Source organism: Danio rerio, chromosome 21 (genome assembly GCF_052040795.2).
Source record: "Danio rerio strain M-AB ecotype USA chromosome 21, GRCz13ab, whole genome shotgun sequence".
In the NCBI taxonomy this organism is placed as follows: domain Eukaryota; kingdom Metazoa; phylum Chordata; class Actinopteri; order Cypriniformes; family Danionidae; genus Danio; species Danio rerio.
Genome location: NC_141041.1, coordinates 22,030,904 through 22,149,034, shown reverse-complemented (window position 1 = coordinate 22,149,034; position 118,131 = coordinate 22,030,904). Strand labels below are relative to the sequence as shown.

Genomic DNA, 118,131 nt, shown 5'->3' with positions numbered 1-118,131 from the left:
ATCTTCGCAGGATGAAGGGATGCAGGATGATATCCGTTCCCCCACACACCTGTTCTAAACAGGCCCGGATTGGCTAATCGGGAGGACCGGGAGAATTCCCGGTGGGCCGTCAGTCGTGAACTGAGGTGGGCTGGTCTGAGGCTTGAAACTCCAGAGCTGAAAAGGTGTCCCACTCCGGCCCTGGTTCTAAACCTCATAGCATTTTTACACCACAGAAGAGCAATACCACCTCGGGGAAGCCCAGCCGATCCTCTCCAGCCAACTTCCACCATCATGCATTATTGGGTATGAAGTATGACTCTGTCATTTCCTTCCTATTTCCCTTCCTATTTAACATAGGAGCTCCTTCACTACCCTTCCCTGTTTTTCTAGCTTTAACTTTTTCTCTCCAAATTTAAACTATCCTATACTTCTATTCGCTTTCATTCACCACAGCTCCGACCAATTCAGGGGTTGTCTTGAGTTTCAGTTGCTGCAAAAGGAACGTTCTAAATGAGCTTGCATACACTTACAAATTTTCTAAATACCACCATCGTTGCACTCCCCGCACTAATACAGCAGTAAATGCTTCTGCGGGAGCACAAGTTGCCTCCATACTGGCCACTACACCACTGCAGCCGCAGAAATGCTCCGCAGAGTTGCACACCCAAAGCACCACTGCTACCGCAGTGACCCTCTAGCATATGCCTTATTCACCTTCATCTTTACATATCACTAAAGGCAGTATTTAACGTCCCTGCGGGAGCACTCAAAACTTACTAATATCGACTGTTTAGGTGCTCCACTTAACTATACACCCCATTAACATCACTGCAACTGCAGTGACGCTCTAGCTGAGCCCCCTTTTCACTTTCATCTCTAAATATCACTGCTAATAGTACTTAGTATTTCCGTGTGAGGCTCTAATACTGAGTACCACTGCACCTCTGCTCTTGCAGAGACGCTTTGCCGAGCCTTATTCTCCCTCTGCACCACTGCTGCAACAGTTAAGCTTTGCCTGAGCTGCAACTGCAGAGACGGCTGTTTAGCCTTAATTCTCTGCACCACTGATTTTATTGCACTTCTGTAACTGCAGAGAAGCTCTGCTGAGATTATTTTTTTCCCCTGCACCAATGCTGCAGCAGTGACGCCCTGCCTGAATAGTCTTCCAACAACAGATATAAACTCTGTCATTGGTCCTTTAACACCTCTAAATCCTCAATTTGCCTCAGCCAATATTTCCTCAGAGAAGCCCAGCTGATTCTCGGTTGCAGACTTCAACCTAGTTTCCAAGCAGCACGACTCTGTCTGTTCTTCCTACTTTCTGTCTTAGTTGCATAGGACTCATTTTTACTAAACTTTCCTTTTTATTTTATTAAACTTCCCTTCTCTTTCTCTTCATAATTTTTAATTTCACTTGCACTCATTCTCCGCAGCTCGGACTCCCACAGGGGTAGCCCCAAGCTCCCACTGCCACAGCAGTGAAGCTCTTTAAAAGCTCACTTGTACACTTTTCAAAAAATTTAACCATTATCACACTCCGCCGCAATAATACAGCCGTAAAGGCGTAGCGGGAACTCGTATTGCTTCCATACTGACTACAATTACACCTCTACAGCAGCTCCACTTAATTACATTGCATTGTAGCATCAATTTATTCTCCATCACCACACTCCCCGCAACAATACAGCCATAAAGGCTTAGCGGGAACTCGTATTGCTTACATACTGACCACCATCACACCTTTACAGCAGCTCCACTTAATTACATTGCATTGTAGTATCAATTTATTCTCCATCACCACACTCCCCGCAACAATACAGCCATAAAGGCTTAGCGGGAACTCGTATTGCTTACATACTGACCACCATCACACCTTTACAGCAGCTCCACTTAATTACATTGCATTGTAGTATCAATTTATTTTCCATCACCACACTCCCTGCTATAATACAGCTGTAAAGGCTTAGCGGGAACATGTATTGCTTTCACACATATAATGCACCAGACTCTGAATACCTATGCACCCCTGCAGCCACAGAGTTGGTCTACTGTGCCTGATTCCTATCTGCTACACAGCTGTTAATCAGCTCTCCAAAGCGCACTTCCCTTTGGAAACTGACTTTCACCGCACCTCTGCAGCCGCAGAGACGCTCAGCCGAGCATCACTCCCCTCTACATCACTGTCGCAGCAGTGACGCTTAGCGAGCGCATATACACTTCCACTTAGCAATCCACTACTGATACACTCTCCAGCACTGCCAAAGCAGTTAAACGTCTCTGCGAAGGCGTATTTACCTTCCAGATACTGACTTCCATTGCACCTCTGCAGCAGCAGAGACGCTCAGCCGAGCATCATTTACATCCCCTGCACCACTGCTGCAGCAGTGACGCTCTGCTGGAGCTCATGCACACTTCCATTACACTTATACCACTTCTGTCACTCCCAGCACTGCTAAAGCAGTTAAAACGCTGCTGCAGAAGCGTATTCTTCCCCTTAGGACTGACTACCACCGCACCTCTGCAGTCGCAGAGACGCTCAGCCGAGCATCACTCCCCTCCACATCACTGCCGCAGCAGTGACGCTCAGCGAGCGCATATACACTTTCATTTAGCAACCCAATACTGATACACTCTCCAGCACTGCTAAAGCAGTTAAACGTCCCTGCGGAGGCGTATTTCCCTTACAAATACTGACTTCCATTGCACCTCTGCAGCAGCAGAGACGCTCAGCCGAGCATCATTTACATCCCCTGCACCACTGCTGCAGCAGTGACGCTCTGCTGGAGCTCATGCACACTTCCATTACACTTATACCACTTCTGTCACTCCCAGCACTGCTAAAGCAGTTAAAACGCTGCTGCAGAAGCGTATTCTTCCCCTTAGTACTGACTACCATCGCACCTCTGCAGTCGCAGAGACGCTCAGCCGAGCTTCATCCCCCTTGCACCACTGCTGCAGCAGTGTCGCTCCACCGGAGCTCACGCACACTACCATTTATCCATACCACTACTGACACACTCCCCATTGGACTGCCAAAGCGGTTAATCAGTTAACCGCTTCTCATCTGCAGCTACAGCTCCGCAGAACCTTACAGCTTTATTTTCCATCACTACTATACTAAACCTTTACGAAACTCACCACATATGTTTTAAACCTTTACACTTACCCCACTCACTCTCCCGCTGGTCCTTACAATTAACAGAACCCGGAAGCACACATAGTCATACATAAGCACTTTCAGTTAATTTTTACACCCACACCAGTCTCTGTTGCTCCTCCAAGCTATTTCTGTATCACTTTTCAGCAGCCGGATATGGCATTAATCTCCTGTGCCTTTTGGGGGGTTCTTCAAATACGCGGCTGCTGTCCCGAGCGGAGCATTTTGGGGAGTTGTCGAGATCTACCTGAGCTCGAGGCTCCCCTCTCTTCCTCCAAACGGGAGGGAGCCCAGGGCTCAAGAACCTTCGAGCTCAGGGCTCTCTCCCGGGACAGCATGCCAAACTTGCTTATAATCAATCATCAGCTAAGTGTGAACTCTTGAAGTGAAGTTTATTCATAAACTAATTTCGAGAGGAGCACGTGATTATGATTGAACACGGCTGGTCCTGCATTAGCATGCTTGATCCACCAATCAGGCCATTCCTAACCACTATAAAGAGCCAGGGTTTTCTCACTACAGTCATCTTCGATTTGAAGAATCCCCCCTTCCACCCCTACCTTTTCACCTTTCCCTCCATAGGGCAGCACGGTGGCTCAGTGACTAGCACTGTCGCCTCACAGCAAGAACGTCACCGGTTCTAGTTCCTTAACAGGCCGGTGGTCGTTTCTGTGTGTAGTTTGCATGTTCTTCCCGTGCTTGCGTGGGTTTTCCCCGGGTTCTCCGGTTTCCTCCCACATTCCAAAAACATGTACAACAAGTTAATCGTTAAATCTAAATTTCAATACAGGTAATCTAATAATGCAGCATATCTTTTAATAGCCTTCAATCTTAATCTTTAGCTATTATAAAAAGGGGAGTTGTCGAGATCTACCTGAGCTCGAGGCTCCCCTCTCTTCCTCCAAACGGGAGGGAGCCCAGGGCTCAAGAACCTTCGAGCTCAGGGCTCTCTCCCGGGACAGCATGCCAAACTTGCTTATAATCAATCATCAGCTAAGTGTGAACTCTTGAAATGGGGTTCATTTTGTATTGTAATGAGGATGGTAAAACTGGTTTGTCCTAAATGCATGTGGAACACATAGACCTCTGTTTTTTTTTTTTTTTTTTGAGTTGTGCAATGTTTGTTGTTCAAGTCGATGACCAATCACTGACTAACATGGGGTCAAAACATCCACTGAATGCTCTGTTTGTGTGTCATAATATAGCTTTGTTCTGTAATTCAGGACATCAGTGGGATTGCTGTTTACACAATAGTGAGCACATCCTATACAGTAGTGAAAGAAATGACTGTGCTTACAAGGCAAATGACTGTATTACAAGTGGTGTTATAGAAGTAAACAAATCTTTATCAAGTATAGTAATTGCACAGCTGCATTATTTAGTGCTGATTAGCTTTTGTTTTTGGACAATTAACAAAAACTGACATTTGGAGATACACAATATCCAGTAGACATTGAAAATGTTTGGTTTGTCTTTATTTTAAGGTTACTGTGTACAGTGCTTGCATCAAAAACATTAATTAAAATGCTTTATATTTTTATTTGAAATTTGGATAAAATGTTATCTTAAATCCAAACAGACGATTTTAAAGGGAGGCATGGCACCTACACCCCTAAACTCAACCATCATTAGGGAATGAGCAAATCATATTAAATTGTACAAACGAGACTACAAATTCATACAAGTTAGCCACTAAATCAAAAACTTATGAATTGCTGTGAGATCGTGTTGAATAAATCCAGTAAATACAGAGAACCTGATAATTCGAGTCTCTTCATTTTATTCTATTCTTCATGTATTTTATTTCACACTTAATATGGGTTTCTTGGATAACACTTTACAGTAAGGTTGTATTATTTTACGTTAATTAATTCATTAATTAACATGAATTAGAAATAGCAAAACATCTTTAGCATTACTTATCCTTTGTTAATGTGAACATGCATGTAAACATTTGTTAGTTAATGCATTAGTTCAGTGGTTCTCAAACTGTGGTACGTGTACCACCAGTGGTACGCAGGCTTCCTTCTAGTGGTACACGGAGGAATGAAATATGTCATGTACATGCTAACGTTACACACATTTCAAAATTTATCAAAAATGATGTATATAATATGTCATATATGACATATAGCCTATATTTCTGATGTAATCTGCCATGTTTTTTTAACTGTGCAGAGTTGTAGCTGCTTTACTGGGCCTACTGCGCCACTGTATTTCAATACTGCTCATTTTGGTGGTACTTGGAGAGACAATTGTTTTCTAAGGTGGTACTTGATGAAAAACGTTTGAGAACAACTGCATTAGTTAACATTAACTGATGGTAAACACATATTAGCATTAGATAATCGTTGTTATGGTCAACACTCATATTCTAATATATCTCTTTAGATTATCAGTTTTGTAGTTGCTCCAACTTATTTTTTTTCAAATTATCATAATAACATATTTCTAGTTGCCCCAACTTAATTTGTTTAATTCTTTTAGCCTTTTTTATGTTCTCATAACATAAACTTTCATGTTAACCTAACTTAATTTTTTTATAATTTAGCTTTCTAGAAGATTGTACTGTATAGTGCTGACTGAGCCACTTGTCATTGTTCATATTAACTAATGTATTAATTAGTATTTTTATTTATTTTATTTTTATTTTATTATTTATTTATTTATTATTTTTAGATCATGTTATCTAATCCACTAACAAAAATTAGTGTATGTGTAAACATTAATGTAAGTAAACATTAAAGAAATACATTACAAATTGATTAAGCTACTGTATCATTAAGAAAGATTTAGTAATAATAAACAGATGTGTTGTTTATTGTTAATTCGTGTAAATTAACCCATTAATGAATTAACACAACCTTATTGTAGTCTAATCATTTCTTGCCATGTAAGTGAGATATGGTTTATTCATTAATTATATATAATCGTGATTATGTAAACAGATTGCAAAAATTAAATACTTATAAGTTATATTATATTTTAAAATACTCATAGTATCGTTACTTTTTATTATTTAATATATTCGTTCATTCATTCATTTTCTTTTCGACTTCCTTAATTAATCTGGGGTTGCCACAGCAGAATGAAACACCAACTTATCTAGCATATGTTTTACGCAGCGAATGCCCTTCCAACTGCAACCCATCACTGGGAAACACCCACATACTTCCATTCACACACATACACCATGGACAATTTTATTTTAAATTCACATACAGCATATCATTGGACTTGTGGGCGAAACCGGAGCAAACACGTGGAGAACATGCAAACTCCACACAGAAATGCCAACTTACCAGCCGAGGCTCGAACCAGCGACCTTCTTGCTGTGAGGCGAGAATGCCACTCACTGCGCCACTGTGCTGCCCTATTTAATACATTGCTAAATAAAATAAGCTGTTCTCCTTAATTGTTTATTTTAATAGTTTATCTTCTTTTTTATTAAACATCGGTTGTTTATGCTCAGAAATTGAGAGGCCACAAAGCATTTTTTAAATAGCATTTTATTTTGACTGGTATTTTCCAATATTTTGTTTAGTGGGACAGTAACAAAGAACAAATATATTTCTTTCTCTTTGTATTCTTATAGCAATGTGGTACAAGATTACTCTTTCTTTATTTCAATTACTGTGACATAATTAGGTTTTTATGCCACATTCAGAAATGCAAAGATATAAAAAAAAAGAAAAGAAATGCAAAGACATTTTTCAAATGTGCGCAGTCCAGTCCTCTGTCGCCATCTGGCTGTGTCTCAGCAGACTGACAGAAGCTCAACGCTACAAATCCTCATATCTGCTGCATTGGTCGTAGGTTTTGCGACACCTGAAAAACACCAGAATAACTTAACAGATATTCTGTACACAAACCTTCAAAAGTTAAAGTGAGAAAGAAGCACATTTAACAGTGTAATGTATAATGTTTGATTTCTTTCCCCATCACCTATATGGATTTACACTGTTATGTTTTTGAGTAAAACATATTTTTTATGAACTGTATCATTAATTAGTCTGATTAGTAAATCATAGCACTTATATCAAAAGGTCAATAATATTAGCAGCTTGGATCTTGCAATCTGCAGTTTTGCCATGATTGTCACCCAATTGAGCATTTGTTTGTTTTTTTCACTTTTAACAGATCAAAAGGATATAATCAGCTCTGATCATGAGTGTCTTCTGTTTGCTGAAATTATTTACTTTTATCAGCCACTAATGATGATTCAGTATGAAAATGAAGGATTATATGAATGTAAAATGCCAAATGAAATTACATGTAAGATGTATAAAATGAAACACGTAATGTGATGTTGACTTAGATATTTTGCACCCCACAACACTCATTTTGCTGATGTGAGAGGGTTACGAAACACACGGTTTCAAATGCACACACTCTTATTTACAGGATGACTCATTTTTAATCACATTTACCTCTTCAGCATAGCTCCTACTGAAGTAATTCAACAGTTATGACTAACACATTCTCAGAAAAATGATATTTTAAATTCTAACACACCTCATCAGTTTAGTAAACATGTTGTGCTTTAGTAATTGTAGCCCTGGTTTTACCTTTAATGCATTTTACTGGACTTAAAACATCAACCAGGGAAACATTGCTGTTTACTGCTGTTTTATTCTGACTGTCTCTTCTATCTAATAGCTATTAAAATTTAAGCTTGCCCAATTTACATATGAACATAAAAGATCTATCTATCTATCTATCTGTCTGTCTGTCTGTCTGTCTGTCTGTCTGTCTGTCTGTCTGTCTGTCTGTCTGTCTGTCTGTCCGTCCGTCCGTCCGTCCGTCCGTCCGTCCGTCCGTCCGTCTGTCTATGCTTTTAAACTAAAACTATAGCAAATTTTAAATCCCATCTGTGTGCTTCAACAATAAAACAATCAGGATTTCTGCAGGTTTCCCCAAGTCAAGACATTTTAAAGACCATTAAGAATGCAATTTCAGACTTTTACAGAGCTAAACACTAAGGTTTTCTTTTCAAAATGACCAGAATGACCAGTGTTAAAGATTAGTACTTTTTCAATAAAAGAAAATCTTATTTAGATATTTATACCATATATTACAAATAATAATTCAAACAAGCTACAGTAACTTTAGTTGTACACATACACTTTTTACCCCAACATAACTTTTAAAAATGGTCACGTTCTAAAAACTATAATAAATTAAATGCTGTCACAACAGTCTGTAAAGGTCAGTGTCTAACTATAACTATAACTATAAAGTGTAACTATAAACAAATATTTATTAAGATGGATTATTCATGATTGGATAGGTGTTGCTTTAGATAGAAATGGGAAATTTAAGAGCTGATTAAAACAATTGAAGACCTACAACACAATATTTAAGTGATTTTAAGACTTTAAGGCCTAAAATATGGTTTTTGAAGTGTAAGACTTTTAGACCCAGTGGACATGCTGATGCGTGAATTGAAAGTTGCTGCAGACTTTTATTTAAATATGATCAAGTTCAACTAAGTAGGGGGGCTGAGTTTTGTTTTGTACTCCTTGGCCTGTCACCATATCTATTTTTTGTTGTAAGATATAGTGAACCAATATATATTGTTATAAACAATATTACTGTCATTTAAAGATCATTTTATGTCGTTTATTATATAATGGCAGAATGACAATATAATATTACAATGCAAGTACACTCTTCCTAAGAACACATACTATTTCATTTTTAGGAATATTTATTAGTCATTTTAAAAGTTTAATAATTAGCACTGAAATCAAAATGTGAAAATGCATATCCTAAATTATTGAAGTCATGTCATGTGTTGTGCGATAAGTCAATATTTATTATTGTGAAAGGCCTATGTACTCCTCCTCATACCTTTCGCTCCCAACAATCTAATGGTTGAAAGGGTGTAGCTAATCATATTTAATCCAAGCTGTCAAACTGACATCAGAGAAAGACTGCTATTCCAGTGAAAGCAAATGGTCAGATTTTCATTTAAGATTACAAAATACTTTTATTAACTCACAGACTAGAAAAATAAACATTGTAAATTATGATTTCACGTGAACTTTACAAATCAGATCAGTAGACAGAGAGTTGCTGGTCTTTTGTGACCTTTTGAACACTTTCAACCAGATCCAATTGATTGCATCTTCAACTGCCTTTTGTTTACATTTAGTTACATTCAGTGTCATACAATTGTGACAAGATAATCGAAAACATTCTATCTGGTTTTCACTCTAACTTTATATGGTTTTCACTCTAACTGGTATCTTAATACCAGTGGCCCTGTTTAAAAATAAACAGAGCCTGTGAGCCTCACCTCAAACTCTGTCCCGGTACAGGCTCTGATGTCATCTGGTGTCAATCCTTCCAGAATCTCAATGAGAGTTAAACCCTTGCTCTTGTCTACATCAAACACCGCCTAAAACAAGAAACATCACACTGTCTGTGATTACTATGAAAAACAGCCTAACAAAATGTCTAACTTATAAGAAAGAAGTTTTACTGACCTTTTCAGTGATTATACGGTCAACACACTGTTTTCCAGTCAGAGGAAGTGTGCACTTGTCTAAGATTTTATGCTTCCCACCCTTTAAATATAAAGTACAAACTTTAGTGACAAAAAGGTGTTCACTGTTTAATCACCCTCAAGTAATTCCAAGTCTTTATGAGTTAAGTTTTTTTGTTGTTGTTGTTAAATGGATAGTGGAAGCCGGAAGACACTGACATCCATAGTGGGAAAAAATATATGGAAGTCAATGGCTATTAGTTTTCAACATTCTTCATAATATCTTCTTTTGTGTTCAGCAGGAGACCAAATCTCAAAACAGGTTTGAAACAAGTTGAAAGTGAGTAAATAATGAGAAAAGTTTCATTTCTGTGTGAACTATCCTTTTATATTGGTAAGTGTGAGAGAATACAGATTTAGGCTGTTTACCTTGGCAGAATGTTCCATAGTGACCACAATCCTTTGATTTTGTGGCATCACCAGACACCAGGTCCATCGCTCCACCCATCCCCTTCACCATTTTACCCTAGAGAAACACTTACATGTCAGTCTAAGCAAGTGTAAACACACTGAATGATAAGACAAAATCAAGCATGAAACTCATACTGGGATCATCCAGTTGGCCAGATCTCCATACTTGGAAACCTGCATTGCTCCCAGCATGGTCAGATCAATGTGACCACTAAACAAAAAGGCATAAAAGGTGAAGTTAAATTATAGTAGTTGGGCCTGTAATCTTGATAGATGTATTTGAACACACTCTCTGATCATGGCAAAGGATTCATCTCTGGAGAAGTAGGCAGCTCCTGGATAAACTGTTACCGTCTCCTTACCTGAATGACATATTAAGAGATATGAAAAAATGTTCACATGGTTTAATGTTATTATCGTTGTTCTTAAGTCAAATTTTAAAAGAATTGAACAAATCAATATTAATATGAGTCATTTTTGAAGATATTATTATTTGTATTTATTTTAGGATATTATATTACGTTACATTCTATTATATTATGTTAATTATAATATATCATATTATGCTAATTTAAAATTCAACTTCTGATTTCTAAATGAAGATCTTAATAGCAAATTCAATTAAATTAGATATCAGATTAAATGTTGACTGTGTGTCATGCATTAAGCTATGTAGAATGTGTAGGACATATATATCAGACCATAAAATATGATAAACATAGAAGATGTCACTCTACCAGCATTGATTAAATCAGGATCCACTTCACTTTCAGTTGGATAAGGGCCCTAAATGAGCAAAAATAAATTGGGAATTGAATGTGCCATACATTTACCCACTCTGCAAGAGCACAGTGATATCAGGACTAATGTAATTGCTGGCCAGCATAGGGATCCCAATACCAAGATTAGCTAGGAACTTTGTCAAGGTGTGTGTTAACAAGACACTATTCACTCATCCACCATATTGACAGTGATAGTATATGCAGTATGTAGTCAGCCTACTGAAGGATACCATACATGCCATCCTGAAACTCCAGTGCAGCTCGCCGGATGATTCTCTCCCGGGTTATATCTGACTCCTGCTTCACTTTAGGCTTCTCCTCCTTGCCTGATTAAACCAACCTTTTCTGAAAAAAATGTGCTCCTGAATCTTATAAATTCTAAAATTGCATGTACATTTGGTTTGAAAAGTCATTATCATTTTAGGTTTTCTTTCCCCAAAAGGTTGCATTTTTAGTTATTTTAATGTGCTACTCTTCGTCATCGTGGATCACAATATTTTTCAGGCCATAACAATTTAATTTGTTCAGCAAAAAGTGTCTTACATAGCTGAAAATAATTTCTTGCTGTCAGAAAAGGTGTATTTTTCCATTATATACTGTGTATTCAGATATTTACATTTAGTCATTTAGCAGACGCTTTTATCCAAAAAAATGACTTACAAATGAGGACAAGGAAGCAATTTACACAACTATAAGAGCAACAATGAATGAGTGCAAAGTTTAAGAAGGAAAGCATTAGTAATGTAAGTTTTTTTTTTTTTGAGTACAGTTAGTTTTATAGCCAGAGGCAATTGCAGATTAGGAAGGAAAGTTGATGTTATTGTACATTTCTTAGGCCGATATTTCATTTACTTTATTTTTAAATCCTCTAAAATAATGATTTTTTCTGAATTTGAAACTGTTTACAAATAGTGTTAATGTAATGTAATGTGTATTTACATGTGTAATATCTAATGTGCTCAAAAAATAAAGGAAACACTTGGAGTGTTCCTTTTTTTGTTTTTGAGCAGTTGTATATGTGTCCATAAATCTTTTGTCAATCTATCACATTGGGTTGTTCAAAAGTTGTTTAAAGAGGAATCCATTAGTGCCACCGGCTGTTAACATTTATACTAGCAAGTGGAGTTTTGGCCTTTTAAAATGCATTTAAAATGGTCAATTCTGTTACTGTCAAACCACACACTCTGTAACCAATGTAGCATAACAGTGTTGACATGACAGAAATGACAAACTTTTTATTATTATTATTTTATTAGGTAAAAAAGAATTAACTTGTATTTGGCAAGCACTGGATTATTGAAGATGATTATTTTCTGTACGATACTGTAAAGTATTCCTGTTTGTGTTGATTTTATTTGTATTTCTTAATATGGAATCACCCATCTATATAAAAATGTATAATATGCTCAGAAATCATTAAACCCTTCCAACGGTGAAGATCAGACAGGTTATTCAGTCTTTCTCACCTCGATTCTTTTTTCATAGCTGGCTCCTTTCACCACGCGGTCTACATAGATGCCGGGAATGTGAATGTCTTCTGCATTAAAACTTCCAATATCAACAATCTCTTCGACCTACAAGGTAAAAAGCATTATCAGTTTTTTTTTTGTTTTTTTTAGATGAGTTTAAACACAGTATTCCAGTAAATGTTGCACAGCTCATACTAAACTATAAGGTCACAAACCTCCCCTATGGTGACTTTACACATAGGCTGATTGAAATTGCGGGTTGTTTTCTTTTTAATGTATTTAACTTGAACTATTTATTCAAATCAGAACATTATCCCTCGCTTTCTCTCCCTTTTTTGAACTGTGTTTTTATTAAAGTTTTAAAAACGTAGTATACACATATAACATTTACTTAGATTATTTTTATTCACAAAAAAAAAAATAGAAAATAATAATAGATATAAATTTTAATAATAAATAAATAATAGCGACAGCTAAAAAAAGATAATACATTACACAAAAAGTAGATATATAATTAATTAAACTTCAAAATAATGACAAAAACTACAACAAAGCCCCTGACAGCATTTCAAAGATATGGTTAGATCAATGCCCAGGTCTGTTGGAAAATGTCTGTTTTCAACTGCAAATCTGCAACCATTTTACTTACTAAACTGATCGGGGGAAAGCCAACAAGCAAAAATAAATAAATAAATAAATACTGGGTGCATTGGTATGTTGTATCCTAACACTTTACTAAAACTTTACTCCCTTTTAACCTTCTGCCAATATTTTGGGACATTACCCTCTCTCCTTTTTATTAAACTAGAATTTAAAAAAAGTTGCATTAAATATTTTAAACTAGTAGTGGGAGTGAGTAAACAGCCTACATAGCAAACTTCAAATAGCCTTATGTTTCTTTGAAGGCAGTTTTGATTCAGATATACCAAAGCAAGTCTTTTCCTGAAAATAAAAATTTAAGTAGCGACACTAAAATAATAATAGTATCCTTGTTAACAAACAACAACAGTCCATTATTCAATGTTTTTTATATTATGTAATGTGGTATAGCTGAACAACTAAACTGTATTTTTATATTATATCAATTTTCTATGTATTATTATCATTATTATTATTATTATTAAAAAATATTCATAAGTCGTGTGTTGCGGACCTATTGGCTAGGTCACCCTTGTAAATTAGATCTTGATCTCAATGTTTTTATCTGGTTAAAGAAACATATAATAATCTAATAATATATGTGCTTTTGTTTATTTTTGTAGTGTACAAAAACCCTATTCATTTTTGAAATAAAGTGAAGCAACATCAACACTTCCACCGATAAAGTCAAGTACATTTTTCCAAAAAAGTGGAAGACACGAAGGAGAGATGCCTAAATGACTATTTGATAAGCAGATGAAGCCTGACCTCTAGTGGACAGTAAGTAGGCTTACTTCAGAACTCTACTTCGGAAAAGACTAAATATTACAGAAATGTCAAGAAAGGGACATGATTTTAACGTTTCATAAATTATATATATATATATATATATATATATATATATATATATATATATATATATAAATATATATATATATATATATAAATATATATATATATATATATATATATATATATATATATATATATATATATATATATATATATATATATATATAATATATATATATATATATATATATATATATATATATATATATGTATATATATATATATGTATATATATATATATATATATATATATATATATATATATATATATATATATTTTTTTTTTTTTTTTTTTTTTATTAGATTCGTATGTTTTACCTGAAAATAAGATTTCCTGCTCTATCAAATTTTCAGGCCTTTACCAAAGCAAAGTCACCAGTGATCGCCTTTTCCATGAGATAATGCCTGCCGTTAAACTCTCGAACCTGGACCAAACAACCAAAAAAATTTAGGGCCAGGTATGTATTTTTTTCGGAGACAGTATGTTTTTAGACAGTAATATGATTTGCCACACCTCTCTTCTTTCACTTGCAATGGCAATGGTCCCATCTTTGTTGTATTTAATGGGCGAGCCGCCCTCCTGGATGAGAGTGCCGTATCCGGTGGGAGTAAAAAACGCTGGGATTCCTGCACCACCAGCCCGGATCCTCTCTGCTAATGTGCCCTGCCATACAAACAGGTCAGTAACACTTTACGTAAGGAGTAATGTACATCCTTCATCCACATTCTAATCTACAGAATTACCTAAACTAAAAAAACATGGAGCATGTAAACAGTGATAAGTAAATTGATCTACAGTACCTGAGGTGTAAGCTCTAGTTCCAGCTCGCCTGAAAGATATTGTCTCCCAAACTCTGCGTTTTCCCCAACATATGACGATATCATGCGCTTTATCTGTTTGCTTTTTTTAGAAGCATGCCCAGGCGAAAGTTGTCAACCCTGCAATCACAAACACTCTATATCAGGGGTTTTCAAACTGGGGTCCGCGGCCCCCTGGGGGGCCGCCAGATGGCGCTAGGGGGGCCGCAAAGAAATTTTAGATCAATGAGCCCACATGGATGAATTTTGTGTCCCGCATCATTCTGAAGGTTAATATATTTTTATTATAATTTGAGCTCAAAAGTACTGCAAAAATGAAGCTTTTTTCATTCTGCATTTATGTCATTTAAATGCAGTTGACATTTTCGTGACACAGGAAAAGAAGCGCAGCGGCCCGCCTTCGTGGACGGGGACTTTTATTGAATAAGCGCTTCTGGCCAGGCGCTTCCTGACTGTGATTTTTGGCGCTTGTCTGCCGCACCTAACGGCGTTTACCTTTCACTTACGCTTACCTCTTTTACGCTTAACAACTAAATGAATGCTCAGGTTTGACTGACTATATTTCAGTTAAAATACATGATCAATAAGAACATTATCGGTGGCTGAAAGCACTACCCTGTTTATGGCTTGCGTTCCTAAGTAACCGAGGTGCTGCGGAGTACGCGCCTCTCTGCGCAGGCTTCACTCATAGGGAACAAATAGCATTTTAAAGACACGGCACAACATTGCACCTCGTCCACAGCGCGACAGGCTTTTACACTTTGCATTGTACAAATATCAGACGGTCCTCTTTGCAGCATGGCAAACAAACATATTAAAATTGTAAAGCAAAAAGTGCTGCAATAACAATGAATGGAGCTGTCATCACATCAGCGAGTGCTCAGTTTCACTCAATGACTGTAAAAAATATGGACGACGCAACAGCCTCTTTTCCCATTGAACGCCTTGAGGGCAAAACGCCTGCTTGACGGGCACAAACTGTCGCAAAAGACTGCTGAAATTGGAGCCAGACATGCGCAGAAGGACTGTCTGATGGAGCCAGAGGAGGAGCTGCGAAAATGAGCAGAGTCGAGCTTCCAATCAAACGCTTTATGTAAAATCAACCACGCCCCCGAACTTCTCAGCATGCGTTTGCTGTCATATCAACACAAATGGATGTAATAACGTTAACAAATATGAGGGTTTTATATATTCAATCGCGCCAGCTCCAGGCCGCAGCGCATAACTTACTCGCGGCGTCGCGGGCTGATTCCGGCTCGCATGCGGCAGCGCCGGCTCGCTCGGCCGCTGCATCTGGCTCGATTGACTCGGGCTGGAATTGGGTAGTGAGTCCAGGCATCCGGAGTAGGTCCAGCAGACGTTAGTCAGTCTGAGCTCTAAGAGATAAGTCTCCGGCAGGCGAGAATCTAGCCGGAACTGTGTTTTGCTATCTGGGTGGCTAGGCGTGTATCAGCAAACTAATAAAGCCCGAAAAAAGCCCTGAACTTGGCGAATAAACAGTGTTCCACCAGGATCATGTATGTCAGAAACTATAGTTTACTGCTGAACTCATTTTGTCATGGTAAAATAACACAGAAATCGAATAATAACATTTCAGTCTACTTCAGTCTCCTGCCGAAGCTCAGACGCCGCGCTTTGAGAAACTGTCAATCACAGCTGTCAATCACGATGACACGCCCAGCATTAAATTACTGCTAAAAACAAACTGTTTACAAAAATGAAGATCTGCACCTATTTCAGCACAATAATCAGTGCCTTAATCGACCAGAACTATCTTTCGGGACATTTTATTGCAAGTGTAATATTTTTTTTTATTTGGGCTCAAGTCTCCTTCATTAACACGGAGAAGGCGGGCTTTATGACTTGTACTGCAGCCAGCCCCCAGGGGGCCGAGACCCTCACTCAAACGTAGGCTTGCGGCACACTTGGTTTCACTCCTGTTACACTAATGATAGCTGGATGAGCTCTGCAGTGGACCTCTCACAATGGTTCATAACTGGATGATTAAAAAAACTAAATTGTATACACACTGAGTAAAAGCACTATAGCCTTTAAAAATTATAATGTATCTGTTTGTGTTATGTTATAGGGCTAATAATTATTAAATATTAAAATGTATTAGTGCTCTGTATCTAATGGAGCTCAACATATCTGATCAAATTTTAATACTCTGAATATAAATGCATTTTGTTCCACTTTTTCCCATATTTGTTTGTGTAACTAATTTAAATGTAATGTTCAGTATTATTATTAATAGAACAAACTGGTATGAACATTTTAAAGTCAGCAAAGCTTCTAAAATTATGCAAAGTAAAACTTGTGGCTCTTTGAACTTGAATACCCAATTCTAGATTGCATTTAGGAAATTATTTTTTATCAGTGTAAGTCAGGATTGTCGACCTGTGTAAATTATGATGTGCACAAAAAAAAGGAATAAAAATAAACAAAACACACTGAACCACTACAGCCTCTATTGTAGTATTGCTAGTTACAACAGTACAGTTAACTGTTAACAGGCTGATGAATGACAAAACTCTTTAAAACTTTAAAGCTTTAAATCTTTAGATACATTTAGACTCTCAGCTGTAAGGGTAAATACAGAAGTCTAGCTGTGCATAGGCTGAAAAAAAGCATAAAAATGGCATAAAAACTGTGTAAACGTGACAACTTGTACACCAAATATGGCTTGATGGAATAATTCAGTGAGAGCAAACCACAATGAGTACTGCGCATCAAGATTTGATCAATAGATTGAAGCACTAAAACCATGTCAACTCTACTAACATCTTACAAAAATTAATCCAGATAATGAATAATATAAATTTATTGAATAATATATAATAATATAAATGTATTGAATAATACAATAAAAAAAAAATTAAGTACAGTTGTTAATTTGAGGGGGTGGCGTCATTTTTATTTTTGGGAGGTCCCCAAAAGAATTCGCCCTACACAAAGGGGCCCTCAGCTGAAAAGGTTTGAAAACCCCTGATTTAGTGGGTCCGTCATCTTTAATGTGCGCGTTGGTGATTTCAGGAGGCGTGGCTTTGGACAGCAGGGGAGGGATTGTATTTGAAATATTATGCTAACCAGTTAGCATTTTGGCAGATCACCTAGTGCAGCTTTAACTGATGTCACACTAAAGCTCCGATCTGTCAGAAGTCAAACTGTGGCATTTAAATATGGTCAGTAGTAAAGTAGAACTTATTGTGGTATTTTCAGCATTTTTTGTTAGCATGATTTGGAGGGGCTCAAAAAAATAAGCCAATGTTGTTCTAGAAAGTATCTTTTTGACCTTTGAAAAAGTACATAGTTCATGGCATAAAGACACACTGAAGGGGAGGTTTTCACTCATCAAAACAACTAATTAAATAAAAGACACCAAACATCCCCTAAAAGGTCATTCAGGGTGACAATAACAGTTCAAGCATCTAAAAAATATTATTCCTTCATTTTCTTTTCGGCTTGGTCCCTTTATTATTACACGCCACCGTGGAATTAACCTGCCAACTTATCCAGCACAATTTTTACGCAGCGGATGACCTTCCGGCCGCAACCCATCTCTGGGAAACATCCACACACACACACTCAGTCACACTCATACACTACGGAAAACTTAGCCCACCCAATTCACCTGTACCGCATGTCTTTGGACTTGTGGGGGAAACCGGAGCACCCGGAGGAAAACCCACGCGAATGCAGGGAGAACATGCAAACTCCACACAGAAACGGTAGCTGACCCAGCTGAGGCTCGAACCAGTGACCTTCCTGCTGTGAGGCAACGGCACTACCTACTGCGTCACCTAAAAATATTATATGTATGGCAAATTTATATCCTAAATAGAGGGTCTCATCACTACAATTTATTTGTGTCTTTTTATTTTTGACAACCAAAGAGTGCTTAAACGGTCGGACGTCTATAAAGAGAGAGACGCTTGCTTAGCATGGCACAAGGTCCATTAGACCTTGTTTTATTGGATTTGGCAACCAAAGTATTGAGTCCCTAAAGAGATAGTTCACCCTAAAAATGAAAATGCACTCACCATTTACTGACCTACATGCATGTAGTTCTACACGTTTATTCATACGTTTGCATTACTGAGAGCAGGAGAGAGACCGGCTGCACTAGTAGGCAGTGACGTTATCTTCATAATATTGTTTAATTAGCATAAATGATTAGCAAATGAATCTGTCTCGTCAGCCTTTACAAGTGAAGGAATTATCTACACACAATCTGAATTCCCAATTAGAATAATACTACAAACTATATAATACTATTCATGAAAACACCTAAATATCAGACTAATCCAAATGCCCAACACGAGCGAGCTGCGCTCCAGACCAGATCAGCTCGATGACGTATAATGTCTCCGACGCCGCCTGTAGTCCCATTTAGCAACTTGATAGCAAGCGTCTTTTTAAAGAAGCATAACCCATTAAAAAAGTCAAGAGTGTGCTGTAAGTGATGTGTTTTGTGTCGTAGAACAAAACGTGAAAGTATTTTGAGTTTGTGTTTGCCACGAACCTTATTTAAGCGATTTTACTGAAACCCCATCGAGAAAACCCATTGACTTTGGGACGAAGGAACCGGAACTGCTAAAATTCTAACTCTTTTCCGGGTTTTTGCATACAAATTGACGTCATAGTTCCTCCACTCAATTAGGAGTAGGCTAGCCTCAACAAGACTGACTGCTCATTTAGTCGACATCTAGGCCTATTGAACTACGTGCTTTAGCATAGGCCAACGAACTGCAGTACAGACACCAATTCTCACTTAAGCTCATTCCAGGTTATGATTAGACCTGTCCAGTTTCATCTGAAACGCATCCCAGATGACCTTCTGAAGTGGTTTGAGCGATCGGATGGATATCTGATCAGAACAAAAAAAAAAAAAAAAACAAACGAATGAAGTGAGCAAACAGCCTCAAAAACACAGACGTGACAGGAATATATATTGAATATAAACATATTATATTCATTATTTGATAAATATATAATATTCAATTACATAAAATAATTAAAAGGACAAATGCTGGACCTTTTGGCAACACTTTTTCAGTTCAGGTCACAATTCACAGTATTAACAAACAATTAAACTAACACTACTGGCATAATAAACTAACTAGCTGTTTGTTAATAATTAGTAAGGTACTAATTGGGTTTACGTTTAGGTTAGGGCTAGGCATGCCCCCACCCCGGCTACGGGCATGATGTAGTGGAGTAGCAAGTAACATGCTATTAGGTTATGTGACCGCTAGATGGCGATCTTGGATAATAAGAAGCTTACCACCACTAGGAGTTTGTCAGAGTCATTGGTCTTTAATTATAATCATCTGTCTCCCTATTCTACTGCATCCCAGAATAACACACGGCACCAAAACAAAAATGTAAAAATATATATTCAGTATATTTAATATGTTTTTGTCCGCAACTCGCCATCACGCCGTGACGGAGATTCCCGAGCCTGTTTGGTCCAATGGGAGGCGTGCTCTCCTCAGCGCTCACCATGACAACGAGACTCCCAGCAGTGACGTCGCCATGTAAACATTTGCATATGCATTCCTATAAAGCACGGCGGTTCTCGCTCGGTGTTGTCAGTTCTCTCGGGGCTGCTCTTAGAAATTGACCAAGGTAAGTTCAAAATAAACTTCTCTTTCTAAACACCTGTTTCGTGTTTTTATTTGTCATGTACAGCAATACACTGCCATACAGGTCTGTTGAATGCATTTGTACGCAACGTGGTTTGACAATAAAGTAGCCTAACAAGTAAATAGTTGTTAAAAATGTACCTTCATTAGTCAACATTTGGGGAAGGTAGTAAAAAGTTAATCAAAGATGTCCTAAGACATAATGGTAATGTTATGGATGTTACATGACTGTATTTATTATTACGCATGTATGTTTAAAACCAGCAGAATATACTATATATTTAACATGTCATGAACTTACTGTTCTTCAAAAAATTGCTCAATAAAAATTTCCTTAAGACAAGAATGGGTATTGTTTTGGTCTTTTTTTCTTTTTTTTTTCCTTTTTTTTGTCAAACTACTGTAGGTTTTAAGTTACTACAGCAGATATAGGCTACCTATATCATTATATTGGTAGTCAGAGTTATTTTAATGACCCAAATCGAGTAAAATGTCTCCTACTCAAGTACTTTTTGCATGCAAAAGTCAAATTTACAGTTTTCAACAACAAAATTTTGTCTCGTAAAAATGACCAGTGGGGTGTGAGAAAAAAGTTAATGTCAAGTTATATATTATATATAAAAGAAGTGGAACAAGTTGTCATACTAATTAGTCATAATGCATTTTTCTGTACATTTCCATTACACGTTTTTTTCTAAATCTATAATTGGTAAATTGCTCCCAGGTCAATCTGGACTTTGTCTAACGAAGGTGAGGTGTATCTGAAAGGAGACTGTCCTATGTTCACATTTCTACTTTTGTTTTGGGTTTGTTTTTTGTTTTCTTTGTCCTATGAAGTGCTGTCTTTTTCTTTCTGTATCACAATGACATGATCTGGCAACGAATCACAGTACAAGCCGCAAAAAAATGAAATAAATTAGCCGTAGCTTACATGAGGACGTCCATCCAGAGTACGCTGTTACATTGACAACATGAGTAAGTAATTTGACTGTCTTATCCGTACACAATGACACAAGGACTTGTCATTCTGACGGCACTGACATGTTCATTGAGAGATGAACCAAGGACTTTAAGCAAGAGACTGGCCTTTGCAGGTAATCCATGCTGTTTGGCTATTTGTATGTGCTGTTTTGAGAAATGCACTCACTGCTCAGCAAATTTCAAATCTGAGAAGTTTACCAAAGCGACTGAAAAAAAAAACTGTAATACAACACAAGTTTATGCAAAGATGAAAAGTCTGCAAAGACAAAAGTGTGTATTTTTATTTGCACATATCACTTTATAAAAATAGTAGCGTATACATAATTCGGTTTTATATTTTTGGCTTAATATTTAATACTCGTTTTGATGTAACCATGTCTATAGTGGAATGGAACATCACAACCATGGTTTCTGCAGGTGTCAGTCACTATTTCAAATGTATGACTTTTTAAGTCTTTTCTTAAAACCATTGTGACCCCGACATTTCTCAGAGGTGGCTATAAATATACAAATGTTGCACACATAACAATAGGCCTATATAAACATGAGCATATTGCCAACACAAAGAGTGCAACAGTCTTAACAGTCATGGGCTATATAGTGTGTATAATCATTTATTCATTTCTTTAATTTAATATTAATAACCTAACCTCAAGGAGACTGGTGGACAGCATGTGTTCAGGACAAGTCCATTGGTTTAATTTTGGAGATCATCCTCAATGGTCAGTTGTGGCCTGTGTTCATTTTCAATTTGATTACCATAAAGGGGTCATAAAGTTTAACCTGGTGCTATAAGTTCAGTCTGTGCTGTTGATCTGACGTACAATCTAATCTAATACACAATTCTATGACAAAAATTAAGGGCCGATGGCTCTTTATTTGCATGCGATCCTTGCATGCATGAAATATTGCACATCATGACAAGTTTTGCTTGCTAACTGAAAACGTGCTAGATATAATGCAGTTTTTCGTTCAGAATTGTGGTATTTTTAAAGTACTATCAAGTTTTCTAACTGGCGAGCGACATGATCTAGTGGGTCCGTCATCTTTAATGTGCGCGTTGGTGATTTCAGGAGGCGTGGCTTTGGACAGCAGGGGAGGGATTGTATTTGAAATATTATGCTAACCAGTTAGCATTTTGGCAGATCACCTAGTGCAGCTTTAACTGATGTCACACTAAAGCTCCGATCTGTCAGAAGTCAAACTGTGGCATTTAAATATGGTCAGTAGTAAAGTAGAACTTATTGTGGTATTTTCAGCATTTTTTGTTAGCATGATTTGGAGGGGCTCAAAAAAATAAGCCAATGTTGTTCTTGAAAGTATCTTTTTGACCTTTGAAAAAGTACATAGTTCATGGCATAAAGACACACTGAAGGGGAGGTTTTCACTCATCAAAACAACTAATTAAATAAAAGACACCAAACATCCCCTAAAAGGTCATTCAGGGTGACAATAACAGTTCAAGCATCTAAAAAATATTATTCCTTCATTTTCTTTTCGGCTTGGTCCCTTTATTATTACACGCCACCGTGGAATTAACCGGCCAACTTATCCAGCACAATTTTTACGCAGCGGATGACCTTCCGGCCGCAACCCATCTCTGGGAAACATCCACACACACACACTCAGTCACACTCATACACTACGGAAAACTTAGCCCACCCAATTCACCTGTACCGCATGTCTTTGGACTTGTGGGGGAAACCGGAGCACCCGGAGGAAAACCCACGCGAATGCAGGGAGAACATGCAAACTCCACACAGAAACGGTAGCTGACCCAGCTGAGGCTCGAACCAGTGACCTTCCTGCTGTGAGGCAACGGCACTACCTACTGCGTCACCTAAAAATATTATATGTATGGCAAATTTATATCCTAAATAGAGGGTCTCATCACTACAATTTATTTGTGTCTTTTTATTTTTGACAACCAAAGAGTGCTTAAACGGTCGGACGTCTATAAAGAGAGAGACGCTTGCTTAGCATGGCACAAGGTCCATTAGACCTTGTTTTATTGGATTTGGCAACCAAAGTATTGAGTCCCTAAAGAGATAGTTCACCCTAAAAATGAAAATGCACTCACCATTTACTGACCTACATGCATGTAGTTCTACACGTTTATTCATACGTTTGCATTACTGAGAGCAGGAGAGAGACCGGCTGCACTAGTAGGCAGTGACGTTATCTTCATAATATTGTTTAATTAGCATAAATGATTAGCAAATGAATCTGTCTCGTCAGCCTTTACAAGTGAAGGAATTATCTACACACAATCTGAATTCCCAATTAGAATAATACTACAAACTATATAATACTATTCATGAAAACACCTAAATATCAGACTAATCCAAATGCCCAACACGAGCGAGCTGCGCTCCAGACCAGATCAGCTCGATGACGTATAATGTCTCCGACGCCGCCTGTAGTCCCATTTAGCAACTTGATAGCAAGCGTCTTTTTAAAGAAGCATAACCCATTAAAAAAGTCAAGAGTGTGCTGTAAGTGATGTGTTTTGTGTCGTAGAACAAAACGTGAAAGTATTTTGAGTTTGTGTTTGCCACGAACCTTATTTAAGCGATTTTACTGAAACCCCATCGAGAAAACCCATTGACTTTGGGACGAAGGAACCGGAACTGCTAAAATTCTAACTCTTTTCCGGGTTTTTGCATACAAATTGACGTCATAGTTCCTCCACTCAATTAGGAGTAGGCTAGCCTCAACAAGACTGACTGCTCATTTAGTCGACATCTAGGCCTATTGAACTACGTGCTTTAGCATAGGCCAACGAACTGCAGTACAGACACCAATTCTCACTTAAGCTCATTCCAGGTTATGATTAGACCTGTCCAGTTTCATCTGAAACGCATCCCAGATGACCTTCTGAAGTGGTTTGAGCGATCGGATGGATATCTGATCAGAACAAAACAAAAAAAAAAAAAACAAACGAATGAAGTGAGCAAACAGCCTCAAAAACACAGACGTGACAGGAATATATATTGAATATAAACATATTATATTCATTATTTGATAAATATATAATATTCAATTACATAAAATAATTAAAAGGACAAATGCTGGACCTTTTGGCAACACTTTTTCAGTTCAGGTCACAATTCACAGTATTAACAAACAATTAAACTAACACTACTGGCATAATAAACTAACTAGCTGTTTGTTAATAATTAGTAAGGTACTAATTGGGTTTACGTTTAGGTTAGGGCTAGGCATGCCCCCACCCCGGCTACGGGCATGATGTAGTGGAGTAGCAAGTAACATGCTATTAGGTTATGTGACCGCTAGATGGCGATCTTGGATAATAAGAAGCTTACCACCACTAGGAGTTTGTCAGAGTCATTGGTCTTTAATTATAATCATCTGTCTCCCTATTCTACTGCATCCCAGAATAACACACGGCACCAAAAAAAATGTAAAAATATATATTCAGTATATTTAATATGTTTTTGTCCGCAACTCGCCGTCACGCCGTGACGGAGATTCCCGAGCCTGTTTGGTCCAATGGGAGGCGTGCTCTCCTCAGCGCTCACCATGACAACGAGACTCTCAGCAGTGACGTCGCCATGTAAACATTTGCATATGCATTCCTATAAAGCACGGCGGTTCTCGCTCGGTGTTGTCAGTTCTCTCGGGGCTGCTCTTAGAAATTGACCAAGGTAAGTTCAAAATAAACTTCTCTTTCTAAACACCTGTCTCGTGTTTTTATTTGTCATGTACAGCAATACACTGTCATACAGGTCTGTTGAATGCATTTGTACGCAACGTGGTTTGACAATAAAGTAGCCTAACAAGTAAATAGTTGTTAAAAATGTACCTTCATTAGTCAACATTTGGGGAAGGTAGTAAAAAGTTAATCAAAGATGTCCTAAGACATAATGGTAATGTTATGGATGTTACATGACTGTATTTATTATTACGTATGTATGTTTAAAACCAGCAGAATATACTATATATTTAACATGTCATGAACTTACTGTTCTTCAAAAAATTGCTCAATAAAAATTTCCTTAAGACAAGAATGGGTATTGTTTTGGTCTTTTTCTTTTTTTTCCCCCTTTTTTTTGTCAAACTACTGTAGGTTTTAAGTTACTACAGCAGATATAGGCTACCTATATCATTATATTGGTAGTCAGAGTTATTTTAATGACCCAAATCGAGTAAAATGTCTCCTACTCAAGTACTTTTTGCATGCAAAAGTCAAATTTACAGTTTTCAACAACAAAATTTTGTCTTGTAAAAATGACCAGTGGGGTGTGAGAAAAAAGTTAATGTCAAGTTATATATTATATATAAAAGAAGTGGAACAAGTTGTCATACTATTTAGTCATAATGCATTTTTCTGTACATTTCCATTAGACGTTTTTTTCTAAATCTATAATTGGTAAATTGCTCCCAGGTCAATCTGGACTTTGTCTAACGAAGGTGAGGTGTATCTGAAAGGAGACTGTCCTATGTTCACATTTCTACTTTTGTTTTGGGTTTGTTTTTTGTTTTCTTTGTCCTATGAAGTGCTGTCTTTTTCTTTCTGTATCACAATGACATGATCTGGCAACGAATCACAGTACAAGCCGCAAAAAAATGAAATAAATTAGCCGTAGCTTACATGAGGACGTCCATCCAGAGTACGCTGTTACATTGACAACATGAGTAAGTAATTTGACTGTCTTATCCGTACACAATGACACAAGGACTTGTCATTCTGACGGCACTGACATGTTCATTGAGAGATGAACCAAGGACTTTAAGCAAGAGACTGGCCTTTGCAGGTAATCCATGCTGTTTGGCTATTTGTATGTGCTGTTTTGAGAAATGCACTCACTGCTCAGCAAATTTCAAATCTGAGAAGTTTACCAAAGCGACTGAAAAAAAAAAAAACTGTAATACAACACAAGTTTATGCAAAGATGAAAAGTCTGCAAAGACAAAAGTGTGTATTTTTATTTGCACATATCACTTTATAAAAATAGTAGCGTATACATAATTCGGTTTTATATTTTTGGCTTAATATTTAATACTCGTTTTGATGTAACCATGTCTATAGTGGAATGGAACATCACAACCATGGTTTCTGCAGGTGTCAGTCACTATTTCAAATGTATGACTTTTTAAGTCTTTTCTTAAAACCATTGTGACCCCGACATTTCTCAGAGGTGGCTATAAATATACAAATGTTGCACACATAACAATAGGCCTATATAAACATGAGCATATTGCCAACACAAAGAGTGCAACAGTCTTAACAGTCATGGGCTATATAGTGTGTATAATCATTTATTCATTTCTTTAATTTAATATTAATAACCTAACCTCAAGGAGACTGGTGGACAGCATGTGTTCAGGACAAGTCCATTGGTTTAATTTTGGAGATCATCCTCAATGGTCAGTTGTGGCCTGTGTTCATTTTCAATTTGATTACCATAAAGGGGTCATAAAGTTTAACCTGGTGCTTTAAGTTCAGTCTGTGCTGTTGATCTGACGTACAATCTAATCTAATACACAATTCTATGACAAAAATTAAGGGCCGATGGCTCTTTATTTGCATGCGATCCTTGCATGCATGAAATATTGCACATCATGACAAGTTTTGCTTGCTAACTGAAAACGTGCTAGATATAATGCAGTTTTTCGTTCAGAATTGTGGTATTTTTAAAGTACTATCAAGTTTTCTAACTGGCGAGCGACATGATCTAGTGGGTCCGTCATCTTTAATGTGCGCGTTGGTGATTTCAGGAGGCGTGGCTTTGGACAGCAGGGGAGGGATTGTATTTGAAATATTATGCTAACCAGTTAGCATTTTGGCAGATCACCTAGTGCAGCTTTAACTGATGTCACACTAAAGCTCCGATCTGTCAGAAGTCAAACTGTGGCATTTAAATATGGTCAGTAGTAAAGTAGAACTTATTGTGGTATTTTCAGCATTTTTTGTTAGCATGATTTGGAGGGGCTCAAAAAAATAAGCCAATGTTGTTCTAGAAAGTATCTTTTTGACCTTTGAAAAAGTACATAGTTCATGGCATAAAGACACACTGAAGGGGAGGTTTTCACTCATCAAAACAACTAATTAAATAAAAGACACCAAACATCCCCTAAAAGGTCATTCAGGGTGACAATAACAGTTCAAGCATCTAAAAAATATTATTCCTTCATTTTCTTTTCGGCTTGGTCCCTTTATTATTACACGCCACCGTGGAATTAACCTGCCAACTTATCCAGCACAATTTTTACGCAGCGGATGACCTTCCGGCCGCAACCCATCTCTGGGAAACATCCACACACACACACTCAGTCACACTCATACACTACGGAAAACTTAGCCCACCCAATTCACCTGTACCGCATGTCTTTGGACTTGTGGGGGAAACCGGAGCACCCGGAGGAAAACCCACGCGAATGCAGGGAGAACATGCAAACTCCACACAGAAACGGTAGCTGACCCAGCTGAGGCTCGAACCAGTGACCTTCCTGCTGTGAGGCAACGGCACTACCTACTGCGTCACCTAAAAATATTATATGTATGGCAAATTTATATCCTAAATAGAGGGTCTCATCACTACAATTTATTTGTGTCTTTTTATTTTTGACAACCAAAGAGTGCTTAAACGGTCGGACGTCTATAAAGAGAGAGACGCTTGCTTAGCATGGCACAAGGTCCATTAGACCTTGTTTTATTGGATTTGGCAACCAAAGTATTGAGTCCCTAAAGAGATAGTTCACCCTAAAAATGAAAATGCACTCACCATTTACTGACCTACATGCATGTAGTTCTACACGTTTATTCATACGTTTGCATTACTGAGAGCAGGAGAGAGACCGGCTGCACTAGTAGGCAGTGACGTTATCTTCATAATATTGTTTAATTAGCATAAATGATTAGCAAATGAATCTGTCTCGTCAGCCTTTACAAGTGAAGGAATTATCTACACACAATCTGAATTCCCAATTAGAATAATACTACAAACTATATAATACTATTCATGAAAACACCTAAATATCAGACTAATCCAAATGCCCAACACGAGCGAGCTGCGCTCCAGACCAGATCAGCTCGATGACGTATAATGTCTCCGACGCCGCCTGTAGTCCCATTTAGCAACTTGATAGCAAGCGTCTTTTTAAAGAAGCATAACCCATTAAAAAAGTCAAGAGTGTGCTGTAAGTGATGTGTTTTATGTCGTAGAACAAAACGTGAAAGTATTTTGAGTTTGTGTTTGCCACGAACCTTATTTAAGCGATTTTACTGAAACCCCATCGAGAAAACCCATTGACTTTGGGACGAAGGAACCGGAACTGCTAAAATTCTAACTCTTTTCCGGGTTTTTGCATACAAATTGACGTCATAGTTCCTCCACTCAATTAGGAGTAGGCTAGCCTCAACAAGACTGACTGCTCATTTAGTCGACATCTAGGCCTATTGAACTACGTGCTTTAGCATAGGCCAACGAACTGCAGTACAGACACCAATTCTCACTTAAGCTCATTCCAGGTTATGATTAGACCTGTCCAGTTTCATCTGAAACGCATCCCAGATGACCTTCTGAAGTGGTTTGAGCGATCGGATGGATATCTGATCAGAACAAAACAAAAAAAAAAAACAAACGAATGAAGTGAGCAAACAGCCTCAAAAACACAGACGTGACAGGAATATATATTGAATATAAACATATTATATTCATTATTTGATAAATATATAATATTCAATTACATAAAATAATTAAAAGGACAAATGCTGGACCTTTTGGCAACACTTTTTCAGTTTAGGTCACAATTCACAGTATTAACAAACAATTAAACTAACACTACTGGCATAATAAACTAACTAGCTGTTTGTTAATAATTAGTAAGGTACTAATTGGGTTTACGTTTAAGTTAGGGCTAGGCATGCCCCCACCCCGGCTACGGGCATGATGTAGTGGAGTAGCAAGTAACATGCTATTAGGTTATGAGACCGCTAGATGGCGATCTTGGATAATAAGAAGCTTACCACCACTAGGAGTTTGTCAGAGTCATTGGTCTTTAATTATAATCATCTGTCTCCCTATTCTACTGCATCCCAGAATAACACACGGCACCAAAAAAAATGTAAAAATATATATTCAGTATATTTAATATGTTTTTGTCCGCAACTCGCCGTCACGCCGTGACGGAGATTCCCGAGCCTGTTTGGTCCAATGGGAGGCGTGCTCTCCTCAGCGCTCACCATAACAACGAGACTCCCAGCAGTGACGTCGCCATGTAAATATTTGCATATGCATTCCTATAAAGCACGGCGGTTCTCGCTCGGTGTTGTCAGTTCTCTCGGGGCTGCTCTTAGAAATTGACCAAGGTAAGTTCAAAATAAACTTCTCTTTCTAAACACCTGTTTCGTGTTTTTATTTGTCATGTACAGCAATACACTGTCATACAGGTCTGTTGAATGCATTTGTACGCAACGTGGTTTGACAATAAAGTAGCCTAACAAGTAAATAGTTGTTAAAAATGTACCTTCATTATTCAACATTTGGGGAAGGTAGTAAAAAGTTAATCAAAGATGTCCTAAGACATAATGGTAATGTTATGGATGTTACATGACTGTATTTATTATTACGCATGTATGTTTAAAACCAGCAGAATATACTATATATTTAACATGTCATGAACTTACTGTTCTTCAAAAAATTGCTCAATAAAAATTTCCTTAAGACAAGAATGGGTATTGTTTTGGTCTTTTTTTCTTTTTTTTTTTCCTTTTTTTTTTGTCAAACTACTGTAGGTTTTAAGTTACTACAGCAGATATAGGCTACCTATATCATTATATTGGTAGTCAGAGTTATTTTAATGACCCAAATCGAGTAAAATGTCTCCTACTCAAGTACTTTTGCATGCAAAAGTCAAATTTACAGTTTTCAACAACAAAATTTTGTCTCGTAAAAATGACCAGTGGGGTGTGAGAAAAAAGTTAATGTCAAGTTATATATTATATATAAAAGAAGTGGAACAAGTTGTCATACTAATTAGTCATAATGCATTTTTCTGTACATTTTCCATTAGACGTTTTTTTCTAAATCTATAATTGGTAAATTGCTCCCAGGTCAATCTGGACTTTGTCTAACGAAGGTGAGGTGTATCTGAAAGGAGATTGTCCTATGTTCACATTTCTACTTTTGTTTTGGGTTTGTTTTTTGTTTTCTTTGTCCTATGAAGTGCTGTCTTTTTCTTTCTGTATCACAATGACATGATCTGGCAACGAATCACAGTACAAGCCGCAAAAAAATGAAATAAATTAGCCGTAGCTTACATGAGGACGTCCATCCAGAGTACGCTGTTACATTGACAACATCAGTAAGTAATTTGACTGTCTTATCCGTACACAATGACACAAGGACTTGTCATTCTGACGGCACTGACATGTTCATTGAGAGATGAACCAAGGACTTTAAGCAAGAGACTGGCCTTTGCAGGTAATCCATGCTGTTTGGCTATTTGTATGTGCTGTTTTGAGAAATGCACTCACTGCTCAGCAAATTTCAAATCTGAGAAGTTTACCAAAGCGACTGAAAAAAAAAAACTAATACAACACAAGTTTATGCAAAGATGAAAAGTCTGCAAAGACAAAAGTGTGTATTTTTATTTGCACATATCACTTTATAAAAATAGTAGCGTATACATAATTCGGTTTTATATTTTTGGCTTAATATTTAATACTCGTTTTGATGTAACCATGTCTATAGTGGAATGGAACATCACAACCATGGTTTCTGCAGGTGTCAGTCACTATTTCAAATGTATGACTTTTTAAGTCTTTTCTTAAAACCATTGTGACCCCGACATTTCTCAGAGGTGGCTATAAATATACAAATGTTGCACACATAACAATAGGCCTATATAAACATGAGCATATTGCCAACACAAAGAGTGCAACAGTCTTAACAGTCATGGGCTATATAGTGTGTATAATCATTTATTCATTTCTTTAATTTAATATTAATAACCTAACCTCAAGGAGACTGGTGGACAGCATGTGTTCAGGACAAGTCCATTGGTTTAATTTTGGAGATCATCCTCAATGGTCAGTTGTGGCCTGTGTTCATTTTCAATTTGATTACCATAAAGGGGTCATAAAGTTTAACCTGGTGCTTTAAGTTCAGTCTGTGCTGTTGATCTGACGTACAATCTAATCTAATACACAATTCTATGACAAAAATTAAGGGCCGATGGCTCTTTATTTGCATGCGATCCTTGCATGCATGAAATATTGCACATCATGACAAGTTTTGCTTGCTAACTGAAAACGTGCTAGATATAATGCAGTTTTTCATTCAGAATTGTGGTATTTTTAAAGTACTATCAAGTTTTCTAACTGGTGAGCGACATGATCTAGTGGGTCCGTCATCTTTAATGTGCGCGTTGGTGATTTCAGGAGGCGTGGCTTTGGACAGCAGGGGAGGGATTGTATTTGAAATATTATGCTAACCAGTTAGCATTTTGGCAGATCACCTAGTGCAGCTTTAACTGATGTCACACTAAAGCTCCGATCTGTCAGAAGTCAAACTGTGGCATTTAAATATGGTCAGTAGTAAAGTAGAACTTATTGTGGTATTTTCAGCATTTTTTGTTATCATGATTTGGAGGGGCTCAAAAAAATAAGCCAATGTTGTTCTTGAAAGTATCTTTTTGACCTTTGAAAAAGTACATAGTTCATGGCATAAAGACACACTGAAGGGGAGGTTTTCACTCATCAAAACAACTAATTAAAAAAAAGACACCAAACATCCCCTAAAAGGTCATTCAGGGTGACAATAACAGTTCAAGCATCTAAAAAATATTATTCCTTCATTTTCTTTTCGGCTTGGTCCCTTTATTATTACACGCCACCGTGGAATTAACCTGCCAACTTATCCAGCACAATTTTTACGCAGCGGATGACCTTCCGGCCGCAACCCATCTCTGGGAAACATCCACACACACACACTCAGTCACACTCATACACTACGGAAAACTTAGCCCACCCAATTCACCTATACCGCATGTCTTTGGACTTGTGGGGGAAACCGGAGCACCCGGAGGAAAACCCACGCGAATGCAGGGAGAACATGCAAACTCCACACAGAAACGGTAGCTGACCCAGCTGAGGCTCGAACCAGTGACCTTCCTGCTGTGAGGCAACGGCACTACCTACTGCGTCACCTAAAAATATTATATGTATGGCAAATTTATATCCTAAATAGAGGGTCTCATCACTACAATTTATTTGTGTCTTTTTATTTTTGACAACCAAAGAGTGCTTAAACGGTCGGACGTCTATAAAGAGAGAGACGCTTGCTTAGCATGGCACAAGGTCCATTAGACCTTGTTTTATTGGATTTGGCAACCAAAGTATTGAGTCCCTAAAGAGATAGTTCACCCTAAAAATGAAAATGCACTCACCATTTACTGACCTACATGCATGTAGTTCTACACGTTTATTCATACGTTTGCATTACTGAGAGCAGGAGAGAGACCGGCTGCACTAGTAGGCAGTGACGTTATCTTCATAATATTGTTTAATTAGCATAAATGATTAGCAAATGAATCTGTCTCGTCAGCCTTTACAAGTGAAGGAATTATCTACACACAATCTGAATTCCCAATTAGAATAATACTACAAACTATATAATACTATTCATGAAAACACCTAAATATCAGACTAATCCAAATGCCCAACACGAGCGAGCTGCGCTCCAGACCAGATCAGCTCGATGACGTATAATGTCTCCGACGCCGCCTGTAGTCCCATTTAGCAACTTGATAGCAAGCGTCTTTTTAAAGAAGCATAACCCATTAAAAAAGTCAAGAGTGTGCTGTAAGTGATGTGTTTTATGTCGTAGAACAAAACGTGAAAGTATTTTGAGTTTGTGTTTGCCACGAACCTTATTTAAGCGATTTTACTGAAACCCCATCGAGAAAACCCATTGACTTTGGGACGAAGGAACCGGAACTGCTAAAATTCTAACTCTTTTCCGGGTTTTTGCATACAAATTGACGTCATAGTTCCTCCACTCAATTAGGAGTAGGCTAGCCTCAACAAGACTGACTGCTCATTTAGTCGACATCTAGGCCTATTGAACTACGTGCTTTAGCATAGGCCAACGAACTGCAGTACAGACACCAATTCTCACTTAAGCTCATTCCAGGTTATGATTAGACCTGTCCAGTTTCATCTGAAACGCATCCCAGATGACCTTCTGAAGTGGTTTGAGCGATCGGATGGATATCTGATCAGAACAAAACAAAAAAAAAAAACAAACGAATGAAGTGAGCAAACAGCCTCAAAAACACAGACGTGACAGGAATATATATTGAATATAAACATATTATATTCATTATTTGATAAATATATAATATTCAATTACATAAAATAATTAAAAGGACAAATGCTGGACCTTTTGGCAACACTTTTTCAGTTCAGGTCACAATTCACAGTATTAACAAACAATTAAACTAACACTACTGGCATAATAAACTAACTAGCTGTTTGTTAATAATTAGTAAGGTACTAATTGGGTTTACGTTTAGGTTAGGGCTAGGCATGCCCCCACCCCGGCTACGGGCATGATGTAGTGGAGTAGCAAGTAACATGCTATTAGGTTATGTGACCGCTAGATGGCGATCTTGGATAATAAGAAGCTTACCACCACTAGGAGTTTGTCAGAGTCATTGGTCTTTAATTATAATCATCTGTCTCCCTATTCTACTGCATCCCAGAATAACACACGGCACCAAAAAAAATGTAAAAATATATATTCAGTATATTTAATATGTTTTTGTCCGCAACTCGCCGTCACGCCGTGACGGAGATTCCCGAGCCTGTTTGGTCCAATGGGAGGCGTGCTCTCCTCAGCGCTCACCATGACAACGAGACTCTCAGCAGTGACGTCGCCATGTAAACATTTGCATATGCATTCCTATAAAGCACGGCGGTTCTCGCTCGGTGTTGTCAGTTCTCTCGGGGCTGCTCTTAGAAATTGACCAAGGTAAGTTCAAAATAAACTTCTCTTTCTAAACACCTGTCTCGTGTTTTTATTTGTCATGTACAGCAATACACTGTCATACAGGTCTGTTGAATGCATTTGTACGCAACGTGGTTTGACAATAAAGTAGCCTAACAAGTAAATAGTTGTTAAAAATGTACCTTCATTAGTCAACATTTGGGGAAGGTAGTAAAAAGTTAATCAAAGATGTCCTAAGACATAATGGTAATGTTATGGATGTTACATGACTGTATTTATTATTACGTATGTATGTTTAAAACCAGCAGAATATACTATATATTTAACATGTCATGAACTTACTGTTCTTCAAAAAATTGCTCAATAAAAATTTCCTTAAGACAAGAATGGGTATTGTTTTGGTCTTTTTCTTTTTTTTCCCCCTTTTTTTTGTCAAACTACTGTAGGTTTTAAGTTACTACAGCAGATATAGGCTACCTATATCATTATATTGGTAGTCAGAGTTATTTTAATGACCCAAATCGAGTAAAATGTCTCCTACTCAAGTACTTTTTGCATGCAAAAGTCAAATTTACAGTTTTCAACAACAAAATTTTGTCTTGTAAAAATGACCAGTGGGGTGTGAGAAAAAAGTTAATGTCAAGTTATATATTATATATAAAAGAAGTGGAACAAGTTGTCATACTATTTAGTCATAATGCATTTTTCTGTACATTTCCATTAGACGTTTTTTTCTAAATCTATAATTGGTAAATTGCTCCCAGGTCAATCTGGACTTTGTCTAACGAAGGTGAGGTGTATCTGAAAGGAGACTGTCCTATGTTCACATTTCTACTTTTGTTTTGGGTTTGTTTTTTGTTTTCTTTGTCCTATGAAGTGCTGTCTTTTTCTTTCTGTATCACAATGACATGATCTGGCAACGAATCACAGTACAAGCCGCAAAAAAATGAAATAAATTAGCCGTAGCTTACATGAGGACGTCCATCCAGAGTACGCTGTTACATTGACAACATGAGTAAGTAATTTGACTGTCTTATCCGTACACAATGACACAAGGACTTGTCATTCTGACGGCACTGACATGTTCATTGAGAGATGAACCAAGGACTTTAAGCAAGAGACTGGCCTTTGCAGGTAATCCATGCTGTTTGGCTATTTGTATGTGCTGTTTTGAGAAATGCACTCACTGCTCAGCAAATTTCAAATCTGAGAAGTTTACCAAAGCGACTGAAAAAAAAAAAACTGTAATACAACACAAGTTTATGCAAAGATGAAAAGTCTGCAAAGACAAAAGTGTGTATTTTTATTTGCACATATCACTTTATAAAAATAGTAGCGTATACATAATTCGGTTTTATATTTTTGGCTTAATATTTAATACTCGTTTTGATGTAACCATGTCTATAGTGGAATGGAACATCACAACCATGGTTTCTGCAGGTGTCAGTCACTATTTCAAATGTATGACTTTTTAAGTCTTTTCTTAAAACCATTGTGACCCCGACATTTCTCAGAGGTGGCTATAAATATACAAATGTTGCACACATAACAATAGGCCTATATAAACATGAGCATATTGCCAACACAAAGAGTGCAACAGTCTTAACAGTCATGGGCTATATAGTGTGTATAATCATTTATTCATTTCTTTAATTTAATATTAATAACCTAACCTCAAGGAGACTGGTGGACAGCATGTGTTCAGGACAAGTCCATTGGTTTAATTTTGGAGATCATCCTCAATGGTCAGTTGTGGCCTGTGTTCATTTTCAATTTGATTACCATAAAGGGGTCATAAAGTTTAACCTGGTGCTTTAAGTTCAGTCTGTGCTGTTGATCTGACGTACAATCTAATCTAATACACAATTCTATGACAAAAATTAAGGGCCGATGGCTCTTTATTTGCATGCGATCCTTGCATGCATGAAATATTGCACATCATGACAAGTTTTGCTTGCTAACTGAAAACGTGCTAGATATAATGCAGTTTTTCGTTCAGAATTGTGGTATTTTTAAAGTACTATCAAGTTTTCTAACTGGCGAGCGACATGATCTAGTGGGTCCGTCATCTTTAATGTGCGCGTTGGTGATTTCAGGAGGCGTGGCTTTGGACAGCAGGGGAGGGATTGTATTTGAAATATTATGCTAACCAGTTAGCATTTTGGCAGATCACCTAGTGCAGCTTTAACTGATGTCACACTAAAGCTCCGATCTGTCAGAAGTCAAACTGTGGCATTTAAATATGGTCAGTAGTAAAGTAGAACTTATTGTGGTATTTTCAGCATTTTTTGTTAGCATGATTTGGAGGGGCTCAAAAAAATAAGCCAATGTTGTTCTAGAAAGTATCTTTTTGACCTTTGAAAAAGTACATAGTTCATGGCATAAAGACACACTGAAGGGGAGGTTTTCACTCATCAAAACAACTAATTAAATAAAAGACACCAAACATCCCCTAAAAGGTCATTCAGGGTGACAATAACAGTTCAAGCATCTAAAAAATATTATTCCTTCATTTTCTTTTCGGCTTGGTCCCTTTATTATTACACGCCACCGTGGAATTAACCTGCCAACTTATCCAGCACAATTTTTACGCAGCGGATGACCTTCCGGCCGCAACCCATCTCTGGGAAACATCCACACACACACACTCAGTCACACTCATACACTACGGAAAACTTAGCCCACCCAATTCACCTGTACCGCATGTCTTTGGACTTGTGGGGGAAACCGGAGCACCCGGAGGAAAACCCACGCGAATGCAGGGAGAACATGCAAACTCCACACAGAAACGGTAGCTGACCCAGCTGAGGCTCGAACCAGTGACCTTCCTGCTGTGAGGCAACGGCACTACCTACTGCGTCACCTAAAAATATTATATGTATGGCAAATTTATATCCTAAATAGAGGGTCTCATCACTACAATTTATTTGTGTCTTTTTATTTTTGACAACCAAAGAGTGCTTAAACGGTCGGACGTCTATAAAGAGAGAGACGCTTGCTTAGCATGGCACAAGGTCCATTAGACCTTGTTTTATTGGATTTGGCAACCAAAGTATTGAGTCCCTAAAGAGATAGTTCACCCTAAAAATGAAAATGCACTCACCATTTACTGACCTACATGCATGTAGTTCTACACGTTTATTCATACGTTTGCATTACTGAGAGCAGGAGAGAGACCGGCTGCACTAGTAGGCAGTGACGTTATCTTCATAATATTGTTTAATTAGCATAAATGATTAGCAAATGAATCTGTCTCGTCAGCCTTTACAAGTGAAGGAATTATCTACACACAATCTGAATTCCCAATTAGAATAATACTACAAACTATATAATACTATTCATGAAAACACCTAAATATCAGACTAATCCAAATGCCCAACACGAGCGAGCTGCGCTCCAGACCAGATCAGCTCGATGACGTATAATGTCTCCGACGCCGCCTGTAGTCCCATTTAGCAACTTGATAGCAAGCGTCTTTTTAAAGAAGCATAACCCATTAAAAAAGTCAAGAGTGTGCTGTAAGTGATGTGTTTTATGTCGTAGAACAAAACGTGAAAGTATTTTGAGTTTGTGTTTGCCACGAACCTTATTTAAGCGATTTTACTGAAACCCCATCGAGAAAACCCATTGACTTTGGGACGAAGGAACCGGAACTGCTAAAATTCTAACTCTTTTCCGGGTTTTTGCATACAAATTGACGTCATAGTTCCTCCACTCAATTAGGAGTAGGCTAGCCTCAACAAGACTGACTGCTCATTTAGTCGACATCTAGGCCTATTGAACTACGTGCTTTAGCATAGGCCAACGAACTGCAGTACAGACACCAATTCTCACTTAAGCTCATTCCAGGTTATGATTAGACCTGTCCAGTTTCATCTGAAACGCATCCCAGATGACCTTCTGAAGTGGTTTGAGCGATCGGATGGATATCTGATCAGAACAAAACAAAAAAAAAAAACAAACGAATGAAGTGAGCAAACAGCCTCAAAAACACAGACGTGACAGGAATATATATTGAATATAAACATATTATATTCATTATTTGATAAATATATAATATTCAATTACATAAAATAATTAAAAGGACAAATGCTGGACCTTTTGGCAACACTTTTTCAGTTTAGGTCACAATTCACAGTATTAACAAACAATTAAACTAACACTACTGGCATAATAAACTAACTAGCTGTTTGTTAATAATTAGTAAGGTACTAATTGGGTTTACGTTTAAGTTAGGGCTAGGCATGCCCCCACCCCGGCTACGGGCATGATGTAGTGGAGTAGCAAGTAACATGCTATTAGGTTATGAGACCGCTAGATGGCGATCTTGGATAATAAGAAGCTTACCACCACTAGGAGTTTGTCAGAGTCATTGGTCTTTAATTATAATCATCTGTCTCCCTATTCTACTGCATCCCAGAATAACACACGGCACCAAAAAAAATGTAAAAATATATATTCAGTATATTTAATATGTTTTTGTCCGCAACTCGCCGTCACGCCGTGACGGAGATTCCCGAGCCTGTTTGGTCCAATGGGAGGCGTGCTCTCCTCAGCGCTCACCATAACAACGAGACTCCCAGCAGTGACGTCGCCATGTAAATATTTTCATATGCATTCCTATAAAGCACGGCGGTTCTCGCTCGGTGTTGTCAGTTCTCTCGGGGCTGCTCTTAGAAATTGACCAAGGTAAGTTCAAAATAAACTTCTCTTTCTAAACACCTGTCTCGTGTTTTTATTTGTCATGTACAGCAATACACTGTCATACAGGTCTGTTGAATGCATTTGTACGCAACGTGGTTTGACAATAAAGTAGCCTAACAAGTAAATAGTTGTTAAAAATGTACCTTCATTAGTCAACATTTGGGGAAGGTAGTAAAAAGTTAATCAAAGATGTCCTAAGACATAATGGTAATGTTATGGATGTTACATGACTGTATTTATTATTACGTATGTATGTTTAAAACCAGCAGAATATACTATATATTTAACATGTCATGAACTTACTGTTCTTCAAAAAATTGCTCAATAAAAATTTCCTTAAGACAAGAATGGGTATTGTTTTGGTCTTTTTTTCTTTTTTTTTCCCTTTTTTTTGTCAAACTACTGTAGGTTTTAAGTTACTAGAGCAGATATAGGCTACCTATATCATTATATTGGTAGTCAGAGTTATTTTAATGACCCAAATCGAGTAAAATGTCTCCTACTCAAGTACTTTTTGCATGCAAAAGTCAAATTTACAGTTTTCAACAACAAAATTTTGTCTCGTAAAAATGACCAGTGGGGTGTGAGAAAAAAGTTAATGTCAAGTTATATATTATATATAAAAGAAGTGGAACAAGTTGTCATAATATTTAGTCATAATGCATTTTTCTGTACATTTCCATTAGACGTTTTTTTCTAAATCTATAATTGGTATTGCTCCCAGGTCAATCTGGACTTTGTCTAACGAAGGTGAGGTGTATCTGAAAGGAGATTGTCCTATGTTCACATTTCTACTTTTGTTTTGGGTTTGTTTTTTGTTTTCTTTGTCCTATGAAGTGCTGTCTTTTTCTTTCTGTATCACAATGACATGATCTGGCAACGAATCACAGTACAAGCCGCAAGAAAATGAAATAAATTAGCCGTAGCTTACATGAGGACGTCCATCCAGAGTACGCTGTTACATTGACAACATGAGTAAGTAATTTGACTGTCACTGAAGTGGTTACGAATTATTAGAAATTAAAAATCAAAGTTAATTTGTCTTTCTAGTCTGTACACTTTCGTTTTATTAAGTAGAGAATAGAAAATAAATATTTTAAATTAATGTAATGTGATGCTATGATTTACATGTTTCCGATTGGCTACTTCTACTTCATACTTAATGAGGGGGAGGGGCTTGCTGCTCAAACAATACACAGACTCTGACGTGAAGCAGCAGCAGCTCCGTGTTTCCTGTGTTTTTATTAACATTATTGTCCCTCATCAGGTATGAAATATTGAAATCGTTATCAAAATGTGTTGAATATACGTTAGAGATGTGAAAGCAACAAGTGTCATCTATTAAATTAACCTGATAGTGTATATTAATATATAAAAGAGTTCGTATTAACTGTATATATATACGCTCTGCACTGTAATTCCAACGGTAACATGATGATATGATGATTTAAATGCCAACTGTAGAAACGGTCAAGTGAATGTATATTATATGTATCAACATAACAACTAACAAAGGGAATATTGTTACAAAAGTAATTATAAAGTCACAAAGTGCTATTATTTTCCATAGTTGGTTACAATGTATATATAAAGAGAGATATATGTGTAGGTCGGTTATATGCCTTTGTGTGTGTTATAGAATAATTAAACTGTGAATAGTTTATTTAGGAAGAATCATATAATTACTTTATAGTAATTTATAGCAGTAATGTGCAAGGAATATGTATGTGATTATTTTGTGATATGTGTATATAATATCTGTGAAGATGTTTACATATGTTGTTCTACAATGTGAAAGTATACTTTTAAGTGCATTCATTCAAAAAACAATACACAGACTCTGACGTGAAGCAGCAGCAGCTCCGTGTTTCCTGTGTTTTTATTAACATTATTGTCCCTCATCATGCGGTGAGGGCGCTACATTTTGGAGGCACCGCTGGGATGGATGCAGTGTGGGTCGGCTTCGAGTGATGACAGTTGCCCTTCAGTGCCATTCATCTTCTTACTCAGCCTAGGAGATCAGTGAAGTGAGGGTGTCCACGGTCCCTGTTGTGTTCGGACAAAAGTGCATTCAATCTGAGATCAACTTACAGTATCAGGATTGCTGCAAGATTCCAGCCAGCTACGGACATTGCACACATACATTACACTGCACATTTCCAAAGACTGAGCAACCTATGGATTCCTTAGAGGACTTGAAGCTTGAGGTTATAGGAGCATTATATGCTCTCTCAAAAGGAAACCTTCTTGAATTATGTCACTTTCTGGAAGTTAAGTGTGAAAATGCTGTCAACAAAAGTCGTTCAGTACTCATTTCTTTGATTGTAAAACACATTGAGAGAGAGACATTAGAAGAGCTTGAAGATGCTGGTATGTCAGAGCTTTTGTGCTTAAAAGATAAAATTTGTGAAATTCAGTTGGGAAACAGTGATCCAGAAAAACAAACAACTCACACATCAAAAAGAGGGGCCTTAGACCAGGTAGCAGAAAACGTAGAGCAAGAAAGACTGCAAAAAGAAATTGACACGTTACAGTTAGCCCTGCAAAAGCTAATTGAACAAAAACAAGGAGCAGGTGATTACACGTACCATAACACTAGCACTCAACAACGCACAACCGAATCACAAAACCCTCTTGCATCCCACAGTATGAACACACAACAAGAAACAAGTACCTACCTAAATCAAGTGCCCTCTCGACCAGTTTTGTTTCCCTGGAATAGAGAATTTAAAATTTCAGGACAGATCGGTGAGCATGGACAGAAAGACAAACTGACTTTTTCAAGTTTGGCTCATCAAATTGAGCATGGACTGAGCAGAGGGGTTTCGGAACTTGAAATAGTGGATGCTGTAATCAGAGCGATAGCACCAGGCATGCAGCTGCGTAGCTATCTGGAAGGAAAACCAAATCTAACCTTGCCCATTTTGAGACGAATTCTCCGAGCACATTATCAGGAAAGAGGTGCAACAGAACTGTACAAGCAGCTAACATCAGAAGTTCAGAGCAGTAAGGAGAATCCACAAAGTTTTATTGTTCGGTGTCTTGATTTGAGACAAAAGATTCTGTTTGCTTCCCAGGAGGCAGAATCTACTTTGAAATATGACCCAAATCTTGTTCAGAGTATGTTTCTCCACACTGTCCTGACCGGCTTACAAAATGATAGCATTAGAAGTGACCTGCAACCTTACCTCACAAGAAATGAGGTGAGCGATGAACTTCTATTGGACAAGGTCAATGTTGCCTGTGCAAATGAAACAGAGCGTCAAAACAAGAAAAAGTATCTATCCCAACATCATCTCACTAAAGTAAATCCTGTACAAGTTAATGAAGTCGCTATTGAAAAAAAAGGAAAGACACAGTGTCACAGAAACACAGAGAAAGTTGAACCTGACCTTTTGAGTGAGTTAAAAGGAATGCGGTCTGACATGGCAATGTTGAAGGATCTCAGTGTAGAGGTGGCTCAAATTAAAGAATCCATACGACAGCCTCAGGTCATGCCCACACAGTCCTCCACCCATTTAAGGGATCCCATATGCATGCAACCTCCCCAGTCTACATACCACACTGCACGTTATCTGCAGCCCTATGACAGGTGAAGGGGAGCATATCAGCGACAACATTGGCTCCCTCCACAACAATACCACCCTCCTCCAACCCATCTAAGGAAATGTGTGGCATGTCAGCAGAGCGGATTAGATGTGCACTGTACCCACTGTTATAGATGTGGGAGTAGCGACCATTTTCTGGCAGGTTGCAGAGTGCGAAATCCAATAATGTACAGAGACCAGTCGTTAAACGAGACCGGGTCACGACCGCGGGACAGGGAGTGACCAGTGAAACATTGGAGTCCCCACAAAGCTGTGCACACTGTGGTGTAGTGCAGTGGTTCTCAAACTTTTTTCATCAAGTACCACCTCAGAAAAAAAATTGCCTCTTCAAGTACCACCAAAATGAGCAGTATTGAAATACAGTAGCATAGTAGGCCCAGTAAAGCAGCTACAACTTGGCACAGTTAAAAAAAACGTGGCAGATTAACTCAGAAATATAGGCTATGTGTCATATGTGGCATATTATATACATAATTTTTTATAAATTTTTAAATATATGTAGCATGTACATGACATATTTCATTCCTCCGCGTACCACTAGAAGGAAGCCCGCGTACCACTATTGGTACACGTACCACAGTTTGAGAACCACTGGTGTAGTGAATCCTGACTTAAATTTGCAACAATGTTCTGCCTGTAAGCAAACACTTTATTGCTCCAAAGCCTGTCAATGTCATCACTGGACAAAACATAAGAATCAATGCAAACAAGTTTCCAACCGTGATATGAATTCTGCCATGATTGAAAAGAAAACAAATGCAAAAGAATCTATTTGTGCTGATTTTGTTGGAAAGCAGTGTATTGTACCATGTTACATTCAAGGCCAGCTTGTTGATGCATTATGGGATACGGGATCACAAGTGTGCATAGTGGATGAAATGTGGAAAAATGAGTACTTGCCAAACATGAGGTTGAGGGATGTGACAGAGGTAATCGATGCACCTGAAAGTCTCCGTCTTGTGGCAGCAAATGGACAGGATATTCCTTACATGGGATGGGTGGAAGTGACTTTTGGTTTGACAGTAACTGAAACTGAAACAAAAGAACTTGTCATACCTGTGCTGGTGATGGAGGGCAGGCAGCTTTGTCGTCCTATTATTGGATTTAATGTGATTGAGCGAATTCTAAATGACAATAAATTACCCCGGCCAGTCACAAATGAATTTCTGAGAACAGTTCTCCCTAGTGTGGAAAGAGAGAAAGTACATGCTTTTATTAATCAAATCCACGAAGAAACCCCATGTGAATACCTTGTTAAAACAACAAAGGAAAATATTCAGGTGCCAAAACACACATCTGTACAAATAAAATGCAGGGTACAGTCTCGTCGAAAAAAAAAAGACACATTGCTTCTCTTTGAGCCTGATGTTAACCCACAATGGACAGAGGGGTTGGAGTTCTGTGAAACAGTAGTGACCCTACAGAAGCACATGTCCCCACACATCATCATCAGTGTACAAAACCCCACAGATCACGATTTAGTGCTAATGGGCAAGACAGTTATAGGAACAGTACAGCCAGTACAGTCTGTGTATCCAACAGCTGCGTTTGACAATAATGACTTACCATCACTGAGAATAAATGAAATAAAAATTGAAGCTGGCCACACCCCTGACAACACATGGGTTCCACCTGTAAACTTAAGTCATCTTAATGAGTCTGAAAAACAAATTGTTCAACAAATGTTAAAAGAGGAAGCGGCATCATTTTCCAAATCCGAAACTGACATAGGCAGCATTGAAAAACTGCAACTGTCCATCTCTTTGAAAGACACTACTCCAGTAGCACGTACTTACCAGTCAGTGCCTAAACCGCTCTACCAGGAAATGAAAGATTACCTGCATGATCTCATTGCACAAAAATGGATACAGAAATCAAATTCATCATATGCCTCACCTGTAGTGTGTGTCAGGAAAAAGGATGGCACCTTACGCTTGTGTATTGATTATAGAGAGTTGAACAGAAAAACACATCCTGATAGGCAGCCCATTCCCCGGGTACAAGATATAATGGACAGTCTGGGAGGGAACTCCTGGTTTTCACTCCTTGACCAAGGAAAAGCATACCATCAGGGTTTCATGGCCAAGGAAAGCAGACCACTAACTGCCTTTGTTACACCATGGGGTTTATATGAGTGGATTCGGGTACCTTTCGGACTGATGAATGCTCCTTCAGTGTTCCAACGCTGCATGGAGGAATGCCTGGAAGAGCTGAGAGACAATATCTGTGTTCCTTATCTGGATGATACCTTGGTTTTTAGCAAAACCTTTGAAAAACATGTAGAGGATGTGAGAAAGGTCTTGCAAAGATTAAGACAGTATGGGATAAAGTTAAAACCTATCAAATGTGAGTTGTTTAAGCGTGAAGTGCGGTACCTCGGGAGAATTGTGTCTGAGGAAGGAAGTAAAATGGATCCGGCTGACACAGCTGCCGTGGAAAGCCTAAAAGAGAAAAGACCTACCACAGTTGGACAACTGAGATCTGTCATGGGCCTGCTCAGTTACTATAGGCAATATATAAAGAACTTTTCAAAGATCGCAGGACCTTTGTATGACCTACTGAAACAAACAGAAACTAACAGAGAGGATTACAAAGAGAAAAGTCATCAAAAGTGGAAAGAAAAGAGTAGGGGATTGTCCTCCAAAACACAAATTATATGGACAGACAAACATCAAGAGATACTAGAGAGACTGATTGACTGTTTGGTTGAGCCACCTGTCCTTGCATTTCCTGATTTCTCACAGCCATTCATACTGCACACTGATGCATCAAATCAGGGACTTGGGGCTGTTTTATATCAAAAACAAAATGGAAAATTAAGAGTCATCGCTTATGGGTCTCGAACTTTGACAGCCGCAGAAAAGAAGTACCACCTCCACTCAGGCAAGCTGGAGTTTCTGGCCCTAAAGTGGGCTGTCAGCGAAAAGTTTAAGGATTATTTGTACTATGCGCCCACATTTACAGTGTACAGTGACAACAATCCTCTCACTTATGTCTTGACCAGTGCAAAGTTAAATGCAACAGGATGTAGATGGGTTGCAGAGCTCGCAGACTTCCATTTCACAATAAAATACCGTCCTGGAAAAGAAAACATAGATGCAGACAGTTTATCCCGTATGCCACTAGACATTGACACTATAATGGAGCAGTGTACAGAGGAACTTACATCTGATTGTGTTGAAGCAACTGTGCAGGCAATAGAAATGCAGGATTGTACAACGTCATGGACAGCCATGACCTCACTTAAAAACCCAGCAGAGTCTGTGGAGTCAAGCGAAAGATATTCAACTGATGAAATACGACAAGCACAAAGGGAAGATGCCCATATTGGGCCAGTATTACAATGCAAGTTGATTGGCGAAAAACCTTCTAGACACCAACTGAAAACATTTAGTATACAAAGTAAAAGTTTGCTACGCCAATGGGACAAACTTACTTACGGAGAGGATGAAATCCTTCGCAGAAAGACAGCTACCCGAACTCAGCTTGTGTTGCCAGAAAAATACAAAAATTGTGTCTTGCAAGAGTTGCATAGTAAAATGGGTCATCAGGGAGTGGAAAGGACCACATCCCTCATTACTGACAGGTTCTTCTGGCCAAAAATGCAGCGCGAGATTGAACATTTTGTGACCAAGTGTTGTAATTGTTTGAAACAGAAAAAGCCAAGTAAAGAAACAAGAGCACCACTCATGAATATTGTCACCACTCACCCATTTGAACTCGTTTCCATAGACTTTTTGCACCTTGACAAAAGCAAAGGAGGGTATGAATATGTCTTGGTTATAATGGATCACTTCACAAGGTTTGCTCAAGCTTACGCCACTACATCGAAATCCGCAAAAACTGTTGCTGAAAGGATTTTCAATGATTACGCACTGAAATTCGGATTCCCTGAAAGGATTCATCATGACCAGGGAGCTGAGTTTGAAAACCAGTTACTTTCTCAATTAAAGAAAAATTGTGGAATTGCAGGATCACGAACAACACCATACCACCCACAAGGAAATGGGCAAGTGGAACGTTTCAATCGGACATTGCTCCAGATGTTAAAGACTTTAACAGAAACACAAAAGTCCAACTGGAAGGAATCGTTAAACAAACTTACTTTTGCCTACAACAGTACACGATGTGAGGTAACTGGATTTTCACCATTTTATCTTCTGTTTGGGCGTTCGCCAAGATTACCTGTAGACTTGCTTTTTGGATTAATGTCAGAGGGAGGGACTGAGGACCACAAGGAATATGTAACAAAATGGAGTCAAAGAATGCAGGAAGCATATGAGATTGCAAAAGAGAACAGCAAAAAGGTTTCAGAGAGAAACAAAAAGAACTATGATGGAAAGGTCAGGAGCTCAGTGTTGCACCCAGGAGATCGTGTGTTGGTGAGAAATCTTACACCTAGGGGAGGCACAGGGAATTTACGAAGCCACTGGGAGGATCTGATACACACAGTTGTTCGACGATTAGGGGAAGAATGCCCAATTTATGAAGTGAGACCTGAGCAGGGTAAAGGAAGATCACGTGTTCTTCACCGAAACTTATTGATGCCCTGTGATTGCTTACCACTGGAGATTGAACCTGGAAAGAAAGCAAAATCAAAAGGACCATCAAAAAATCTAAAACCAGTAAAAAGGAACGAGCCAAAAGAGGATGAGGATGAAGATTGTCCTTATTACTATTACTTACCTGAAATCCAGCCTCAGAGCCTTGGGCAAGAGATTGTTGAACTCAGAGAGCAGAATGTATCTGAAGCTCAGTCAGAATTATCTAAAGGGGGAAACAGAAAGTTAGTAAATGAACACTTACCTTGTGACTTGTCTGGTGAACCTGAAAAAGAAAAAGAGCAAATCAGTGAACGGACAGAACAGGATCAGATAACAAATGTTTCAATGGACCTTGAGGATATGTCTCAACAAGAAGTTGATGTGTTAGAGGAGGAACAACCTGAAGAGGCACCAGAGAACATGCAAGAAGAATATACTACTTTGAGTGAAAGTAGCACAGAGGCAGAACAAGAAACCAGGTGGCCTCAAAGGGAAAGGAGACAACCAAGAACATTTACCTATGACTATTTGGGCACTCCAGCCTGTTATAATGTTGGACATACTAACACCACAGCTTTTCATCCCATGCCATATGAAATGCAGAATGTAACTCCGTGGACTTACCTTGTGCAGCAATATGAGCCAGTATATTCATACATATATTGAAAGATAGAGTTTGTGTAGGAAATGTGGGATTAGAAGAAGAAACAGACTAGGTAGTCTCAACTCGTACCCCTATTCATAATATGCAGAGCACACAAGTAATGAGACATACAACCACTAGACATTAATATCACATGATGACAAGAAATTATTCCGTTTTCGTGAGAGATAAACAGGAAAGTAATGTCGGGACGACATTTATTTTGATGGGGAGAGTGAAGTGGTTACGAATTATTAGAAATTAAAAATCAAAGTTAATTTGTCTTTCTAGTCTGTACACTTTCGTTTTATTAAGTAGAGAATAGAAAATAAATATTTTAAATTAATGTAATGTGATGCTATGATTTACATGTTTCCGATTGGCTACTTCTACTTCATACTTAATGAGGGGGAGGGGCTTGCTGCTCAAACAATACACAGACTCTGACGTGAAGCAGCAGCAGCTCCGTGTTTCCTGTGTTTTTATTAACATTATTGTCCCTCATCAGGTATGAAATATTGAAATCGTTATCAAAATGTGTTGAATATACGTTAGAGATGTGAAAGCAACAAGTGTCATCTATTAAATTAACCTGATAGTGTATATTAATATATAAAAGAGTTCGTATTAACTGTATATATATACGCTCTGCACTGTAATTCCAACGGTAACATGATGATATGATGATTTAAATGCCAACTGTAGAAACGGTCAAGTGAATGTATATTATATGTATCAACATAACAACTAACAAAGGGAATATTGTTACAAAAGTAATTATAAAGTCACAAAGTGCTATTATTTTCCATAGTTGGTTACAATGTATATATAAAGAGAGATATATGTGTAGGTCGGTTATATGCCTTTGTGTGTGTTATAGAATAATTAAACTGTGAATAGTTTATTTAGGAAGAATCATATAATTACTTTATAGTAATTTATAGCAGTAATGTGCAAGGAATATGTATGTGATTATTTTGTGATATGTGTATATAATATCTGTGAAGATGTTTACATATGTTGTTCTACAATGTGAAAGTATACTTTTAAGTGCATTCATTCAAAAAACAATACACAGACTCTGACGTGAAGCAGCAGCAGCTCCGTGTTTCCTGTGTTTTTATTAACATTATTGTCCCTCATCAGGCGGTGAGGGCGCTACATCTTATCCGTACACAATGACACAAGGACTTGTCATTCTGACGGCACTGACATGTTCATTGAGAGATGAACCAAGGACTTTAAGCAAGAGACTGGCCTTTGCAGGTAATCCATGCTGTTTGGCTATTTGTATGTGCTGTTTTGAGAAATGCACTCACTGCTCAGCAAATTTCAAATCTGAGAAGTTTACCAAAGCGACTGAAAAAAAAAAAACTGTAATACAACACAAGTTTATGCAAAGATGAAAAGTCTGCAAAGACAAAAGTGTGTATTTTTATTTGCACATATCACTTTATAAAAATAGTAGCGTATACATAATTCGGTTTTATATTTTTGGCTTAATATTTAATACTCGTTTTGATGTAACCATGTCTATAGTGGAATGGAACATCACAACCATGGTTTCTGCAGGTGTCAGTCACTATTTCAAATGTATGACTTTTTAAGTCTTTTCTTAAAACCATTGTGACCCCGACATTTCTCAGAGGTGGCTATAAATATACAAATGTTGCACACATAACAATAGGCCTATATAAACATGAGCATATTGCCAACACAAAGAGTGCAACAGTCTTAACAGTCATGGGCTATATAGTGTGTATAATCATTTATTCATTTCTTTAATTTAATATTAATAACCTAACCTCAAGGAGACTGGTGGACAGCATGTGTTCAGGACAAGTCCATTGGTTTAATTTTGGAGATCATCCTCAATGGTCAGTTGTGGCCTGTGTTCATTTTCAATTTGATTACCATAAAGGGGTCATAAAGTTTAACCTGGTGCTATAAGTTCAGTCTGTGCTGTTGATCTGACGTACAATCTAATCTAATACACAATTCTATGACAAAAATTAAGGGCCGATGGCTCTTTATTTGCATGCGATCCTTGCATGCATGAAATATTGCACATCATGACAAGTTTTGCTTGCTAACTGAAAACGTGCTAGATATAATGCAGTTTTTCATTCAGAATTGTGGTATTTTTAAAGTACTATCAAGTTTTCTAACTGGCGAGCGACATGATCTAGTGGGTCCGTCATCTTTGATGTGCGCGTTGGTGATTTCAGGAGGCGTGGCTTTGGACAGCAGGGGAGGGATTGTATTTGAAATATTATGCTAACCAGTTAGCATTTTGGCAGATCACCTAGTGCAGCTTTAACTGATGTCACACTAAAGCTCCGATCTGTCAGAAGTCAAACTGTGGCATTTAAATATGGTCAGTAGTAAAGTAGAACTTATTGTGGTATTTTCAGCATTTTTTGTTAGCATGATTTGGAGGGGCTCAAAAAAATAAGCCAATGTTGTTCTTGAAAGTATCTTTTTGACCTTTGAAAAAGTACATAGTTCATGGCATAAAGACACACTGAAGGGGAGGTTTTCACTCATCAAAACAACTAATTAAATAAAAGACACCAAACATCCCCTAAAAGGTAATTCAGGGTGACAATAACAGTTCAAGCATCTAAAAAATATTATTCCTTCATTTTCTTTTCGGCTTGGTCCCTTTATTATTACACGCCACCGTGGAATTAACCTGCCAACTTATCCAGCACAATTTTTACGCAGCGGATGACCTTCCGGCCGCAACCCATCTCTGGGAAACATCCACACACACACACTCAGTCACACTCATACACTACGGAAAACTTAGCCCACCCAATTCACCTGTACCGCATGTTTTTGGACTTGTGGGGGAAACCGGAGCACCCGGAGGAAAACCCACGCGAATGCAGGGAGAACATGCAAACTCCACACAGAAACGGTAGCTGACCCAGCTGAGGCTCGAACCAGTGACCTTTCTGCTGTGAGGCAACGGCACTACCTACTGCGTCACCTAAAAATATTATATGTATGGCAATTTTATATCCTAAATAGAGGGTCTCATCACTACAATTTATTTGTGTCTTTTTATTTTTGACAACCAAAGAGTGCTTAAACGGTCGGACGTCTATTTCAAGAGTTCACACTTAGCTGATAATCAATAAAGCGTATTTGGCATGCTGTCCCGGGAGAGAGCCCTGAGCTCGTAATATCCTCGAGCCCGGGGCTCCCTCCCGTTAGAAGGGCGAGAGGGGAATTCGAGGTCAGGTAGGTCTCGAGAACTCCCCTGCTGGTCACCGTGAGAAGTGTAAACTCAGGTTGTATTGGGTGATAATTTGTTTTAGTCGATTGCTATGGTTTATGTTTTTGGACGGTGGGAGGAAACCGGGGAACCCGGGGAAAACCCACGCGAACACGGGGAGAACATGCAAACTCCACACAGAAACACCAACCAGCCCGATGGGTTGGACTAGCGGTGTTCTTGCTGTGAGGCAACAGTGCTAGCCACTGGGCCACCGTGTCGCCCGATCAGAAAAAGTGGGAGGATGTAGGGGTGGAAGGGGGGGAGCTTCAAGACGAAGATAACTGGAGTGGAAAACTAAGGTTATTTATAATGCTTCCGTAATCATCTAATAGGGCTGATTACGGAGCTAACAAGGAGCCAGCCGTGTTGATTATAAGCACGTGATCCTCTCGAAATTAGTTTATGAATAAACCACACTTCAAGAGTTCACACTTAGCTGATAATCAATAAAGCGTATTTGGCATGCTGTCCCGGGAGAGAGCCCTGAGCTCGTAATATTCTCGAGCCCGGGGCTCCCTCCCGTTAGAAGGGCGAGAGGGGAATTCGAGGTCAGGTAGGTCTCGAGAACTCCCCAAAAGGCAAAGGTTTTCATCTCGGGACAGCAGCCGCGTATTGAAGTGCCCCCCAAAAGGCGAGAGGTCAGTGCCATATCCGGCTGCTGAATGTGAATTGAAGTGAGATAGGTTACTGCAGGAGAAAAGTTGAAACTGATTCTTAGGAGAGACTGGGGACTCTGTTGGAGTTGGGTTCGGGGAGGCAGGGTTGGGGAGCCTAACGGAAGAAAGGAGAGTAGCAGAGGGATTTGGTGCTAGAAATAGGAAAAGTAGCGGAGTAACTCGACGCTGAAAGAAGAAAAGTAGCGGAGGAACTCAACGCTGGGAAAGGGGAATGTAGTGGGTAGGGGAGAGGGGTTGTAGAGGGGGTGGAGAGAAGAGCGGAAGCATTCGACGCTGGAAGGAAGTAAAGAGGATGCGGAGGAACTCAACGCTGGGAAGAAGAGAGCATGAGATGCGGCGGAACTCGACGCTGGAAAGGTAAAGAAAAGAAACCTATGGGGATCAGAGCTCGGGGTCAACTCCGTGGGAGTTAGAGCTGTAGGATTGGACTACTACAGGAGTCTGGGAAGGGAGGGAGAGGTGGAGACTCCTGTAGGTGGTGGGCTGAGCAGGACTCCGGGGGAGTCAGAACGTGGGAAGACTCCTTGGGAGTCAGATTGGTGAGTGATGTTTTTGAAATATAGAAAGAGTAGCGGAGGAACTCAATGCTGAAAATAGTAAAGTAGCGGAGAAACTCAACGCTGAAGAAAGAAAGTAGCGGAGAAACTCAACGCTGAAAGGGGGATTGGGAGTTAAGGGTGGGGAGAGGAGAGAAGTTGTAAGAGGGGGGAGAGGAAAGAGCGGAAGCATTCGACGCTGGAAGGAAGAGAAAGAGATGCGGAGGAACTCAACGCTAGGGAATATAGGACAGGAGATGCGGAGGAACTCAACGCTAGAAGGTAGGAAAGATGCGTATTTGGCCGGGGCGAGAGAGAGAGGGGAGGGGGGACTCCGTGGGAGTCTTAGCTCTTGGGGTAACTCCGTGGGAGTTAGAGCTGAAAGATTAGGCTCCTACAGGAGTCTAAATGGGGAGGGGGTGGTGGAGACTCCTATAGGAGGTGGGCTAGGCAGGACTCCGGGGGAGTCTAAGCTTAGACTGGAAAGGTAAGAGTAGCAAAATACTCAACACTAGAAGGAAGTGATAGTAGCGGAGCAACTCGACGCTGAAAAAGAAGAGAAGCGGAGAAACTCGACGCTGGAAAGGGGGTAGGGAGTAAAAGATATTGAGGAGGTGGGGGGAGAGTGGGAGGGGATGGAGGAAAGAGCGGAAGCATTCGATGCTTGAAGGAAGGAAAGGAGGTGCGGAGGAACTCAACGCTTTAGAACATAGAATAGGAGATGCGGAGGAACTCAACGCTAGAAAACAAGAAAGTTGTCGATTGTGGGGGGGGGGGGGGGGGGGTTTGGGGTAATTGATTGACTCCGGGGGAGTCAGGCCTTGAATGGTGATACTTAGGCTGAAGAGATGAGAGTAGCAGAAGAACAACACTAGAAGGAAGAGATAGTAGCGGAGCAACTCGACGCTGAAAAGAGAAAAGTAGCGGAGAAACTCGACGCTGGAAAGGGGTAGGGAGTAAAAGATGTTGAGGTGGTGGGGGGAGAGTGGGAGGGGATGGAGGAAAGAGCGGAAGCATTCGACGCTTGAAGGAAGGAATGGAGGTGCGGAGGAACTCAACGCTAGAAAGGAGAAGGAGGTGCGGAGAAACTCGACGCAGGAAGGAAGTGAATACTGAAAAGATTTTATACTGGTAGCCTTGGGGAAAAAAGTTTTGCTCCTGTTGGGGTCGGGGTTCAGGCACTCTTGGCAGAGAGATAGGGGGAGATTATTTGCTGAACTGGGAGCGCTGAAAGAGGTGGGGGGATGGGGGGGGGGCGGGTTGGGGAACAGGCAGAATTAAATTTCTGTCCTTGTATTCAAGATAGTGGATGTCGTGAGTGCGAGCTGTGAGGATGAATTGATATCCTCTCCAAATGTATACATGCATCACGCTGAGGCTGTTACGTGTAATTGAGCTAGACGATAATAACGAGTAAACGCTTTTATGGAGGCGTTTAAACTGTTGTGACGTGTCAATAGTGGTATGTTGAATGGAAGTGTATGTGAGCTCAGGCAGAGCGTCACTGCTGGGACAGTGAAGCGGGGGGGAAAAGAAGCTCTGCAGCTTCTCTGCTGTTGCAGAGGTGTGGTGGAAGTCAATGTCGGGAGGCGGGTACGCTTTCCCGAAAATGTATAACTGCTGTGCAGTGTTGGGGAGTGGGAAGGAAAGGAGCTGCGCTGTGACAGTGGTGCAATGGGAGAATAAGGCTTGGCTGAGCATCTCTGCTGTTGCAGGTACGGTGGTAGTCAGTATTGGAGCATTATAGGTGCTCCCACAAAAATATTAAATATCAGAAGGGATGTGTGGAGATGAAAGTAAGTAGGGGCTCAGGTAGAGTGTCACTGCGGTTGTTGTGATGCTATGGTGAGTGTAGCTCAGCGGAGCGCTACTGCTATTGGATAGGTGCAGTAGTGATCGGTATTGGAGAGTTTTGAATGCTCTCGCAAGAATATTAAATACTGTTAGTAGTGATATGTAGAGAGGAAGTGAATAAGGGCTTAGCTACAGGTGCAATGGGTGAGTATGGCACAGTGGAGCGGTTCTGCTGCTGCAGAGAATCAGTATGGAGACAATGTGTGCTCCTGCAGAAGCATTTACTGCTGTATTAGTGCAGGGCAGTGTGACGAGTGTTATTGGACTTGTAAGTGTATAGAGCTTGCTTAGAGCATCCCTGCTGCAGTAATAGAAAAATTTAGGCAACCCCTAAATAAGTTGGAACTGTGGTGAGTGAAAATGTATGGGTGTATGGGATAGTTTAAGTTGTGCTTACACTTAAAACATTTGAATTGTGTGAGTGGGTGAAGGGATGTCGAAAATGTATATAGGACATGCTTTGCATAAATAATCGGTTTGCTTGCTTAATGGAGAGAGATAGTGTTCCTCCAGTCAGATCAGATATGGTGAGGTGGATTGTGGGATTGCAACTGATGGTAATTCAGAGAATCTCAAAACCCGAAGACTAGTGTGAATATGGCATTATGGATGTGGGCTGTATGATTGGAAATGCATCCTTGTGTAGATTGTGATTGCATTTGGAATGGATGTGGAGTGTAATAGGTTGGATGAAGGTCAGCTTCTGGGCCGGCTGTCCTAATGTCTGGAATGAGAAACAAGAAAAAATCAGAAATTTAATTTACAACATGATACATGTATAGCAGACATGACAAAATTGTTTAAGCTGATATCTAATGCAAGGCATCTTAATAAGAGCATGGACAATTGTGAGCTTCGTTGTCGCAGTCTGCGAGGATGATCGAGGTGGGCATTTGTTCCCCCACAGGATAGCAGGTGGATGCAGAGCTGGGGATATGGGGTGTAGCTTGTCTGGTGGTCCTAGAAATTCTTCTTGAAGATTTATTTAAATGTCCTATTCATGCAGTCAAGCGAAAAGTTAGTTTCTTTACCATTTTCACCTCCAGCCGGCGTGCCATTATAAGTTATATATGGCACTGTATATGCAAGTATGGGTCATTGACGTATTACGATTGGACTTTTGTGTTAAATTCTCACTGGTTGGGTAGTAGTCTTTACAGAAGTTAAATGCTATCAGATCTGGCAGAGGTTTTTTATTTATTTTATTTATTTATTATTTTATTATTATTTTATTATTATTATTATTAATTCATTCATTTATTATTATTAGTCAATTTATTTATTTATTATATCAAATCCCAACATCAAACGCTTATTTCACTACTTAGTGGAAACTGTATGAATGGAATGTTTGTTATGGGCTTTACTTAATTTGTTTAAATACATGTTAGGAATCTTAACTTCTAAAATTCTTAATCTTAACTTAATTTGCAAGCATGTCTGTCTCAGTTCATTCACGAGTCTTTAATGGCTGGGTTCATTCATGAATTGTTGAGAGGGCGGAACCATATCGAGTTTTAAAAGCGCATTGGATGAGGGCGCTGCTCCTTCGCTATTGGCTTGATGGGGCGTCAATCAAGATCGGAGGCCAAGTTTGTTTACCAGTGTTGTGTGAAGACCAATGGTGAAGACACTGCGGCACACCAGCGACTAGTTTGGATGATAACAGCGCGGTCCATCGACGTATCAATATGTCGTGGATTAATGTTGTGATCTTTGCAGTGATTTACTTATGGATTTGTGGACGGGCTTGAAGGGTGAGTTCTTATGAATCTTCTAATCACGCAAGTCTTGTTTTTAAAAGATTTGTAAATAGGTTTAGTCTTTGATGGAGATTAGTTGTTTCCGCGATGCTTCCCCTTAAAAGCGTACTATACGTTACCGAGGGTGCACCGCTAGGAAGCAGTGAGTTAGGCTTTTGCGATGTTTTGGATCGTCGACGCCTAGAGAGTTTAGGTGGAGTTGTGGACTGCGTTTGCGTGAGGCAGTTTGAAGTGGAGATGGAAGAGCTGGTGGGCAGCACCGGCGTTTTTGCGGGAATTCAGGCTCGATTTTGGCGAGGCTGCGGCTGAATTCTCAGGGAGAGTGGAGCTCTGGCTGGAGTTGTTGTTGTTGTTTGTTGTTGTTGTTGTTGTTGTTGTTGTTGTTGTTGTGTGTTCTTCCGTATCGATAGGTTAAATGGTGCGATGCTGGAGCGTTTTGTAGCGGGAAGCGAGCTTCAAGACGAAGATAACTGGAGTGGAAAACTAAGGTTATTTATAATGCTTTCGTAATCATCTAATAGGGCTGATTACGGAGCTAACAAGGAGCCAGCCGTGTTGATTATAAGCACGTGATCCTCTCGAAATTAGTTTATGAATAAACCACACAAAGAGAGAGACGCTTGCTTAGCATGGCACAAGGTCCATTAGACCTTGTTTTATTGGATTTGGCAACCAAAGTATTGAGTCCCTAAAGAGATAGTTCACCCTAAAAATGAAAATGCACTCACCATTTACTGACCTACATGCATGTAGTTCTACACGTTTATTCATACGTTTGCATTACTGAGAGCAGGAGAGAGACCGGCTGCACTAGTAGGCAGTGACGTTATCTTCATAATATTGTTTAATTAGCATAAATGATTAGCAAATGAATCTGTCTCGTCAGCCTTTACAAGTGAAGGAATTATCTACACACAATCTGAATTCCCAATTAGAATAATACTACAAACTATATAATACTATTCATGAAAACACCTAAATATCAGACTAATCCAAATGCCCAACACGAGCGAGCTGCGCTCCAGACCAGATCAGCTCGATGACGTATAATGTCTCCGACGCCGCCTGTAGTCCCATTTAGCAACTTGATAGCAAGCGTCTTTTTAAAGAAGCATAACCCATTAAAAAAGTCAAGAGTGTGCTGTAAGTGATGTGTTTTATGTCGTAGAACAAAACGTGAAAGTATTTTGAGTTTGTGTTTGCCACGAACCTTATTTAAGCGATTTTACTAAAACCCCATCGAGAAAACCCATTGACTTTGGGACGAAGGAACCGGAACTGCTAAAATTCTAACTCGCTTCCGGGTTTTTGCATACAAATTGACGTCATAGTTCCTCCACTCAATTAGGAGTAGGCTAGCCTCAACAAGACTGACTGCTCATTTAGTCGACATCTAGGCCTATTGAACTACGTGCTTTAGCATAGGCCAACGAACTGCAGTACAGACACCAATTCTCACTTAAGCTCATTTCAGGTTATGATTAGACCTGTCCAGTTTCATCTGAAACGCATCCCAGATGACCTTCTGAAGTGGTTTGAGCGATCGGATGGATATCTGATCAGAACAAAAAAAAAAAAAACAAACGAATGAAGTGAGCAAACAGCCTCAAAAACACAGACGTGACAGGAATATATATTGAATATAAATATATTATATTCATTATTTGATTAATATATAATATTCAATTACATAAAATAATTAAAAGGACAAATGCTGGACCTTTTGGCAACACTTTTTCAGTTTAGGTCATAGTATTAACAAACAATTAAACTAACACTACTAGCATAATAAACTAACTAGCTGTTTGTTAATAATTAGTAAGGTACTAATTGGGTTTACGTTTAGGTTAGGGCTAGGCATGCCCCCACCCCGGCTACGGGCATGATGTAGTGGAGTAGCAAGTAACATGCTATTAGGTTATGTGACCGCTAGATGACGATCTTGGATAATAAGAAGCTTACCACCACTAGGAGTTTGTCAGAGTCATTGGTCTTTAATTATAATCATCTGTCTCCCTATTCTACTGCATCCCAGAATAACACACGGCACCAAAAAAAAAAAAATGTAAAAATATATATTCAGTATATTTAATATGTTTTTGTCCGCAACTCGCCGTCACGCCGTGACGGAGATTCCCGAGCCTGTTTGGTCCAATGGGAGGCGTGCTCTCCTCAGCGCTCACCATGACAACGAGACTCCCAGCAGTGACGTCGCCATGTAAACATTTGCATATGCATTCCTATAAAGCACGGCGGTTCTCGCTCGGTGTTGTCAGTTCTCTCGGGGCTGCTCTTAGAAATTGACCAAGGTAAGTTCAAAATAAACTTCTCTTTCTAAACACCTGTCTCGTGTTTTTATTTGTCATGTACAGCAATACACTGTCATACAGGTCTGTTGAATGCATTTGTACGCAACGTGGTTTGACAATAAAGTAGCCTAACAAGTAAATAGTTGTTAAAAATGTACCTTCATTAGTCAACATTTGGGGAAGGTAGTAAAAAGTTAATCAAAGATGTCCTAAGACATAATGGTAATGTTATGGATGTTACATGACTGTATTTATTATTACGTATGTATGTTTAAAACCAGCAGAATATACTATATATTTAACATGTCATGAACTTACTGTTCTTCAAAAAATTGCTCAATAAAAATTTCCTTAAGACAAGAATGGGTATTGTTTTGGTCTTTTTTTCTTTTTTTTCCCTTTTTTTTGTCAAACTACTGTAGGTTTTAAGTTACTACAGCAGATATAGGCTACCTATATCATTATATTGGTAGTCAGAGTTATTTTAATGACCCAAATCGAGTAAAATGTCTCCTACTCAAGTACTTTTTGCGTGCAAAAGTCAAATTTACAGTTTTCAACAACAAAATTTTGTCTCGTAAAAATGACCAGTGGGGTGTGAGAAAAAAGTTAATGTCAAGTTATATATTATATATAAAAGAAGTGGAACAAGTTGTCATAATATTTAGTCATAATGCATTTTTCTGTACATTTCCATTAGACGTTTTTTTCTAAATCTATAATTGGTAAATTGCTCCCAGGTCAATCTGGACTTTGTATAACGAAGGTGAGGTGTATCTGAAAGGAGATTGTCCTATGTTCACATTTCTACTTTTGTTTTGGGTTTGTTTTTTGTTTTCTTTGTCCTATGAAGTGCTGTCTTTTTCTTTCTGTATCACAATGACATGATCTGGCAACGAATCACAGTACAAGCCGCAAAAAAATGAAATAAATTAGCCGTAGCTTACATAAGGACGTCCATCCAGAGTACGCTGTTACATTGACAACATGAGTAAGTAATTTGACTGTCTTATCCGTACACAATGACACAAGGACTTGTCATTCTGACGGCACTGACATGTTCATTGAGAGATGAACCAAGGACTTTAAGCAAGAGACTGGCCTTTGCAGGTAATCCATGCTGTTTGGCTATTTGTATGTGCTGTTTTGAGAAATGCACTCACTGCTCAGCAAATTTCAAATCTGAGAAGTTTACCAAAGCGACTGAAAAAAAAAAAACTGTAATACAACACAAGTTTATGCAAAGATGAAAAGTCTGCAAAGACAAAAGTGTGTATTTTTATTTGCACATATCACTTTATAAAAATAGTAGCGTATACATAATTCGGTTTTATATTTTTGGCTTAATATTTAATACTCGTTTTGATGTAACCATGTCTATAGTGGAATGGAACATCACAACCATGGTTTCTGCAGGTGTCAGTCACTATTTCAAATGTATGACTTTTTAAGTCTTTTCTTAAAACCATTGTGACCCCGACATTTCTCAAAGGTGGCTATAAATATACAAATGTTGCACACATAACAATAGGCCTATATAAACATGAGCATATTGCCAACACAAAGAGTGCAACAGTCTTAACAGTCATGGGCTATATAGTGTGTATAATCATTTATTCATTTCTTTAATTTAATATTAATAACCTAACCTCAAGGAGACTGGTGGACAGCATGTGTTCAGGACAAGTCCATTGGTTTAATTTTGGAGATCATCCTCAATGGTCAGTTGTGGCCTGTGTTCATTTTCAATTTGATTACCATAAAGGGGTCATAAAGTTTAACCTGGTGCTATAAGTTCAGTCTGTGCTGTTGATCTGACGTACAATCTAATCTAATACACAATTCTATGACAAAAATTAAGGGCCGATGGCTCTTTATTTGCATGCGATCCTTGCATATTGCACATCATGACAAGTTTTGCTTGCTAACTGAAAACGTGCTAGATATAATGCAGTTTTTCGTTCAGAATTGTGGTATTTTTAAAGTACTATCAAGTTTTCTAACTGGCGAGCGACATGATCTAGTGCAGGGGTTTTCAAACTGGGGTCTGCGGCCCCCTGGGGGGCCGCCAGATGGCGCTAGGGGGGCCGCAAAGAAATTTTAGATCAATGAGCCCACATGGATGTATTTTGTGTCCCGCATCATTCTGAAGGTTAATATATTTTTATTATAATTTGAGCTCAGAAGTACTGCAAAAATGAAGCTTTTTTCATTCTGCATTTATGTCATTTAAATGCAGTTGACATTTTCGTGACACAGGAAAAGAAGCGCAGCGGCCCGCCTCCGTGGACGGGGACTTTTATTGAATAAGCGCTTCTGGCCAGGCGCTTCCTGACTGTGATTTTTGGCGCTTGTCTGCCGCACCTGACGGCGTTTACCTTTCACTTACGCTTACCTCTTTTACGCTTAACAACTAAATGAATGCTCAGGTTTGACTGACTATATTTCAGTTAAAATACATGATCAATAAGAACATTATCGGTGGCTGAAAGCACTACCCTGTTTATGGCTTGCGTTCCTAAGTAACCGAGGTGCTGCGGAGTACGCGCCTCTCTGCGCAGGCTTCACTCATAGGGAACAAATAGCATTTTAAAGACACGGCACAACATTGCACCTCGTCCACAGCGCGACAGGCTTTTAAACTTTGCATTGTACAAATATCAGACGGTCCTCTTTGCAGCATGGCAAACAAACATATTAAAATTGTAAAGCAAAAAGTGCTGCAGTAACAATGAATGGAGCTGTCATCACATCAGCGAGTGCTCAGTTTCACTCCTGTTACACTAATGACAGCTGGATGAGCTCTGCAGTGGACCTCTTACTCACATTGGTTCATAACTGGATGATTAAAAAAACTAAATTGTATACACACTGAGTAAAAGCACTATAGCCTTTAAAAATTATAATGTATCTGTTTGTGTTATGTTATAGGGCTAATAATTATTAAATATTAAAATGTATTAGTGCTCTGTATCTAATGGAGCTCAACATATCTGATCAAATTTTAATACTCTGAATATAAATGCATTTTGTTCCACTTTTTCCCATATTTGTTTGTGTAACTAATTTAAATGTAATGTTCAGTATTATTATTAATAGAACAAACTGGTATGAACATTTTAAAGTCAGCAAAGCTTCTAAAATTATGCAAAGTAAAACTTGTGGCTCTTTGAACTTGAATACCCAATTCTAGATTGCATTTAGGAAATTATTTTTTATCAGAGTAAGTCAGGATTGTCGACCTGAGTAAATTATGTGCACAAAAAAAAGGAATAAAAATAAACAAAACACACTGAACCACTACAGCCTCTATTGTAGTATTGCTAGTTACAACAGTACAGTTAACTGTTAACAGGCTGATGAATGACAAAACTCTTTAAAACTTTAAAGCTTTAAATCTTTAGATACATTTAGACTCTCAGCTGTAAGGGTAAATACAGAAGTCTAGCTGTGCATAGGCTGAAAAAAAGCATAAAAATGGCATAAAAACTGTGTAAACGTGACGACTTGTACACAAAATATGGCTTGATGGAATAATTCAGTGAGAGCAAACCACAATGAGTACTGCGCATCAAGATTTGATCAATAGATTGAAGCACTAAAACCATGTCAACTCAACTAACATCTTACAAAAATTAATCCAGATAATGAATAATATAAATTTATTGAATAATATATAATGATATAAATGTATTGAATAATACAATAAAAAAAAATTAAGTACAGTTGTTAATTTGAGGGGGTGGCGTCATTTTTATTTTTGGGGGGTCCCCAAAAGAATTCGCCCTACACAAAGGGGCCCTCAGCTGAAAAGGTTTGAAAACCCCTGCTCTATATCAGGGGTTCCCAAACTTTTCAGCCCGCGCCCCCAAAATAACAATGCCAGTGACTCGCGACCCCCAATATCCTCTGAGGGGGTTATAAATACAGAAACCTTGCATAAAATGACGCAGACACACCAATTAAATTTGTGTCAGTGCTGTAAATGTGCCAGAAAGTATAACCTGATGTTATAAAATCAAAATGCAGCTGACACTATTGCTGCCTTTAATATAATGTAATTACCCCAGGGGTCGCAATCCAATAGAACTAGTAACTATAAGCTACTATAGTAACTATATAGTATATAGTAACTATAAATGACTATTTTTATTTTCAGTATAGTTATGGATAAAATATGTTAATTCTAATGGTTTAATAAAAATAAATAGATTTTTGGAAATTACCAGGCGACCCCCCTTCATTGCCCCGCGACCCCTCGGGGGGTCCCGACCCCCACTTTGAGAACCACTGCTCTATATAGTTATAATAGTCACACACAGGCCCGGCGCCAGGAAGTCAAAACTGAGGGGGCACTTTAAATCCATAGGGAGGCACTAGACCTGGTGACTGATTTTGGTCTCTTGTTTCTTTCATTTAGGCTATTTATTCACATTTATTATTACTTTGCATTACTGCCTAAGTTACTGACCTAAGGCAGTAATATAGGCTACGTTTTAATAGTAATAACAATATGCAGTTTCGCTATTACGAATTTTATTAACGATAGTAATAGCTACTTACTGCTTATTAATGCAGACGGATGATGGCTTCAGTGCCAAACGAGCGCTTTAAATCTTATGTTATTCTCCTTATTTCCGTTTTATTTTAAATAACAGGCCTATGAATGTTTAAAGTTTTAGGTAAAGACGTCAAATTATGCCCACACATGCAAGCTGACCCACGATGACTACTTAACTGGTAAATAAATATAGTGAAATCAGCTTAACCGAGTCATCCCGCTTCACGTAGCATATTATCCAACCAACATCAGTGTTAGGGAAAAGCTAAATGTTACAATCTAATGTCATTTAAAACAATTACTTAGTTTCATTTTAATGCATTAGTGTAGACAGAAAAATATACCTAAAAAAGATACCAAAATTCACATGTTATTACCGTGAAAATTGGGTAAATTTCGGCACGGATAACACGCAACTCAATATGCTATTTAACTTTTTTTTCATCATTTTAAATGTAAAAACAAAGATTTCAAACACATCTCTATAAAACATTTAGCAAAACTATTCATAACTAATATTATTATGCTGTAGTTTTAAAGTAAAGCACAAATCAACAGTTTGTTTTGGTTTCTTAATTATTTCCATAGCTTTGTGTTTTGAGCTATTTGTGCTTATCTCTGTAAAAGAGGCACATTTGTGTAGCGAATGTTTTGGTATGTCACATCTCATATGCATTAACTCAAAATTCTGTCATACTCAGTCACAAACCTGTTTGAGTTTCAAAGATTTTTTTAAAAAGTTGGAAATCGGTAACCTTTGAATTCTGTATTTGATTTTTCTACTATGGAAGTCATGCATCAACATTAACATTTTTCAAATTATCTTCTTTTGTGTTCAACAGAAAGAAATTCATAAAGGGTTGGAACCAGTTCAGAGTGAGTACTTTTATATCTTTAGGTAAACTATCCCTTTAAGCTCTAACTTATACCTCCAACTAGAAGCTTGGAGCCATTAGGAATGTCCTGGACGGTCTCCACAGGGTCTGAATAAAAACAGGCTCTCCATGACTGCGATGTTGAGAAATGGGCGCTGTTGGATTCCTGTAGAGTAAAGTGACAGTGAGAGCATGACATACTTATAGTAAAAAAGCATGTTGTTTTCTACTTTAACCGAAGTATCTTTATAAAATATAAACAGTGTGATGTCTTTTTGAACCTGTGTTGATGCTCACGCTGTACAGTATTGCTGTTTGCTTCCAGTAAACTTTAGTTCTTTGAAAGGAAGTTCAAAGAACACTTCAATGTCCATTTAAACATGTCAAATTTAAAAGTGAATTATATAATATTCCCCTTGTTCATTTTAAATTCTTTCATCATTCATTAATTTCACGTGCTATTCAATCTTTAAAGAGACACATAAATAAATGGTGAAAGGTTGAAAGACATTTTCATAATATCTAAAGAGTCTTAAATGAAAAAACATTATGTATAAAGTAAAATTTAGCTGGTCAGGTAATGCTTAAATAAAAGTAATTAAGTAAATAAAGTAGCTTTGTTCTCATATTACCAACAAAATGCATTAATCCTAATTCTACTGTCAAACATTATAGATTATAAATATCAGTTACACTCGATCTTAAAGTACCATGTTACTGACGGTTGTCATTGGTTATGCTTGCATTTCTTCCAATGCATTAAGGTGTTCTAATATCTTTCCCCATGTTTTATTAAATATTTTATTTGATTGTATTTTTTATTTAATGTTTCTCATTATTGATATAACTCAACCTCTCCAAAGCAATCATGTTTACGAGATCTCTTCCCCACGTACCAAATTTAGGTACAGATTCAGCTTTTCACATTCTCAAAATTCCCCTTTTGGCAGTAATACCATACCAAATAACATGGCTTGTCTTTCATGTTTATTGAACATCTCTAAGTTACTAAATATCCCAAGAACAGCTATAAGTGGACATGGATTTTTGGAGGGCTTTAGAAAAACATTCAAATATATTTTCCAAAAATTCTTAAATTAATTTTTAAATAAGATGCTTTTACTTACATCACTGGCAGAATATTTAGCTTGTTTTAAAATGGTGGTCCAGCTAGTTGTTTCAGTTTGAGCCTGAAAAGGACGCTGCTGAACCTCATGCTTGCCCTCTAAAATAAAATCTGACAAATGTCTTTCATACAGTTGAAGTCAAAATTATTAGCCCCCTTTGAAATGTTTTTTCTTATTTAAAGATTTCACAAATTATGTTTAACAGAGCAAGGACATTTTCATAGTATGTCTAATAATATTTTTTTCTTCTGGAGAAAGTCTTATTTTGGCTAGAACAAAAGCAGTTTTTAATTTTTGAAATATAATTTTAAGGTCAAAATTATTAGCCCCTTTAAGCTATATATTTTTTGGATTTTCTACAGAAAAACTATTATGTTTAGAAATGTGTTGGAAAAATCTCCTCTGCGTTAAACCGAAATTGGGGGAAAAAATAAATAAGGGGGCTAATAATTCCGACTTCAACTGTATATTCAGGTTATAATTATGTGTAAGCAATATGAAACGTTTGTTATTGGAAATGTAACACAAGTAAAGCGGCCGCAAAGAGAGACACTGCATAAATTGCATAAATTGTTAGCGGTGCCAAATAGCATTTCTTGTTGTTTACATCCTTGTTTAAGTCCTTGCTACAGCATATCATTTATGCTTGACTCTATGCATGTAATAGTTCAGTTTGAACAAATAAAACACTTTAGTTTCCCAGTGATGGGTTGCAGCTGGAAGGGCATCCGCTGTGTAAAACTTTTGCTGGATAAGTTGACAGTTCATTCCTCTGTGGCGACCCCAGTTTAATGAAGGGACTAAGCCAAAAAAGAAAATGAATGAATGAAAACACTTATAGGTTATGGCTTACAATCCACAGCTTTGTCTTATATGGTTGGAGCTGCTCCTTCTTTGAGGAGTTTTCAGTCGAATCCCACACTGAACTAAGAGAGGTTCTGGAAGCTATCTTTTGTCAAATGATAACTATATATATCTTTTTAATTCTCCGGAACATAATTAAAATGAAACTGTAAGCACTTCACTCTTTGTGTCGTGTCCTTTGGAAGCTTAAATACAGAAACAAAAGAAGCTCTGTGGAAATAGCAGCATTTGGACGGCATTTTAGCTTTTTCTGCTATAACATTATAGTGCCTCGGGCCACGCCCCTTCACTGTACAGGGCGTTTGTGATCTCACTAGCCCGGATGTATTTTTTGTAGTCACCAAACTTCATTCGCTGTAGGCTAACTTTGTAAAAACCAATGTCTCCCTTTGCATTAAACTTTGAGTGTATTATATTCAGAGATGTTGTTTATGTTCACACAGCTACATGACACATCACCTAAAGTTTAAAATGATATCGTTGTCGACCAACCCTTTAAGAAAAAAAAACTTAATTTTTACTTGTTATTTCTGAGAAAAAAAAGAAAAAAAAAAATATATATATATTTTTTTTTACTTGTCTAGAAAATACTCATTGCTTATTTGAAGATTAAAACAAGGTTATTTTACTTACCCCACTGGCAGATTATTTTGCTTATTTTAATGAAAACTCACTTAATTATGACTTATTATTTTTGAAAACAAGACGTATAGTTCAACATGCATATATGAAAACAATACTTCTAGATATGAGGTATCAACATATGGTTTTAGCCCCTTTTTGTCACTTTATAATTATGTTTTTAATGTAATTGTGTGTTTTATTGTAGCATACACATCCAAGCTAAGAACATCAGTTGATGCATTTTTGTTATTCTTCTTTGTTTATTTTTTATTTTGTTTATTAAAAAACTAAAAACTACAAATAATGAAAATAACATTTAATAAGAATAAAGCAAACCCTATTTTGGCATGTAGAAAGGCAATAAATTAGTCCTGTAATAACATGTTTTCCATGTACTCCCTGTTCACATTCCCATAGTCTAAACCCAAGCCAAATGGCAAAGTGAAGAGTTGCAGCTGTAGGGCTTTACTGGAAGTCATGGGGGATGGAGATATTTTGGACAGAGAGTCAAGAAGGCGTGCTGACAGACAATTCATAAGGGTCAAAATAAGCTCCAGAGCAACTGATTCTTGATCATTTTCATGTTTACTTTTATTGCGATTGGACACAAAAGCTATTCGTGAAAGTGCCACTTTTGGAGGAGTCTGTAATTCTGTGAGTATTCCTCAATCTCAGACACTATTAGCTTTCAGTAATTTGTCTCAAAAATCGTTCAGAGGATATGTGTTAACTTTATTGAATGCTTAATGTCCATATTTTATCACGTTTTCATTCCTTCTTAAGTAAAAGTTTGCTTCACAATATACTGTTTTACTATTTAAAAGCTGCTTCTGAGATCGAATTTCTCAACACAATCTCTGTTTTCAACCATAGTTTTGCAGTGTCTAAATGTTTAAAATTGTACAAGTTGTACAAATGTCAGCAGCTTAAGCAAGCAAATTGTTAATTGGCGTTGCTGATGTTTACAATGCTTACGATGCTAAAAGCATGCTAACGTATGCTAACAATGTGTTAACCATGTGCTACTTCAGACTATAATGATGCTAACCATGCTTTTTAAACACTTTTATTTACATTTTAAATATAGAAATTATAATATTCTCTTATACAATCGATTCTTCAATCCAGATATCTGCTGAAACTAAAGATAACAGTCTTGTACATTTGTAGTACTTTTTACTCTGTTTACGCAGGAAATGCAACATATTTATTTACTATTTAAAAGCTGCTTCTGAGATCAAATTTCTCAACACAATTTTTGTTTTTAACCATAGTTTTGCAGCCATAGCCATATCACCCTGCAGCCCAAGACCGGTTACTCACTGAAGCTAAGCAGGTCTTAGCCTGGTCAGTACCTGCATGCGAGACCACATGGGAAAACTAGGTTGCTGCTGGATGTGGTGTTAGTGGGGCCAGCAGGGGGCGTCCAACCTGTGGTCTGTTTGAGTCCTAATGGCCCAGTTAACTTGAAGGGGACACCATATTGTCAGTGGGCACTGTCTTTTGGATGGGACGTCAAGCCTGACTCTCTGTGGTCATTAAAAATCTCATGGCTCGTCTCGTAAAGAGTAGCGGTGTGACCCCAGTGTCCTGGCCAAGTTCCCTCCATCAGTCCTTAGATATCATGGCCTCCCAATCATCCCCGCCCACCAAATTGGCTCTATCACTGTTTCTCTGTTGCTGGTGTGTGGTGAGCGCACTGGTGCTGTTATCCTGTGGCTGCAGTCACATCATCAAAGTGGATGGTGCACACCTAGTGCTTTATGATTGTAAAGTGCTTTGGGTGCATGGCCACACACAATCCGCTTGTTAAAGGGCCATGAAACCCCCTCGTTTCAGCAGGGTGTTTTCACACCTCCACTTGGGAAAAAGTCAGAAAAGTGGGCGTGTCCAGCTCTGTTTAGGGGGGAGTGTCGGAGGAACTAAAGTAGGATGGTGTGGGAGTGTCTATTTGTGCACGCGCGAGTTTCAGAGTCAAAATACACACCCACAGCGGACAATGTGACTGTGTTTACATGGACATCTGTAGTCGAATTATTTGCCAAATTATTAAAAGTTGGACTTTAACTGCAGTTTGGCTCTTTCGTTCAGGGAATTCATTCATGCCTCTCGCGACAAACGAGATATTTGATTCGAGGAACTGCTGCAAGCGTGTGTTTTTCATGCAATGTTTGATACCGCATGGCGAATGAGAGAGAAAAAAATTCCGCGTTTCCCGGAAACTTAGATACACACGGCAGGTAGCATCAGAAAGCCGCGTGTGTTATTCCGGTCACAAAATGCGGTGCTTACATTTCTGCACTCAGTGCAATAGTAACTTAATTCGATACGAACAAACTGAATAAACAAAGAGCACTGGTCGCTCACTTACCAAATCTGTAGAGACAGGACAATCACCAGCAACTAGAGCCGCGTCTTTATGGAGAGAATACTACAAGCGAATTCAGATTTCAGCGTTTGCAGATGAGAACAGCTCTCAGGTAAACAATAATCCTCAGACACGTAAGTTATTGTTGTCGAGCGTCGCGTACACTGTTAATCCACACGTGAGACTGAGCTCTCACAGAGAGAAAATGAAAACGAAACTTAACGGCAGCAAACTATAAAAGCAACACTTCACGCTTGTTTTGCCAACACAACGTGGCGTCTTTGTGGCGTAAACACGGTGACACTAATGAATATTAATGAAGTTCCACAATAGAGCGCGCTGATTGGTTTGAACCAAGCCTTACTCATGCATTAATGTATCACACTGTAAGATGTAATAAGACACACTCTGGCACAGACACCCAGTCTGCACGCTGGAATACAACGCTATTATGTCATGACCGTGACGCAGCTTCAAAAATTCGTTTCAAACAGGAAGTAAAAATTTGCTTGAAATAACGCAAAAACAACCAATTTACACTTTTTAGTGAAATATAGGTGTCCTAATAGTGTTTTTGGCAGTGTGGGACACATATACGACTGTCAACAGCTCAAAAAATGTGTTTTGGTGTTTCGTGACCCTTTAAGTGTGACGTCACGCGAAGCGGCTTCTGGGTCCAAGTTTTCTATTCAACTGAATGGGGAGGCTCACGAAATGGTAATAATAAACGTTTACGAAGCGATTTAATACTTTCGAAAATAAAGATAGAAGTATATATGGTCATGCCTAATATCCGATGTCAGAAAATGATTCATTTTTTTTTAATTGTTAAATTTTTGGTATTTGTTATGCAGCAAGCCCAGAGAATGTTGTGTACACTATGATTTTATATAAAATTAACTTTAATGTGTGATAGGAATAAAACGTGATCATAAACGAATGATTTCTCCACTCAAATGAATGGCGGCTTGGACCCGGAAACAGTATTACATACGTCATCACTTAACAAGCGGATAAACACACTATATAAATACACATTACATTACATTAGTGTCTAAATATGGAAGCATGTTTACAATGCTAGAAGCATGCTAATTTATGCTAACAATGTATTAACCATGCAACAAACGTGCTAGCAACATGCTAAGACCAAATCCCAATTCTAGCCCCTAGCCCTTGTTCCAGTTCTCTTTAGCTTAAAGGTGTAGGGCTAAGGGGAAGGGCTAGATACCTCTTCAAACAGACATTTTTCAGGACCACTCTCGAAACCAAGGGTAAGAAAATTTCCCAGAATACACCAGCTATAATGGCAGCATGGCAGCATTCGGAAGTAAAGAGATCCACAAATTAGTATTTTTGGTCATTATTACAAATTTTAACAAAAAACAAGCTTGTTTAAATTCATTCATAATGGCGTTCGTGTTTTACCGTTATGCTTTAAAAAAATGCTAAAATATAAACTGCTACATTTTGCGATCTATTATTTATAATCATAACTCCTGTACAGTTGTCCCACAGCATTCAGACACTCGATGACACTGGAATACCCCATCAGAAAAGTCTAGTGACTGGAAATGACCTTTTCACAGTGTCTGCTGTAGTATAGCGCAGTAAAGTTACAATCTTATTGCCACATTAGATCATTATGCATAATATATGCCTTTAATGATTTCCTGAAGATAAATACCAAAAAATAAACCAACTGGAAAAACTACTTGGGAAAATACAACACACTGATTTACTATTTAAAAGTTGTTTCTGGGATCAAATTTCCCAGCACAATCTCTGTTTTAATGAATTAACTATTTGTTAGCAAACATCAGCAGCTTATGCTAACAAATAGTTAATTAAAGTTGGTAATGTTTACAATGCTAAAATTATCCTAACAATGTGTTAAACATGCAACAAACATGCTAGCAACATGCTATATCAAACCATGATGCTAACCATGCTTTTTAAACACTTATTAACGTTACATTTTAAATATAGAAATTTATTTTTACATTTTGCCATAATATTCTCTTATACAATCAATGCTTCAATCTAGATATCTGCTTAAACTTAAAATAACAACCTTGTACATTTGTAGTTCCCCTTCGGGTGGGGAACTCCAATGCTATTAGTGGATTTGATTTTAGAAAATCCACGTATGGGAGGATTCGGTTCAGAAGCCACTTGTCTGAAAGAGTATGGAACGGGCCAATGAATGCCGATGAATTGGCAGCGTAAGCTTGCGCATGTGTGCTTCATTGCCAATTAACTCCGCATATAAGCACAGGTGAATCAAGCATTCGCTATCCTTTTTGCTTCAGAGACTTTCTGATCAAGTCGATGAGGGTTCCTCCTGCTGTGATCCCGCGATTCCAGCGAACGAGAGCATTCTCCTGGTCCAGAGTGTGTACACGCAGCGGCAGACGGTTGAGCTGGGTTTTTCCCTTGCCTGGCGTTCTTTGGGTCAGGTCCTCCAGAGCGGTGCGTATAAAGTTGCAACTTCACAAAGAGAGCAACACAGTCGTGCAGCACGTCCTTTTCAGGATGGCGCTCCGACTGTGCGTTTCTGGATGCGGTGGTTTACTGTCCTCGGATGATGGGCACGGGCACTGCGTTGCATGCCTGGGGGGTCCAGCATATTAATGCGCTGCTCGCGGGCAGTTCATGTCGTCATTGCGATTCCATGACTGTTGTGCAGTAAAGATTGCGGCTAGCCTTTGCAAAAGGGCAAACCACCACAGTTGTCCCCTGCTCTGCAGCAGGCACACAGGCAGATCTGAGGGTTCAGCGAGAGATAATCCGTCGCCCACGGGCCCGTGGACCTCCAGCTCCTCCAATTGCTCCATCCAAGCTTTGGGCTGGGGAAGCGATCCGTCTAACAGATGGTAGCCCTTACGCTCAATGACACCGGAGACCAGACGTCCACCGCGGCATCGGAGGGTGGGCTTTCATTGTCCGATGATAATCCAAACCCACTCGCCCCCTCCGGGCAGGTGAGCGCTGTCAAAACGGATTCTGAAACGGACATGTTAGCCGTGTTTTCCCGGGCTGCTTCGGCCGTGGTTTGGAGATGGTTTATCTCCCAGCTCCGCTGGCCTGTTCGGCTTCACCGTCTGTGAATTCACCCAGGAATTCGAGGCAGTGAGAGAGCAGTTTGATGGGTGCTGTCTAATCGGCGAGTCCGTAAGCCCCCTCCGCCCACCGTACCATCCATATCTGCTCCTCGCCGAAGGCGCCCGCCTACAAGAGCTGCACCGCCCCCGCACAAGCCTCTGGAGAAGCGAGCGCGTCGAGCACCTCGGAAGCAGGCAACCCCCCTGCCCAGAATGATGCTAAGTCTGGCAACGGACCGCGAAGCGTCCCTGGGACAGGCCATTTGGAGAAGAGGAAACTTGCTCTTTCCATGCTGGAGGGCAGGGCCCCATTTCCAACGGCACTTTTTACTGCCATGCATTTTTCCACTTCCCTGGATGTGACAGCCCGAAATCTGCCAGTCTGGCACGCTATGCTTTCTAGCTTGCAGGCTCGGTGCGTTTCGCCAGTGGCTCACGAGCGCTGGGAGGACGGTCTCCTTTTTCCCACCCCTTGAGCCACCCGTCCGGAGCTCGGGTGCGGAGTGAGAGTAAATCTCTCACTTCCAGCTCTTCCGTGGGACCCGCGCGCTTCCCGGATCACCACATCCACTCCGCGCTGCCCCACTGCTGGTACGTCAGCGATTGTAGCGATGAGTCCATTAGCGAGAGCTCTGCCTGCCTGGTTAGCATAGGCCAGCCCTTCGTGGTGGCTCATACGCACAATCAGACTCGGCTATGCGATTCAGTTCGCGAAACGGCCTCCCAAGTTCACGGGTGTGTATTCACCAGGGTCAGCTCCCTGTCCACCCCTGTCTTGCGAGAAGAGATTGCTGTCCTCCTGGCGAAAGATGCAATCGAGCCGCTCCCTCCAGCCGAGATGGAGAGCCGGTTTTACAGCCCACACTTCATCGTGCCCAAAAGAGCGGTGGGTCACGGCCAATCCTTGATCTGTGCATTTTGAACCGCTGTCTGCACAAGCTGCCGTTCAGAATGCTCACGCAGAAGCGCATCCTCCGGTGCGTTCATCCTCTGGGTTGGTCTGCAGCATTAGACCTGAAGGACGCGTATTTCCATGTCCCCACTCTTCCACTCGGCTCGCAGGCATCCGCATACTCCATTATCTCAATGACTGGCTGATTTTTGCCCACTCTCGGAGCAATTGATTATGCACAGAGACAAAGTGCTCTGGCACTTCCACTTGTTGGGGTTTCAGGTCAACCGAGAAAAGAGCAAACTCGCCCCCGTGCAGAGGATCTTTTCTCTCGGGCTGGAGCTGGACTCGGTCACCATGGCAGCGCGCCTCTCCGGAGAGCGCGCTCAGCTGATGCTGTACTGTCTGAGAGAGTTCGACAGTAAAATAGTGGTCCCACTGAAACTATTTCAGAGGCTCCTGGGGCATATGGTATCCGCAGCCGCTTCACGCCGCTTGGATTAATCTATATGAGACCACTTCAGCACTGGCTTCCTACATTCCTACAGGCCTGAGTGCCTCTAGGACAGGCGTCCAGTCTTCTTGTTGTTTCAACAGACGCTTCCAACACGGGCTGGGGGGCTGTGCGTTGCGGGTATGCGGCTGCGGACCTCTGGAAATGAACCCAGTTGCATTGGCATATCGCCTGGAGCTGTTGGCAGTGTTCCTCGCTCTCCACCATTTTTTTTCCGGTGCTGGAGCAGCAACATGTGCTGGTCAGGACGGACAGCACGGCGGCGGTGGCGTATATCAACCGCTTGGGGGGTATTCGCTCTCGCTGCATGTCTCAGCTCGCCCGCCGTCTGCTCCTCTGGAGTCATCCACGGCTGAAATCGCTGCACGCCATTCACATTCGGGCAAGCTCAACCGTGCAGCTGATGCGCTCTCACAGCAGCCTTACGTCCTAGAGAATGGAGACTCCACCTCGAGTCTGTTCAGCTGATATGAGAGCGATTCGGGGAAGCCCAGATCGATTTGTTGCTTCCCCCGAGATCGCTCATTGCCAGTTGTTCTTTTCCCTGACCGAGGGCACTCGGCACGGATGCACTGGCTCACAGCTGGCCTCGGGGCATGCGCAAATACTCATTTCCACCAGTGAGCCTGCTCTCGCAGTTACTGTGCAAGGTCAGGGAGGACGAGGAACAGGTTGCTGGTTGCACCCCTCTGGCCCAACCGGACCTGGATGTCAGAGCTCTCCCTCCTCGCGATAGCCCTCCCCTGGCAGTTCCCTTTGAGAGAGCACCTACTCTCTCAGGGACAGGGCACCATCTGGCACCCTCGCCGATCTTTGGAACCTCCGGGTGGTCCTTAGACGCGAGGAAGACTTAGGTAACCTCCGATTGCGGTGGCTAATACCTTCACTCGGGCTAGAGCCCCCTCCCCGAGCGCGCCTATGCCCTGAAGTGGAGTCTATTCACTGAATGGTGCGTCTCTCGCAGAGAAGACCCCCGTAATTTGCCAGATTAGCATTGTGCTTTCTTTATGGCAAGAGAAGCTGGAGAGCAGGATGTCGCCCTCCACACTCAAGGTTACGTGGCTGCCATCTCCGCTCTCATGACGCGGTGGCTGGCAGCACCGTGGGAACGCATAACCTCATCATCCAGTTCCTCAGGGATGCTAGGCGAATTAATCCACCCCGCCCCCCTCTCATGCCCTCTTAGGATCTCGCCCTCGTTACACGAGCTGCGTCAGATCCCTTCGATCCTCGACTCAGTATCTTTTCTGTCCCAGAAGACAGCTCTGCTGGTCGCGTTGATATCGATTAGAGGGTCGGGGACCTGGAGGCATTTTTCGGTCAGTGACTGGTGCCTGTAATTGGGCTGGCTTTCTCTCACGTCCTGAGACCCCGCCCGCGATATGTGCCCAAGGTTCCTACCACTCCGTTTAAATACCAGGTAGTGAGCCTGCAAGCTCTGCCCCCGGAGGAGGTAGAAATTAAGATTAATTAAAGATTTTAATTAAATTAAAGATTAAGATTAAATTAAGAAATTAAAATGCCGTATCGAAATTAAGATTATCCCACTGGATTGTGGATGCCATTCTCTCGTTTATCAGAGCCGAGGTGAGCCGTGTTCCCCGAGAGTGCGTGCGCACTCCACTCGGAGCATTGCATCCTCTTGGGTGCGTGTATGCGGCACCTTTCTAACAGACAACTGTAGAGCTGCGGGCTAGGCGACACCCAACACATTTACAAGGTTTTACAATCTGCGAGTGGAGCCGGTTTCCTCAAGGGTATTAGGTAACACTTTGGTGATTGAGGAAACAATTCGGTAGGGTGTTGAAACACACTTGCTGCGCCATTCTCCCTAACACGGAGATACGTCCGCCTTTTTATTTGTCAGTAAGTTCCTCGTCAGGTAAGCCCCACAGATTCCTCCATGGCCCCCAGCACTGACTTAGCGGAGGAGTCACTTGCTGGCCCACTACGTTGTAGGTTTGCCCGCTGGTCTACCTGCGTTTTGGGTATAGGTGGCTGCTATGTTGGAGGACCGCGCCTCCCATGATGTGGGTGCGTCATGCTTGCTTGACTATCCTCTCATCGAAGGTGTTGGTAAGGTACAGTCATTATGGCGTTTTCCATAGTTCTCCCCTACGTGGATTTTCTAAAATCAAATCCACTAATAGCATTGGAGTTCCCCACCCGAAGGGGAACACTCTGGTTACTAAAGTAACCCTCGTTCTCGAGGAGGGGAACGGAAATGCTATTTACCATCGCCATAATGACTGTCCCTTAGCTGTTAGTAAGTCTCTTCAGCTTAAAAGGATAGCAAATGCTTGCTCCACCTGTGCTTATATGCGGAGTTAATTGGCAATGAAGCACACGTGCGCAAGCTTATGCTGTCAATTCATTGGCATTTATTGGCCAGTTCCATAGTCTTTCAGACAAGGGGCTTCTGAACCAAATCCTACCATACGTGGATTTTCTAAAATCTTATCCACTAATGGCATTTCCGTTCCCCGAGGAGGGGAACGAGGGTTACTTTAGTAACCAGAGCGTTCTATTTTACTCTGTGTTTACTCAGGAAATCCAACTTAGGATTTTACTATTTAAAAGCTGCTTCTGAGACCAAATTTCTCAACACAATTCCTGTTTTCATCAATAGTTTGCAGTGTCTAAATGTGTAAACATTTTAAAACAAGTTAGCTAATGTCAGCAGCTAATGCTAGCAATTTGTAATTAGTGTTGGAAATGTTTACAGTGCTAAAAGCATGCTAATCATGCTAACAATCTGTAAAACATGCTACATAAGCATGCTAGTAACATGCTAAATCAGATCTACTTTTTTTTTTACATTTTATATATACTTAAACATCCCATTCCTCAACCCTGATATCTGCTGACTTAAAGATGACAATATATTTTTATTTTTTTATTATAAATTATATATATATATATATATATATATATATATATATATATATATATATATATATATATATATATACATAAACAATTTGCTTTCGTTAGCTAAAAGATTCATTCTAATGATTTGTGTTTGACTACAGATGCCAGTTGTTTATGTATGTCATTGGAAGTTTAACAAACTCTGTGTTCCCCTATAAGCTATCAATTTCCAACAGGCCGTCTTCTCTATGGATTGTACTTGCATTCTCCTTGCCCTACTCTCCACCCTGGCTTCTTTAAGTCCCACTATGGGGTGTTTCTGTGATCATTACCCATGGAGTACCTGGTCCCAATGCACTAAAACCTGTGATTCTGGTACTCAATCACGTTTAAGGTAACAATTATTGAGCATTTATCTGATGTGTAAAGCTTAATGTTGTGATGTAAGTACATGTATTGTTGCAGGGCTGTCCAGTATGATGATCACTGGTTAAAAAACAGCTGTTCCCAGCTGTGTCAGATACATGATAATAGAGTGTGTAATGTTGAGGCCTGCCCTATAAACTGCCAGCTGACTGAGTTTGGACCCTGGTCTGAGTGTTCATCTTGTGCCAAAAAGTCAGTGAGTAAAACACACACACAGTTTAAAATGAGTTGCTCTGGGTGCTCACATAGTTTTCAGTGTTTGAGTTTTTGCATTCTATTGACCTTTTTCTTTCACATTCAAGAGGGTGCAGTCAATGGAACCTTACTGGCTCAAGACTCACATTGCAGATCTCATTCACATTCATTGATTTTTAGCTGTAAAAAAACAGCACAAAATTCAGCTTGATATTACAAACTTGTGTGTTGTTACTATGTGTAGTCATAAAATATGGTCATTTCTGCTATAGGCTAAATGAATCAAAAATCAAAAACAAAACATTTGCAGAATAAGAGCGCAGAAGCAGAATGAGGTCAGTACAGATAATTAGCATAATGCAAACTGCTGTACATATCCTATACATTCTTAAATTGCTAATTATTTTGATTTATCTAATTTGTGCACTTTCTGCAATATAAATGAAGAGACTTTATTTAACTTATTCTATAAATAAACTTATAATAATGATAAACGATGAACTTCTTTGGAACAACATTATTCTTTATTTATCATCCTTATTTAAATATGATTTATTTATGAATGATGATCGGCTTTACTGCTTTGACTAGAATAATGACTTTTGTGCAACTGCAGCAGTTCAGGGCACATAATATTAGGTCAAACCTAGTTTAATGGCCCATTTCAATGCAAAAACTTACTTTGGCTTGATTTTAAAGGACACCTATTATGAAAATCTTGTTTATTGTGTCCTGATCCAAATCCTATCCCATTTTGAGGCCCACCGCAACATGACATAGGACTGTGGTTTCCCTGCCCACCAAAATTGATTGACAGCCGTGCATTAACATGTATTCGAAGTAATGTGAAAATTTATATCAATAAGACAGGACATGCACAAAGCAACTGGAATTAAAGGTTCAGCACCCTGTGATCATCAATCATAATCAAATGTGATCAAGATTGAGTTTTACAAGTTTAAAAGGTTTTTAAAACAGTGCATTTTTGTAATGAATTTACCATCTTTGCTTCATCACCACAGCCGCATGTCAGTACAATTATAAAAGAAGACCCTTCTATCCTGGTTTGTGAACGTTAAATCAGGTTGATTTTCTACATAAACATAAAAGATATCCATACAGCAGTGTGTATTAATGTCTATCCTGTCACATTTTCATGCAAAGTTAAATGTTAAACCTTCAGGAACTGAGTTTGCCACCACTGCTCTAAACCATGTTGTTTTTCAGAATATTGTGCTGTTTGTGATTTAGTTCAAAATCAGGTCTGTGTTGAGGCCATCTCAGTTCGAAGGAGCCAACTGCAGTCAATCTCTTATGGAGGAAAGAGCCTGTCATCCTTTCAAGGAATGCAGGATTGAGCCTTTGGACTGTAAAGACAAGTTCACCTGTGACACTGGTACTTCAGCAACTTCTGCTACATAATCTGCTGATCTAGCAAGTTTGTACAGTCCTTCAATGCAGTGTTCTAGAAAACTTGGGACAACCAACTTGTTTTTTTTTGCCACCAAAGGAAGATGTATACATGCTGATCTGCAATGCAACGATCAGAACGACTGTGGTGACAACTCTGATGAGAGAGACTGTGGGCGCATTAAAAGTGTGTGTTCAAATCAGCGGATGTATGCTTTCGTCCCTGGAGCAGACCAGATTGGTTTTGGGTGAGTTACAGATTGAGATCATTTACTTTCTGAGACCGCAAAACAGCTAAATGGAAAACATTTAGGGTGTTGTCAGCAAAGCATCTCTGGATATCAGAGAATGTGCTTGATTTAAAACTGATAATGATTTAAAATTTAATGATTAAATCAGATATGATGCTGCAGTGGAGCAGATGAGAGGTGCTGTTCTGGACAACTCGTTCATGGGAAGTAATTGTACTGTAGAAAAACTAAAGAGGAACTGCTACAGAATCTCAGCCAACATTGAAAGATATGAACTCAAGGTCAGAAAGAAATCATTTTATGCAAGTATTTGAGTTGTCTTTTATAATTTATTATTATAAAATTATAATTATAATTTTTGCTCTATTTAAACACATATTAACTAATATGGGTTATTTAATAAGAATTGCAAAAAATCTTTATTAATAGTTCTTATAAAGAATTTTAAAAGGAATAATTCATAGTGTTTTGGACAGTACATTCATCATCTTGCAGTGCCAAATTTGTGTAGGGGGAGCTATTTATTTAGCTTTTCACAGCAAAATAGCATAGATAAAAATTCATTTAATGCATTTATGTGAGCAATATCACATGAGTAGCAGTGTGATATGGTTACATATTGACACTGGTGGGAGGTGTGCGTTTATACAAAAATTTGACAGCGTAATCGTGTGTATAAAAAAGAAAATCAAACACGGGACAGTCTCAAAAACGCCTTTGTATGAGGAACTACTTTCTTACTTCACTCATTCAAATCTGCAGCTGACGTCAGAACGGCAGAAACCGTTGCCTGTTCACAAACGTCACTGTAAAGCTAGTATTTAAATGATTGTCTAGCATAATATCTAAAGTGATGACAAAACAGGTGATTTTTACTCTCAGTTTCAGATTGTAAGGATGAACGGCATGAAGTGTCATCAGTCTACAGAAATTTCCCAGTATTTCTCTGTTGCAATCGGGATTTCACAATAATCAACCCCGAAAAAGCCAGAGCAAAGCAAACACGACCAGTTTCTGTGGTATAAATACAACAATACAAAATACAAAAAATACAACTTTGAAACCTGATTTATAATGATTTGTTCAGCTGCAGTTTGAAACTTATGCTGAGAAAATGCTGTTTTTCTCCCTAAGGACTTATTATGTGGACTCTGTTGCCATCTTGTGGCGTAACATCAACCGTCACTTTCTTTGGTCTGCTCAGACAGGCTGATGGCAGCCGACATACTAAATCTAATGCTCTAAAATGATAAATATTTTAAAATCTGTGCTATCATTTTAAATTGCAATCTAAACAACTACATTCTCAACTAAAACAGCATCAAAAGTACATTATGTTGTCCAACAGCAGCAATATTTTTTCAAACTGTAGAGTGTGCTCGGCTTGTCGCTGTACAAAGATAAATACACTAGATATAGCATACTGACCCTGAGCATGTGTCAATAGCGTCGCCACATTTGTACGGTGCTCCCAGCACAAATGTCATTCAGCCGCACTAGTCAAGATTAAAGCCAATGTGAAGATGCTGGACTTGCACTGTGTACGTGTGTAGTAACGAGCAAACAAACCATAAAGGCAGAACATTTCAGAGGTAAGATTTTGTTTTTTCACGTTTTTGTATGTTACAAACTTTAGTGCTCAAAAAATAACGTTATTGATGATAATACAGTCTCTTACTGCACTGACCATAAGGCAAAGTAGCACCAACTCACACTAAATACTAGACTTATGCTAGTTTTGTTGAATAAAATAAGCAAACAATGTAAATGAAATATGACAACAAGATGCTGAGGTGCTGGAAACTTGTCTTATTGTTGGCTAAGTGAATAGGAGTCATTCACAAATGAATCGCTTCGTTAGAATGAGAAGTGAAGGCAGACATGGATTAGATCAAATTTAGAGGATAATATATTTCCATGCACACAAACACACACTCTTTGTCGGCAATGCCCATGTGATCACTTATGCATCAAAGTAGAAAAGTGATATAAACTTATAATTTTCGTAATTTAAAAAAATATTTGCATTCGGACCACCGGGAAAACTCCCGATCATAGATATATGTATGTATGTGTATATATCTTGTGCTCTGGATGGCAGTCCTCCGCTGCACCTTGGCCCCACATTCATTTCCTTGAGCGCTACCTTGTAGTAAAAAGGCGGTTATATTGACACATTGCTTCCATTGGACAACAATAGCATAGGCGACATCTAATGTAAATATCTATGGTCTTTGTATGTGGGCGGAGTAATACACAAGGGTGAAGAGTGCTGTTATTTCCAGAAAATCGCACAGCCATCAACCAATTAGATTCAAGAACCAGACCAAACTGTTGTAGTAATATATTTAAATATTGGTCAAAACAATCATCATCTGCTTATAAGTAGTGGCCAGAATTTTTATATTGGTGCTGTATTGTTTTGTCACAAAATTATTACCACTAATCAAAACTCAGTCGTATTTTATTTGCAAACCCATAACAGTTCTGTTTATCTTTGGATGTCAAATAAAAGATTTTTAACCTAAGAGATTTCTGTCCTTTTATTAATGTCTATTCATTCCCAACTCTTCAGAGTGTTTTAATTAATGTCTTCTGAAAACACATGCTTTATAGCAAAAACAGATTAAAATTCAGTCATGTATAGACACTTTTCCCATTTCCGTGTTTCTCAGCAGCGGCAGTCGTCATAGTTGGTTAAATTATGATATAAACAGTGAATGGTAGAGTACAACAAATATATATATATATATATATATATATATTCTATTTGCTAAAATAATAAAAGAAAAACTCCAGGATGGTGTTACCAAGACTTTATAAAAGGAAAAAAAGTGTGAGACTGATAACGACAGCCAGAGGAGTGAACAACGTCAAATTTACTCTCAGCCCTATAGACGTTGCTTTAAAAACAACTCAACTAAGCGGTAATTCGTTTTTTTGTCATTTGACACAGAGATGATATAATACATACATATATGCATATAAATGTTCACGTATTTCATACGTCTTGTGAAAGAGATACATTATTGGTCACTGAAGCTCTAGCATGCTTGCTTGATTCGTAAGGATTCGCACAGCACATTTGAGCTTCAACAAGAACCAATGAAGTCTGTTCACATGTCAAGCAGAATTAGTCAAACATCCTTTTACGTTCACTTGTCAGTGTTTAAAGCAATGGTCTCAAACTCAATTCCTGGAGGGCCACAGCTTTACAAATATTAGTTCCAACTAACCTCCAACTCACACCTGCTTAATAGTCTCTAGTATTCTTGAACACCCTGATTAGTTGGATCAGCTGTGTTTGAGTTGTGTTGAAGCAAAACTGTGCAGAGCTGCGGCCCTCCAGGTATCAAGTTTGAGACCTATGGTTTAAAGACTAAAGATAAAACCTACTTGATGCATATATTAATGTATTTTTTATCTCAGCAGATGGACAGGAATCTCTCAGATTTGATTAAATGTCTTTTATTTTCAGAACAAAAAACATTTAGTTTTGGAATGACTCGAGTTAGATTAAATTAGGACAGCATTTTAATTTCAAATGAACCCTTTTATGACTGGCTTTTTTATTTGATGGGATTTCCAGATCGAAACCTTTGAGGATTTTCAACAAAAAGAAACCAAATCCCAAAAAATCGATCTGGCCAAAGAACCCCTTTACAGGGAAGCAGTGAAAGCATCTCAACAAAAGGTGAAGGTTCTTAAACAATGATGCTTTTATGCCCTATTAATATGTTCACATCTAAAGCAAAGATCTTCTCTCTTTTTTTCAGGACTCTGTGTTTTACCGCGTGGATCAAGTTATCGTAACAGCAACATTCAAAGTAAAATCCTCTGACCTCTATTTATCAGATCAGTTCCTTCAGTTTCTAAGCAGCCTACCCTTGGAATACAACTACGCCCTTTACAGGCATATATTCCAGCTGTTTGGAACACATTATTTCAGCTCTGGGACATTAGGAGGGAAGTATGAGCTACTTTTCCAATTCGATCGAGAAGAACTGAAAACCTTTGGTAAGTAGATATTATTATTATCGGATAGGAAGCGGTTGTGGCACATCATTAGTGTTCACTTGACTTTATTGTTTCCCTCTCATTTCTTGCTATTAAAATCAGCCAAACATCTTTACACTTTTTAGGGCTTAAAGAAAGCGACTCAGAGTACTGCTTGTCTCATGATGACACACTCGTCACATTTTTTTATAATAGACATTCACAAAAAAACACTTGTGGGAATATTTCTATGAAAACCAAATATGAAGGTAACAGACATACAAATGTACTATTTACGCAAACAAGGCTTATGTTTTTAGTTATATAAATGTGTGTCCACTCCAGGGTCAATGGTAAAAGCATCAAAGATCTGTATCACATCTGTACAAGGAGGAGATCCATATTTTGCAGCAGCACTGGCCTGGGAGAAGAACTGCGTTTCACCAGCGAGCCCTTTAATCACAGACTGGATCAAGTCTACTATAAAAAATCCAGTGGTTATTCATTTTGAGGTTAGAAAGAGCAACAAACCTTAATGCCCTTTCTGTAAAAACAAAACAAAAGAGGCCATCATGGAATCTGTGATATTTTAATGGTTATAATAGAAATAATACTGGCTTTAATGGAAACTATTTGGCCTTCTATTGGTGCTGTGTTCAAATCAATACATCCTAATGTAATGTGTCCCACAACACACTTAAAATCATCAACATGTGCTACTTTTAATGGCTAAAATCTTTTTTACTACTTACTACTAATTTTAGTAGTGGGAGTCTTCTTCTGTGATGGTTTCTGTTGTTTGAAAATGGCTGTGGATTAACCTGCTAATCATACTGGCAGCCTTTTATCTAAAAAGAGAGAAAAGAAGAGCAAATCACCATCAATAAATGGCTCTCAGATTTTAATATGTTTGTGTCTTATCCAGCTTTTGCCTTTAGTGAATTTGGTGCGGGGCATCTCTTGTGCTGTGACAAAAAGACGCCACTTTCAGCGGGCACTGGAGGAGTACCAGACCGAATTTGACTCCTGCAAATGTGCCCCCTGTCCGAACAATGCTTGGCCGGCTCTTTCAGGAACCGAGTGCCTTTGTATATGCCAGACTGGAACATATGGATCAAACTGCGAGAAACGAGCACCGGACTACACCTCAGGTTTACGTGCATGCTTTTAAATATTCAAATGTGGTATTGACGTAAAATATAAATACCCTTTGTAGGCAAGGCAGGTTTATTTATATAGCACATTTCATAAACTATGGTAATTCAAAGTGCTTTACATAAAAAAGACAGAAACGTAAAATAAACAACAATAAGAAATAAAAACAAATAATAAAAATGATTAAAATCCAATACAAATAGATTAAAATGTGTTAAACGACATGTTAAAAAGACTTAATAGTACGATCTGTCGGACGTAGGACAGTGGACATTCAGTAAAGGCACAGCTAAACAGATGTGTTTCACTCTTAATTTGAATGTACCTTATGTTGGAGCACATCTGATCACTTCTGGAAGCTGATTCCATCAACGGGGGATGCAGTAGCTGAAGGCCGATTCACCCTGCTTTGACTGAACTCAATTTGAGACTGAATTTCCAATTTACTTAACCCTAATGGTCTGAGTGATCTGTTTATTATATATAAAACATTGTTAACTCACCCTCATGAGGACTTTTGTTCATGTTCAGAACAAAACGTTCGAGGTTACAGAAGTAACCCTTCGTTCCCCGAGGAGGGGAACGGAAGTGCCATGAATGGGAGGATTCGGATCAGAAGCCGCTTATCTGGAGAGTATTGAACGGGCCAATGAATGAAATTAATTGGCAGCGTAAGCTTGCGCAGGTGTGCGACATCTGCAATTATCTCAGCATATAAGCACACCTGAAGCCAGCAGACGCCATCCTTTTAAGCTGAAGAGACTTTCAAACAGCTAAGGGACAGTCATTATGGCGACGGAATATGGCACTTCCGTTCCCCTCCTCGGGGAACGAAGGGTTACTTCTGTAACCTCGAACGTTCCCCTTCGGTTGGGGAACTTCAGTGCCATGAATGGGAGAATATGGAAAGCGCCACAATGACTGCACCTTACCAACACCCCCGATGAGGAGATAGTCAAGCAAGCGTGACGCACCCACATCATGGGGGGCGCGGTCCTCCAACGTGTCCCTGGCCCTAATTTATCCTACTTCAACAGAAGTTTTACGGATTTAGATATATTTTTTGGGAAGTCGTGAGCATCTAGATAATTCTAGGAAATACGACAGTACGTTGGGAAGCGTGCAATCCCGATAGGGAGGACGCTGCGGAGGCCATCCGTTACCCAAGGGGGGGATAGATGGCAGAATTTACCTATGGACTAGCCCTAAAAAGGGGGAGTACGCATAGCAAAAGAGTGGTTAGCGGAGAGGGAAGACACGGGTCCGCCCAGGGGGGGGACTTAACCGTGGCGGAATAAGCATATGGGATCGCCTAGTGGGGATCACGCATAGCAGGCACCTATACCCAAAACGCGGGCTGACCAGCGGGCAAACCTACAACGTAGTGGGCCAGCAAGTGACTCCTCCGCTGAGTCAGTGCTGGGGGCCACGGAGGAATCTGTAGGGCTCACCTGACGGGGAACTTTACTGACAGATAAAAAAGGCGCACGTACCTCCGTGTTAGGGAGAAGGGCGCCGCAAGCGTGTTTCAACACCCTACCGAGTTGTCTCCTCAATCACCAAAGGGTTACCTAATACCCTTGAGGAAACCGGCTCCACTCGCAGATTGTAAAACCTTGCAAATGTGTTGGGTGTCGCCCAGCCCGCAGCTCTACAGATGTCTGTTAGAGAGGCGCCGCGTGCACGCGCCCAAGAGGATGCAACGCTCCGAGTGGAGTGTGCACGTACTCCCGGGGGACACGGCTGACCTCGACTCGAATAAGCGAGTGAAATGGCATCCACAATCCAGTGGGATAATCTTTGTTTCGATACGGCACTCCCCTGCTGCCGACCGCCATAACAGACAAAGAGCTGCTCAGATGATCTAAAATTCTGAGTACGGTCCACATAAATGCGCAGAGCGCGAACTGGACAAAGTAAAGAAAGGGCTGGGTCTGCCTCCTCCGGGGGCAGCGCTTGCAGGTTCACTACCTGATCTCTAAAGGGGGTGGTAGGAACCTTGGGCACATAACCGGGGCGGGGTCTCAGGATAACGTGAGAGTAATCCGGCCCGAATTCCAGGCACGAGTCACTGACCGAAAATGCCTCCAGGTCCCCGACCCTCTTGATGGAGGCCAACGCAACCAGCAGAGCTGTCTTCAGGGACAGAAATCTTAGAGATACTGATTCGAGTGGCTCAAAGGGATCGGATCGCAGACTCGTGAGAACGAGGGCGAGATCCCAAGAGGGCATGAGAGGGGGGCGAGATGGATTAATTCGCCTAGCACCCCTAAGGAACTGGATGACCAGTTTATGCTTTCCCACGGTGCCGCCAGCTACCGCGCTATGATAAGCGGAGATGGCGGCCACGTAAACCTTGAGAGTGGAGGGCGACAGCCTGCTGTCCAACTTCTCTTGAAGGAAAGAGAGCACAACACTAATCTGGCAATTTCGGGGGTCTTCTCTGCGAGAGACGCACCATTCAGTGAATAGACTCCACTTCAGGGCGTAGGCGCGCCTCGTGGAGGGGGCTCTAGCCTGAGTGATGGTATTAACCACCGCAGTCGGTAGGTTACCTAAGTCTTCCTCGCGTCTAGGGACCACACGTGGAGGTTCCAAAGATCGGGGCGAGGGTGCCAGATGGTGCCCTGTCCCTGAGAGAGTAGGTCCTCTCTCAAAGGGATCTGCCAGGGGAGGGCCGTCGCGAGGAGTGAGAGCTCTGATATCCAGGTCCGGTTGGGCCAAAGGGGCGCAACTAGCAGAACCTGTTCCTCGTCCTCCCTGACCTTGCACAGAAACTGCGCGAGCAGGCTCACTGGGGGAAACGCATACTTGCGCATGCCCCGAGGCCAGCTGTGGGCCAGTGCATCCGTGCCGAGAGAGCCCTCGGTCAGGGAAAAAAACAACTGGCAGTGAGCGTTCTCGGGGGAAGCAAACAGATCGATCTGGGCCTCCCTGAATCGCGCCCATATCAGCTGAACAGACTCGGGGTGGAGTCTCCATTCTCCAGGGCGTAACAGCTGTCGTGAGAGCGCATCGGCTGCACGATTGAGCGAGACTGGGACGTGAATGGCGCGCAGCGATTTCAGCCGCGGGTGACTCCAGAGGAGCAGACGGCGGGCGAGCTGAGACATGCGGCGAGAGCGCATACCCCCCATGCGGTTGATATACGCCGCCGCCGCCGTACTGTCCGTCCTGACCAGCACGTGTTGCCGCTTCAGCACCGGTAAAAAGCGGTGGAGAGCGATGAACACTGCCAACAGCTCTAGGCGATTGATATGCCAATGCAGCTGGGCACCCTTCCAGAGGCCCGCAGCCGCATGCCCGCGACACACGGCCCCCCAACCCGTGTTGGAAGCGTCTGTTGAAACAACAACATGGCTGGACGCCTGTCCTAGAGGCACACCGGCCTGTAGGAACGAGGGGTCGTTCCAAGGGCTGAGGGCGCGGCGACACAGCGCAGTAACCGAGACCCGGTGTGTGCCCGCGTGCCATGCGCGTCTGGGGACCCGATCGTGAAGCCAGTGCTGAAGTGGTCTCATATGGAGCAACCCGAGCGGCGTGACGGCGGCTGCGGATGCCATATGCCCCAGGAGCCTCTGAAAGAACTTCAGTGGGACCACTAGTTTGCTGTCGAGCGCCCTCAGACAGTTCAGCAACAGGCGAGCGCGTTCCTCGGAGAGGTGCGCTACCATGGTGATCGAGTCCAGCTCCATCCCGAGAAAAGAAATCCTCTGCACGGGGGCGAGTTTGCTCTTTTCTCGGTTGACCTGAAGCCCCAGTAGGCGGAGATGCCGAAGCACCTCGTCCCTGTGCATAATCAATTGCTCCCGCGAGTGGGCTAAAATCAGCCAGTCGTCGAGATAACTGAGTATGCGAATGCCCGCGAGCCGAAGGGGCGCTAGGGCACCCTCCGCGAGTTTGGTGAAGACCCGCGGAGACAGAGAGAGCCCGAAGGGGAGGACCTTGTACTGCCACGCTCGACCCTCGAACGCAAACCGCAGAAATTGGCGGTGGCGTGGAAGAATGGAGACATGGAAATACGCGTCCTTCAGGTCTATGGCTGCAAACCAATCCCGAGGACGAACGCATTGGAGAATGCGCCTCTGCGTGAGCATTCTGAACGGCAGCTTGTGCAGACAGCGGTTCAAAACGCGCAGATCTAGGATTGGCCGTGACCCACCGCTCTTTTTGGGTACGATGAAGTATGGGCTGTAAAACCCACTCTCCATCTCAGCTGGAGGAACCGGCTCGATTGCACCCTTCGCCAGGAGGGCAGCAATCTCCTCTCGCAAGACAGGGGCGGACAGGGGGTTGACCCTGGAGAAATACACGCCCGTAAACTTGGGGGGCCGTTTCGCGAACTGAATCGCGTAACCGAGTCTGATTGTGCGTATGAGCCACCGCGAGGGGCTGGCCCGCGCTAACCAGGCAGGCAGAGCCCTCGCTAATGGAGTCATCGCTACAATCGCTGACGTACCAGCGGTGGGGCAGCGCGGAGTGGGTGTGCTGATCCGGGAAGCACGAGGGTCCCGCGGAAGAGCTGGAGGAGAGCGATTCGCTCTGGCTCCGCACCCTGACTCCGGAGAGGGGGCTGGAGGGCTGAGGGAAGGGAGACCGTCCCCCCAGCACTCGTGAGCCACTGGCGAAGCACGTAGAGTCTGCGAGCCGGAAGGCAGCGCGTCCCGGACTGGCAGAACTCGTGCAGTCACATCCGGGGAAGGGAAAAAGTGCTCTTTTACTGATGTTTTGGTGGCACTGAAAAGTACCGTTGTTATCGGGGCCCCGCCCTCCAGCGGGGAAAGAGCAAGTTTCCTCTTCTCCGGATGGCCTGTCTCAGGGACGCTTCGCGGTCCGTTTACCGGACTTAACGGCGCCCTGGGCAGGAGGGGCTGCCTGCTTTCGAGGTGAACGCCGCGCCCGCTTGGCCGGAGGCGCAGGCGGGGGCGGGGCAGCACTCGTTGGCGGGCGCCCTCGGCGAGGAACAGCGGAGGTGGATGGCTCGGCGGGGACATTGCCCATCGCATCCGACTGCTCTTTCACCGCCTTGAATTCCTGGGTGAATTCACCGACGGTGTCGCCGAACAGGCCAGCCTGGGATATGGGCGAGTCAAGAAAGCGAACTTTGTCAACGTCGCGCATATCGGCCAGGTTTAGTCAGAGGTGGCGTTCCTGAACCACAAGTGTGGACATCGTCCTCCCCAGCGCACACGCGGCGGACTTAGTAGTCCGAAGAGCATAGTCGGTCGCGGTGCGCAGCTCATGTAATAAGCTTGGGTTGGACCCGCCCTCGTGCAGCTCGGCCAGCGCCTGCGCTTGGTAGCGCTGGTAGGTGGCCATCGCGTGCAAAGCAGAAGCAGCCTGGCCCGCAGCCTTATAAGCTCTGGCTCCGAGGGAGGCAGACAACCTACAGGCTTTGGACGGGAGGCGGGGCAAACCCCGCCACGTAGAGGCGCCGCGCGGACAAAGATTGACCGCGATAGCGCGCTCCACTGACGGGATCGCCTCATACCCCCTGGCAACTCCGCCGTCAAGGGCGGTGAGGGCGGAGGCACTCGCAGCACGGGCAGAGAAAGGTGCCCTCCAGGACTGCGTGAGCCTACTGTGCACTTCCGGGAAGAAGGGGACGAGAGGCTTCGAAGGCTTCGCCTTCTGGTCCTCTACGTAGCACCCATCTAGTCGGTCCGGCCGCGGAGCTGGGGGATAAACCATCTCCAACCCCACGGCCGAAGCAGCCCGGGAAAGCACGGCTAACATGTCCGCTTCAGGATCCGATTTGACAGCGCTCACCTGCCCGGAGGGGGCGAGCGGGTCCGGATCTTCGTCGGACAGTGAAAGCCCACCCTCCGATGCCGCGGAGGACATCTGATCTCCGGTGTCAGCGAGTGTGAGAGCTACCATCTGGTTAGACGGATCACTCTCACCACCCGAAGCTTGGATGGAGCGCCGTGAGGAGCGAGAGGTCCGCGAGCCCGTGGGCGGCGGATTAGCTCCCGCTGAAACCCTCAGATCTGCCCGAGCGCCCGCTGCTTTTTTAGAACAGGAGGCAACTGGGGTGGCTCGCTCTCTTGCGAAAGTTAGCCGCGATCTTAGCTGTGCAACGGTCATGGCATCGCAATGACGACATGAACCGCCCGCGAGCACCGCATTAACATGCTGGACCCCCAAACATGCAATGCAGTGATCGTGTCCATCATCCGGAGACAGGAAACCCCCGCATCCAGAAACGCACAGTCGGAGCGCCATCCTGAAAAGGACGTGCTGCACGACTGTGTTGCTCTTTTAGGAAAGTTGCAACTATACGCACCGCTCTGGAGGACCGGACCCAAAGAACCGCAGGCAAGGGAGTAACCCAGCTCGACCGTCTGCCACCGCGAAGACCCACTCTGGACCGGGAGACACACTCGTTCGCTCTGAAGTGCTGATCAGCAAGAGGAACCCTCATCGACTCACTCAGAAAGGATCTGAAGTGAAAAGGATGGCGTCTGCTGGCTTCAGGTGTGCTTATATGCTGAGATAATTGCAGATGTCGCACACCTGCGCAAGCTTACGCTGCCAATTAATTTCATTCATTGGCCCGTTCAATACTCTCCAGATAAGCGGCTTCTGATCCGAATCCTCCCATTCATGGCACTGAAGTTCCCCAACCGAAGGGGAACTGTAGATATTTTATGAAATCAGAGAGATTTCACTGTTGAAAATCTTTTTTTTTTTTACACTTTAAAACATTTTAAATCAAAACTATTTAAGCAGTTCAATCCTTAAAAAGTCTTCAGAAGAGATATTATTGTTTTATATGAAGATTACATTATTCACATATAAACAATGATCAGCAAAAATGAACAGCATTTCTACTTGATAAGCAGGAACAAACCTCATTAATTTGTATTTGAACCAATTTTGACACCATCTGTCCACATCTCACAGTTGAAGTTGATGGGCACTGGAGCTGCTGGAGCTGTTGGAGTCCTTGTGATGCCACCTTGAAGAAGCACCGCTCTCGTACCTGCAGCAACCCTGCCCCACAGCGAGGCGGCACACCCTGCCCAGGCCTTGAAAAACAGGTGGAGGAATGTACCATCTCCTTTTTTCAGGAGTAAGTGCCCTGATTTACCTTGTAGGCTACAAGCAGGCTTGTTCTGTCATTGTTACGTCGATGAATGTGAATTGTTCTAATTTGGGTAGCATGTGCCTGAAGCTAGTCATTTACATTCAGTCTGTCCATACAGTATCTCACACACATGTTGGTGTTGGTGGTTTACAAGGACTCTCCATAGGAGTAATGTATTTTATTCACATTTCTAAACATAATAGTTTTAATTAATAATTCATTTCTTATTACTGATTTATTTTATCCTTACCATGATGACAGTAAATAATATTTGACTAGATATTTTTCAAGACACTTCTATACCGCTTAAAATTACATTTAAAGGCTTAACTAGGTTAACTAGGCAGGTTAGGGTAATTCGGCAAGTTTTTGTATAAAAATGGTTTGTTCTGTAGACTATCGAAAAAAAAAGATAGCTTAAAGGGGCTAATAATTTTGACCTTAAAATAGATTTGAAAAATTGAAAAACTGCTTTTATTCTTGCCGAAATAAAGCAAATAAGACTTTCTCCAGAAGAAAAAAATATTATCAGACGTACTGTGAAAAATTTCTTGCTCTGTTAAACCACATTTGGGAAATATTTGAAATAGAAAAAAAAAATCAAAGGGGGGCTAATAATTCTGACTTCAACTGTATGTGTAAAAGCGTTCTTGTAAGAAGTAAAATGCAAAGATACTAAAGATTTATTTTAGTTTTTATTTGATTGTAACCTATTATTATTATTATTCTCTCTTCTTGTTTTTGTCTCTAATTTATTTCCTTTTTTGGTTAATTATTTAGTATTTTCGCCAGAGGCGAAAGTTGGTTGCTTGTCCATAACAATGTATGCTAGATTATTTCCAACTGTTCAATAAAAATTTAATCACAATAAAAGAAAAACAATAAAAGAATTGATAAACTTAGTGAACACTTATATCTTCTCAAACATCAGACTTCAAGCTACATAAATATAACACATTTTCTTTAAAAATTGTTTTACAAAAAAAGTACCCATCTATGAAAATCTACAGAATTATTTGCAAACGAGACCCACTTTTCCTATTTGTCCATCTTTCACAGGCAAAACGTCTGCATTAATGATGACAGTGAGAGTCGGCTGCCTTCTGGAACTTCTGGCTGTGCAAAACCTCTTCCACCAGCCAACAGTCACTTAAGAGTGCGCAAAAATCACATCACAATGTTTTGCCAAACTCTTTTACATTGTCTTTTAATATCTTTCATATTTCTTATATGTGCAGTTCAACAAGCGTCAGTATGATTATGGAGAACTTGAGGAGATTATTTGCTTCACTGGATTTGAGTTGCAGGGATTCCAGCTCATTCATTGTTTGCAGGATGGTACATGGGAGAAACCAAAGGCACAGTGTATTAGTAAGCCAAACAAATGCCTGTTTAATATCAGAATAACACAACTTATGATCTGAAAGCTCATTTTGTCCTTTAACACACTTTGTAATCAATGTAATTCATGCCGTACCAGAAACCGTTTGCTCCAAACCCTCTGTGCCTGATGGCATGACGATTAATCCAGACAGAATGGAGTATAAAGTAGGAAGTGACATCATGCTGGTTTGTTTAGAGAGCGGCACGAGTCCTTCAGGACGCCTGTCTTACTCTTGTGGAAAAAGTCTTGTCTGGGAACCGAGCATTCCAAAGGACATATACTGCAAAATCGGTACTCATTCATTTTTCTTCGGCTTCTTCTCTATTTTAGAGGTCACCACAGCGGAATTGACCGCCAACTATTCCGGCTTTTGTTTTATGGAGCGGATGCCCTTCCAGCCACAACCTAGTACTGGGAAACATCCATACACACACACACACACACATACACACACACACACATACAGTATGGACATTTATTCATTCATTTAATTTTCCTTCGGCTTAGTCCCTTTATTTATCAGGAGTCATCACTGCGGAATAGTGTAAACCGCCAACTTGTCCAGCTTATGTTTTACCCAGCAGATAGAGTGCATATGTTTTACACAGCAGATGCCCTTCCTGCTGCAACCCAGTACTGGGAACACTCTCTCATTCACACAAATGTATGGACAATTTAGCCTACCTAATTCACCTATACCAAGTGTCTTTGGACTTGTGGTGGAAACCAGAGCACCCGGAGGAAACCCTTGCCAACACGGGGAGAACATGCAGACTCCACACAGAAATGCCATCTTGCCCAGTCGGGACTTGAACCAGCGACCTTCTTGCTGTAAGATGACAGTGCTAACCACTGAGCCACAATGCCGCCCCAAAATAGGAGCTTACAAAGAATAAATGCCAAACTTGATTTTGATTCACAGCTTTAGCTTCTGAGATGCAAATATGATGCCTCTATTGTGACCTTTTAAAGGTTTGTTTTGGAGGTGTCTTAAAACAGGTTTATAACCATCAATGGTCCCTGTGATGGCCAAATAAAACAAGATGTGGAACCCAATTGCAAGTAAAACAAGTCTTTAATGCTGTTCTCACAAGGACAGGAAAATGGTGAGTTGCTGGAAGTACAGAAACTGTTGGAATAATAATAGAAGCGATCTGGTTCGGCAGCGCCGATCAAATGTTCATGATACTCATCAACAGAGCGGATCAAACAACTGGTGTGTGCGGATTAATTGGCTTATGAAAAACGGGCTTTACTTTGGATACATGGAACACGGGATGAATTCTCCTGTACGCTGGTGGTAATTTGAGGCGGATTGCCACAGGACTAATGATTTTAGTGACAATAAAAGGGCAGATAAATTTAGGAGCTAACTTATTACAGACGGTGCAGAGCGGAATGTTTTTAGTAGAAAGCCACACTTTTTGACCAACAACGTAAACCGGAGTCTTAGACCGGTGGCGATCGGCTTTAGCCTTGGTGCACGTCCCTACTTGGAGGAGGGTCTGTCTGGTCCTAATTCAAGTGCGACGGCACCTCTGGACAAAGGCGTGGATGGAGGGAACTGCAACTTCGGATTCCAGACTGGGAAAAACTAGTGGTTGGTAACCTAGACTACACTGAAATGGAGAAAGGCCGGTGGCCGACATTGGAAAAGAATTATGTGTGTACTCCACCCACGAAAGTTGTTGACTCCAGGAGGATGGATTCTGCTGGACCAAACATCGCAACGTGCGCTCAAGATCTTGATTGGCTCTCTCAGTCTGGCTGTTACTCTGGGGATGAAAACCAGAAGAAAGACTAACAGTGGCCCCAAATAAATGACAGAATTCTCTCCAGAATTTAGAGACGAACTGCCAGAGACCACATCCGTCGGGAGGCCATGAATGCGAAAAACGTGATCAATGACAGTAACCGCTGTCTCTCTGGCTGACGGTAATTTGGGCAGAGAGATAAAATGAGTAGCCTTCGAGAACCTGTCCACCACGGTTAAAACTACCGTGTTATCGTTAGAGGATGGAAGACCCGTAACAAAATCTAGCGAAATGTGTGACCAGGGTCTCGAAGACACTGACAGCGGTTGGAGGAGTCCAGCAGGTGGGCGATTGGAAGACTTGGAAACCGCACAGACAGAATAAGCCAAAACAAATCATGCACATCACGAGCTGGCCACCAAAATCGTTGTTTGATAACAAATAATGTGCGACTCACCCCTGGGTGACAAGCTACCTTGGAGGAATGACCCCACCGGAAAACGTCAGACCATAACCCCTCCAACATGAACAAACGACTCAGTGGGCATCCGATCGGGGGCGTTACCCCATCCAGGGCTGCGCGGAGCCTCGACTCGATCTCCCAAGAAATGTTAGCTACGATGATGTTCTGAGGGAGCACAGGATCGGGAAATGATTTGCGATCCGAAGGATCGAAAAGACGTGATAACGTGTCAGGTTTGATGTTTTTGGAACCTGGTCTGTACGAGATGGTAAAATTAAACTGTCCAAAAAGTAATGCCCACCGAGCCTGCCGGGAGTTTAATGTTTTAGCGGATTTGATATATTCAAGATTCTTATAATCGGTCCAGACGATAAAAGGCCCCCCCGAGCCTTCTAACCAGTGACGCCACTCCTCCAGGGCAAGCTTGACGGCCAACAACTCTCGATTACCAATGTCATAATTTCTTTCTGCAGGGGATAACCGATGAGAAAAATACACGCAAGGATGAACCTTGCCATCCGAGGCAGAGTGCTGGGACAGGATGGCTCCGACCCCAACCTTTGACGCATCAACCTCCACCACCAACTGCCGGGAAGGATCAGGGGCAATGAGAATCGGGGCTGAAATGAAGCAGCCTTTTAGTTTGGAAAAGTCAGCTTTGGCTGCGCTGGACCATCTGAATGGCGTCTTGGAGGAAGTCAAGGAAGTCAGAGGTGCGGCGAGCTGGCTGAAATTGTGAATAAAACGCCGGTAAAAATTGGCAAAACCCAAAAACCTCTGCAGGGCCTTACTGGAATCTGAGGTTGGCCAATTTACCACAGCCTGAATCTTCTCTGGATCCATGCGCATCCCCTTGACTGACACGATATGTCCCAAGAACTGAACCGACTGTGCTTGAAAAACGCATTTCTCCACCTTGACATAAAGCCCATTCTCTTACAGTCTCTGCAACACTCGTCTGACATGTTGAATGTGTTTCTGGAGAGAGTGAGAAAAAATCAGAATGTCATCCAGGTAGACATAAATAAACTGATCTATCATATCTCTCAACACGTCATTGACGAGTGCCTGGAAAACAGCCGGAGCTTTGGAAAGGCCGAAGGGCAAAACGCAGTACTCAAAATGCCCACTAGGGGTGTTAAAGGCTGTTTTCCACTCATCGTCGGGTCTTATGCGAACCAAATGATAAGCATTGCGAAGATCCAATTTTGTGAAAAAGTTCGCCCCCTGCAGGCGCTCAAAGGCTGAAGAGATCAGTGACAAAGGATAAGTATTCTTAACCGTGATGCTGTTCAGCCCTCGATAGTCTATGCACAGACGAAGGGAACCATCCTTCTTTTTCACAAAAAAAAATCCCGCCCCCGCCGGTGAAGAAGATGGGCGGATGATCTTGGCTGCTAGAGAATCAGAAATATATTTCTCCATGGCCTCCCTCTCTAGAACAGACAGCGAATATAACTTGCCTTAAGGCGGAGACGTACCTGGAAGTACGTCTATAGCACAGTCATAGGGACGGTGAGGAGGTAGAGAAACAGCCCGGGACTTACTGAACACTCTCTTCAGGTCATGGTACTCACAAGGCACGTTTGATAGATCCTCCTGCTCTTCCTGAAACACAGAACAAGACACAGTGGAACACACAGACAATAAACAAGACTTATGACAGCTCTCACTCCAAAAAAAAACTGTGTTGTGGCCCCAGTTGATATGGGGCTTGTGTAACACCAACCACGGATGTCCCAGAATAACAGGATTTTTAACAGTGTTAATGAGAAAAAAGGAAATAGTCTCAGTATGGTTTCCTGAAGTGATGAGTCTAATAGGGGCCGTGATATGCGTAATAGTTGGAAGAGGTAGACCGCTAAGTGCGTGAACAGCTATGGATGAAGAAAGAGAAAAACAAGGAATTTTAAACTTATTAGCTAAATCAGAGTCAATAAAACTCCCCGCCGCTCCTGAATCAATGAGCGCGTGAGAGGAATGAAAGTGGCTGGTAACCTAGACTACACTGAAACGGAGAAAGGCCGGTGGCGGACACTGATAACGAATATTGTGCGTACTCCACCCATGAAAGTTGTTAACTCCAGGAGGATGGATTCTGCAAGACCAAGCATCGCAACGTGCGCTCAAGATCTTGATTGGCTCTCTCAGTCTGGCCGTTATTCTGGGGATGAAAACCAGAAGAAAGACTAAAAATGGCCCCAAATAAATGACAGAATTCTATCCAGAATTTAGAAATGAACTGCAGCCCCCTGTCAGAGACCACATCTGTCGGGAGGCCATGAATGCGAAAGACGTGATCAATGACAGCAACCGCTGTCTCTCTGGCTGACGGTAATTTGGGCAGAGAGATAAAATGAGCAGCCTTCAAGAACCTGTCCACCATGGTTAAAACTACCGTGTTATCGTTAGAGGATGGAAGACCCGTAACAAAATCTAGCAAAATGTGTGACCAGGGTCTCGAAGGCACTGACAGTGGTTGGAGGAGTCCAGCAGGTGGGCGATTGGAAGACTTGGAAACCGCACAGACAGAACAAGCCAAAACAAAATCGTGCACATCACGAGCCATAGCTGGCCATCAAAATCGTTGTTTGATAACAAATAATGTGCGACTCACCCCTGGATGACAAGCTACCTTGGAGGATTGACCCCACCGGAAAACGTTCGACCATAACCCCTCCAGCACGAACAAACGACTCGATGGGCATCCGATCGTAGGCGTTACCCCATCCAGGGCTGCGCGGACCCTCAACTCAATCTCCCAGGAAATGTTCGCTACGATGATGTTCTAAGGGAGCACAGGATTGGGAAATGATTTGCGATCCGAAGGATCGAAAAGATGTGATAACGCGTCAGGTTTGATGTTTTTGGAACCTGGTCTGTACGAGGTGGTAAAATTAAACTGTCCAAAAAGTAATGCCCACCGAGCCTGCCTGGAGTTTAATCTTTTAGCGGATCTAATATATTCAAGATTCTTATAACTGGTCCAGACGATAAAAGGCCCCCCCGAGCCTTCTAACCAGTGAAGCCACTCCTCCAGAGCAAGCTTGACGGCCAACAACTCTCGATTACCAATGTCGTAATTTCTTTCTGCAGGGGATAACCGATGAGAAAAATACGCGCAAGGATGGACCTTGCCATCCAAGGCAGAGCGCTGGGACAGGATGGCTCCGACCAAAACCTTAGACGGATCGACCTCCACCACAAACTGCCGGGAAGGATCAGCGGCAAAGGATAAGTATTCTTAACCGTGATGCTGTTCAGCCCTTGATAGTTTATGCACGGACGAAAAGAACCTTCCTTCTTTTTCACAGAAAAAAATCCCGGCCCCGCAGGTGAAGAAGACGGGCGGATGATCTTGGCTGCTAGAGAATCAGAAATATATTTCTCCATGGCCTCCCTCTCTGGAACAGACAGCGAATATAACTTGCCTTTAGGCAGAGACGTACCTGGCAGTAAGTCTATAGCACAGTCATAGGGACGGTGAGGAACTAGAGAAGCAGCCCGGGACTTACTGAACACTCTCTTCAGGTCATGGTACTCACGAGGCATGTTTGACAGATCCACCTGCTCTTCCTGAAACACAAGACAAGACACAGTGGAACATGCAGACAATAAACAAGACTTATGACAGCTCTCACTCCAAAAAAAAACTGTACTGTGGCCCCAGTTAATATGGGGCTTGTGTAACACCAACCACGGATGTCCCAGAATAACAGGATTTTTAACAGTGTTAATGAGAAAGAAGGAAATAGTCTCAGTATGGTTTCCTGAAGGGATGAGTCTAATAGGGGCCTCGATATGCGCCATAGTTGGAAGAGGTAAACCGCTAAGTGCGTGAACAGCTATGGATGAAGAAAGAGGAAAACAAGGAATTTTTAACATGTTAACTAAATCAGAGTCAATAAAATTCCCCTCCGCTCCTGAATCAATGAGCGCATGACAGGAATAAAAGTTCAAGTTGAAACCCAATTTAATGGCTAGAAAAGTGGAATCGGAAGAGTCTTTTCACGTCATAATTTCACCCACCAAAAAAGTTTTACCAGTGGATGATTTATTGTTCTTAACCGGACATAAAGCCACATAATGACCAGCAACCCCACAGTACATACACAAGCCCCCTGTGCGACGGCGACGTCTCTCCTCCGATGAGAGGCGAAATCTTCCCACCTGCATGGGCTCGGGTTCCGGATCAGGGGGTGTGGCCTCCAAAAAACAGGTCTGCGATAGAAAATCCTTGTGAATACCTCTGCGCTGCAGACGGTTGTCCACCCTTATGGCCAGATTGATGAGTACGTCCAACGTCTTGGGCAGCTGCAAAGCATAAATCTCATCCTTTATATGGTCCGCGAGTCCGTGAAAGAACATGTCCCACTGAGCTTCAGTGTTCCAACCACACTCAGCCACCAGGGTGCGGAAATCGATAGAGTAATTCGCCACACTGTGATCCCCATGACGAAGCTCAGCGAGACGTCTAGATGCCTTTCTCCCTGAAGCAGCCTGATCAAATACCGTCCTGAGCTCCTCTGAAAAGGACTTAAAAGATTGACAGCAGGGAAGCTTTTTCTCCCACGCCGTGGTTCCCCTTAATGCCGCCTTTCCAGTCAACAAGTTGATTAAAAACGCCACCTTGGTCTCTTTGGTGGGAAAAGACGATGGTTGCAGCGATATGTAAAGAGAACACTTGGCCATAAAAGCTCTGCATAAATGGGGTTCACCTGCATAGGACTGTGGTGGAGGTAGTCACGGTTCGAGGAATCTCGTTAACAACAGGACTGACTGGTGGGTTGACGGAGGGAGCTGGCAGGGTGGATCCGGCGCTGAGACCCGAGCTGAGTCGCTGGACCTGTGTAGTCAGCTCAGAAACCTGATTGCTGGTCCTGGTGATCCATCCTAGCGACACTGCGTGACAGCACATCATGTATCTCCACCGAACTTGCTGGGTCCATGTTGATCAGTTTGTTCTGTGATGGCCAAATAAAACAAGATGTGGAACCCAATTGCAAGTAAAACAAGTCTTTAATGCTGTTCTCACAAGGACAGGAAAATGGTGAGTTGCTGGAAGTACAGAAACTGGTGGAATAATAATAGATGCGATCTGGCCGATCAAATCTTCATGAAACTCATTAACAGAGTGGATCAAACATTCATCATTGAAGAAACAGGATGCTTCAGATGATACTCATCAACAGAGCGGATCAAACATTCATTATCGAAGAAACAGGAAGCATCGGACACTGCAACATGGAATTCAACCAGACCACTCACCACCAGCGAAATCAGCGAGAGGAGCCTGACAAAACACAGAGGACCGTGAGCATACAACGAACTGACAAGGTGAGACAGGAACGCTGAACATTTATAGGCACACAAATGCGCTGCACCTGTGGAGCGCTGATAATCAGCTGTGCGGTGCTAGACAACAGTACCGGTGACAATGGTCATGTGACCGCTCAGCTGATGACATGAAAACAAACAACCACTGACAGGCACGCAACTTCCACACAAACACAGAGAGAAAGGCACACACACTTAGAAACACATACCATAATAGGGAACTGTCAAACAACGCAGACACTTCAAGTAAAGAGCAGATAGATTCACAACCGTGACAGTCCCTTATAATATATAGCAATGGAAAAAAAAAAAAAAGACTACTTAAAACTGTTCAGTTTGTTTGGATTTAAGTAAAATGTTTATATTTGTTTCATTCTATAATGGTTTGATCAATTATATTTTTTGTAATGTTTTCATTTGTTGTGATTTAAAAATTTGGATTGTTTCACAAGATTAATTCTTTAAACTCTTCTGAATTTAAAGGTATTGTGTTGTCTAAAGAATGCACTTTTTTGTTAATATATGCAGTATAAGTAACAATTTAAGTTATATGCACTTATATTATCATTATACATGTTAATTTCATCATGTTGTGAGTAAACAGTTAGCTTTATTAAAAATGAAATTAAAATATAATACAAGCCTATAAAGACATTCCCAAGAGGCATTACATCATTCTTTGGATATAATTATTGAATTTCCAATCTTTACTTCTAATCTTTTTTCAATTGAACAGCCAGGCTAAATTATGTAGCTAGATTTTTTTTTTACACAAATTTAATGAAAACCTATTATGGCAAAATTAATTTTAGACCACTTTCATCTCTTTACTTAAGAAAAATTCTTTCTCATGAAAAACAATATAAAAAATCATTAGAATTTTTGAATCATTAGAAATATAATAAAAAGTTCACAGGAGACATCATAAGTTGGTATTATGCTAATTTTATATAAATCTTCTAAGCTTGTGCAGAAAGTAAAGGTGTAATTACTAACGACTTGTTTCCACTGATTGTAAACTTCGACCACTGAAAATGTATGGAAATGTATATACAGATATACTGTATTACACACTATATTAAATATTTGTAAAAGCTTTAACAGTGCATTCTTTTCACAGATAAACCCTATGTACCAGACAGCAGCTGCAAACCTGGAGAGATCAATGATGGGACTAAATGTGTTTGCATGACTAAAGAAAGATGCAGGTATGAAGTTTTCCTATTTGTGACAAGTTCATTTCATCATGTTGTTTTCCTTCTCATGAGAAACAATATTAAAAGTCCTTAGACTTTTTGAGTCATTAGAAATATAATAAAATTTAGTGGTGTAACGGATCACAAATCTCACAGTTCAGATCACATAATGTTTTTTTAGTCACTGATCGGATAATTTTTCTGCCAAAAAGGGAGGAGACAAATGTAATTTGCTTTCCATTTATTACAAAGACAGTACTCAAGACACTTTTGGTTTTTAACAAACAGAACTTAGAACCTGTAATTGTATTAAAAATAAAATTAAGAAATAATCAGCTGAATCAAAATAAATTGTAAAATATTCAGTACTGTGAAAAAGTCACTGATACTACTGCTGTTGCTGATAACAGTAAATGTAGAAATCTAAGATTATCATTTGCACAATCCATATTTATTTTTAGTCTTGTTTTCAATAAATGATTCAGTTATTATAATGTAATTGCTGCCAAAAACTCTCATTTTTGAGCGTTGTTAAATATGATGGTGATTTTAATCTTTAACATAAACATCAGTGGTTTTATCCAAACCCTAAACTGTTATCTCAGGATTTCTGTGTTATATGACTGTTTGTAACTTTACAACTAAATCAAAAGACTAAAGCCTGAATCAATTTTAAATTTTAAGTGTTTTCAAACACAGATTTGAATGCAGCGATTCGATGGATAAATAAACATGCGAATCACTATCATTTATAATTTATGTTGCGTGGGTGTTGAGATCCCGATCTTTTAATGATTAATCGTGCAGCTTACACTGAATGCATTGATGCAGGCTAAACAAGTAAAGACAGAAAACACCTTTAATAACCTTCGGCTCTCTTGTAAAACATAACTGTGAAGAAAAAAGTTGCGGTAGGTTATTCAGGATGTGATGGGTTTCTTAAATGCTTTCATACATGCGATTTGAATGACTCGAGAGGCGATCTCTCTACAATTGTTACAAATTTAGGATCAATCTACAAGTGCGGGTCACGTATGTGTGTATCAAATTGTGGGTTGCGATTCGTTACACTCCTAACAAGTAGCAGAAGACCTAAAACACTCCCACATGAAATGGGCAAATAATTAATTCAAAAACATCCATTCATTAATTTTCCACAGTGAAATGAACCACCAACTTTTCCAGTACATGCTTTACGCAGCAGATGCTCTACCAGCCGCAACCCATTACCAGGAAACATCCATACACTCTCATTCACGCATATAAACTAGGGCTAATTTAGCTTATTCAATTCACTTTTAGGGAATGTCTTTGGACTGTGGGGGCAACCGGATCACCTAGAGGAAACCCACGCAAACACAGGGAGAATGTACAAAATCCACACAGAAAGGCTAACTGATCCATCTGGGGCTCGAACCAGAGACCTTTTTGCTGTGAGACTATTGTGCTATCCACTACGCCAGTGTGTCCCAATCCGAAAACACCTCTTTTGAATCCACAATTGCACTCTATGATATGCTTTCACATGCATAATCACTATGGGCCCTATCATACACCCGGCACAGTGTGGCACAAGGCGCGGCGCAATAGTCTTTTGGTAGTTTCAGCTTGGCGCAAGAGTCGTTTTGAGGCGTTGTGCTACGCTGTTTAAATAGCAAATGCATTAGGGCTCATTTGTGCACCCATAGGCGTTCTGGTCTAAAAATGAAGGCGTTCTGAGGCGGAGCGCTGGCGCGTTGCTATTTTGAGAAACTACAATAGATTTTTCATTAGACCAAAACTAACCCAGTCTAAACTCCAGCGCAGAGTTGCACCTCGCTTACGCACTGCTTAATACGCGCAAGAGAGCAATAGGCAAATATCTTTACATATGAAAATTTTTAAATATTAAGGATATATATAGGATATAATGAGAATAGATATAAGATATAAATATAAAGGATTAAAATATTACAAAACATATTATTTTCTAGTCTACATAAATATGAAAAATCACTGCTTTTATGTCTTCTTTATCTCGGGAGGCTTTTTCAGTTCATTCATAACAATTTGTTTTTGTATAATGTCATTATTATTAGCAGTATTATTTATTATATCCATATTAAAAACAAGCTAAGATTTGCCCACCTGTCAGGTTTTAGACCATATGGGGCACAGCATGTGTTTTAGGATAAAACTCAGGTTTTTGAGCACATTTTGTTATTATTGTTCATTTATTCGTTTGCTGGAAATTAGAACTGAATTTAGAAACAGTTTTGAAATGAATATTTGCGCTTAACAAACAAAAGTATTTATTTATAGACTAATTGATGTCTGTGTGTAAAGGTTTCCCTATCCAAGAGCGAATGTGAAAGTAGTTTCATTATCTCTCATTCTCACGCAGTAGATGCTCTGTTTAACAGTTTTCTGTTAAAAACTGTTAACTGTTTGCTAGTGAAATGCTCATTTTTTCCACTTAGACTTACTTTGCGTCCTGTAAATAGCGAATGCGCTCTTGGCGGGACGCAGCTGACTCTTAAAGGGAATAGGAGATGAGACTCTAATTGGTTTATTCTCAAAACACACCTATAACTCATTAAGAAAATAAACTCAACCCTTTTAGACCATGCGCCGCGGCGCAAGGCAGATTTCCCATCCTTAAATGAGCAAAAACACATCCTGACACGCCCTGAAAGCGTTTGCGCCCTTCGCATGGACCGTTAAAATAGAGCCCTATATCCCAAAATACTAAATCAACTTTATCAAAGGCCTTTTAGAAAATCTAACAGCTTAACTTGGCTTACTGCTAACTGATTTATTTTATTTTTGCCATGTTGACAGTAAATAATACTTGACTGGATATTTTTTAAGACACTTCTATGCAGCTTAAAGTGACATTTAAAGGCTTAACTAAGTTAATTAGGTTAACTAGGCAGGTTAGGGTAATTTGGCAAGTTATTGTTTAACGATGGTTTTGTAGGGTCCAGTCAGTTGGTCTCCAATTATAAAACATTGATAAGATTATTTTGTTTCCTTTCACATTATTTTAGATTATGATTGAATATTCTTTTGATTTGTTTTTATACCTTATTCTCATTTACTCAAATTCCGATAGCATCTCGAGTCATGCACCGGCCGGGTATACAATCTCTTAATACAAGCTTGTCAGTCTTGGTCATTAAACAGAGGCGATTAACCACTCTCCTAGAAAGGCAGAACACTACTTACTCAATTTAGGAGATTTTTTATGTGGTCCCCATAGATCTGTTATCTACTAATTCAAGACAAAGTATTTTAATAGTAATCGCGCAGGATTATACTATTGTAGATGAAGGCCTAAATATCCACATTTAAAGTAGTTTCAACAATATTTTGTTGTTCTAAATAGTTGGCCTTTTACAGTCCAAGTACACATGAATAAATGCCAATTTGTTAGTCGGATCTCTACCAACATTGTATAGCGTGCCACGCTGCTCCGTCTAACATGTTTTAGTCCGTTACTAACCTGTACAGTGGCTTGTAGTGCTATGGACAACAACATTTATCAGTGATAATAACACAGGGTTTGAATAATTCAAAACATAATTTATTAGTCAGGTAAATGTATTATGCCAAATTCAATCAGTCAATTCATAAACGATCAATACAAAACATCAAATTATCAAAGATAAATCCAAGATGAAAAGATGCATACCTGACTTTTTACATAACGTGTAAATTTTACATAACGTGGAGCCTAGGCTCCATGTTATGGGCTGATCTGGTTAGGCAGAATCGCGCCGAGACTTTCTCATACCCTACCTTAAATAATCCAACAATTCCCTCAAGGAAGGGGGTGTGAATAACAAAAAGGCATTCACACTTAGTATAAAAGTCACACCCCTCACAGTGGTTCAAAAGATGCCTGAAGTTGTATATTTATTGTTCTGATTATGTCTGTTTCTGAGAGAATGAGACCATTGTACCAATCGCACTGAGACATTTCAAATGATATCAAACATGATAGTTAAAGTCAGTTTGGTTAATCTAGCAAACATTGAAATGACCATATGCGTGAGTTGGGGGGATGAAGCTGAGTTTCAGCATACTCAGATGCAAATGCAGCAGGAACTGGTTTTTCCCGCATTCCCCCTTGCTGGGTTGTGAAGTTACCAGTCTCTGTTTTCAGCTCATGTTTTGAATTGTCAAAGATATCAGAATATTTGCAATATTTCAACTCTTACAGTTTGTTCTGTAGACTATCGAAAAAATATATAGCTTAAAGGGGCTAATAATTCTTTCCTTAAAATGGTTTATAAAAAAATAATAACTGCTTTTATTCTAGCCAAAATAAGACATATAAGACTTTCTCCAGAAGAAAAAATATTATCAGACACACTGAAAACTTCCCTGCTCTGTTAAACCTAATTTGGGAAATATTTAAAAAAGAAAAAAAATTCAAAAGGGGGCCAATAATTCTGACTTTAACTGTATATTAAAAATATAAGATCGCTGCTTTAATGCAGTGCTATTTGCAGTCATGACCATTTAACACTATGTATTTGTGTATCCTGCAGAGGCTACAGAGAAGACTTGTGCGTTTATGACGCTGGCAAGGAAACTGCCATTATGATGTCCCTCTGTGCTTTTCATGTTGACCGTTGTCATGGAGACAGATTATACTTTATGAATAATGGACCGTGCAAAAGTGATGCACGCAGTCTGGACTGGGCCAAATTCAGGGTCAGTGTATCTGAGCAGAGCTCGGTGCAGGAGCCCTGCGGTTCAGACACCTGTTACGAGTGGGAGACCTGCTCAGGTACAGACCGAATCACAAATCCTTACATAATGCATTCTTTCATTATATTCAACTAAAATAATTCAACAGTCTTATTGTCTTTTCTTCTTAGTGTCCAAAACGTGTGAGTGTAAGATGCCCAGAGAATGTCCAAAAGACGGGAAGAAAATATACTGCCTGAAAATCGTGGGAACGCAAACCACAAGAAGCATGAATCTGTGTTTTATGGCTGTAATGAAGTGCAGCAGTATAGAGTTTGAGCTTCAGAATGAAGGCCCTTGTGCAGGTTCTTAATTGTGCACCACTTTAGCTGTAAAAATGTTCACAGATTTGCAGCCATTATTGATTCATATTGATAACACATTGTCATTTTAAAATCACTCACAGCATGTTATAGTTATTTGATTGTGCATATGGGCATTCTTGATATTGATCTGGAACAACACAATAAAATATAATCGGACATTCAGATGCCTTCTAGTATTTAAATACTCTTTCATCTGTTAAAGTTGAATGTTAAAATAATTACTTTCTGGCATGTCAGAAATAACGTTTGAGGTTACAGAAGTAACCCTCGGGGAACGGAAGTGCTATAAGTGGATTTGATGTTAAAATCCACGTATGGGAGGATTCGGTTCAGAAGTCGCTTGTCATATAAGCACACCTGGCGCTAGCAAACGCCATCCTTTTTAAGCTGAAGAGACTTTTAAACAGCTAAGGGACAGTCATTATGGTGACGGAGTATAGCACTTCTGTTCCCCTCCTCGGGGAGCAAAGGGTTACTTCTGTTACCTCGAACGTTCCCCTTCGGTTGGGGAACTCCAGTGCTATAAGTGGTTTTTGATGTTAAAATCAAAACCACTATAAGTGGGCCAGCAAGTGACTCCTCTGCTGAGTCAGTGCTGGGGGCCTCGGAGGAATCTGCAGGGCTCACCAAACGGGGAACTTTACTGACAGATGGGAAGGTGCACATCTCTCCGTGTTAGGGAAAAAAGGCACCACAAGCATGTTACAACATCCCACCGAGTTGTTTCCTTAATCACCAAGGGTTACCTAATACCCTTGAGGAAACCGTCTCCACTCGCAGATTGTAAAACCTTGCAAATGTGTTGGGTGTCGCCCAGCCCGCAGCTCTACAAATGTCTGTTAAAGAGGCGCCGCGTGCACGCGCCCAAGAGGATGCAACGCTCTGAGTGGAGTGCGCATGCACTCCCGGGGGACGCGGCTGACCTCTGCTCAAATAAGCACATGAAATGGCCTAGACAATCCAGTGGGATAATCTTTGTTTGGACACGGCACTTCCCTGCTGCCGTCCGCCATAAAAGACAAAGAGCTGCTCAGAAGATCTAAAGTACTGAATACGGTCCACATAATGCACAGGGCGCGAACTGGACAGAGTAAGGAAAGGGCTGGGTCTGCCTCCTCCGGGGGTAGCACTTGCAGGGTTACTACCTGATCTCTAAAGGGAGTGGTAGGAACCTTGGGCACATAACCCAGGCGGGGTCTCAGGATACTGTTAGAAAAATCCGGCCCGAATTCCTGGCACGAGTCACTGACCGAAAATGCCTCCAGGTCCCCGACCCTCTTAATGGAGGCCAACGCGACCAGCAGAGCTGTCTTCAAGGACAGAAATCTTAAGGATACTGAATCGAGTGGCTCGAAGGGATCTGAACGCAGGCTCGTGAGGACGAGGGCGAGATCCAAAGAGGGCATGAGAGGGGGGCGAGTTGGATTAATTCGCCTAGCACCTCTGAGGAACCGGATGATGAGGTTATGCTTTCCCACGGTGCCGCCAACCACCGCGTCGTGGTGAGCGGAGATGGCGGCAACGTAAACCTTGAGAGTGGAGGGCGACAGCCTGCTATCCAACTTCTCTTGAAGGAAAGAGAGCACAACACTGATCTGGCAAGTTTGGGGGTCTTCTCTGCGAGAGACACACCATTCAGTGAATAGACTCCACTTCAGGGTGTAAGCGCGCCTCGTGGAGGGGGCTCTAGCCTGAGTGATGGTATCAACCACCGCAGACGGCAGATTACCTAAGTCTTCCTCGCGTCTAGGGACCACACGTGGAGGTTCCAGAGATCGGGGCGAGGGTGTCAAATGGTGCCCTGTCCCTGAGAAAGCACTCGGGGTGGAGTCTCCATTCTCCAGAGTGAATCTGCTGCCGTGAGAGCGCATCGGCTGCACGGTTGAGCATACCTGGGATGTGAATGGCGCGCAGCGATTTCAGCCGCGGGTGACTCCAGAGGAGCAGACGGCAGGCGAGCTGAGACATGCGGCGAGAGCGAACACCCCCCATGCGGTTGATATACGCTGCCGCCGCCGTACTGTCCGTCCTGACCAGCACGTGTTGCTGCTCCAGCACTGGAAAAAAGTGGTGGAGAGCGAGGAACACTGCCAACAGCTCTAGGCGATTGATATGCCAGTGCAGCTGGGCACCTTTCCACTGGCCCGCAGCTGCATGCCTGCGACACACGGCTCCCCAGCCCGTGTTGGAAACATCTGTTGAAACAACAACATGACTGTTTTTCAGTGGGACCACTTTTTTGCTGTCGAGCTTAGGAGAGGTGACCATGGTGACCGAGTCCAGCTGCATCCCGAGAAAAGAGATCCTCTGCACCGGGGCGAGTTTGCTCTTTTCTTGGTTGACCTGCAACCCCAATAGGCGAAGATGCCGGAGCACCTCGTCTCTGTGCATAGTCAATTGCTCCCGCGAGTGGGCTAAAATCAGCCAGTCGTCGAGATAATTGAGTATGCGGATGCCCGCAAGCCGAAGGGGCGCTAAGGCACCCTCCGCGAGTTTGTTGAAGACCCGCGGAGACAGAGAGAGCCCGAAGGGGAGGACCTTGTATTGCCATGCTCGACCTTCAAACGCAAACCACAGAAACTGGCGGTGGCACGGAAGAATGGAAACATGAAAATACGCATCCTTCAGGTCTATGGCTGCAAACCAATCCTGCGGACGAACGCATCGGAGGATGCGCTTCTGCGTGAGCATTCTGAACAGCAGCCTGTGCAGACAGCGGTTCAAAACGTGCAGATCTAGGATTGGTTGTGACCCACTGCTCTTTTTGGGTACGAGGAAGTATGGGCTGTAAACCCGCTCTCCATCTTGGGTGGAGGAACTGGCTCGACAGCACCCTTCGTCCCGCAGAAGAGCTGGAGGAGAGCGATTCACTCTGGCTCCGCAACCTGACTCCGGAGAGGGGGCTCGGAGGCTGGGAGAAAGGAGACCGTCCCCCCCAGCACTCGTGAGCCACTAGCGGAGCGCAGCGAGCCAGAGAGCACAGTGCCTCAGACTGGCAGATTTCGGGCTGTCACATCCAGGAAAGTGGAAAAGTGCCCTTTCATTTCATGGCAGTAAAAGGTGCCGTTGGAAATGGAGCCCCGCCCTCCAGCGGGGAAAGAGCAAGTTCTCTCTTCTCCAGATGACCTGTCCCAGGGATGCTTCACGGTCCGTTGCCGGATTTAGCGGCGTTCGGGGCAGAGGGGGCTGCCTGCTTCCGAGGTGCTCGGTGCGCTCGCTTCGCCATATGCGTGTGCAGGGGCGGTGCAGCTCTTGTAGGCGGGCGCCTTCGGAGAGGAGCAGGTATGGATGGCACGGTGGGTGGAGCGTGCTTACGGACCCACCAATAAGACATCACCCATCAGACTTTTCACCGCCTCAAATTCTTGGGTGAATTCGCAGACAGTTTTGCAGACCAGCTTGGGATATGGGGGAGTCAAGAAAGCGGACTTTGTCGACTTTGCACAAATCATCCAAGTTTTAGTCAGGGGTCGCGCTCCTAGAAGACTAGTGTGGACATCGTCCTCCCCAACGCACATGCAGCGGACTTAGTAGTCCGAAGAGCTTAGTCGGTTGCGGTGCGAAGCTCATAAGCCTGGGTTGGACCCACCCTCGTGCAGCTCGGCCAGCGCCTGCGCTTGGCAGCGCTGGTAGGTGGTTATCGCATGCAAGGCAGAAGCAGCCTGGCCCGCAGCTTTGTAAGCTCTAGCTCCGAGGGAGCAGAAAACTTACAGGCTTTGGATGGAAGACAAGGCGGACCCCACCAAGAACAGGCACCGCGCGGATTAACCGCCATCGCGCACTCAACCTGAGGAATCGCCACATACCCCCTGGCCGCTCCACCGTCTAGAGTGGTGAGGGTGGAGGGACACGCAGCACGAGCAGAAAAAAAGTGCCCTTCAAGTCCGCGTGAGCCTACTGTGCACCTTCAGAAAGAAGGGAACGCCCCTCTAGTTGCTCCGGCCGCGGAGCTGGGGGATAAACCATCCCAAGCAGCCCGGGAAAGCATGGCTAACATGTCCATTTCAAGATCAGTTTTGACAGTGCTCACCTGCCCGAAGGGGGCGAGCGGGTCTGGATCATCATCGGACAATGAAAGCCCACCCTCTGATGCCGCGGTGGATGTCTGGTCTCCGGTGTCATCGAGCATAAGGGCTACCATCTGTTAGACGGATCGCTTCCCCCGCCTGAAGCTTAGATGGAGCGCTTGGAGGAGCGAGAGGTCCGCGGGCCCGTGGGCAACGGATTATCTCTTGCTGAACCCTCAGATCTGCTCGAGTACCTGCTGCAGAACAGGGGACAACTGGGGTGGTTTGCCCTTTTGCAAAGGCTAGCCGCGATCTTATTTGCGCAACAGTCATGGGATCGCAATGACGACATGAACTGCTCGCGAGCAGCGCATCTGTCAGCGCATTAACATGCTGGAGCATGTAACGCAGTGCCCGTGCCCATCATCCGAGGACAGAAACCCACAGCATCCAAAAACGCACAGTCGGAGCGCCGTCCTGAAAAGGACGTGCTGCACGACTGTGTTGCTCTCTTTGTGAAGTTGCAACTTTATGCGCACCGCTCTGGAGGACCTGACCCAAAGAATCACCAGGCAAGGGAGAAAACCCAGCTCGACCGTCTGCCACTGCACTGTACACATTCTGGACCGGTAGAATGCTCTCTTCACTCGGTATCGCTGGATCACAGCAGGAGGAACCCTCATCGACTCGATCAGAAAGTCTCTAAAGCGAAAAAGGATGGCGTTTGCTAGCGCCAGGTGTGCTTATATGCTGGGATAATTGGCAATGAAGCACACCTGTGCAAGCTTACGCTGCCAATTCATTGTTTTCATTGGCCAGTTCAATACTCTTTCAGACAAGCGGCTTCTGAACCGAAACCTCCCATACGTGGATTTTAACATCAAATCCGCTTATAGCACTGGAGTTCCCCAACCGAAGGGGAACTCTGTTTTTTTTTTTTTTTTCAGTTGTGCAATGTTTGTTGTCCAAGTCGATGACCAATCACTGACTAACATGGGGTCAAAACATCCACTGAATGCTCTGTTTGTGTGTCATAATACAGCTTTGTTCTGTGATTCAGGACATCAATGGGATTGCTGTTTACACAATAGTGAGCAGCATCCTATACAGTAGTGAAAGAAATGACTGTGCTTACAAGGCAAATGACTGTATTACAAGTGGTGTTATAGAAGTAAACAAATCTTTATCAAGTATAGTAATGGCACAGCTGCATTATTTAGTGCTGATTAGCTTTTGTTTTTGGACAATTAACAAAAACTGACATTTAGAGATACACAATCTCCAGTAGACATTAAAAATGTTTGGTTTGTCATTATTTTAAGGTTACTGTGTACAGTGCTTGCATCAAAAACATTAATTGTTAGGTAAATGCTTTATTTATTTAATATTTTTATTTTAAATTTGGATAAAATGTTATCATAAATCCAAACAGACAATTTTAAAGGGAGGCATGGCACCTACACCCCTAAACTCAACCATCATTAGGGAATGAGCAAATCATATTAAATTGTACAAACGAGACTACAAATTCATACAAATTAGCCACTAAATCAAAAACGTATGAATTGCTGTGAGATCGTGTTGAATAAATCCAGTAAATACAGAGAACCTGATAATTCGAGTCTCTTCATTTTATTCTATACTTCATGTATTTTATTACACACTTAATATGGGTTTCTTGGATAATACTTTACAGTAAGGTTGTATTATTTTACGTTAATTAATTAATTAACATGATTTAGAAATAACAAAAAATCTTTAGCATTACTTATCCTTTGTTAATGTAAACATGGTTAATGTAAACATTTGTTAGTTAATGCATTAATTAACATGAACTGATGGTAAACACAAATTAGCATTAGATAATCATTGTTATGGTCAACACTCATATTCTAATATATCTCTTTAGATTATCAGTTTTGTAGTTGCTCCAACTTATTTGTTTTTTTTTTATTTATCATAGTAACATATTTCTAGTTGCCCCAACTTAATTTGTTTAATTCTTTTAGCCTTATTTATGTTCTCATAACATAAACTTTCATGTTAACCTAACTTAATGTTTTTTATAATTTAACTTTCTAGAAGATTGTATAGTGCTAAGATTGTATATTATTCATCATTCATTTTCTTGTTGGCTTAGTCCCTTTATAAATCTGGGGTCGCCACAGCGGAATGAACCGCCAACTTATACGCAGCGGATGCCCTTCAAACCACAACCCATCTCTGGGAAAACATCCACACACACATTCTCATACACTACGGACAATTTGAGGGAAATTGGAGCACCCGGAGGAAACCCACGCGAAGGGAGGGAGGCAGAACATGCAAACTCCACACAGAAACGCCAACTGAGCCGAGGTTCGAACCAGTGACCCAGCGACCTACTTGCTGTGAGGCAAACGTGCTAACTCAGATCTGACATCAGAGTCACACCAAGATTCTTGACCTTATTTTTTGTTGTTTGACCCTTAAAGCCAAGGTACGCATTCACCTTGAGAACCTCATCCCTGTTCCCAAATGCGATGACTTTAGTTTTCTCTTTGTTTAACTGAAGAAAATTTTGGCACATCCAATTGTTAATTTCATCAATGCACTGGTAGAGGGTGTCAATGGGGCTGTAGTCATTAGGCAGTAAGGCTAAGTAGATCTGAGTGTCATCAGCATAGCTTTGGTAGATTTGGTTCTTTCTCATTATTTGGCTCAGAGGGAGCATGTAAAGGTTGAACAGGAGAGGTGCCAGAATCGAGCCTTGTGGGACGCCACATGTCATGGGTGTCCACCTTGACCTATGGTCACCTATATGTACATAGTAACCTCTCCCTTCAAGGTAAGATCTGAACCATTTGAAGACTGTCCTAGACAGCCCAACCCAGCCTATCCAGAAGTATGCTGTGATCGACAATGTCAAATGCGGCACTGAGATCGAGCAATACCAGCATTGTTATTTTACCTGAATCAGTATTTAGGCGGATATCATTGATTATCTTTATGAGCGCTCTCTGTACTGTGATGTGCTCTGAACCCAGATTGAAAATTGTCTAAACACCCCTTTAAGTTTAAGAACTTGTTGACCTGGTTGAAAACAACTTTTTCAATGATTTTGCCAGTGAAAGGGAGATTTGAGATTGGCCTGTAATTGCTCAATAGGGTGTTATCTAGGTTGCTCTTCTTCAAGAGGGGTTTAACAACTGCAGTTTTAAGTGAGTTTGGAAAAATCCCTGATAGAAGTGAATCATTTACCACTTTTAGAAGATCCATTTCTAAACAGGTAAACACTGTTTTAAAGAATGATGTGGGGAGCGTGTCAAGACTGCAGGTTGATGTTTTTATAATTTGCACGATCTCTTCTAAGATTTTACCGTTAATTGCCACGAAATCAGACATAATGTCTGATTTCTTAAGTTGTGGTTGAGCTTGTTTGACATCGACACAACTTGGCTGATTGGATGAGCTAATTGCCTTTCTGATATTATTGATCTTATTAGTAAAGAAATGAGCAAACTCATTACATTTGCTTTCAGAGAGTAGCTCACTGGGAATCTGACTGGGGGGGGGGGGGGGTCTGTGAGTCTCTCTACTGTTGCAAAGAGTGTACGAGCATTATTTACATTGTTGTTTATAAGGTTGGAAAAGAAAGTCTGTCTAGCAGTTTTTAGTTCCACATTAAAAGCATGAAGACTGTCTTTATAGATATTATAATGGACTACTAGTTTCGTCTTTCTCCACATACGCTCAGCTTTCCTGCATTGTCTTTTCTTCATTTGGACTGCTCTTGAGTTTTCTCCAAGGGACTCTCTCTTTGCCAGTTCTCTTCCTAACTTTAACAGGAGCGATGTCATTTATTACATTTTCAATTTTAGAATTAAACAAATCAAGGAGAGAATCAACAGAGTCTGCAGATATACTTGGTGCTAGTGATATGGCCTTCATAAACTGTTCACTAGTGTTCTCATTTATGCATCTCTTTTTGACAGAGACAGATCTGTCTTTAATAGCTGGAGTGATCAATATATCAAAGAAAATACAGAAATGATCAGATAGTGCCACATCCTTAACAACAGTTGATGAAATGTGTAAACCCTTAGTTATAAGTAGGTCAAGAGTGTGTCCACGATTGTGTGTGGGTCCTTGAACATGCTGAGTGAGATCAAAAGTGTTAAAAACAGTCATCAGTTCTTTTACAGCATTGAATTCTGATTTATCAATGTGAATATTAAAATCCCCAGCAATACTAAAATAATCAAATTCAGAGGTTACTGTTGATAACAGCTCTGTAAAATCATCAATAAAAGCTGGAGAATATTTTGGAGGTCTGTATGATCAGTAAGATGCGTGGAGCACCTTTCAGTGCTATACTCAGATATTCAAAGGACAAATAGTCACCAAATAACACTTGTTTACATTCATACACATCTTTAAACAGGGCAGCGATGCCTCCACCTCTCCTATTAACTCTGCAAACACTCAAAAAGTCTGTTTAAAGGAGCTGTTTCATTCAGAACTGCTGCGCTACAACTGTCATCTAGCCACGTTTCATTTAAAAGCATAAAATCAAGGCAATTTGTGTTGATAAAATCATTAACTAAAAGTAACTTATTATTGAGTGATCGAATGTTTAAAATTGCTAACTTAACAGTTTTAGCCGTTTTCACTACAGAAGTCTCAGATATACATTTAATAGACATGATTGTAGTCTAATCATTTCTTGCCATGTAAGTGAGATATGATTTATTCATTAATTATATATAATCATGATTATGTAAACAGATTGCAAAAATTAAATACTTATAAGTTATATTATGTTTTAAAATACTCCAAGTATCGTTACTTTTTATTATTTAATATAAATTTATTATCTTTTTGACTATACCTTACTTAATCTGGGGTTGCCACAGCAGAATGAACCACCAACTTATCTAGCATATGTTTTACACTGCGAATGCCCTTCCAGCTGCAACCCATCACTGGGAAACACCCAAACACTTCCATTTACACACATACACCACAGACAATTTTAGCTTACCCAATTCACATACAGCATATCATTGGACTTGTGGGCAAAACCGGAGCAAACACGAGGAGAACATGCAAACTCCACACAGAAATGCCAACTTACCAGCCGAGGCTCGAACCAGCGACCTTTTCGCTGTGAGGCGAGAGTGCTACCCACTGCGCCACTTTGCTGCCCTATTTAATACATTGCTAAATAAAATAAGCTGTTCTCCTTAATTGTTTATTTTAATAGTTTATCTTCTTTTTCATTAAACATTGGTTGTTTATGCTCAGAAATTGAGAGGCCACAAAGCATCTTTTAAATAGCATTTTATTTTGACTGGTATTTTTCTTTACATCAATTTACAAACCCTAATATTTTGTTTAGTGGGACCGTAACAAAGAACAAATATATTTCTTTCTCTTTGTATTCTTATAGCAATGTGGTACAAGATTACTCTATTTCAGTTACTGTGACATAATTAGGTTTTTATGCCACATTCAGAAATGCAGGACATAAAAAAAGAAATGCAAAGACATTTTTCAAATGTGCGCAGTCCATTCCTCTGTCTCCATCTGGCTGTGTCTCAGCAGACTGACAGAAGCTCAACGCTACAAATCCTCATATCTGCTGCATTGGTCGTAGGTTTTGCGACACCTGAAAAACACCAGAATAACTTAACAGATATTCTGTACACAAACCTTCAAAAGTTAAAGTGAGAAAGAAGCACATTTAACAGTGTGATGTATAATGTTTGATTTCTTTCCCCATCACCTATATGGATTTACACTGTTATGTTTTTGAGTAAAACATTTTTTATGAACTGTATCATTAATTAGTCTGATTAGTAAATCATAGCACTTATATCAAAAGGTCAATAATATTATCAGGCGAATCTTGCAATCTGCAGTTTTGCCATGATTGTCACCCAATTGAGCATTTGTTTGTTTTTTTTCACTTTTAACAGATCAAAAGGATATAATCAGCTCTGATCATGAGTGTCTTCTGTTTGCTGAAATCATTTACTTTTATCAGCCACTAATGATGATTCAGTATGAAAATAAAGGATTATATGAATGTAAAATGCCAAATGAAATTACATGTAAGATGTATAAAATGAAACACGTAATGTGATGTTGACTTAGATATTTTGCACCACACACAACACTCATTTTGCTGATGTGAGAGGGTTACGAAACACACGGTTTCAAATGCACACACTCTTATTTACAGGATGACTCATTTTTAATCACATTTACCTCTTCAGCATAGCTCCTACTGAAGTAATTCAACAGTTATGACTAACACATTCTCAGAAAAATGATATTTTAAATTCTAACACACCTCATCAGTTTAGTAAACATGTTGTGCTTTAGTAATTGTAGCCCTGTTTGTACCTTCAATGCATTTTACTGGACTTAAAACATCAACCAGGGAAACATTGCTGTTTACTGCTGTTTTATTCTGACTGTCTCTTCTATCTAATAGCTATTAAAATTTAAGCTTGCCCAATTTACATATGAACATGAAAGATCTATCTATCTATCTATCTATCTATCTATCTATCTATCTATCTATCTATCTATCTATCTATCTATCTATCTATCTATCTATCTATCTATCTATCTATCTATCTATCTGTCTGTCTGTCTGTCTGTCTGTCTGTCTGTCTGTCTGTCTGTCTGTCTGTCTGTCTGTCTGTCTGTCTGTCTGTCTGTGTCGGTCGCTCTGTCTGTCTGTCTGTCTGTCTGTCTGTGCTTTCAAACTAAAACTATAGCAAAGTTTAAATCCCATCTGTGTGCTTCAACAATAAAACAATCAGGATTTCTGCAGGTTTCACCAAGTCAAGACATTTTAAAGACCATTAAGAATACAATTTCATACTTTTACAGAGCTAAACACTAAGGTTTTTTTTTTTTTCAAAATGACCAGAATGACCAGTGTTAAAGATTAGTACTTTTTCAATAAAAGAAAATCTAATTTAGATATTTATACCCATATATTACAAATAATAATTCAAACAAGCTACAGTAACTTTAGTTGTACACATACACTTTTTTTTCCCCAACATAACTCTTTTAAAAATGGTCACGTTCTAAAAACTATAATAAATTACAGTTTTTCTCAGTGGCTTTGGTGCATTTCTCACTACACTACTTACATTTGCACAACAGTTAATGCATTTCTCAAAACAATTAGTCATTTGTGCACATCATAGTAGCAGTTTCTCATTCTTTTCAACAAATTGAGAATGCTTTTGGACAAGCATCGATTGCTTTAATTCAACTCTCTGCTATTTATAACATTATCATTTGCTTATGTCATGTCAGTCAAAATGAACTAAACTTGTAAATGCTCAATAGTCATTCTATATAAAACTAATAGTCCTCATTTCATTACTTGAGTCATTACATACAAAAATGGTGAACTAGTTGTCAAAATCTGTCAAACTAATTTTATAAAACAAATTTAAATCTTTATTTTCCTGAAAATGTCTTTAAAATTGAACAATTTGATGAATAATTTACAGACCTGTGTATGTTGTAGGCTTAGTTCCAATATGCACTGCAATATTGTGTACAGTTGTGCACTGCTCTACCTAAAGGGAGTTTATGTTTGTTGTAAATTAGAGTGTGTTTATTCTTTTGCACAATGCAGTGAGTAAATTAGGATTGCAAAGAGCAAATGCAGTAAAAATGTGAAACATACATATTTAGTGTCTTGTACTCAGATAACTCACTCAATGCAGTGGTCTCACTTTACTGTAGTTTTCAAATGGCTGTGCAAATAGTATATAATGCTGTCTTGAGCATTTTCATAAAGTGTCACCAAAATCTGACTTTTTTGCATTGAAAAAATGTACATGTAAACTGTCATAATGAAAACATGACTAAGCCATTTGACTGTCTTGTTCATAAACAATGATGTCAGGACTTTGACGATACTGACAGTTTGATTGACATGAATACTTGCTTTTGAGGAATGAACTATCCATTTTGAGCATGTGACGCGCTTTTGCAGGTTATCAGCTAGGTTTTGGAGTTTGCACTAATTGTTTTGAGAAATGCATTAACTGTTGTGCAAATGTAAATAGTGTAGTGAAAAATGCACCAAAGCAACTGAGAAAAACTGTAAATGCAGTCACAACAGTCTGTAAAGGTCAGTGTCCTCAATAGGTAACTACAGTATAAACAAATATTTATTAAGATGGATTATTCATGATTGGATAGGTGTTGCTTTAGATAGAAATGGGAAATTTAAGAGCTGATTAAAACAATTGAAGACCTACAACACAATATTTAAGTGATTTTAAGACTTTAAGGCCTAAAATATGGTTTTTGAAATGAAAGACTTTTAGACCCAGTGGACATGCTGATGTGTGAATTGAAAGTTGCTGCAGACTTTTATTTAAATATGATCA

The 118,131-nt window shown here is 40.5% G+C and overlaps 4 protein-coding genes and 3 long non-coding RNA genes across 17 annotated transcripts in view; 1 reads left to right on the top strand and 6 right to left on the bottom strand.

Moving 5' to 3' along the window:
• Window positions 1-6,931: 6,931 nt before the first annotated feature.
• Window positions 6,932-14,727, bottom strand: LOC141380036 (succinyl-CoA:3-ketoacid coenzyme A transferase 1, mitochondrial-like). Its single transcript, XM_087300404.1, has 11 exons — window positions 14,644-14,727; window positions 14,357-14,506; window positions 14,205-14,267; window positions 12,349-12,456; window positions 10,802-10,886; window positions 10,390-10,462; window positions 10,236-10,311; window positions 10,042-10,155; window positions 9,631-9,711; window positions 9,441-9,542; window positions 6,932-6,967 (listed from the first exon to the last, which is right to left on the bottom strand). Exons 1-11 carry the CDS (start codon window positions 14,725-14,727, stop codon window positions 6,932-6,934), a joined length of 972 nt encoding a protein of 323 aa, XP_087156530.1.
• A 5,972-nt stretch (window positions 14,728-20,699) lies between these two features.
• On the bottom strand, window positions 20,700-24,826 carry LOC147831903 (uncharacterized). The gene is made up of 3 exons (XR_015520328.1): window positions 24,617-24,826; window positions 22,859-24,197; window positions 20,700-22,791 (listed from the first exon to the last, which is right to left on the bottom strand). It is a non-coding gene; the product is annotated as an uncharacterized LOC147831903 (long non-coding RNA).
• Window positions 24,827-40,876: 16,050 nt separating this feature from the next.
• LOC141379853 (uncharacterized) lies at window positions 40,877-42,480 on the bottom strand. Its single transcript, XR_015520322.1, has 5 exons — window positions 42,363-42,480; window positions 42,159-42,211; window positions 41,649-41,683; window positions 41,424-41,477; window positions 40,877-41,016 (listed from the first exon to the last, which is right to left on the bottom strand). It is a non-coding gene; the product is annotated as an uncharacterized LOC141379853 (long non-coding RNA).
• A 15,672-nt stretch (window positions 42,481-58,152) lies between these two features.
• Window positions 58,153-105,872, top strand: c6.1 (complement component 6, duplicate 1). 11 transcript variants are annotated; one of them, XM_087301202.1, is made up of 19 exons: window positions 58,153-58,190; window positions 63,594-63,627; window positions 66,659-66,895; window positions 76,227-76,384; window positions 76,456-76,608; window positions 77,863-78,007; window positions 78,122-78,269; window positions 78,421-78,553; window positions 81,862-81,966; window positions 82,049-82,289; window positions 82,415-82,537; window positions 82,614-82,780; window positions 83,194-83,419; window positions 90,330-90,498; window positions 91,573-91,669; window positions 91,752-91,884; window positions 100,572-100,659; window positions 105,183-105,424; window positions 105,516-105,872. In XM_087301202.1, the coding sequence occupies exons 6-19, from the start codon at window positions 77,926-77,928 to the stop codon at window positions 105,695-105,697; spliced, it is 2,136 nt and encodes a 711-aa protein (XP_087157328.1). In that variant the 5' UTR covers window positions 58,153-58,190; window positions 63,594-63,627; window positions 66,659-66,895; window positions 76,227-76,384; window positions 76,456-76,608; window positions 77,863-77,925; the 3' UTR covers window positions 105,698-105,872. The 11 variants fall into 11 exon arrangements, 7 of the variants coding, with proteins under 7 accessions (XP_087157328.1, XP_087157329.1, XP_087157324.1 ...); XM_087301205.1 differs by lacking the exons at window positions 58,153-58,190; window positions 63,594-63,627 and adding exons at window positions 70,922-71,081; window positions 91,994-92,188 and having other exon boundaries at window positions 66,813-66,895; window positions 76,456-76,612; XM_087301203.1 differs by lacking the exons at window positions 58,153-58,190; window positions 63,594-63,627 and adding an exon at window positions 70,922-71,081 and having other exon boundaries at window positions 66,776-66,895.
• LOC141379857 (uncharacterized) lies at window positions 64,161-66,152 on the bottom strand. The gene is made up of 3 exons (XR_015520333.1): window positions 65,812-66,152; window positions 65,614-65,763; window positions 64,161-65,525 (listed from the first exon to the last, which is right to left on the bottom strand). It is a non-coding gene; the product is annotated as an uncharacterized LOC141379857 (long non-coding RNA).
• Window positions 85,839-88,471, bottom strand: LOC147831902 (uncharacterized). Its single transcript, XM_088651614.1, has one exon. The coding sequence runs from the start codon at window positions 88,427-88,429 to the stop codon at window positions 85,979-85,981; it is 2,451 nt and encodes an 816-aa protein (XP_088507740.1). The 5' UTR covers window positions 88,430-88,471; the 3' UTR covers window positions 85,839-85,978.
• A 9,154-nt stretch (window positions 105,873-115,026) lies between the features above and the next one.
• oxct1b (3-oxoacid CoA transferase 1b) overlaps window positions 115,027-118,131 on the bottom strand; it is a 16,168-nt gene continuing 13,063 nt past the window's right edge. The window contains 1 exon segment of the mRNA NM_001077150.1: window positions 115,027-115,367. Coding sequence (NP_001070618.1) covers window positions 115,332-115,367 — 36 coding nt within the window. The 3' untranslated portion in view covers window positions 115,027-115,331.

Coding starts and splice junctions, on each gene's coding strand:
- LOC147831902 (XM_088651614.1), bottom strand. CDS start 88,429: ATGCGATGGGCAATGTCCCCGCCGAGCCATCCACCTCCGCTGTTCCTC.
- c6.1 (XM_087301205.1), top strand. CDS start 70,941: ATGAGGGTTCCTCCTGCTGTGATCCCGCGATTCCAGCGAACGAGAGCA. Junction 82,781..83,193: donor CAGTGGTTATTCATTTTGAG/GTTAGAAAGAGC, acceptor TGTCTTATCCAG/CTTTTGCCTTTAGTGAATTT. Junction 91,670..91,751: donor CAGCCAACAGTCACTTAAGA/GTGCGCAAAAAT, acceptor TTATATGTGCAG/TTCAACAAGCGTCAGTATGA.
- LOC141380036 (XM_087300404.1), bottom strand. CDS start 14,727: ATGATATCGTCATATGTTGGGGAAAACGCAGAGTTTGGGAGACAATAT. Junction 14,507..14,643: donor AACTAGAGCTTACACCTCAG/GTACTGTAGATC, acceptor TTTGTATGGCAG/GGCACATTAGCAGAGAGGAT. Junction 14,268..14,356: donor TTGCAAGTGAAAGAAGAGAG/GTGTGGCAAATC, acceptor TGTTTGGTCCAG/GTTCGAGAGTTTAACGGCAG.